General features: G+C 46.3%; 3 protein-coding genes, 1 long non-coding RNA gene and 1 pseudogene across 5 annotated transcripts; 4 read left to right on the top strand and 1 right to left on the bottom strand.

Annotated features, from left to right (window-relative positions):
• Positions 1 to 8,339: 8,339 nt before the first annotated feature.
• On the top strand, positions 8,340 to 8,822 carry LOC142560875 (protein GVQW3-like; annotated as a pseudogene).
• A 1,430-nt stretch (positions 8,823 to 10,252) lies between these two features.
• LOC142559224 (uromodulin-like) lies at positions 10,253 to 23,460 on the bottom strand. Its single transcript, XM_075670852.1, has 6 exons — positions 23,396 to 23,460; positions 19,423 to 19,465; positions 17,539 to 17,648; positions 15,790 to 15,810; positions 13,596 to 13,805; positions 10,253 to 10,431 (listed from the first exon to the last, which is right to left on the bottom strand). The coding sequence occupies exons 1-6, from the start codon at positions 23,403 to 23,405 to the stop codon at positions 10,253 to 10,255; spliced, it is 573 nt and encodes a 190-aa protein (XP_075526967.1). The 5' UTR covers positions 23,406 to 23,460.
• A 1,894-nt stretch (positions 23,461 to 25,354) lies between these two features.
• On the top strand, positions 25,355 to 55,879 carry LOC142560461 (F-box only protein 30-like). 2 transcript variants are annotated; one of them, XM_075672586.1, is made up of 9 exons: positions 25,355 to 25,632; positions 25,982 to 26,171; positions 29,680 to 29,973; positions 34,261 to 34,575; positions 36,240 to 36,490; positions 37,147 to 37,269; positions 39,255 to 39,426; positions 40,743 to 40,907; positions 45,350 to 55,879. In XM_075672586.1, exons 2-9 carry the CDS (start codon positions 25,986 to 25,988, stop codon positions 45,548 to 45,550), a joined length of 1,707 nt encoding a protein of 568 aa, XP_075528701.1. In that variant the 5' UTR covers positions 25,355 to 25,632; positions 25,982 to 25,985; the 3' UTR covers positions 45,551 to 55,879. The 2 variants fall into 2 exon arrangements, with proteins under 2 accessions (XP_075528701.1, XP_075528702.1); XM_075672587.1 differs by lacking the exon at positions 25,355 to 25,632 and adding an exon at positions 25,696 to 25,894.
• Positions 55,880 to 59,115: 3,236 nt separating this feature from the next.
• LOC142559223 (uncharacterized) lies at positions 59,116 to 64,794 on the top strand. Its single transcript, XM_075670851.1, has 2 exons — positions 59,116 to 61,177; positions 61,306 to 64,794. Exons 1-2 carry the CDS (start codon positions 59,116 to 59,118, stop codon positions 64,791 to 64,793), a joined length of 5,550 nt encoding a protein of 1,849 aa, XP_075526966.1. The 3' UTR covers position 64,794.
• Positions 64,795 to 74,232: 9,438 nt separating this feature from the next.
• LOC142560460 (uncharacterized) lies at positions 74,233 to 126,851 on the top strand. The gene is made up of 3 exons (XR_012823376.1): positions 74,233 to 74,467; positions 93,682 to 93,794; positions 124,810 to 126,851. It is a non-coding gene; the product is annotated as an uncharacterized LOC142560460 (long non-coding RNA).
• Positions 126,852 to 127,761: the final 910 nt, after the last annotated feature.

Raw genomic sequence — 127,761 nt, 5'->3', positions numbered from 1 at the left:
GCGTTAAATTAAAATTTATATTATGTGGTTTTGCGTGCCAAAACCACGACCTGATTAGGAGTCACGCCGTATTGGCTTACTCCAAGTTGGCGTTAAATTAAAATTTAAATTCTGTGGTTTTGCGTGCCAAACCACGATCTGATTAGGAGGCACGCCGTATTGGCTTACTCCAAGTTGACGTTAAATTAAAATTTAAATTCTGTGGTTTTGCGTGCCAAAACCACGACCTGATTAGGAGTCACGCCGTATTGGCTTACTCCAAGTTGGCGTTAAATTAAAATTTAAATTCTGTGGTTTTGCGTGCCAAAACCACGATCTGATTAGGAGGCACGCCGTATTGGCTTACTCCAAGTTGACGTTAAATTAAAATTTAAATTCTGTGGTTTTGCGTGCCAAAACCACGACCTGATTAGGAGTCACGCCGTATTGGCTTACTCCAAGTTGGCGTTAAATTAAAATTTAAATTCTGTGGTTTTGCGTGCCAAAACCACGATCTGATTAGGAGGCACGCCGTATTGGCTTACTCCAAGTTGACGTTAAATTAAAATTTAAATTCTGTGGTTTTGCGTGCCAAAACCACGATCTGATTAGGAGGCATGCCGTATTGGCTTACTCCAAGTTGGCGTTAAATTAAAATTTAAATTCTGTGGTTTTGCGTGCCAAAACCACGATCTGATTAGGAGGCACGCCGTATTGGCTTACTCCAAGTTGACGTTAAATTAAAATTTAAATTCTGTGGTTTTACGTGCCAAAACCACGATTTGATTAGGAGGCATGCCGTATTGGCTTACTCCAAGTTGGCGTTAAATTAAAATTTAAATTCTGTGGTTTTACGTGCCAAAACCACGATCTGATTAGGAGTCACGCTGTATAGGCTTACTGCAAGTTTGCGGTAAATTAAAATTTAAATTTTGTGGTTTTACGTGCCAAAACCACGATCTGATTAGGAGTCACGCTGTATAGGCTTACTTCAAGTTTGCGGTAAATTAAAATTTAAATTTTGTGGTTTTACGTCCCAAAACCACGATCTGATTAGGAGGCACGCCGTAGTGGGGGACTCCGGTTTAATTTTGGCTACCTGGGGTTCTTTACGTGCACCCAACGCACGGTACACGGATGTTTTTTCATTTCGCCCCCATCGAAATGCGGTCGCCGCGGCCGGCATTTGATCCCGCGAACTCGGGCATAGCAGCGCTACACCAAAGCCACTAAACAACCGCGGTAGGTCCCGATGGTGTGCTGGTAGCGTCGGCACAGACCTTGGACGATCGTCTGGTCGCCGCGACGTATTGGAGACGCAATGCCCCTGGGTATCAAATCTAGAGCAGAGGCACAACATGTGGTCTTGCATATTCTCTCCACAGTCGTGACGTCACATGCAACACCTTTCCAATCAGTGCTGAATAAGCTCTCGTGAATTAAGACAACTCCCATCGACAACCGGCACAGATGTGACACCATCGCGTTGGTGCAGTCTGTGTGGAGGCGCGATTTGCAATGAGGGGTTTAGCCTATGCAGTCTGGTGCGCTTCATGTGTGCGGTGAGATGAGTGAGAGGTGAGAGTCCGAAACAGTCGAATAGAAACAAGATATGCACAAAAAGGCATCGTTCTTATACAAACACACAACAAAGTACAGTAGAACAGAAATAAAGTCGCGTTAAATCGGGCGTTTTGCTCGTTGATAATAAAGGAAATACATAAAATAATAAGACAAAAGAAAACGATAAGCAAAGAAAGCTTTAAGAGGTAGTTGTGAGCATCAGGAGGTCAGCCGGTTGGAAGCCTCAGTAGCAGTTTATGGGTGACAACACACAGAGGACGAAGTTCACGTCGATGTCCATTGATAGCCATTGGATGATAAAGGGCATCTACGATATCGCATTACCAGTGGCGTAGCTAGGTCGTCTGGCACCCGGGGCCCATAGGTCTTCCGTGACCCCCCGCCCCCCGGGTGTAGTCGAAGAAGGCGAGGATATGATATCGACAATTTCCAGGGTGTCTTCAGACGTATATGACACCCCCCCCCCCTCCCCCCCTCTGGCCCCTTGCACCCGGGGCCCACGGCCCCCCGGCCCCCCCTGTCGCTACGCCACTGCGCATTACAATAAGGCGCAACGCGGCGACCTGATCTTTTCTTTTTTTCTTCCTCCCTTTTCTCATTCTTGTCACAAGTCGTTCGCAGCAAAATCGGGAACTCCGGAACTGTCATAAGCAACTCGCTCTACACATACGAAACGTTTTCCGAGTTCCGCGTTCGGCACCGTGCTTATAGTCTCTGGTCCCCAAGTTTGAAGGCTGCGAAAATTGACGACCTGCCGCCCGCTTTTGACACGCGTTCGCGTCCTCGCCGCGAGGTGTCGCGCGCTCACGTTCTGCCTCGGCGGGCATAAATAAGCCCATTTCGCGCGCCTAGCGAAACGGTTTAACGTGACGGTTGCTCCCACGCGAACAAGCGGCAGCCGTTTCCTGACGTTTCGTTCTTTGTTACGCACAAGGGAAGTCGCCTAGATGCGGTGAGCGCGGGAGTAGGGGGGGGGGGGGGGGTGGCTGTGGGAGGTGGTCGGTCGCACGCCGCACAGCGAGAGCGGGGAGGCTTGGTGCGGTGTTTCCTCTCCGAGGGTGGCAATTTACGCGTCCCATACTTCACCTCGTGGCGGCTGTTCGAGAAGTTAATTGCCGAGATCAGCTAGAAAGGTGCCGCCTTCTAGTGTACCGCCCACACGCGTCACGTGATTTGTTTCCTCCTTCGTTCGATTCTTCTTTTTTTTTCCCTCTCGCTGTGAACGCTTAGCGTGCCCAAGTTTTTTCAGCTCGTGGTCCGCTGCTTGGTTCGCATACGCGAACGGTTTCAGCGTGTTTCCCGCTTTCTTATTCTCCCCGATTTCTTTCTTTCTTTCTCTTTCTTTTTCTGAGGTCGTTTCGTGAGCGTACAGTTTGGCTCGCGGTTTGGTGCGCGGAACAAGACTGCGGGTTCTCGCCGCAGCTGACGTTTTGTTTTCGGTCGAGTTACGCAAGACATGTTACAGGATCCCTCCGGCCTGCGAAGTGATTTGCAGCATAAAACGCGGGAAAACACTTTTGGTGTACAATGCATGCAAGCATTTGGAAGCTAGGTTAGGGCGCCTGCGTGTGTATCCCGAAAATACTGAAGGATTATATTGAGTTTAGCGCGACTCAGCTACCACTGAACTTTCGTGCGGGGAACATTTGTCATCGGTACGCACTTGGTTTGCCGGGTTGGAGCCGTAGAACAGCTGCTGCACCGGCATTCAAGAAACGTTAAGCATGCGGGGTGAACTAGTGTTGTCATTTGTATTAATAATAATAATAATAATAATAATAATAATAATAATAATAATAATAATAATAATAATAATAATAATAATACTTTATTGCCACCTTGCAGTGTCATACAGAACGTATCGGTTCTGTCAAAGCTAACAATTAAGGAGTACAGCCCCGACATTGTCTACACGCAAAAAAGAAAACTGGTGTGTATAAAAAAGAGCACTGGTATAAAAGAGAGCACTGGTGTATATATTTGACCAGTGAACTGCCGTGAGAAAACTCACTAAATACAAGGCGAATAGAATAGACAAATCGAATCGACCAATCGTTTTCAGTCTTGTCATGTCAATAGGAAAGATTTCAGATGATTTAACCACACGCGCTTGGCTTCCCGGCTGTATGCCCGTGTAATATAGATACATCGACAAATCGCTGGCTTTCTGCAAAAGCCTTTGCCTTCCTATAGGCTTGTACTTTTCTCTCTATGTAAAACGTATAGGCCTTCCTTTGACAATAAACATCGTTTAAAAATCCGCTTACTTCAGTCTGGCTCTGGTCGACAGACTTATAAACGACTTGTTTGATGTACACGATAAAAATAAAGGGAGTGCTGCCACTCTCTTTGCAGGCACTCGCGTGTCCCATATATTTCGCTGTAGTTAACGTCTCCAGTGCCTTTGTTCCACTTGCTGAAGTACTGCTCTCCGATGGAACGCGATTCGCTCTTATAACTGCAGTGAACGTTATCCCTTTCTAGCAGAATGGGCAAAATCGTGGTCTCCGAGATTTAACGACGAGCCAGTGTGGCACTCGATCTCGGAGATCACGGTTGTAAATGCAGACCATTATTCATTGAGAGAGAGTTGAAGCGTCTCTCTTAGTGTAGAGCGTACAAGCAGTGGCCGAAGAACTGCGTGGGGCCATATACCGTTTTTAACTTCTATGCACGAAACGTATAAAAAATTCAATGGAATTTCTATAGAATATAAAATTCTATAGAATTCTATCAATGTCTATAGAATATCAAAATTCATTTACAGCTAGCGTCAGTGACACATGTGCGACCAGCTAGGGTCCTATTTATTTTGCCGCGTAAAGGTCGCTCGAACGACGTCGCATTTCGAGCACCTGAATTCGCGGAAGTTCCTGCCACGTAGGAGGTAGACAGTATACCCGAGAGGCTGAATTTTGGTGGGGCCCGTATTATTAAAATCAGCCAACTGCGCATGCCCAGTCTGGGTGACGTCGGTAGCGCAGGTGCCGCCCGGTCACCTGTCGTCGCCCGTGCTTATCTCGGTCGTAAGGTTCCAGTGCATCAAGTAGCCGGTGCTGTTCATGTGTTTCTTGCGCGCGCCGTGCTCCCCTGCGCAATGCGTCATGACCGTCGTCACATAAAACACCTGCTGACAATAACCGTCATCATAATCAGCCTACATTTAAGTCCACTGCGGAACTAAGACCTTTCTTTGAGATTCATTGCGATTTACTGCCCCCTGTTCGGCATGCCCCGAACTAAGCGCTTCCACTGTAAAATCATTTGGGCCTTAAAAGTGATTAACGTTATAAATGTGTCTATAGCCCACAGCCTTACACCCTTTTTGTGTGTAATGATCTGAGTCACTGACCAAGTTACACCCTTAGTCACTTTAAGGGTGGAAATTATTGATTCGAAAGCATCAAATGACCTATTGAGTGAAAAAGCCGTTGTCTGTAGGCGCGAAACGGCACCTAAATTCCTATTGGCTGCGACGCCGCGTCACGAGCGCGCCTCGACGGAGCAGAGCGGGCGAAACGGAACACCTGCTGCTTCGCTAGCGCGTCAGGTATTGCGTGATGGGAGAGGGCATCGCCGCGACGCCACGTCACGATAGAGCCTCGCTGGAGCAGAGCTGGCGAAACGGAACACCTGCTGCTTCGCTAGCGTGCCAGGTATTGCGTGAGGGGAGAGGGCATCGCCGCGACGCCACGTCACGATAGAGCCTCGACGGAGCAGAGCTGGCGAAACGGAACACCTGCTGCTTCGCTAGCGTGCCAGGTATTGCGTGAGGGGAGAGGGCATCGCCGCGACGCCACGTCACGATAGAGCCTCGACGGAGCAGAGCTCGCGAAACGGAACACCTGCGGCTTCGCTAGCGTGCCAGGTATTGCGTGAGGGGAGAGGGCATCGCCGCGACGCCACGTCACGATAGAGCCTCGACGGAGCAGAGCTGGCGAAACGGAACACCTGCGGCTTCGCTAGCGCGCCAGGTATTGCGTGAAGGGAGAGGGCATCGCCGCGACGCCACGTCACGATATAGCCTCGACGGAGCAGAGCTGGTGAAACGGAACACCTGCGGCTTCGCTAGCGCGCCAGGTATTGCGTGAGGGGAGAGGGCATCGCCGCGACGCCACGTCACGATATAGCCTCGACGGAGCAGAGCTGGTGAAACGGAACAGCTGCTGCTTCGCTAGCGCGCCAGGTATTGCGTGAAGGGAGAGGGCATCGCCGCGACGCCACGTCACGATATAGCCTCGACGGAGCAGAGCTGGTGAAACGGAACAGCTGCTGCTTCGCTAGCGCGCCAGGTATTGCGTGAGGGGAGAGGGCATCGCGATGCCACGTCACGATAGAGCCTCGACGGAGCAGAGCTGGTGAAACGGAACATCTGCGGCTTCGCTAGCGCGCCAGGTATTGCGTGAGGGGAGAGGGCATCGCCGCGGCGCCACGTCACCAGCGCGCCTCGACGGAGCGCGCGCGCGCGCGTGCGGGTGCCGCCGTCTAGCTTTCGGAAGCCGCTGCGCAGGCCATATATATATATAAACTATTGGGTTTAGCTGTCCTGCTGCTGCTTGCTTGCTCAAGGAGCACGTGCCGCTATGATGTATTACTCGCGGTGCAAAACTCGAAGGACCGCTCAGCGGCGTTCAATTGGACATTGAGCTTTCACATTCACAACTCGTAAGAAGTTCTTAAGTGTCCTCGGATTTATTTTGCTATGTATCCGCGAAGTTCCCCAGTTTCACCATATTGTCAATATCCATGCCACCGTTGACACCTCAAATTGTTTCCGAAGTCCTTATTTCGTTAATCGACTAGAGCACCGGTCAGCTCTTCTGAAGATTACGTGACCCGCTGATCGAATCACACTCGTTCATTTGATAGCTAAATTAGAACAATAAGCTATAACGATAAGTTTTTTAACGATTTAGTAAACATTGATGTTGATACGCGTTATGTAATCTATGCTGATGACACTACGTTATTCTTTTCATTTAACGGCCCTGCCGAATTGATTATAAGAGCTAATGCAGTTTTGAATATGCTATACACATGGTCATTTGACAACGGTCTGACTATTTATTCGCAAAAAACTAAGGCGGTGTTATTTCGCGCTAAGAACACGCAAATTACTCTAGAGTAAGATTTGCTAATGAACAATTCTAAAATTGAGCTTGTACACTCGGTAAAATCGCTAGGTGTATTTTTTTATCATACTATGACGTGGCAGAGCCATGTAGATTTTCTTGCTAGCAACCTTTCACAAATCACTGGAATTTTTCATTCCTTGAACTATCTTCCTCGCTCTATTAAGTGCTTGTTATATAATTCGCTTTTTCTCAGCCATTTAAATTATTGTTGTTCTGTCTGGGCTACCACTTCTGACAAAAATATTAACAGGCTGTACATACTGCAAAAGAAGGCTCTTCGCGCTATTTGTAATAAACCATATGATTTCCCTTCAGCTTATTTATTTCATAAACTTAACACACCGAAAGTACAGGCCCTTTTAAGGTATCGTTTAGTGCTTGCGTATAAAAACGAACAGAAAAAGAACATAAACTGCATTACTTCTATGGCTAACTTAGAACTACACGAAACTCCATACAGCACAAGAAAGCCAGAGTACTGGCACGTACCAAAATCGCGCACGAACTATGGATCACAAATGTTGTGCTCTAGGCTACCTCGGTTATTAAACGATCTCATTGTTAATAAAATTGATATTGCAACTTGTTCTCCTCCTGATATTCTTGATTTTTTCTCTCATATGTGAGTTGTACAATGCATATATGCTTTTGAAGTGCAGTGAGATTTTGTGTTTTTGCTTGCTTACTCACATCTTGCTTTTGTTGTATTTTCTTCCTCGCCTGATTTGCGATGAGTATGCATGATATGTTGTATTGCTTTAATGTGTAAGTACTTGGGAAAACTGTATTTCCGCTCTGCTGCTCCCTTCTTTTCTTGTGTTAAGGGTATTGGGGCTGGTCAAGCTGCTACGAGCAGCTTTTTTCTCCACTTTACCCCCGCAAAGCTGTGTTTAGTTTTTGTGGAAATAAAGCATACATACATACATACATACATACATACATACATACATACATACATACATACATACATACATACATACATACATGCATGCATACATACATACATACATACATACATACATACATACATACATACATACATACATGCATGCATGCATACATACATACATACATACATACATACATACATACATACATACATACATACATGCATGCATACATACATACATACACGCATGCATGCATGCATGCATACATACATACATACATACATACATACATGCATGCATGCATGCATGCATGCATACATACATACATACATACATACATACATACATACATACATGCATGCATGCATGCATGCATACATACATACATACATACATACATACATACATACATACATACATACATACATACATACATACTCGCCATTGGAACACTAAGCTCATGTTGCTGTACTTGTATCCCTGTACGTTATCGACCTAACGTTCCCTGCATCGTTTCTTTGGTGGTCGTTAGCGTTAATACGAGGTCTGCTAAAAAGTATCCGACCTCATCTTTTTTTTTTTTTGCGAACACCTGACGGATATGAAACAAGCGCGCTTGCATCAGCCGACCTTGAACCTTCGTGCGCATGCGCGAATTTTTTCCCGCCTGCCGATAGCGTCAGTCGCTGAGATACAGCGTTTGAGTGAGGTAGTGCGCAGTGCTCTCGTCGGTTTTTTTATTGCAAGGAATATGGCGGAGCGACTGGAGCAGCGCTACTGCATCAAATTTTGCCAGAAAGTGGGCGACAGCCAAGTGGAAACCATTAGGAAGATTCAGACGGCTTTCGGTGACGATGGTATGAGCAGCACACATATTAAGGAGTTGTACAACCGGTTTAAAGAAGGCCGCACATCGGTGGAGAGCGAGCCACGCTCCGCTCGGCCATAAACATGCCGAAATGACCAGGTCATTGCCGAAGTGAACGCTAGGGTGATGCGGGACCGTCGTGTGACTAGCCGAGAAATTGCGGAAGAGGTGGGCATCAGCATTTTTTCTGCGCATTCCATTATGACCGATGATTTGGCCATGAAGAGAGTTGCGGCGAAATTCGTGCCGAAGCTGCTCACGGTGGAGCAAAAGCAACTTCGTGTTGAAGTCGCACAGGACATGCTGAATTCCACAAACAGTGACCCCGACTTCTTGAACACCATAATCACTGGTGACGAGTCTTGAGTGTGCGGATACGACCCGGAAACCAAATCCCAGTCGTCACAGTGGAAGCATTCCACGTCACCAAGACCAAAGAAGGCCCGCCAAGTGCGCAGCAACGTCAGAGTGATGCTGACTCTCGCGGTGTGGTGCACAACGAGTGCGCACAACAGGGTCAAACAATCACCAAAGTGTACTACAGGGATGTTTTCCGTCGCCTAAGTGATGCTGTGCGGCGCCAGAGACCGGAGTTGTGGTCAACAGGAAATTGGCGCATCCATCACGACAATGCTCCTGCACAATCCTGCTCATTCCTCGCACTTGATTCAGACTTATTTGGCGAAAAACCAGACTCCTGTAGTTCAACAGGTTCCTTACTCTTCTGATATGGCCCCCTGCGACTTCTGGCTGTTTCCCAAAATCAAGAGGCCATTGAAAGGAGCGCGATTTCAAACAAGCGAGGACATTATAGCCGCAACGACAGCTGAGTTAAACTCCATTCCGAAAGAGGCCTTCTCGGAGTGCTTCCAAAAATGGCAGCACCGCTGGGAGAAGTGTGTCGAGTCCCAAGGAGATTACTTTGAGGGTGATTAGGTTTCCAACGCTCCAGTTATGCCAGTTCATTTTCTTCGGCCACAGGTCGGATACTTTTCTAACAGACCTCGTATACCACTTATGTACAAGCACTTACTATATTACTGCAATTTTGCGAATTTAACCAGTTCCTTCTTTCGTGCTCGCAATGACCAAAACGGGGGAGATAGTCATCGATTTGTAGCAAATGAAACAAACTATGCGTAAAAGTGTAAACTTCCTTAAAAAAATGTGAGTGTCAAACAGTACAAGAAAATTTGGAAGATAGATAACTGCAATATAGCACTTCAGTCATTTAGAAGTCGCTCGCTTGTTGTAGATTTAGCCATCCGCACTGTAACCGAGCCGGATGGTCTTGCTTTAAAGTTGTGAACTCGGCTCTATCCGTGCGGTTCGTAACGCGACGGTCTCAATTTTTTTTCAGGTCTTCCTGGTCCAATGATTTCACTATGCTTTACAAGAAGTATCGGACACAGTCAAAAGCAAAAGCCAGAGCTATGCGCAACAGCAACAAACAAACAAAGAAAACAATGTTCTATCCTTCGGCGCCCTTGCATGGGCTTTAGCCACAGGAACGTCTGCATGGCCCTTTGCGAATATACCTCTGTGATACAAAGCAAGTAAGCTCATTCCCCTGATTTCATAACGAGGTTACTCACAAAATTGCCGATCGTATTAGAAATCATTTTAATTTTAAATGATACGCCTACTCCAATATTTGTGGAATTATCACCTTGCCTCGCTTTTTCATTTAAGTTTCATATTCGCCCCTTTTTTTGACCAATCCCCTATTAGCGGGCAAGGGCCACTGTTTAGGGAACAAGTCGGCTATTAAACAGCCGGCATAGCGCATCGGGCACTCAGGTCAGCTCACCGATGCAGTAGGCCATGAAGCACCTGGGCAGCGGCTGCAGGTAGTAGGCCATGTAGGTGCCGCAGTGCTGTACCCGGATGTTGGCGTGGTAGCTGCACGCGTTGGTCTCGTCAGCGCCGCAAGCCACCGCGGGCATCGGCAAGCTCGGGTAGGAGGGATGTCGCCCTGCACGTGCGAGGCTTTGTAGCTTTAGAAGAACTTCTTGGCGTGCGAGTTGGTGCATATTGGCAAACAGTTTTATAACTGCGCAAACAGACTTTGAGTAACTTGAGTTAACTTGAGTAAGTAAGTAAGGCTTTGCATTCTTCTGGCGCGTACGGCACGTTGACGTTGGCTGGACACGCGTCACCTGCCAACATTAAGCGGTCCACCCTGATATGAAAACGAGTGCTGGCTTTTCTTTCTTTCTTTCTTTCTTTCTTTCTTTCTTTTTTCGGTGCGAGACAAAACACGGATTGTAAAGCACTGATACTGTCTGCGGGAACTGACAGATCTAAAGGTAGCTTTGAAAATATAGATATGGCGAATTAATTTGTTAGAAAAGAAATGATACATAAATTTTGAGAATTGTCTACCAATGTGTAAGCATGCTTTGGCTCGACTGTTACTTCGCTTTTGCTTATTTGATTTTCCCCGCTTATGTATGTCTACCCATCACTTTTTCGGCGGCAAAGCAATGAAATCCGTGTGCCGAACTGTGTGGAGATGAGTTGCGAGGAAGCTGTATGACCTCTTCTAAGCGATCGTGTCAACTGAGCCGGAACGCCGTCACAACTGCTTTCACCACAGTCGTATTTTCCTTTATTTATATTTTTTTTTCTGGTGACGGAGATATCACGAGTTTTTTTAACGCCACCAATCATGTTTTTTTATTATAATGCTATTATCGAATATACCAATCAGTTATTCTCATTCTTATACTCAGTAGCCCCACAGCAGGCTTCTCTGCACACATAGCCGTAGTGCGGAAAAGTAAGCTTTCAAGGCAGCCTGGCTAGAACGGTTTTCTCTCTGATCATTTTATTTCCCATTATTTCTTATCGCTTATAATGTTACCAATCATCTACATTTATACTAGTATAACGATTAAATGTCTTAACATTGCAGATTACTGAGCTGAGCGCGCGTCTCCTCTGCTATACTCATGGAAAGCTTTCTGTGGCATAAGGGAAAGCTACGGCGGCAAAATGCACACAAGCGAGAGCGCTTTAAAATAAAGAAAGTCCCGCACTTTCATCCACGTTAGTTTAAGCTAATGAAAAGAAAGCATAAGCATTCTATTTGCAACAGCTAAATGAGATAAACACACCACTCAGTGTTAAAGGTGACATAATAATGCGAGAACGAGAAGAAAGGGGGTTAACCGAGGGGCCCAATTTTTATTAGTCATATCGGAAGAAGACAACAAGCACTGACACTGGTATTGACCGGTTGCCTTTACCCAAAAAGAACACGTTCTTGGGGCGCCTGCGGCAAAAAGGATGTTCCACATCCGCCGCCAAGGTCTGTGAGTGGTGGCGCTGGCTAACACTTATTGACCGGTTGCCTTTACCCAAAAAAGATCACGTTCTCGTGACGCCTGCGGCAGAAAGGATTTGCCCCATCCGCCACCAAGATCTGTGAGTGGCGGCGCTGGCTAAGAATTATTGACCGGTTGCCTTCACCCAAAAAAGATCACGTTCTCGTGGCGCCTGCGGCGGAAAGGATGTTCCACATCCGCCGCCAAGGTCTGTGTGTGGTGGCGTTGGCTAAAACTATTTATCGTTTCTTTATTTCATTTATGAAGCACAAGTATTTTCTACTATTTTGTCCTTGATGTCAGTGTTTGTTGGCGTCTTATAATAATGTGAGAGCATTTATAGCTCATGAGACGTAAAATTTAGCATAGTTGTCTGCGTTGGGGTGACCACCGATGGTCCAAAAATAATAGAACCCTGACCTTTGGCGGGAATCTAACCTGCGTTAATTGGTGGGAGTCGAACCCACAATCTTTGGCGTTAAGGCATAGTTAATTAAGGCGCAGTTAATCAAGATATAGTTAATTAAGGCACTTGATATCCCATAATCTTTAGTGAGATGTCGAACCCATTACCTTTATTGTTAGGGCAAAGTTAATTAAGGCACCGTTAATTTATAGTTAATTAAGGCACACGAGCCCACGATCTTTGGTGCTACTTAGGGCGAAGTTAAGACAGTGAATTAAGGTAGAGTTAAGGCACTCGAGCCCACGACCTTTGTTGGGAGTCGAGCCCTCGACCTTTGGTGTGAATCGAATGCACGACCTTGCGTTTGCGGCATTTAAGCACCGCGCGGTGGTCGCAATGCTTTCGCATTCCTCCACATAGGGATAACTAAGAGCCCCCTGAATTTTTTTTTACGGCCGCTCCCTTCCGCTTATAGGAAAACGCGAAATCGTCGCACGTGAGAGCTGCATGCATTCCAGCGTCTGTTCCGAAAAACCAAAAGCGCCGCCAAACACTGCCGGACTACTTGTCGCGGTAACACATGTGCTCAAGCTCCGCCCCCATAGCTTTTCCCTTCATTGCCGCGGAAAGCTGTCCGCGAGTACAGCGCAGCCGTGGGGCAGTGCGTAGCTGTCCGCGCGGCTGAGCCCGTACGCCGCTCACGCCCTATATCGGAGGTAGCCTCCGGTGGGTGCAAAGTCTGGGCGAGTCGCGATGGCTGGCTGCTGCATGTACTGAATGTCGCGTAGTCTAAACTTTTGGAAACGAGTGAGAGCGACACGCTGCATAAGTATTCGCTCCACGCTGCCGGCGCTCTTCACGTCACGCCAGCGCTGTGACAGCGAGGGTTCACTGTCACCGAGTGAGGTCTTCTCATGTTTGCCTGTGCGCGCGTGACACCATGCCTAATAATTTGTTTGCTTACTCACTGAATGAACTTGTCAGACAGGCCTCATCCTTCTGTCCGGGTCACGTCATTGTAGAAATAAACTATCTTTCGCTCAAGTATATTTGTGATTGATGCGCGAAAACGTTTTGTGCTTTTAATTCTTTTGAATTACGAGTGACTTGGAACCATTAAACTGGTTCAAACTGGCGCAAATTATTGCGTTTTTGCTCCAGAACGAAACCTGAACCGAACCGAAAAATATGCGGAAGCCTGGACCCGAGACGAATCCGAAAATTTTTCGGTTCGACACCATGTCGAGTTCGTATACGGTTCACGAGCGCGTCCGCGCTATTTGCCCACTGCCACATTCGTTTACGACTTGGTTATAATAGTTATTTCGTTATAGCGAGTCCTCGCTCAATATAACGAACGGGAAAGCGAGAGAATCGGCGAACGGGCGTGCGTGCGTGCGTTACCGTAGAACCAGAAGGGCACCATGGTGTTGCACATGCCGGGCGATGTCGGCGTCTCGGGCATTCGGTTCCCGTAGGGCGTCTCGAAGCGGTACCACGCCTGCTGCAGCTCGTTGTCGCAGCTGCCGTTGTCGTTGGAGACCATCATGGTCTTTGTCCACCGGATGCCCGTCGACAGCTTCACCATGATGGGCTTCGCGCAGCGCATGTTCTCTGCGCGCGTTGTAACGTCCATTTTTGCTATACTCTTTTATGCATCGAATAGCTTTCTATGGGAAGAAACCTAGAACGACTGAAAACCAAGTGGCTAGGGATTCATATATGTCACTGAAAGGCGGGCACAGAGGCAAGAAGGAACAAAAAAGAAAAAAAAGTTGTCTGCGCATCCATCCATACAGGAGATGATTTGCGACGTTAATGCGATTGGCGAGATTTCGTATAATGGGTGCGTAATTTACGATGGTGGGGATATGTTCTTTATGTTATGTTTATTATGGCTATTGCATTCTCGTGCTATATCCGCATTCCATCCGCGAGTCACGAAACCTTATGGGCGCAGAGCCAGCAGGCACACAAAGTGGAAATGTCGCTGCCATTCACAATGCCGAATGATACCAAGGCACAGTATACATATTGTGATCGCTGCACCCCAGCTGAAACTCCGCGGCAAACCTCCACTTTGCCCTTTATCACGGCTTCAAGTTCGTTGCAGTGGCTATCTATTAAGCGGCCGCCATCGACGGGGGGTTGTCTGTTGCTGATGGGGCGCTAATGCTTTTAATATATTTAAAGTATACACGCCCCTTTGTGTCACCCCGGCACATCCATTCTAGAGGATTGACCAAGAATGAGCCCATGCCAATGTCACATCTGAAATAATGTCTGCTAGGGCACGTAGCCAGTGGCAGACACCCAGAGACCCATGCTGCCTGCTTGGCAAGACAACTGCTAGCACACACTATAGTTGCCCAAGCTAGCAGACAACGTGGGTTGCTATGGGAAAGAGTTTAGATACATACTGCAAACCGGGTGAAGTCCCCAAAGAATGCTAACTGCATTGATGTTCGTGTACGTGTACGATAAGTCATAAGATATGTCCGTGTACGATAAGTCACGATTACGCCGGTAAACATAAGAAATGCAGTAGCAAGTATATCCGGGAGCTTTACTACAGATTCAGTATCTGCACACAGCGTCGTGTTTACCACGTGGCGGGTCCTGCTCTATGTCGCGTGGCAAACGAGAACTATACCGTGGAGCTAATCCTGCAGCTCCTCAAAAGCGTCGCTGTTAGCTTCGCCAAAAAAAGCTTCGGCAAACCTCCGGCGCGGAGCGTGGCGTGCGTTGATAATAACCTGCTTAATAATGGCGCTCCCCATTCCTCAACGGGAGACCTTTCCCTGTGCATGCTTGGGTGTGAACGGCACGACGCTGTTTAGAGTTATTCGTTCTGGAACGCACGCGTAACACGAAGGACATGGTAAATGAGGACGTCTGCGCCGACCACAACCGAGCGTTTACGGAAACACGCAAGAAAGTACACAATTGAGTAAAAAAAAAAAAAAGAAGAAAGAAGAAAACATGCGCATTTGCCAGACGGACGCCATTCCTTCCCTTCTTCCGCCTTATGCAATGAGTAAGATTCGCGAAAATATCGCGACTACAACCGGCTAGACCTTCACGGCAGAAAGCTGAGTTGGTAAGGATTCATAATGCAAAAAAAAAAAAAAAAAAAGAAGGCAAGGCGTGTCCACTTCTCTCGCGTCCGTGTCTGCACGCGTTACCCTTTTTTGCATCCTTCACATGGCCGCAGCCGCTGAAGGGTGGTCAATCCAACAACATACCTCGACTGCTAGCGGTATGTAGGTGGCGTATACATATAGGGTTTCCCAGCTAACGTTATCCAAGCTCTTCAACGAAATATATATTTGCATATATATCGCGTACTTTTTTTTTTCGTTGAACAGCCTGGCTAACCTTAGCCAGGACACACGGTATATACTACGCGCGCACGCTTCAAATGCGGCTCTGGTCATTAGCCACTTCTATAGGAGGAGGTGGCTAGTGTAGGAGTCGCAGTGAGCAATTGTTCCCAGGGAGATATAGCAGTTTATGCAGCGCTGTAGTCGCTAGGTAAAGTCTCGCGTGTAACTCAAATGTGCTCAGTTCCGTACCGCGCTGGAGTGTGCATACTTACGTATGTGCTCTTCTCTGACCACTGAAAAAAAAAGAAAGAAGAAAGAAGAGAGAATCGAGCATGATGAATAAAAAATATTAATTTGCAGGTCATTATTGTAGCCTTGCTGGACATGCTGAACAGCTCCGTCATTCGGGAGCTCCAACCGTTCCCCTTTTGTACTCCCGGGGAGTATACACTCTTAGGCAAAGTTACAGCCTTTGGGGTGTATCTCTGCCACACAACGATAATCGTCATCTGCCTTGCTTGCGTTGCCTTTCTTGAAAACGCCGCGCCCGCTACTTTCCTGTCGGGAATGCTATGTCATGCTGATAACTCGCATGCTTTCGTTGCTGGGAAGTACCGGGCTCGGCGCGTTAGGGAAAGGAAATGCGGGCAAGAAAGATGAATATTATCGTTGTGTGGCAAAGGGGTGTAATTTTGCTTAAGAGTGTATACGTTTACTCTGCTGCGCTCGGAGCTCGCGCTTTTGTCCGACGCTTTGTCGCCTCATTCTCCCCCGCGCGTGAACCAGATTGTTGCGAACTTGACGAGACTGGAAACACTACCGCGGCTATACGGATGACTTGGAAGCGTGGTATAGGTTGGACTATAGCTTGTAGTAGTTTTCCATCTCGTCCTCGTCGCTTGTTCCTTTGTACGTCCTGTTTTTACGTCGTTACTCTCTGGAACGATGTGCACTGTAACGATGGTTCGAAGCACTTCGACAGGTCGAATGCGTTCTCAAAAACGTTGTTAGAGGTTATCCTCTTGAATAGACGAGCGATGAAGCGTTGGGGGATCGCTGTCCGCATGGAACGCCGTCACATTTCAGCCGCTATAGGAGCCGTGCTGAGGGGGCGAACGAAAATGTCGTATAACCCCATCTGGCCTCTGCAATGTGGCTGTAACGCTCACGTTCCGAACTCATCGCGTCCTGGAACTTTTGATCATTAAGTTTTGGAGACTGCTATGGAGCCGTGTGCGCACAAGCACGCCTCAACGATACGGCGAACAAATAGAAACAAACATCTCGCTTAATTGCTTCGGAATCTTTAAGCGTGATCGGGTTAATAACTTGGTGAGCTTGCGAACTCCCGGGCTAGAATTCGTAGATTGCAATATGCGGCATAAAGTAATTGGGTGATAACTTAATTAGTGAGTTTTTGCTAATTAGTAGACTGTGCATTTCAATATTTTGTTCAAGTATTGTCGACCTCTTCGAATAGACCAGTTCATTTACTAGAATTGTGCTGTCTGCCACAAGCAACTTTGAAAAAAAAAATGTTGAACGTGTTCGCCGGAACACCCGGTATATTCCTCATATGCAATATCCAATATTTACACTGGATATTACATGCAAATTTTTATATGGGATGCCGACATGTTTATATACTGAATGTGGGGAGCACATGACACATACCCTGTATGATATATGGTAACTACGGCTTTCTTGCTGGATCCGCATATATTCACACAGGATTATAATATACGGCCAATATGTTTTTTTAAGGATGTGCGGCATACAAAAGAGCGTGCAAGAAAGAAAGAAGTGTGAGACTGTCATATTTTATGCGATGCATAACATGACGCCTAATGCGACAGCTGCACACCCGCATGTTTCGCTCGCGCGAATGCTACTCGGATTAATGTAAGCCTCTCGAAGAATATTCAGAACATGCAGGTTCGCTGTTTAGAGTGCAGATACACAGCCCGTTGGTCCATCTCGCAACGCGCTCTGAAGGCCTTGTGGATGATACATGTACTCACTGTTGTGGAAAAGGAACATGAGCAAGGCTATCAGCAATCCACAAAATGTCGCGCACATCAGGAAGACCGCGATGAAGGCCCCGATCTCCTTGCGGCCTTTCTTCCTGGGGCTGCAGGACCACGGGGACGATGGAAATGGAAAATATTAGGAGGCGCTGCACATCGCGGTGATGGTATACACAGATGCATGGTGTGAAATCTAATTTTGGCATGGTTAATTTTGGTGTCTCGCAAGGTTCAATTCTGGGATCTCTTTCCTTTACTGTATATATCAATGACCATTGTCATCATTACATTAAATACTAACATTGTGCTGTATGCTGATGATACAAGTGTATCTTTTTCTGGTTCTAATCTTAAAGTACTGGAGCAGCAGTGTAATTCCTGGCTGAACCAGCTATTCATTTGGCTCTCTGTCAACCAGCTTCAATTCAACGTCAAAAAAGAAGTTTATGCTCTTTCACAAAAAAAAAACAACAAATCATTAAGTCATCATATCAAATTTCAATTGAATAACTCGTTTATTGAACAAGTGCATAGTTGCCGCGGTTTCTGGGTGTATGCTTCCGCAGCGACCTAGGGTGGACAGATCATGTGGATTACATTAGAATGAAAATGGCCAGGTCTATTTGTGTAATTCATCGTATCAGGCATCTGCTTCCACAACAAGTTAAGAAACAATTATGTTTTGCTCTCGTTCATTCCTATCGTGTATACTGCAACCTAGTATGGGGTACGTGCAATAAAACCGATTCCTTTAAATCGTTTTCACTTCACAAAAGAGCCCTACGAGCATTGTGTGCAGGCCCAGCAGTCGAAGCAGATGTTTTCGAGACTTCTCATGCTCGGAAGCTTTTTCATTCCTATAACTTGAGTTTTGCAGTTTACATTTTCTATAAAATCAAGCAGGGTTTCGATACTTTCAGTAATACTTATCTGTCAAGGGGTATAACATGTGATTTACGTGTTGTCGCAGTGTCCACCACTAGACCTAGAACCAGTTATGGAAAACAATGTTTACATCACCAAATCGCAACCCTGTGTAGTAAGTACCAATCGATTGTGGAAATAGCTGTAGAAAGTATCGACGTTTAAAAAAAAGTTAAAGATGCTTTTTTCTTCTGCATAACTTTGAATAATCAAAGAAACGTATAAATTGGCATCGATTGGTTTGTTCTGTTTTTACTGATTTACTAATGATGTTTTTGTTTTCGCCGCAGCGTTTCCTTTTTTTCGTTTACTTCTAAATATTTTGTGCAGTTCTTTATTATTAGTGTTGATGTACATTTTGATGTCTTTTTGTGGCATTAATTTTTCTGAGCAGCGTTCCTGAGAATTATTTGCTTTGCCTGTTCGCCGTATGCTCGTTTTCCAATTGCGAATTTGAAGCCGAGCAATGGTGAAATCACGTTTGCGTAACACAAATGCTAAAGCGATCACCACTTTCAAGATATCTGGCCTTAATCGCATCGATGCGAGAGGAAAGGGTGTAGGCTTCGATACGTCTCGCGCGGCGCACGTAAGCGCTGGCGTGTCGCATTGAGGGAGAGGGACGGCTGCCGCCGCGCGCTTCCCTCTCCTCACCGGCGGAAAGCGAATTGCCGGAAAGACGTCCCAGCTTGTTTCGGACGAAGGTGCATGCGCCACATGCGAACGCGGTCGCCTAGTATATTTGCATCGATGCGCTGCATAGAGAATGCGACACGCCATACTTTCGCATTGATGTATAAGCGCGGCTAATGCGAATCGCCCTATACACGATCGAAGCGCTAGAAATGCGATGCGATGCGCCACTGTCGCGCTCATGTGAACGCGGATATACATGCGAACGATAAAATCGATGAAACTTGACATAAAACTCGATATACAAGAATTCATTCTTACTTGTAGCTGTCGTACCCGGTGTAGCGTCTTCCGGAGTAGCCCCCTGCGTGTAACTCAGTGATTAGATAGCGATCATAAAGCTGCCACGATTTTTAAGCTTGCAGTAAGCTAAATACTTTTCTCCATTGATGACGCCAAAATACAAAGGCCTTTTATTTGAAAATTAACTCACATAATTATGCTGTTATTACTGTCACCTATTTTATTGTTTCACGAGATTACTCATCTAGTGACTTCCAATTGAGTCGAACCGTTTGGAACCAACTGGCACACCAAGTTCCAGTGCAGTCCATTTGAAATCGACTGGACTTCTCATGATTCGCATTTGTAACTTGGGCCTCCAGTGATGTCCAATTGGAACCAATTGGGTCCCATTGAAAAATTCAACTGGACTCAACGGTCTTGTTTTGACTGGCTTTTACCCTAATTCGTCGCGTTTTACCACACCCCAATAGCGCGTAGAAATTTTCTTCTGTTTGCTGAACGTTGAGGTGCCACGGGGCACACTACTTTTCTAATATCTTGCTACTACGAAGAGGGATATGAAGCACTGAGAAATCCAGTACTCGCCAAGAAAAAGCTCGTCCGAGAGTCCTTGACAGAAGCAGCAGCACTGAGTTTTACTTTTAGTCTGGTGAAGCCTTTTCACGACACGGTTTGCATTTACTCAAAGGAAAAAAAGAATGTCTTATAGCAGACAAAATGAGGGCAACAAAGTTTTTTTTTTCAATTTCGCGCCCGAATCGCAGCACTGGCACGTACGTATAACGTCACTGACTTCAGTGTACTTCCGCTACGTTTGGGCCGTTTTTGTTCGGAGAAACTTATCGAGCACACCAGGCTGAGTATCTGGCTTCATTGAAATGCGATGCATTCCTTGTTTAACTATAAACCATAAATCATGAGTCGACGCTATCCATATCGCATGACCTCAGCTAGCGCGACAAACTTCAAGCTGCTGACCTTTCGTTCTCGCGTCTTTTGTGACTTGTTCTGCTTCCGTTCACGTTAAGACTGACGTTTCTGGTATTCCAGGAGTGAAGGGGTGTTCAATGAAGACTTCCCCTGAGTCACTTCTAATTATTGCTGAAACTGCTCATGCGTAACAACATATCTCTCTGAGTTATGTGTTGATTTGCACGGTTGCTGAAGTAGTGCGAGGTGGGATAGTGGACCTAGTGGGATACAGAGCGGTCATGAAGTCCCTTTCCGTACATTAAGGGAGGCGTTCGAGGAGGTGAAGTAGGTATGCGAGGAGCATTCCCCATCATATGATACTGTGAACAACTGGCATCGTTAATTCAAATGTAATTGTACTTTGGGGGAAACGGCTCTGATCGCGGGGCGACCGCACTCCGCTATCGATCAACGCACCATGCCTGCCGCAAGAACAGGCCGCCATTTTGGAAAATTGCCACGTAACCATTCGTAACCTAGCCATATGTCAAGGCTAGTGCGGAGTCCGTGGAAAAAAAAAGTTGCAATTTCGCCCGAAAGGCGAAGCATCGATCGCGGTAGCAAATTATTGGGCAGCTATATATAGGAAATAAGGATAGCAGTTCTGTCGGCTGTATAAACTTGTAAACATTCGCTTACTAACTAAATTACCAATCATAATGTCACGTGCGCACAGGCAAACTTAAACACACGTAACTCGATGACCGCGGACACTCGCTGCCCGAACGCTGGCGTGGGGAAGAGATGCATCAGCGTCGAACGAATTGACCTTCCGGCTGCCTCTCGCTTCAAAGCGAAACTAAGCGGCGAGAACAGCGCGCACGAAGCGATCAGTTGTCGGCGCACCTAGACTCTGTACCCATCGCAGATCGCTTTCAAGATAGGGCACGCGCGGCTACGCTCATCCGCGCCATATGCAGCCACCGCCGGAGTGGAACACTCTCCCCCCCCCCCTCCCGAGCCTTGCGCGCCAAGGAAGACGGCGCACTGGCGCACTTCCACCCCGCCTTCCTTTTTTGAGCGCGTTGAAATAGAGTCATCATCCTCGGTTCACTCTCGCACTATTTCACTCGCACCCACAGCACACGGCGCGCGACCCCGATGTTATCGCTCCTGAGCTTTATACGTATCATCACGGCGACGGCGGCGGAAGTGCGCCTGGAGTGTCCACATAATTGCATGAAAATCCTTCGAAGCATTTTGATATGCGTAAGGGATCCGCTCACTGGGTTCCCCGGCTGCTCACACAATTCCAGAAGCAGGAACGAGTCGGAATGCTCCCAGGCTCTTTCGACTTTGTGCCGTGGAAATCTGCAGGACATCTTGAACAAGACTGGTCCCGCGGGATGAAAGCTGGATCCGTCCCTACGATCTGGAAACTAAAGTCCAATCGATGCAATAGCAGCATCCGGGCTCAGCGAATCCAAGGAAGAAGGCATGGGCCCAATTCTCGGCATACAAGGCTATGCTGACAGGCTTATGGGAACAGCATTGTGTAGCAAAGGGTACCACGATTACTGGCTCGCGCTATGCTTCTCTGCTGCGGAAATTGGCGGATCCTATCAAGACCAAGAGGCGTGGCATGCTCACCAAGGGTGTCCATCTTCTGCAAGACAATGTTCCAGTTTAAATGTCACACGTTTCCAGGATCGAAACACGCTGTTACGGGTTTGAAATTATTCCCCATCCCTCTTGTTCACCCGGCATCTCGCCATCGGACTTGCACCTTTTTTAAACAAGTCATTTTTGAAGGGCAAGAATTTTGGAGATGAGGCGGCTCTGATTTCCGAAGTCACAACAAGGATTTTGGAGCAATCTGTCGACTTCTGCAAGGCGACGTAACTAACGTTGCATAAAAAGATGAGAGAAGTGTGTGTCTCTATATGTGGCCACTTATATAGAGGACTAATAACTGTGCCAAGTTTCGTTGCTCTCAGTCCACAGGAGGGGGGTCAGGGGAAATCTCTAATGAGCGCCCCCATAATATGCGAATCCATCGTAACATTTCTATTTTGTGTTCTTTTTAACACGACAAATACATTGTGGAGACTTGGAGGGCGCGTTGCAACTTAAAGGGACACTAAAGGCAAATACTAAGTCGACGTGTATTGTTTATATTCCATTCCATACACCTCGCAACGCTTGTTTCGTGCTAAGAAAAGACTTGGTTTACGAGAAAATAGCATCTGAAGGTTCCGAATACCTCTTTTTTTTTTAAATTCAAATCTCCCGCCACCCAACCAGGGGAGTGGTGACGTTACATACGCCATCATACCCTTTGCTGCCGTCGGTGAGTAGAACGGCGCCCGACAGGTGACGATAGCGAGCCAAGACAAAGCGGTGGATTCGCCACTGCAGCTGCTTTCTGCTCGAGTAGCGTAGACAGTTCGGGCATACCGCGATATCACATGGAAGTTGAATTCTCTGCTACTTGCAGTTTGTGCGAGTTTTGCGAGTCAGCAGAACGAGCGCAAGCACTACGCGATAACGAAACTACTGAAACGCGAAACCTTTTGACCTCCCGCGTCGTTGTGAAAGGTAATTTCAATAATTCGTTTTTCTAAAAATGAAATAGAACTAGGCAAGTAACATTTTATTTTGTCTTATTATACAAGGATATTTTTTTTTTTTTTTGCAACGAGTGGTTGAGTAGTAGTGACAGAATTAACCTGACGAGTGCTTTCGTCATCGGGCAAGTACTTGAATGTCCCGGGGGAGCCTCTAATCATGCCCTGCATTTACCTCAATTTCTCGATTATTAAGGCTCTGTTCGCGATAATACTGAGGCCTCAGAGATTCTCGAGCACTAATTAATCTATCACCTTAGCTTGACTTGATATTTGCCTTTAGTGTCCCTTTAAGAGCTGGTTATAACACCTCTCTCCTAACCGTCCTATGAGCTCGTTATAACGAAGCTTGCGAGCGAGTCGCGCTCGCTGAATCGAAGAAACGGCATCGATCGTCTGGAAGCATAAGCAGCTCGCGACAATGCATGGCAAAAATTATATGTACAGACCGTAGCCCATGATGGATCGATCTCAAGACAGCTCGGCGCCCTTTGAAGTGTCACTTCTACTTCTTCTCTTCTTTCCCGCGTTGCAGGGTCGATCTTCCTCTTTCTTCCTACGCTTATTGCGCCCAGAAGATCGTGTGGGTAACCCTCACCTTGTGCTCAATTCGTGTTTCACCTTTACTTGCACCCAAAAAGGTTGTCCACCCCCCAATTCGGTGCTTTATGCATCTTTTCAATCATGAATATAGATCAACATGTTGGGATTCGATACCTGGACCAGGACGAAGTTTTCTTCAGTTGCAAAGTTTTCTTGCTGAGGAACCCATAAGATTTTGTTCACCAGCACACGCAAACGGGCACAGCAAATATATATATGCAAATATATGTCATGTATGCAAAGGGTTTCTATGTTGTTGCAAAGCATACAACACACGATTTCACGTTTCCGATCTGTACTCGTGGTACAACTATGCATATATATCGCTATGGCAGCTCTCCATTACGATGTCTCTCAAAATTTGCCAAGCCATGTGCCACTTGTTGACGTCATGCTTCTCGTCGCGTTTTCTGGAATGTAGGTGTAATGTTGCCCCATTATGATGATGTGAGGTGATAATAATTATTGATGCATTGTAGACAGCTGTGGTGACATCGTGATCTCCCACTTGTCCCGTCCCTGTATACACATCGCAAAATATTAATTTTATTACTTCTGTTTGCTTAGGGTTAGTGACGCTCGAGCTATTATTTTGTAACTGTAGTGAACTTGCAATTGCGTAAAGAAAAAAAAAATGCATTTGTGCTTTCGCCATGGGCGTTATGTTTTAACTTACTTTTAGAATTCGTGTTCATGCACGACAACTCTTTGAAGAGCTGTAAGAAATAGGCCCACGAAAACAAACATATATGTGCAATTTCATTTCCACTGCTCGATATCAACGATGCAATAATTTTTGGCCACCTTGGTTTGCTTAGCGGGCGCCCTAAAATATCTAAACCTAAGTGTGCAGACATTTTCATCGTCGGCCTCTACCAAAACGCGGATACGTTTACACTGGAAACACGAAATTGCATCTACAAAGCAACTAACGAATCGATATGTGAAAGAAATCTGCAGTAGAGTGAAATAAAAATTTAAAAATGTAGTTGCTGACGTCCGCAGAAGTTTGATTTAAGTCTGTGAAGATTTCAAGTAAAAGTTGCAATTAAATTTGACGAAACTGAAAGGCCAAGTTCATTCTCCACAACTCCGAGACTCCGTTAGTTCTCCATAGCAAAACGGATATCACAGCTACGTAAAGAGGAGTTAATGACGAATCTGTTATCTCTGTTGCAGATATTACTTCCAGAAAGCCACGTATGTAAGTTGGCACATTTCCCGGTGGAAATATTCTACCACGTGCTGCTTGCAAAATTGCCACATCTCTTTTTATTGCGGAGATACATAAGGCTATAAGCCAGGCGCTCTTTTTCGGATTTCGCGATCTGTATTGTTCTTCGAAAAAAGAAATTGATGACCTCAATCAAAATTTGATGATTATCAGTAAATCAGAATTTCACTAGTTCATTAATATGCTCAGTCGAAGTTGGTTAAGCGGTTCCGCAATGAAAGCTTTTCAGCGTTTCGCATCGATTTGAATAAGAAAATAGGGCTCAACCTAAATGTTCCTCAGTGGAGCTTCAAAGCCTTAAACGTGTTCTCGTGAGCGTTTTGGCCAGATGTTTATGAAGCATGAATCTACGGGAGATCACCTTTAGAACAGTTTTGATAGGGCGAATAGCATAACCTGTTGCCTCAGAAGCCCTGCTTCAAAAGTCGCGCCAATTTCGAATTGTCCGCATAGAAAGACGTCAACGTAGCCAAGGGCAACGCAAAAGACGCGTTGGTCATAGCGGGTGTCACCAACGTCGTGTTTCTTAAAATAAGCTCATCGGAGCTACTAAATATAAGCTTCTTTCGGCGATCCCAGCATCGCGTTTTCCATGTCTACGATTTCTGCGGACTTTTTGCCCCAAATTTAGCGAGAACTTTATCTCCCGCTTCACAACGCTGCGCCATCAGCTGTATGTGCGTGTGTGTGGTGTTTTAACCTTTTAATCCCTTTGTCAAACTTCTCCCTGGGCTTGTTGTCGGCTTGCGATGATATTAATTCGCTCCGGTTTGCCAGTACCACTGCGGTTAAACGCCTGAAAGCGGTAACGTAGCCTTGAACGGCCGGGAGGCACTTCTCTCCGAAAAGGTTTGTAGAACCCGCTCCCCATTGTTTGCGCATTGGGCTGTGATAACCTCCTCCTCGCGGACATTGCACTCCGATGCCCGATGTTGACTGCTCGCCAAACTCGCAAATGTCACATTTAATCGAATGGCTCCACTTATGGCGTGAATATATGTGCTTTCGTTAACGACATCAGTTCAAACGGTTAGCTGTTGCTGGTTTGCTGTCCGGTTGAGTTTGTTGCAGCGACAGGCTGTATTGACAGTTGGTCCGGCGTGACACTGCGGTAATCGCCGTTTCATTGTTAGCGTCGTGTGCAGTCGCCCTGCCTACGTCGTATTTACTTTGAATGGCGTTGGTGACCGTGTCGCAGGTCTATGGCAACGGCGGAGGAAGGCGATCCCATACATCCTCATTGCCTGAACTGCGTGAACGTTGCCAAATGTTCGGCGCGCCTGGAGAAAAGGACGAGCTGCCAGATCGTGCACTGCAAGCTTGAATGCGGCGCCAGCTTCCACGCGTGCAAATGCCAGGAGCATCAGCTGCTCTGTCCCAATGTCAAGGTGAGGCTCACGTCGTGTTATCTTTTGCGTGTCGGCGATTGGTGTACGCTGTTGTCGCGTTTAGTTTTCAAGTTGTGACGACGATTGAGACGGTCAACGCTGTCATTTTCATGCAGCGCTGACTGTGCAAGACGCTGTCACTTTCGTGCAGCGCTTACTGGGCATTTGCCTGTTTACCTGTTTACCTGATTGCCTGTTTACCAAATAACCGTTTGGGTGGCGCTCCATTGTATGTCCCAAGCCTTTGTTTACTTCAGAGCTGCTGGTCTGCCAGCAGGATTTTGTCAGGAGCTCTGTAGTGTTTCATGCAAGATTAATATACCAGTGTCAGCTTTTGTGAGGAGCAAAAAACGAAACACTAGTAGTGCTGGCAGTGCTTTTAAAACCGCAGTGTTGAGAAAAAGCACTATGCACCAAATAGCGCATGACAGCAAGTTGCTTTTCATTGTAACGATTTCAGCTGTTAGAAGCCTCCATGATAACATTATTTGGAGGGATCAAGAAACTGTTTTCACAGCATTCATGATCCCTGTAACGATTTCAGCTGTTAGAAGCCTCTATGATAACATTGTTTGGATGGATCAAGAAATTGTTTTCACAGCATTCATGATCCCTTTTAATTTTTCTATCTCATTTGCTAAGTTTTCAATGTTTTCAAAGATATACGAAAAGTATGTGTCTGCTATGTCTCTCTCCACATAGTAAGTTGTGCTTTTTTTTTCGCACCGTATATTAAGAAGTGACATACATTAGTCAGTGGATTCTCAGTTGCAACTTTGCTCTGGCTATAGCACCTGGCATGCTTGGCCTAATAGAAACCAGCATCCAAGTACAGCTCATTTCTGTGCACAGGGTCTTTCTCATTATAGTGCAAAATACCTTCCCACCATGCTGGATGTGCATAAATGGGCATCAAATTTAAGATAAGCTTCATGAATGAAGAGTAAATCTTCTTAGGTTGAGGATTCAGTTCCTGCCTGCAATGGACACATTTTGATGGGAAAATGCAAAAATGCTTGCATACTCATTTAGGTGCACATTATACCCCTGTCAGACGGGCAAGTTTACTGTCACTGTAAGTGAGTGCATGTCACCATTAGTGTCATGTCACAGATACTAGTATCTTGTCATGTTATTAGTGTCATTCATGGCAGGCTGTCACGCAGAAAGGTTTAGTGACACTTTTAGTAAAGTGTACTCGCCAGTGAGTGCATTTTGTCATACATGCATTGCTGTGCCGAAGTCTGTAGTGTTGATAGTAGAGTGGATAGTAGAGAAAATATTATTAAATGCACAGTCGTCCCTAATTCTGAAACCACTGTTCTCGTTATAAGCATTCCCATGTTATTTCCAATAGAATCCACCTATGGTAACTGCCGACGCTTCGCCTCTCTCGGCAATTTGCTTCCAAATGTGCAATCAGTTGGGAGCAATGCCACTTTGTCGTGGCTTGTGCCATTTAATCACATTGTTGCCTGAAATAAGAAACCAACTGATTCGTTGATTGCCATCAAGGGAGCACTTGCAAAAATATTCTTTGCATGTATGAGAAAGGTATTTTTCTACCAAAATACTTTTGACCACAAGTTACTATAGCTAAATATATTGTTCCCATTCAACAGCTTAGACTTTAGCACCACTAAACTCCACTTTGTGATGGTTCTGGTTCTCAGTAGCAAAGGAAATTTCATGGTAACAATGCATTCCCTCTCAGTGGCCAGGCGATGGTTGTGAGGGAGCAGGGATGACATGCAATTCTCTGGATAATTCTTAAAGCTTTTGTGCTCCTGCTTCCTGCCTTGGGGGTGACTACACTTCATCTGCCGATGAAAAATTATTGGTTAGGAACTTGGAAAACAGCTTTGCTTGTCAGCCAGCATACAAATTTTTGCAAGTGGTTTTTTTCCATTTATTATTTTTCCATGAATAGAAAAAGAATGTTGTCTTATTCAGTCATTACTTGACACAGAAAAATGACTAAAAGGGGAGAAAGCACTGGAAAACTAGGTAAAGTTCAAGAAGAGGCTTGCTGCATCACAACGACAGTGAAGATGAGCCTGCTTTTCCAACTAGATTTTGTAGTGAGCATTTCGGCCACTGCACGGAAGCAAGCTCATACTGTTTTGCAAGTCGTCTCTTCGCGAATAACTGTTTCCTTACCTGTGCAGCAGCATGCTCTCAAAGTGACAATCGCTGAGGCGAAGTGCACTCGCTGTTAAGTGTCACTAAATTTGCTCGTGTGATCGAGGTACTAAGAAGCTCGAGTCGTCAAAACTAATCTGGAACTCTCCACTCCCGCCAAGTTTCGTTCGTTGGTCTCTGGCCATACCCTTGGCAGTCTGCTCATTGTTAAGACACCATAGAGGTACCTGCTTGTAGCAAGTTTATTCCGACAATTTCCCTGGGCAAACAAAACTGGGAACAGCAGTGATACTGAACGAGTCACTGTGATCTAAAAACAATGTGTGGCTTGTCAGCCTCTGCCGTTCCGTGTTTGCTGCATCTAAATGCAAATTACAGTTAATAAAGTGCGTATGTAGCCCTCAGAAGCGTGTGCCCTAGGCAAATGTGAAGAAGTGTGTGCTATACTCGCATCTGATATCGTGTCTGCAGGTTTGTCTTTTTGTTGTTGAAATTTTGAAGTTCACAGGCTGGCAGCTATGCGCACACTGGTAAATTTACTCATGAGTCCACTCTTTCATACCTGTTCCATAGCCTTGAGTGCTTGTAAGTGCTGGAGAGAGTGGGTATATGTGAGTGCAAATGCATGGATGAGAGTGCCAGCAAATGTAAGTGGCTGTAAGTGTAAAATGTTTTCTAATTTTGCCAAGGTGTGACCTAATGAAACGAGCCCCGCATCCTGTAACAATATTGCGTCAGTCCACTGTACTCTCTACGATTGCCACCTGGCCAGTTTTTCACCCACGCAACTCGCTTTTCCCTCATGGTGCTGGTTGCTGATTCGACCTCGACACTGAGATGCCATGTACCAGTTTCCCTATTTAAAATGATTTCTGCGTTTGTGTACAAAACTGCCTCGGCATGAGAGGAGGTGTGGCAAGATCCAAAGCAACCAACTTCCTTGTAATTTCAGTGGGGACTAGTACTGAGTCTGTTGTAGACATGACAGCCTCAATAGTTGTCCTGTTGGAGGTCCTAGATCGTGCAAGACTTCCAAAATATCTTCCAAGTTTATTTCCACATCCGGCAATGCAAAACTTTCAAGTTACCTTAAAAAGCGTGGGTTCTATGGCTCTGATTGTTGGCGCTGGCTGCCTGCTTATTGGCGGTGAGTGTGTCCCAGTCATCTTTGTTGGTGCACAAGTGACCAACGTCGCCTGCCTATTCCTACTGTCTGTTATCTTCAACGAAGTCGTCACCTAGTTCCATGACTTGCTAAAAAAAAATAATTGGAGTGCCCTTTTGACTGTGGCACAGAGTATACCTGTAATGTGCGTGCCCTGTCGATACGTGGGAGACATCATCAATGTCTCATTCCTTTCTGAAGGTGCCATGTGCCAACGCTGTCAACGGCTGCCCAGTGTGGCTACTCCGAAGCCAGCTGGGTACCCATCTGCAGCACTGCCCTGCGAGCCTTGTGTACTGCACAGCCGAATGGAACAGGTGGGGTTGGCTTCGCAATGCAACTGGCGATCGGCAGTGCGTCGATCGGTCGGGAAAGCTCCAGCTGGACTATGCCTTGGCCATGCGAGACCTGCGGTCTCTGAGGGACGGCAGCCACCGTGGGAAGCTAAACAAAGAGGGCAGCAAGGACGATGCAATGCCAGTGGCTGCAGCACCTGTAAGTGTTCCCATGGCTGCATTTTTGTTTTTCAATCAAGGCAAGTCTTTCAGTGCAAAAAACCACCAGGACACATAGCGCCATGTGTGACCTACATATAGCCTTGCTGGTTCATCATGCCGGGAAAGTTCTTTTAGAGCAAAAAACCGTAAAGACATGAGGAGGCATGCTTTGGACACACATGGCACTTGCATGTTCGGTGGGCTCTGTGTGCCTCCTGATGTCCTTGTGTTTTCTTGTGCTAAAAAACTTGCCCTGACATGATGAATGAAATGAACAAGCCCACATCAGAATCCTGATTTAGTTTCCTTGCTGAGAAATTGAGAACAGCCCACTAATGTGATTCTGGTGGGATCCCAAATCTAACGTGCTCCCAGTCTTAAAGCATTAGATTTCTTGGGCTCTTCTCCCACCCCAATTTGTGGTTTGTCAGTTTTTTGCCAGTTTCTGTATATATATCAGGTATTGCCTGATATATATACAGAAATAAGTACTATATTTGCACAAATCTAACGTGTACCATTTTTCAGAGAAGGTGGGTCAAAAAATTGACTGCACATTTCAATCGAATATAAACTGGAACTGCGGTCGCGGCGTTAGTAACAGCATACCGTCAGACGCAGCATCATTGCCATCACAAAATGGAGGGCTAGCACATTCTCATGACGGTTGTAGTGGGCTTATTTTGTGCTCAATGGTCAAACACTTATGAATGTAGTGGGTCCATTCGATTTGCCTTCACTTTCTGAACTAGTTCACAAGGTGCGGCACTTCTCTATTTGTTTCACCAGTTCAACACAGTGTCATCTGCACATCGCCATTCGTTTCATTCAGTGCAGGCTTCGTGCAGGATGAGTTCACAGCATTCCCTGCACTCGTCAGAAAGGTAGTGTAGTGTTTGTGCAGGAGGCGTCATGCCAGTTCTGCACAAGCAATAGAATTGTCCTGAGAACATATGGGCAAACTCTGTTGGAGTGTTGTGCGGTAGAGACGAAAGCTGAACGCTTGGGTCAGCTGGAATTCTTGATACTTGTTCACATGTGAGCGAAGATCCTTGAATGTCGATGCCCAAAGCTTGAATGGCGTCTACGCCCAGAAAAGTGCCTTAGTTCGTGACGTGAAATGTCCCTACTGCAGCCTTGTTGCGGTACTTGACGAGCACAGAAAAATATCCTGAATGCAATGTTTCTTGCTGCGAATAATTTTTAGGTTGAAGACTCGAAGGAAACAAGAGAAAATCCTTTAAATGTTCTTCGTACATGGAGCTGTTCATCAGCGACACTGTAACTCCTGTATCCACAAGCATTTTGAGTGTCGCAATGAGGGCTTCAGTGTAAATTATTGCTGGACGGAAATTCGGTACTTGAATTGTCAGCACAGATGAGGCTGTAGTAGCCAATTCTGTCTCAGCGGTAGAGGAAACAAGCTGAGCTCGAACAGGGGACTGTCGATGCATTCGGTTCCTTGAACGGCAAACTGTAGCGTAATGTCCCACTTTTCCGTGCGCTTGGCAGGTAACATGCTTGGCTGGACAGCCTGGATCGGATGCGATGTGGCGAGGTGAACCACATTGGTAGCAATAGACTACTATGTCTTGACTGGCTTCGTGGTGTTCGGGCCGGGCACCATCTTGGCTGGCCTCCCCAGATCACGACTTTTCGCCATGCCCTTGGGTGTCATCTTGAACCTGCTGGTTGGAGGGAGAAGGGTGGCAGGGACCACCACCTTGTGCACCTGGGCAAGGAAGGCGATGGTTATTGACGCCATCTTGGCGTTGCGTTGACACGCGATGGACAGGCGAACTGTTCCTTGTGAACTTGCTCCACGTTTCGTCCGATTTCCATTACCTTCTTGGAAGGTCCTTCGTAGAGTAACCTTTCTCATATTTTTCCTGATGCAACGCCTTGCAAGATTTCATCACGAAGAGACTCGTCGTGCCAAGCGCCGAATGCACAAGCAGGTGCTAGCCTTTGAAATGCGGTGACGAAGTCCTGGTCCCGGGTAGTGTTTTCTGTTCCTGAAGGGTTACCAAGGGATTTGTGCTTTGTTCATAATGTCGGTCGATGATGTGAAGAATATCTTTGAATGTTGCAGCTGTCAGGTCCGTTTGCGAAGCCAGGTCATATAGCGACGCTTCTCCTCAAAGCCTAAATTACTGAGTAAAATGGCCTTCCTCTCGTCTTGTAGTGCCTCGCATCTGGTCACCTGGAGAAACGTGCAGAAAGAATGCTTCCAAGTTGGCCATGGTACTGTAGGAGTACAGGGTAATGCAAGGAAAGGTGGCATGGGGTGCGTAAATGCCATGCTGGGCACCGAGAACACAAAGATGAGGGAGTTGAGCTTGACTGAGTAGTAGTAGCTGTAGCATCTTGCATGCCGTAAGTCGTATAGGAGCAGTAGTAGAATGGCAGAGGCAAGCAGCAAGCAGAATCGAAGGTTTACCTCGTTGCCAGTTTGTAGTACTATGTGAATGGCGACGGAACGCGCTACACACCTGGACATCGCACAAGTGGAACGCTAGCAGCGTGCGGGCAGGAACCGGCGTCTGCGGCAGCAAAACGGCATGGGAGCATTGATCCTCGTCGCCAGTTTGTAGTAGACTTTGTCGAGGTGGCCAGATGTGGGGCCTAGGCCGTGAGGCATAATGGCTGGGGCATGAATAGCTGTAATAGAAGAGCTGGACTGCTCAAGTCGGGCACCAGACAAAGAATGAGTTTATTCCAAGGAGGGGAAAGGGAACACGGCAGGGTTCACTTACAGCATTGGGCGCGGAGTCGTCCTAGTGGTCATAACCATTCAAAACCAAAACAGGATGTCGGAACAGGATATCACAAAAATACGTATTACAGTGTTACGAACATGTCTTTATAAAAAATATTGGGCACCTGGTGTCATGGCGTGACATGGTGCACATTCTTCGACATTTAAGTAAACGCTGTGTAGGCTTGCTGATTGCCTTCAGATGCAGCACTGACTGGGTTTGTGAACTAGGCCATTCCACTGTGTACTAGGAGCCCCAGAGAGTCTGTGGCGTACCCCACACCTGCATCAATCTTTTGGTGTAGCCGGATGGCAAAATAGTGGCTTTTTATAAAATAATTGACATCTGGAGAGGGCGTGTGTGATCTTGAAAGCCAAGTGTTGGTCTTCTACTTCCTCACCTGCAATTTGTTGCTTCATGACGTCAAGTGGCATTAAACACACTTGTCAGAAATTAGGCTAAATTTCTTAATTTAATAGCTTCCTTTGACCCTTTAGGCCATTTTCGCGGTACGTCTGTGGTTGGTATGTCGTTGGTTGGACTTGAGGGGAGGAAGGTGAGGAAATGCACGGAGGGAAAGGGAGCTTGCTCTCGAGCAACAGATTTGTGAGGAGGGGTGGTTCATGACAATGAGTGGCTTTAATGTACTTGTTAGAAACAAGGCTTTTTAAAGCAGATAGCTTCATTTGACTCTTTTGGCCGTTTTCGCGGTAGGTAGATGGTTGGTACGATGGTGGTCAGACTTAGGGGAGGGAAGGTGAGGAAACGTGCTGAGGGAAAGGGGCCTGCTCTCTGGCAACCGAGATTCAAAGATGGGCAGGAAAGAAAAGTGGAGGGGAGCACACAGTTGCTCATTAGCTCGCTTGCTCATTCGTCGTGACAAGGTGAGGGGAAGTCTTCTCAGGCAAGCATGTGATCTTGGGCATGTGAGTGGCAGGAAGGAACCATAGGGAGGAGGAGAGGAAGTTGTCGTTTGTTCGCTCGTTTGTTGCATGTCAAGAAACCATAGTGGATTCTCGCCCACGAGAAATACACCGCTGGTGCAGCCGAGCGTTCCATCGAATGCTGATAGCGTTGATGCCGATACATCAAGGAGGGCAAGAAGTGGACATGTTCACTGTGTGTATCTTCCGTGAAAGAACTACAGGAATTCGAGGGAAAAGGGCGCATGCTCTCGGGCAACCGTGTTGTGAAGATGGGCGGCAAGGAGTGGGGAAGGAGGGGGGGGGGGAGCAAAGGAAAAAATACTGTCGCTCGCTCGTTTTTTTCGTTCGGACTATTCGCTTACATTGACAATTATCATTGATGGTTTCTGCATAATTTTGTGCGGTCTAAAACTTCGTTGTGGTTGGCCTTTGCATTTCTTTTCTTGCTCTCCCTTCTTTCTCAATGCAGAGTGTTAGCAGTCGCGAGATGTATACATGACATTCTTTGCTATTTCTAGAATGACTGTTTTCACTCCCCATTTCAGTGCAAATCTTGTTCAAGGAGCCTTCACATGGCATTGTGGTCAACTTTCGTTGCAGAGGGGCCTTGGGACCACTGGCAACGCCTGGTGTTTGTACAACGGTGGCAACTGTACCAGCAGCAGCGACGGTGTAGATAGTCATGCCACGGGTAGGTTGAATGGGTACGTGAACCACGTGTGCGAGACATCCTGCGTCAAGGCCAGGGAGGAGGAGAAGACAAATCGCGGTGATGTGGACTTCAGGCTCATGCGAGCAGCTGGTGCGTGCTTTGCGGCGAAGCACGGTGTTGGCCTGAATGTTGAACTGTGCGTCGAGTTCCTGACGCGGTACCAGCTGAAGCCGGACAAGGTCTACACATTTTCGTGCTGCCAGGTGGGTGTTTTGCTCACTTGGTGGCGATAGCAGTTCAGAGCCCAAAGTTGGGTTTGCTGTATCTGATCTGCTAGCCTGTCTTTCTTTTACTATGCGAACGATGACCATTGTTGGCATAGTTTTATCATCTATATCAGTTGCAGTAAACATTGGCTTACTAACCATACAAGTGTGGTCTCGTGCATGGGCAGACAAATAAGGGTACTGAACCGAACTTGAATTGAAAACCAAAACCGTATCCAGGTGTAATTCTAGCTGGAACTGAACCTGAACCCGAACCGATATTCTTGGAATGTGCGCAAACTCAAACTGAACCTGAATGAAAGAAATATGAAATAATGATTACTGGTCCGGCACGAAATGGTTCTAAGCATATAGGGTAATAAAAGAGGTGCTCATACAGAAGTGTTTCTTTGAAATTTATTTGTGTTTCAGTCGGAACACCACAAGAGAGAATTGTTATGATCCATGAGTTGCTTTATGTGTGAGAATGGGGATAGGCAATAAGTATGTACTCGTAGCTATGCATAAACATGGTAGAGATGCTTGCACTTTAGAACACAGGCGTGCCAGATGTGTTCTTTCACCAAAGCGTTGTTTCCAGACCACCGTAACTCCCATTTCGGCCGTTAGGTTATCTGGCTACTATTACTGGAAAAACCCTAAAATGCACATACCAGGACACATGCAGCACAAAAAAAGACAGTGTCCTCGAGAAGAAAAAAAATTGGAAAACCAACCACAGTTAAACCTCAATACATGTATGACAAAATCGATAAAAAGGACAGTTTATTTTATTATATAAAAATTTCATTGTATTGAAATTAAGCCTTTTATGCAAATAAGTACAGTTGCTGATCAATTTTTTTTTTACACAGAAGGGGCTGCAAATTTTCTAAATTATTAGGCAATTAAAAAAAGCAAATTTGAATGTGAAAAAAACATTGTTTTGTTGAATTTGATAATCGGTGACGAAAGGTGCGGTTTCATGGTATGTCGATGAAATGTTCACAATGGCGACATGAATGAAGTGAAGCCAGCCATGCTTTCGCATCTATTCCACTTTCATGGATGATTGTGTCAGCGGCAGTGGGGAGTGAATGTTTTATCTGCCTCTGGCTTCAATGCGTCTCCAAAACTAAGATTGCACATCATCCAGCACTAAACGCATGGGAAGACGGTGCACAATCACTAAAAGTGCATCTGGGTAGGGGGCTTCCTTAGAAGACTCGCTCGAGTTTTAGCGCTGATACCCATAGAATGACGGCAGTATCGGTCAAGGGCATTGAAGAAGCAAATGTTGGTGATTCTCTTGGTGACGCTTTGTTCAACCAACAACTTTAGAATATTTTTTACATTACACAGGTGTTCTCGTGAAAGAAAGGTAAAAAAAAGAAAGGCTGCATGCTGGCGAATACATAGCTGTCAGTGTTTTGCACCAGCAGCTAAGTAGAATATCGTCAAACCCTGTGCAACCAGGTGGCACCACCGACCTGGTTGCGCACAATTAATTCTCCATTAATCTGGTATTCCATAAAGTGCAATGTGTTTATATGAAAAAATTAAAACTCTCTTTTGTTAACGCTCAGCAAGTTATCTATTGAAGCCCCTTTGGGCTCGAGCACAATGTACTTGACTTCAGCATGTCGTGTTGTGTGTTTCAGGTCTTTCGTCGCGATGAATATGCCTGGCATTATCAGAATGTCCACAGGGACATACACTGTGGCCTCAATGGCTGGCTTGAGCACAGATGTCCGTTGGCCCAATATGGCTGCAGCTTCTCAAGGCGAATGTTTCATCCTTCACCGTCCGGATCTCAACTCGTCTACAGTGAGGTACTGGAGAGCTTTGGACTTGCTTTCCCATCAGCGGTGAAGGAAGCAAAGCAAAGTGGAGAGGGTGATGCAGACAAAGGGTGAGTTGTGCTAGAAACTGGTGCCGACACAATTTCTGTGGGCACGTGTGTTAAAACAGTAGCTGCATGAGAAACCGCGCCCTATGGTTCAGCCTCTTTCTCAGAAACTTTCTGTCTGGTGAATTTGAAAACATCGCAGCTCCCAGTGGCCAGAATCCCAGTAGAGTTAAGAGTGCACTTTACAACCTTGTTGTAATTTTTGTACTGTTGAAATTTTAATGGCAAAAAGGCTTTCTGCTGCATGAAGGCAGAACCTGTACATCCCAAGATTGGTGAACATTAACAATGTGTAACCGCATCTACAAATTTAGAAATTTATCATAGGTGAGAACATTAAGAGAATCCAGGCCACTTGATTTTACGAAAAACCTTGTGAAACCAGCAAATAATGAAGGCAAGGAAAGTATATAGGGAAATTAACTGTTTGGTAATTGAAGCTTAGAAATAGTTACGAATAGAAAGGGGGGGGGGGAAAGACAACTTGGATATTTGTGTAACAGGCAACAAAACCTGAACGCAAAGTTTTTGAGTGTATTTAACACATCATTTTTTTGCTCATGGATTATATGTAGTGTTTTGTTTGCTCCAGGGCAGTAAGGTTCTGCTGCAAAAGCTAGGTTCCTGCTCCAAATTGCAATTTTGTTTTGCTCCAAAAGGTGCTCCAACAATCCAAACGGCACATCAGTCACTAACAGTAAACTGCTGGAGAACTGTGGACTTACCCTCCCATCAACAGTGGAGGAAGATAAGCCGAATGTAAAGGCTGATGCAGATAAAGGGTGAGTTGTGCTTATAACTTGACAAAACTTAGTGCACCTATTGCAGTAGCCGCCCAGTGGCTATAACGTTGCACTGCTGAGATCGAGGTCGCAAGTTTGATCGTGGCTGCGGTGGCTGCATTTTTATGGGGGAGAAATGCAAGAACGCCTGCATGCTTGGATTAAGGCGCACATTTAGGTTTTGTCTTTCCCCATGATTTTGGACATGTGTTTTAAGAGTGTTGCCCTGGACATTGTCACATTCTGCCATCTTGGCGATTTTAACCCGATCTGAGAGAGAGTGGCTGCCCTGGTGGGCCAGTGGAACTGACAAGACGGCAAATTGATACGAGCATTAAAAGGAAGCATTAAATCAGTTTAGACTGATAAAGCAGCCTCTAAAAACCTTATTTTTGTGAATTTCGTGGTGATAGGTAGATTATCAGCAGAGAAAATGAAGGTCAAAGTTCAGTTATTCGAATTATCCTCCAGAACCGCAACACTGTCCCATCACTGTATTGTCACGCATTTCAAAGGATTGTTTCGCCTTGTGGCCATTGTGGCTCAGTGCGTGTTCCTGAAACTTGCCAAGCTCAGTGTCTGGCTCCTTTGGAATAAAATGCGAGTCCATCTTTACCAATAAAAAATTAACTAGGCACGAGCAGTTGTTAGAATCCCTGATGTTACAGTGAGCTGGTGTGAGCACTTAAGGCGTCATTGCCCTCCTTCTTTAGTTCTTGCGTCTTACTAAGCCTGGTTTGGCAAGGTGTTCATTTGTAAATACATCTCAAATAATTTTTCTCTTTAGTATCCCTTTAGCAGTAAGGCATAATTTGACGGTGTCCAGAGCAGCACCCAAGCGTAGCTTTCTGTATTTTTTTAATGCCTTCCCAGCTACTCCGAAATACGTGGGAGCCACTGGTTCACTATGGTAGCGCTACGTTCCCAGATATATTGAGTCCGTTGTCGCTATAGATTAGACAACTTTCGCCACATTCTGCCGCTTGTCCTTAGTTTCTGCACAACACACACTGAAATTAAGCTGACATGTCCCTGACCATGCCTCTTAAGCCTAAAGATTGGAAAGTGAAGTCCTTTAAGTGACCCTTATTTCTGGTTTTACTGGGCAGGCATAAAAAAAAGTGTGCTGAATTCATTGACGACGATTTTCAATGTAAGTGAATAGCCCGAACGAGTGAAAAAACAAACGCTTCCTTTGCCGAGTGCGACCATGTACTACTGAGCACCATCCACGTAGTGCTGACCAACCACACTAATGGGCAAAAGAGGCTATTTGCTTTGAAATATACAGGTGGCTGTCATCAAACAGGCATGCTAAGAAAAGCACAGTGCTGGTGCCGGCGTGCTTGAGGGTTCTTGTTGGTAGCATTGGAGCCACACAACACAAGTAAAAACAACTGTTTAGTATACTGTTTTGATTCACAATGGCTTTGTTGCTGGAAGCTAGGGCTTTGATATCGTGAGTACCTTGATGTGGCAGCTAGTGGCTAGTTTCATTTGGGAGGACTTGAATATAAAATTTGATGCAATTAGGACTGAATTGACAATATGTGATGTTTGGCCATTTTGATTCTTCTGTGTTACATTTCACAATATTTTTTTTTATTTACTGTTCTCTTTCAGCTTTTGAGGGCATTTTTCTGTTCAATATTATAGTTTTGATGCACATTTATGAACATGCACGTCCGTGGCATAAGCTTTTCTGATACCTATGTTGTTAGTATTTGTGGTCGCTTTCCAGTATATTAGTGGTTTCTAGACGCGGTGTAATTCGTGTTTTGTATGAGATATTTGTAGTGTACAAGTTGGTTCATAATGTAATTTTAGTTAGGCAATCTCGGGTGTGAGAGTGCAGCTCTATGTGCATATTTTGCGGTAGGATATCACAAAATCACTTTATCACTTTATTACAACTGTTTATCTGCGTTATGAACACACGCCTACATTGTTTCAAAAAAATATGCGGGGGGGCTTTCTCCTTGCAGGGCACAATCTTGCCTACCCAACGGGCACTCTCATACCAACGGCACTTGCGGTGAATCTGGTGATGGCGTCACATCCAGTGCCCTAGCATTCTTGGACTCCCCTCCTCTTGATGGGGAATCTGGTGATGCTGCATCATCCAGTGGCCAAGCATTCTTAGACTTCCCTTTTGAAGTAAGACCCTTCTTTTAGGGATGGGCTACTGGCTTTTTTTTTCATGAAGTCAAATGCAAATAACTTTTTTTTTTCAGGGCTGGGCAGTATCGCGATACAAGAGCATCCTAGAGATACTTTTGAGTACCTGTAATTTTTTATCGAAATACATTTGAAAAATGTATTTGTATCTCATTAGCGAAATAATTTTATGATGTATCAATTATATTTCGATGCTGTGCAGGACATAGGTATCTCGTTACTTTCTCTTTTTTTGTCGAAAATGGGCTGACGTGTTTGCAGCACGTGTCCTTGCTTTTTCCATTGACTGTCACAATTACAACAGCGAAAAGCTCAGCAACACGGCATCGGCGTTTCGATGCATTAGATATGTAGATCGGCGCTTTGCATGCACGTGGCGAGCGCAGAGGAACTTTCAACATGCTGCCGAAAGGCGAGAAACCAAAATATCAAGAAAAAGAAAGCGCGCGCTATCACGAGAGAGTAATCGCCCAGTCTCATTCGCGAGTCTTGTGTTGAGGCCGAACCGACGCTGTCAGAAGACAGATTATTTGAGAAGCTGCTGTTTGCTTAAGTGCAACTAACGCTGCAACATTCAATGTGCTGCAAGATTATTCACAATATTACACAGCACTTAATAAATGTCTTCGCGGAGTATCAACATCCCTTAAATAAGAAAGTATTCCATTATCTGTATGTATCTGTATTGTTGTATCTGTGTTCCGGAATACTTTTTCTTATTTTGCAAAATATCTCCGAAATATCCCGTTACGTCAAAGACAAATGTACCTCAGTATCTGTATTTTAGGCTTCCAGCACATGTATTTCGATATCTGTATTCTGGAATACTTTTCTGAGTTTCTCTGCCCAGCCCTGTTTTTTTTTTTTATTCCTCAGTTATGAACAATAAACGACCCAACTTGCCATGGTAGCCTGGCGGCTAGGGCATTGTGCAGCTTAACATGAGGTTGGGGGTTCAATCACAGCCATGGTGGTGCATTAGTGGCAGTATTGTGATGGTGGCGGAATGCAAAAACACTTGTGTACCATGCATTGGGTTCACATTTGAGAACCCTAGGTGGTTGAAATATAATTTAGAGCCTCCCACTACGGTGTGCCTCATAACCAGCTGAGTAGTGTAAGGACATTAAAACCCCATAGTTTGATTTTTTAATGTGCATTCCTTAGGACAACCTCCATGGGGATCAGAATTAGCATAGTACAGCCCCAGATCATGACTGATGTGAGAGAGAGCTTTTGCTGTATGCAATGTTGAACCATTTCTCACATCAAGTTCATTTTCTGTTTAATTTCAGGTTCTGCAGCACATAGCTGGCTTTCTGGATGCTTTCAGCCTGAATAACTTCTCCCTCGTCTCTAAGCGCCTAAGGGACGTCTCGTGTTCACTCCTGAAGAGCCGCGGTATGGTGGTCCTGAGATGGGAAAGGCATGGAAAACTTACCTGGAGAGTCCATTCAAAGGTAAGTTCCCCCACCACGTGCTTGGTGGCCTGGAAGACGTGCATAATTTGTATGGTGCACTGTTGTGCGGGGCACTATTGTACGGGGCGCTAATGTACGAGGCACTAATGTACGGGGCACTAATGTACGGGGCACTAATGTACGGGGCAGTACTGTACGCAGTACATTTTGTGGGGGGCATATTATGTAAAGGGGAACTAGGGACGATTAGTACCTACTCCTTATAAGTGCTTCAAAAAATTTGAATCAAGAGCCTCTACTTTACTTTTCATGGGTTTTAGGTCCACTTTACGTACACATGTGGGAAAAAAGGAAATGGCATTGAGAAAGGTCATTTTGTATCTCCTGCCCTCATGATCATGTAGAAAAATTATGGACTGCCAGCGAGGTAATGATGGTGTTCGTTACAGTAGGTGGTGTTGTGAAACAGTAATCTGGACATACTTTATTATTTGAACAGCTTCATGGAACTGTCACTCATTGTTCTCTAATGACTAATGACAAAATGGACGGAAATTTCTGACACCTTACTTGTCCACAAATCTGACACTGTTGACATGACCATGTGGCAGTTCATCCTATGGCTCAGGCAGACATAATTCAGTCACTGGCTGACAACGAAGGCGCGAAATAAAACAATGGACAAATGAAGGCGACATGGGACAAGCACGTAGGTGCGCCTACATGGTTGTCCCGTACAGTCGCCGACCGTTTATTCGGACCTCACGGGGACTGCGGAAATGTCCGAATAAACAGGTGTCCGGAAAAGCAGATTAAGAAAAAAAATATGAAATCCTTTATTTCCACGCACTTATTCGGGCTCGGCAGTAGGCTTGAAGAAATCGTGAATGCGCCATTGCACGCTGTTCCGTTTATGCGCAATCAGATAAGCCTAAATCTCGGAGAGGGTCGTACGGTCACTATAGGCGGCTGAAAGCACAGTCACTGCTTGTACACGCTCCGCCTGCGACGGCAGCGTAGCACATGGTGCGTCATCTTCTGACTCAGATTCATCGTCCGGCGGTGCAGCAAAAACCTGACGAATGATCTCGCCGTCGTTGAGTTCTGTGCATGTCAATACAGCAGTGTAAGCACCTATGAAATTGTCAAATGAGACGGTGTCCGGAATCGCAATGCAACCACTGCGCAGGTCTCGGCAGAACATTTTCCGCGTCAGTAGGAAGCACATCGGAAGGCGACAAATCTTAGGCCTCCCGGCACCCGCTTGCCGGCATTCCCCAGCGCAGTCTGCACGGGCACTGTCGGTGCCATTAGACCCTTGACGTGACGTTTACGTATGCCGCGTTGGATCACGGAAACCTCGACACAGCACACAAAAGCAAACACCACCGTGCCGACACCAGTCGCACAAACGAAAAACGCGGCCTACTCGCAGCGTCATGCTCGAAGAAACAAATCAGCTGCTGGATTGTCTTGACATGGCTTACTAAGCTGAAACCGGAACTGCTGTAGAGCCACTCCATCGAACCAGGTAGAAACGATGATGATGAGCGGGGATTTCCAGTAGCGCCACTTCGTGGGGCAGCAGGGAGGCTCCGTTCAAAACAAAAATGGCGTTCAGCAAATCGAACCATGCGCCGGTCAGAGTCGGTGCATGGTGCTCTCGATCAAGTTGGCTCAAGGAGTGTCCGAAAAATCAGAAGAGAGGCTGCAAGGTGTCCGAATTTTCGGCAGTTGTTATACATTACGGTCTATGGGAAGAATGGCGGTGCCGTGAAGCTGACCGAATAATCGGGCATGTTCGAATTTTTGGAGTCCAGAAAATCAGTTGGCGACTGTATTGCCTTCCTTCGTCCATTGTTTTATTTGGCGCCTTCGTTGTAATCATGTACAGTCGCCGACCAATTTTGCGGACTCCAAAAATTTGCAGTAGTGCCACGAAGTGGCACTACTGCAAATCCGCGCTCATCATCATCGTTTCTGCCCGGATAGAGTGGCTCTACAGCAGTTCCGGTTTCAGCTTAGTAAGCCATGTCAAGACAATCCAGCAGCTGATTTGTTTCTTCGCGCACAACGCTGCGAGTAGGCCACGTTTTTCGTTTGTGCAACTGGTGTCGGCATGACGGCATGGTGATGTTTGCTTTGTGTGCTGTGTCAAGGTTGCGGTGATCCAACGTGGCATACGGAAACATCGCGTCAAGTGTCTAATGGCGCAGACAGCGCTGGGGAATGCCGGCAAGCAGGTTCCGGGAGGTCTGGGATTTGACGCCTACCGATGTGCTCCCTACTGATGCCGAATATATTCTGCCGAGACCTGCACAGTGGTTGCATTGCGATTCCGGACACCGTCTCATTTGAGTTTTACAGCAGCTGACACTGCTGTACTGACATGCGCAGAACTCGGCGACGGCGAGATCATTCGTCAGGTTTCTGCTGCACCGCCGGACGATGAGTCGGAACATGACGTACCATGTGTTACGCTGCCGTCGCATGCAGAGCGTGTACAAGCAGTGACTGCATTCAGCCACCTATAGTGACCGTACGACCCTCTCAGAGATTCAGGCTTATCTGATTGCGTGTGAACGAAACAGCGTGCAACGGCGCATTCATGATTTCTTCAAGCCTACTGCCGAGCCAGAATAAGTGCGTGGAAATCAAGGATTTTTCTTTCGTAATCTGCTTTTTCGGACACCTGTTTATTCGGACATTTCCACAGTTCCAGTGAGGTCCGAATAAACGGTTGGCGACTGTATAACCAACTCGCCCAATAGCACGTGCTCAGTCACTGGCAGCAGAGTCGCATGATACTGGCATACAAACCTGTGCTCTACTGCGGTCTTAGTACACCACAGTACTAGGTGTAGTTGTAGAAGGCTTGAACAGCTTTATAGTGCTGTGACTCACCAAATAGACGTAATGAGAATGACAGAGTTTCAGAAACGTTTTCAGACAGTATGTCATTCTGTATGGAAAGAAGCAGGGGGGCACACCGAGCATGTGTCCCCCCTTCCCCTGTCCCCTCGCAATTTCTGTGTACCAGGGTAGAAACTGCGACAACATTCCCTCCAAACCGGAAAGAAGGTGATAAAATCACGACTATGATGTGCGACAACGATGATGTGTTTTCCTGCTTCCCCAGGCTGCCCTTGTTTGCAGCATATTCAGTGCTGGCCAGCTTCATAACACAGCAGATAGCGGGCAGCAGCCCGCACTTGCAAATTGTGCTTGTGTGTGTTTGTTGGGTGGCAGAAAGTAAGGAAAGGTTCACTTTGAAAAAAAAAAAATCGTGGATACAGCTTGAGGCAGGCTTTGTTCGACCGCTGTTCACCACGTTAATTCTCGATCTTTCTGTGAACCGCTGTCTTGATTGATTCTTCGCATGAACTGCTAAATTAAAAGGATGCTGAAAATTTCAAATGGCTCCAGGAAAAAGCGAGAGAAAATTAACAGTTTTGCCTGACAGGTGAAGCATTGGTTGCGATAGCAAATTATCAGACAGCTATATGAAGTAAGGTTAGTCATCTTATCAGCTGCATAGACTGCTGTAGAGATTCCCTTACTAACCAAATTAACAAGCACGTTGTCAAGCGCGCACAGGCAAACATGAACACATCTCGCTTGATGACTGCGGACGCTCGCTGTCAGAACGCTGGCATGATGAAAAGCGGCAGCTGTTTTGAGTTCCCCTTCATGTCGCCTCTTGCTTAAACACGAGCTGGGTGCGCTCGAACATAGCGCACATGAAGCCATCAACTTTTCTGAGGTCACTTAGCGCTTCAAACCGAGCGCGGATTACCACCAAGGTAAGACGCACTCGGCTGCGGCAGCTGAAGTAGTAGAAGAGATGCATAATAACCTGCCCCCTTCAGTCTGTGCACTTTAGTCTTAGAACGAGGGAGAAGCATCTGGGTGTGCGTATCTTTGCAATAATGTTAATCCATTTCGTAGATAATGTGGTACTTGGGTGAGCTAGAGATGTAGTCGAGTTGAAATTCGAGTTGAACATTTGATGAGTATTGATGTGCATTGTCATAAATTCTTCTTAAATTTATAGTTATCATGGCAGTTTGAAGAATGGTGCACACAAATTTCTTTTTGTGTGCACATTGTATGCGCAGCCCTGTTTTTGTTAATTTTTTGTTAATGTGCACACTGCATTTTATGCGTCTTTGCATATTTGAATGTTTTCTTGTATTTTGACATGTATAACTGCACTTGTTATATTGCCATCACAGTTGTGTGTACCATGTGTATGTGAGGACGTCAAAATCCCTCAAACTGCTCGCACAACTTCTTCCGTGGCCCATCTAGCAACGTTTTTGTTACTGATTGATAGATTGAGGAGCTGAATGGAAATTTTTGATGTCGCAATATGACATGTGGCAGCGGTGACATGATGACATGAATAAAATCAAGAGGGTACGAGTAGGAGGCTGGTAAGCAAGGTTGATGAAGCACGGGTACCCTGCTTTTCCTTTCAGAGCTGGTACTTCAGCAATGGATTCAGTCCAATCAGAAAGTGGGTGTTCTCGGATGAAGAGCACATGTCCAGTCACCTGAAGCAATGCAAGTACTTTGACCGCAACATCAAGACGATGCCTACGGCTGTATGCTTCGGCATCGGAAACTCTCGAGGCCCCAAGACGCTAGTTCACTTGGCTATGAAAGCTCCACCGACTTGAGCAGTACCAGTTCTGTCTTTGCAAATCATGCTGCACAACATTGATGGCAGTGTTATGAAGGCGTATGAAAAATATTACTTGGGGAAAAGTAGTGTTGGGACTTCGTGGTCCGCAACATCGAATGTGATCAGTAGTTCCTGATGTCGGGCAGTGTTGCACTTATTTTCAGAATCTAGGATTGTGCACTAGTTCCTGATGTCGGGCAGTGTTGCACTTATTTTCGGAATCTAGGATTGTGCACTGTGGATTTGTAGAGTAATGGTGGCCTGTTGTCTTGTTTATTTTACTGGGAGGAGGAACTTGAAGAACGGTCTTGATCATCAGTGAAATAAAACTCAGCAGTTAAGTTCTGGATCAGCTACAGGAATTGGGCTTTGATCGCATCAGGTATTGTGCTGCTGGTGTACGTTGAAGATGTGTAAAGAGTACTTGTGTGCCAGCTGATGTTGAAATCAAAAGGGGAAGTGAGCAGAGTGTACAAGAGGGTTTGCAGCTTGCTCGTGTAACATTGCTTATTAGTTTGTGATGATCTCGAGAAAACATGAGTAGGGGCAGCTCTCTTTTGGGACATGTTGGGCAGAAAAGCTGAAGAGATGGCAGCTTATTTGTGTTCTTCTGCTGGCCTCAGGCAGTCAGTCTATAGCCGTAATAGTGAACATCAGGGGTGGGCTTCTAGATTGCCAAATAACAGAAGTGGATAATTTAGCACATTTGACTCTGCTTTAGTGCTTTAGTACACTCTAAAGCACCCCACTAGAAGTGAACAGAGAGACAATAAGCTGAAATTGTCAGCTTGTTGCTTGACTTGCCGTTTAGGGTAGGCTGCAGTGATGGACCAAAGGACTGATCTAGTTCATAGACCAAGCGTTGACTCAGGTGCAGCATATCCTGCTGTGAGCAGCTAGCTCATGTGGTACCCATGTGCATGCCATGATTTTGTGCCAGTGGTCTACATCACGCAGTGAAAGACATACATTTTCAAAAATTTTGAATAACCTGGAAAAAAATCTATTCTGTGCAATTACGCTGCCCTATACAAATATTTGTAGCAGGGTAATTCTGCACGTTATGCAGGAAAAAATATAAACAGACTGTTACTATCATTAGCTTGACTAGAAATACAAGATTGCACATATCTGTCACAGATGTGACATGAAAGTGTACATTTTCTACAAATGTCGTGTTTTGAAACAAAAGCACATGATATTAAAGTTTGCACACTACTCAGGTCGGTATCACTGCTTTCACTTGAGGACATCTTGTGCACAGAACGTCTAAAAAATTTTGCATTCTGTTTTTTTCATGCAGAAAATTTTGGCCAATTTTACACATGCTCTAATTCTATCTAGATCTTTTACTCACAGGGGACCCAGATCATGAGAAGGAAATTTACAGAAGAATAGAAATGGGTTGGAGTACATTCGGCAGCAGGCATGGTGAAATCCTGACTGTGAGCTTATCCCTCTGTTGTTGAAAAGAAAAGTACAGTCATTGCATTCTCCTGGTGCCAGCATATGGTTCAGAAACTTGCAGGTTAAAAAAAGCTCAAGAACAAGTTAAGGACTGTGCAAAGAACAGTGTAAACAAATATGTTATGTGTAACTTTAAGAGTCTAGAAGAGAGTGGCATGGGGATCAGAGCGCAAATGGGGATAGCCAATATTTTTGTTGACATTACGAGAAAGAAATGAAGCTGGGCAGGCCATATAATGTGTACGGCAGATAACTGGTGGATGATAAGAGTTACAGAATGGGGGCCAAGATAAGAGAAGTGCAGTTGAGGATGACAGCAAATTAGGTGAGGTAATGAAATTGGGAGATTTGCAGGTGCAAGTTGGAATTGACTTGCGCAAGATGGGGGTAATTGGAGATTACTAGGAGAGGTCTTTGTCCTGCAGTGAACATAAAGGTAGGCTGCTGCTGCTGATGATGATAGATTTAAAAAAATAAATGAAATTTGTTCCCCTCAATATTTCATTTCTTTTTTTTCCCCCAACCGTGCACACCCCTAGTTACACTTTCTCTGTGGCCTGAATCACTCATTTGGTCCATTGTTTGAGTTCACCTTTACGAGCAAACAGTCTCTGTTGGGACAGGTTTTGGTCTGTCATTGAGCGAGAAGAGAACTGTGGTTATCTATGTATATGTGTCAATGTTTACCGGTAGATGTGAACTCAGTGGCGTTGGTTATTTGATCTAGTGAATGTGTATTCCTAATGTACATGTGTGTGTGTGTGTGCCGAAGATTATGAGAACCTTAAATGTGTAGTGAGCTTCAATGAATATCGTGTTCTCGTAGTTGATGTTCCGCAGTTCAGTACCTGCGAGTGTAAGACCAATGGTCAGGGTGTCTGCCTAATGGCAGTATTGTTTTGGTGATGACTGGTGAGTTTTTGGTGCAAGAGTACAGCATTTGGTCATGCTATGCCTGCCACACATTTCAGGGTCTTTCATGTTTCGAGGCAGGCGCAGGTGGCATTTTGAGTAGCGAAGTGCACGATCAGAGACCGCATTGTGCCGTGCGTGTCTGTACCAATCATCTGCGTTTGCTATGTGCCAAGACATTCGTATTGTTTTTTTTGTTTTTATATCTAAATGACTACAGAACAAAAGCCCTTTTAGCTAACTTGGCAGAAGTGCTTAGGTTAATGTGTGAAAAAAAGAAAGAATATCATGGTGCCAGTTGGTAGTGGGACTTTTTGCCCATGAAGTACAGAACTTGACTCCTGGAAGACGTCTTCCTTCTTTTTCCCCATTTAAGGATATGAATCGATGCCTTGGTGATCGAGCATTTTTGGCACCAAGCATCTCTCATAGTGGCAAAACCTTTGCTGCGCTCTCGCAGGAGCCTTATAACTAAATGTGAGCATTTATTTTTTTACGGAAAGGTGTAAACTGCACAGAATTTTGGTGGCTAAAATTATGTCCCGTTTGTAGACCTTTCAGTGTAATTTGTTCTTTTGGCTATATTCTTATTTGCGCTATTTATGGCATTTAAAGCTTTATCCTGGCACATCATGGCCCATTTGTGAACGGGCTGCTGAAATATGAAATCAGATTGTGTGCAGTTTTTCTGCATTTATGTGATGCAATATCTGTAGTGTTGCTTGTTTAACGTTTGTTGCCTATTTATTCTCATTGCGTTCTCTCTTGATGGGAATGTGCTTTATGTACAAGCCACTTATTGACTTGCAAAACAATTTTTTTTTTGTTTCTTGTACATCTGGGTTTCTTGAGTGGGAGCGTTGTGAGTGTTTTAGGCCAATGATTTCAGTTTGCAGAGCTGCATTATTTTAGTATATTAGCTGCAGCTGCTGTCTTGTGCATTCCAGTCAGTCTGCTTGATTAATGTGCTGACCTCAATGCCAGTCATGTGCTTAGCTCGTATAAAATGTGCACAAGCTTTATGAGCACTGGTACAGCTTGTTGAGTATGCCTCTAAGATTAGTGGAATATTATGGAGCTTTAGCACAAGAGAGAAAGAGGTTCATTACAACAAAGTTACTTTCTGCATGAAAATACTTCGTTGCATCTGAAATCTGTTAAAGCACTAATTCATTATGTCCATGTTTGTTGTAAAGAGGCGTGGTTGTGTGTGGGAGTGTGTATTTAGGAACAGCGCCATTAGTGATATCTTGTGGTGCTGTCATCAACCATAATGCACTAGTAAGAGCCTAACGTTCCATGACTCTTGAGTAAACAAATTACCTTTAGAGTGACCATGTTGTTGCCGATGTATTTGTCCCAGCAGAATAGGGCAAAACAGTTCGGTGTTTCAGCACAAGTTCTGTGCATTTTGGTTGAGCACACTGTCGCAAGATGCCACTCCCAGTACTGGTGCTGTGGCTTTGTATGTTCCAGTATTCCAGCATACAACTATGCTACTAAATGCTCCTGCGCTAAATCTCACTAATGGGTCTGACGCTATACTTGTGAACTTTCAAAACTGACGCTTGATGTGTTGTCTATTTGCAAGTCGTGATAAGTTCAGATTTTTTCATGCCATTCTCCAGCTTCCAAGACACTGGCACTTTCTGCTTTCGTTATGTGTTGGTTTGTAGCACTTCGTACGTTGTGATTGGAAATCTACCTTGAGAGAGCAGCTGCCTTATTGAATGTGGCGAGGGCCTGTATTACCAAAGCGTTAGAGTTGTGTATGTTCAGCTCAATGTAATGGGGAACTACAGCAGTGTTTCGCACATTTTTCTGTCCACATAGCTCAGAGATTAGTGAAAACAGCCTCTATTTTCTTAAGGTATCGCACCTGTTGGTGGGGTTGCGTCAAATGAACACTTCCATTAGCAGTGACTTCACTGGACGAAGAGGGTTCAAATGCAGAGTGGCCAACGTAATCCAGACCTTAAAAAGAAAAGAAAGAATACCTTGGGTTCTGTGGAGATTACTTGCTGCCAGTGCAAAAGAAAATGGCATGTCTTCCACACAGGAGACAATTGCCGACGCGCGCACACCACTGCTGAACCTTACTGCACTTCGCAAAATGTCTTAAGAGACTCTCTTTGTGGTGCAGATCTTTTTGTAGGAGATTCCCGAAAGCCTGTGCTGGTGAGCGCACTTATTTCTTGCATTTCCCTAGTGTATTCTTTGTGTTGCTGTGTGTCATGCTTGTCGTAATCTTTTGTCGCTGCCAGGTCGCCCTCCCATGTAACATATTTTACATTTCTCTTCGATAATTGTGATGCCATGTGTCAGGGTCAAACCGGCAATGAATGGCATTGCCAGTACTTTCTGCTGGCATGAATGCTATGGTTTTCATTTCCACTTTTGCTGCTTGCAATCCTTAGTACACAGAATTTTCGAGGTGCTATGTTTTGTTGGATTGAATGAGATGACAGCGGGGTTATACCTTGGCACTTTCTTTTCTTCTCTTAGCTTTTTCCGAGTTCGTTTGGAGAGCTGTGCATTTGCACTTTTATCTAGCTTTTCCATAACCACGTGCTGCATTTCTTAATAGTTCGTCTCCTGCTTCACTCTTTTTCCCCCATTTATTGTCGGCTACTGAAAGTTGTTTCTTTACGTTCCACTCCATATTGCATGTAATTTGCATTATTTCGTGGGACAAGAGACGTTCACCAGGAATCTTTAAAAATGTGAAGATGATGCTTCTATTAATTAAAATCATTGCAAAAGCTCTAGAAAGGCAAACCAAGCAACCTTCCAAAAAGGCGACGTGCATGTGATGGAGCTGCTCTGGGAACCATCGCTTACTGACGTGTCATTGTTGACATTCCCGTGACCACCTTCACAGTTTTGCCATCAGGACCAAAATTTTAATCGCTGATAAGGAGCCATTGTAACCTGGCATGGTACGCAATGCTACTTCTGTGCACCGCAGGGATTCGTCCCCCAAGCACTGCGATGTGTGGCGAGTGATTAGCTGCAAACTTATTGGTGCGCCAAGGCAGGGTGAGTGACGTCATGTCGCCACCGCTTCAGTCAGGTGTTGTCCTCACAATCCACTCCTGTGTGCCTTAATCACAAGGTCTGGACAGAAAAGAATCAATGAGTTACAGACTTGACTGCGGTCATTTGTGTCGTGTGTATCAGCTGTGGCATGAGCTAGGTGCGGTTAGACACCGTTAGAATGCCAATTGCATGGAATGTCTTTCTGATGTGTTTCTGCAGTGCTGTTAGCTCACATTGGAACTTTCTTTTCTCTCAACACAAGAACTGTGGTGTTATCCGAGCCAAAATGCGCACTGCGAGTATTGTCCTTTATATGTAGCAACTTGGAGCACACTATACTGGAGTAATGGTGCTTTCATCACAGTGTAAAATGGTCACCACTAGACTGGGCGACAAAACGCCGAAGGTGCATGAAATACAGTTCACGTAGCTGCTTGCTACTTAAACTCTCGGATGCTGTACATAATTTAATGTACAAAGAAAAAGGTGTTAAGTGTCCTAGATTTTCATGTTCGCAATATATGTGCTAATCAAAAATCTTTAATCCTTCTAAAGATTGCTTTTGCCAAGAGGCGTAATTATGTGCATTGTAAATACAGTCAGACCTGGATATATCAAACCTGAAGGGGATCACAAAAAAGTTTGATATATAGGTAATTCTATATATACAATACACATCCTTGAAAAATATTGTACAAATATTTTTCAAGGAGGTGTTACAGCTGTTCGTTTACACAATAATTAGTTATATGTGGGTTTGATATACCGAGTTCGACTGTTCTTTCAAGGCATTATAGCCATGTAGCCTGTGCTTTAGCATATTGGAAGGACTGGCAGTTGATTTTTAACACACTTTTCGTTTCTGCAGCATGATGGAAAGTTTCTCAGTTGTGTTATCAATTACACCGTTGCTTCCTGTGCAAAATGTGTAATTATCCTTTAGTGGGCTTTTTCAATCTGAATGCTATCCGAACCTGATGCATTGGTGCTGGCAACAATGATAAGAACAGTGGTAACATGCCACAACACTGTTAATGTCTGGATACGGATGCAGTTTTGACAGAAAACAAGATTTTTGACAATACGATTTTTACCTAGACAAATGTGTCTGCTCCATTAGCTCACATGCCACACATGCAGGCTTCTTTATTCGTTGTTGAAGTTAATTTTTGTCTATACTGGTGCAGTCTTATGGAGGAGGCTACCCAGTATCATTCGCTTACCAGGCATTTGGAGGAAATGTACAACATACTTGGGAGTTAATGCTAATGTTGCTAAGCAGTGTAAGGGTGCCCGAATTAGGTAAATGCTTATGTGACACCCATGAGTTACAGAAGCAGAAATAGAGAGCCACCTTAAATGGAACATGCGAGTTGATGTGCCCAGCAAAAGAATGTGGCTGCCTTTTCACTGGCTATATAAATTTGCGTGTGAAGAAACCTGCATAGAAGCAGAAATAGAGAGCCACCTTAAATGGAACATGCGAGTTGATGTGCCCAGCAAAAGAATGTGGCCGCCTTTTCACTGGCTGTATAAATTTGCGTGTGAAGAAGCCTGCATGGTGGCAGTAATATATTTTCTTCCTTCAAAAGCAGGACACATTTGACGAGGACTGAAGCTTGCGTATACATGTAAGGCCTTCAAAAGCAGGACACATTTGACGAGGACTGAAGCTTGCGTATACATGTAAGGCCACAGGGTATACACGCTATGGGAACAGTCACATATATTGTGACATGTTTCCTCTCACCTTGCCCAACTTTCAGGGCTGGTTTTAAGTACTATACATACTTTCTTGTTTAAATGATAACAGTATGATTTCTTGTGTGCCAGGAAAGGCACGACCATTTCGCCTGCACAACACAAGATATGCTCGGTTTTTGGTTCCTTCAAGCCGTGCTGGACAAATGAGTACTCCCTGTCTTTGTTGTCACTTGCAAAAGAGGGTGAGAAAGTTTAGTGAAGATAGCATGGCAAGCATGTGTCTGCTACAGGCTGCATTTAACTCCAAGTTCCTGGTGTCTGTCTTTGTGCTTTTATTCTTGGGTTTTCTGTCACTGTGTGGGTGTTGTGCTAACCGGGTGGTGCAGTGTCACTACACGTGTGATAAGGTTTGGACCTACAGGCAGGATAGTCACGTTACCGGTGAAATTGTTGCCGCATCTTGCAGCACAGCATGTTGTGATGTATTACTCTGGTTTACACTCTGTCGTCAACTGGCAGTCCATCTGTGTGCTTTGTTGATGGTTGAAAAGTGCGGTTTATTGCGATCCTTAAGTCTATTTTTATAGAAGCATTTTTGAGATTCCCATTTTCTTCCACTTCTTGTGACAAAAAAAAAGAAAGTGACTCGCAGTAAGTCGTTTGTGCTGCGCGCATGTATGGTGGATGTAATGTTGTAATGTTGTGTAGCTTGTAATGCTGGCTGTAACTCTCGTAACTAGCTGTATACTGTGCTGTCTTTTCAACCTTACTGATAGCTTGCACGTGGCACTGCTGGCGCCATTGCCAGCTGCTGCCCACAGCTTTCTTTTGCACTGCTTGGTACAGTGATAATTTTTAAAGGGGCCCTAAGCCACCCCGAGCTCAAAAATATATTTTTACACAGCTGGTTACCAAACACTATTTAGTGAGTATCATTCTGCAAAAACTCTATGTAGAGAAAGTAATAATAGGATGGCATAGTTCTAATGTGATTGAGGAAAGCAGGGCATTTGTCACTGTATTCTTGCTTCATTGCATGCACTTGCTCAAGTGGCTGCCAGTGAAGCATCAGAAAAAAATGCTTGCTGAGGTGAGCACATGGCTTGCATGTGGCACTTTTTGCTCTCATTTCTTTTTTCTTGCTATCATGTTACACTTGATTCTCCCACTGATTCATGAAGCTGCTTGTTTGAAGATTCTTGTGTGTTGTGTGCTCTTTAGACGAGTGCGTATGCAAAGTTGTGCACTGAAATCTCGGAGGCAACAACTGTCATTTGCCAAGTGCGTGCTAGATGGCACCACCAGTAGATACCACGCCACTGTAAAAGCAGGTGTCGGCAAAGCACACAGTGTTTGTGTCTTGCTAGCTAAACCTCATCAGCATGCACCTTAACCATTGATCGATGAGCAGTGGTTGACATCAGTGATGCTGTGTACAGGAAAGCCTCAGATTGGCTCACTTGCAGTCATGCATGAAGAGCCTTTAGTTTGTTTTGTTGCTTGCCAAACTTCACATTTGATATGCAGTTACATGACACAGCACAATATGGAGAACTACATTCGGGATCAAAAGCAAGCAAATGCAAAAGTAGATGCCTCAAATGTGTCACGGTAATACTGTTGGCATTAAGGAAGCAAGCTCACAGTGCAAATGTTTGCTACTGGCATAAAGGGAAACTAGTCCCAGAAATGAAAATCTTGCAGACGATGCCATTTTCTTATTTCTATTTTTGTTACTAAAGAATAAATAACACAAATGTGCATGCTTTACATTTACTGAATTGCTCTGTCAACATGATGGACGATTCAATGCTTGGAATACTGGAGTGTTAGACATATTATGTACTTGAGAGACAGCCTGCCCAGTGTCATGCAGCGGAGGAAAATGTTGCTGGCATAGGGAAGAAAATGCAGTTGTGAAAAATATTTTTTGAACTCCCCACAATGAGTGGTGCCTCAATATTAAATGCATATCATAGCCACTGCATCGCACTCTGAAAGTGTCAAATCAAAGATGTTAGAACCAGCTTAGGGCCCCCTTAAGGTCATAGCTACAAGCAGTGCCTTTGGTATCCTGGAATGGTGACTCCTGCCACAACAGTGCAAGTTGTCAGTATTGCATATTGTATTTTTGTTGTTCCACAGTGCAACGCCAATCACTACATTGAAATTATTGTTTCCACTCATACGAAACATGGCCAGTAATACGAGATTAGTTTGTATCATTTTACTGCAACCTGAACTGACTTCTTTAAAGAAACTGTTAGGACTGTGATGCTCTCTTTAGAACAATCATTCAATTTAGTTGGTGGTGTTAACATTTCTATAATTTCTTTTTCTATGCTTGTGGCTTTGGTATTCTGAAAGCTTTTGTCTTCGTCTAATGCAGGTTGTGTAAAAGTCCTTGCTTTTGTGCTTTTGCAGTGTCCCTGCTCAGCACTGGTTGGGTGGCTCACTGTCTCACGAGTGCTCAATGAATACACACAATGCTCAGTTCATACTTATTTGCAGATATGTTTGCACAGGTTTCTAGTTCCTGGGCTTCCGTTATTTTCCTTAACCAGAGCCTGGTGCCTGGTAACTTGGTATTGGCACTGCCATTGAGAGCCTGTGAACATGCTCAGCATGGAGCAGATATAGACACCTGAACCGGATTCGTTCAATCTACGTGTGCTCACGTGATTTAAACATACTCTTTCGTGTTAGTCTAGACATGTATGTGTTCCCCTAAGATGGCAGAAGAATCTACTGTATGTACGGATTATGAGCCAAATTATGCTTTCACCTGATGTGCCAGCATTGTTGGTGATTGGTTATGTTAATAAGGTGACCGTTCTCTGTGCTGCATGATTACCAGAATCCTGTGTCGCCTGTCTGATCGTCTTTCTGTAACTGCACCTCTGAGAGCCACATATGTGACGTCACGGGCATGGGGTGAAGCCATTGGTGCGACACCACCTAGGAAACTTGGGTGGTGCAAATTGGTGCCCTTGATTGTGATGCTTTGCCCCATGTGTGACATCAGGGCACTGAAGTTACTGTTCCAGATGGAAGCAGGTTCACAGTACGGGCCCGGCTGTGTTGCTCTTACGGAGCATGCAGTTTGAATGAAGCAATCTTCTGTTTATTGTCACTGTTCTGTTAATTGTCATGTTATGCGGACATACATATACCAGAAAACAAAGCCCCAAACAATGTTGAACTGCCTGTGTCTCTGTGTTCCTTTTAGTTGGTGATCTGTGATTCTGCAAAGTTGGTGCTGGTGTGAATCGTAACAGCCGTGTGCAATGCTGTGTGACTGCAGCTTGTAGGAATTAGGAAAAAGAAATCTTATGAAGGCACGGAACATTAAAAAGCTTCCAATGCCTAAAATGTAAAAATAGTGTGATGATCTGTTCAAGAGAAACAAGTAGAAGAAATATTTCGGATAAGGTCATAATACTCTTGATATGCTAAACCGGAATAGCAGAGAGTTAGATAGCGTGTCAATATCGGAAAATAACGGGCAAACGATGAAGTCTGGGGGAGGTTTCCATGCATCCTGTAATGGCCATTGAGGGATGATGATGTGATGAGAATGACTGCAGTCGTGTGCTCGAGCTGTGTGTGTATGGGCTCATGTTTGTTAAAATGGCCGCCAGGCACACTCGCTGTGCTTATGCAAACTAGAGGGTATACACCAAGGTGGCACGACTAGGTTCACTATAGATAATAGACCACAGCCATGGAGCAGGACAAGTTACCTGGAAGTTGGCATCCGGCTTCACAAAAACTGATGTAACGACCTTCAATTTCCTTCTTCCATAATCTCGGGAGTCACATAGAAAGTTTGAAACAAGCACGCCCAAATATCGAACATTCCTAAAGATCTCTCCTCTGATCAATTTCTGCGTTCTTAAAGGGCCCCTCACCAGGTCTCGTCGTAAATATTGGTTATTCTTGCAACTTAAGATAATCATTATGCTGATTTTAGTGTTTGGGCAAATTGACTGCGGCATGAAAATTGCGCATTTTTTCACGCTGAACAACTGGCATTATTAAAATAAAGGGCATAGACGAGTTCAGTTATATTTAAAAACAGGCTTATGGAAAACTTTCAGAATATGAATTGCCCACTGGAAGCCACTAATTATGCAACATGGAGCCTGCATAATCAAGCTCCATAGTTGCGAAAAGGTCGATTGTGAGCCACCAACCCCCTGCCCAACCTGTCACTGAGACATATTAAATTTTTGAAGTTAACGTGCCAGAGCCATGATGTAATCATGAGGTAATTCGTACTAGAGGCTCCAAATTATAATTTTGACCGCCTGGGGTTTCCATAGCATGTACCTAAGCCTAAGTACATGATCGTTTTTGCATAATTTCCAATGGAAGTGCAGTCGCCGCGGCCTGAATGAAACTCGTCACCTCAAGCTCATCAGCGTGACAGATCTCGAAGGCTATGCTTTCACTGGCTGCACGAACGATTACCGAAGCAAAAAATACGTCATAGACGCCGTGTAGCAGCAGCTGATACCTAAGCTTTGGCTTTTGCGCCCTCGAAGCGCTGAAGATCGCTACAAGTGTTGACAGGAGCCGGAAGCACGTCATGGTCGCCTTGCTTTGGACACCTCATATTCCCAAAGCAAGTAGTTATTTCACTACCTGTCGACCAGATTTCGACGATCGTTTGCTGTGCTTAATTATTGTGCTCGAGTGTTATTTTTTTTTGCCGAGAACCAGGAGGCTTTAAATCCGCCCCTGGGAGCGATTGAAGCAACGGCAGCCATATTGCTAGGGGCAATTTAGAGTGCGTCCTTAGCATAAGCCGCGGAATGCGCGCAGGATTCGGTTGCATTTGTAGTTCCGCGATAAAATTTTTAGAAGAAACATTTTCAAGATGTGTATCAGTTCACAACTGTGTGTGGTTGAAAAAACGTGGGAACAGCAGAAAACACTTTTTCTTGACACACTTGAACTTTTCAAAATGCACATTGGTTCATTACACGCTCGGGTGGGAACTTTCGCTCTGTGTCAATTGTTCTTTAAATAATGCAAGTCTCGAAAGCAGTGTTACCCCGCTTCGCAATGCGCTCGATTAGATTAGATTAGATCAGATGGTGGTGTATCCGAAACAATTATACAGCAACGCGTAACCATGCGTAATTGGAGTTGAGCACAACCGCGCTTGTGTTCAAGCCAAAATGCAATGTCTTGCCGGGCGAGTTGATACGTATTTGTTAATAAAAAGAAAGCCACTGAGCAGTGGCGTAGCTAGGTCGTCTGGCACCCGGGGCCCATAGGTCTTCTGTCACCCCCCTCCCCGGAAGTAGCCGGCGGAAAGAGGGGTGTCTTCAGACGTATCTGACATCCCCCCCCCCCCCCCCTCACTGGCCCCTTGCACCTGGGGCCCACGGCCCCCCGGCCCCCCCTGTTGCTACGCCACTGCCACTGAGACACGCAGACGCGTACACGAGGGAAGAACTGGACTGGATTTCGATTTCAATTCGCGTCATTTGCGAGATAGTTCAGGCTGGTTGAGCGCTGCACCTTAAGGAAGTGTGAGAGCGTAGCCTCGCTAGCTGCATACCTACATGCCTCATGCACGACGTGTTTCAGGGCTGGCAATATGGCGTGTAGCTACATTGCTACAATAATCGCCGTAGTGCGGGCATTGACCGTAAAATAGCCCATCAATTTAGAGTGTATGATAAGGTATTATTTCAAAGCTATTTCTGTTATTTTCATGGTAATGCTTCGGTTATTGGGAGATAATGTGAGAGCCAGCGTTCTCTTTCTTGAATTTCGTGCCGAAAGCTGCGCACCTCTGCGTCATCGCGACGTCGCAGTTTTCAAAGTAAACGAGTCGTTGTGGCTCAGTAAACGTCCTTGACGCTTGCCAAGTTCCGTTTTTTGGCTGTACTGAGATACAATGCAGTCCAGCTTTAACCGATAAGAAATTACTTAAGGGCAGAATAGATGCCGTCAAAATTCCTTAGGTTATGGTTGCTCCTGCTGGAGCGCAAGGCGGAGTCGCCACATGTCTCTTGTTTTTCATCTTTTGTGGCTAGTCTAGGCCTTTCTCTCCGTAAGAGTGGCATTTCTTCTTTTTTTTTTTGGCATTGCAAAAGAAGAAGTTGCCAATACAGCTCCACTTAATTTTCTCTTTAGCGTTCCTTTATTCTTGTGTATATCGCGCTGCATCACATGCGCCATTTATTTATTTATTTATGCTTATCTTTATTGTACCGTCCGCATCTTGGCTAATTCTCTGTTGTGGGCATGTGACGGACTCTGGAGATTATCATCGTGACGTCTTAAGGAATCAATATCAACGTTACCGAAATGTTCACGCCCACTCGCCACGCGAAGACGCGAAGAAGAAGTCGCGCGTGTCGATTCGAGTCCTGCTGCGGCATACATTAATTGAGTCGGTCCCCTCGTTCAGTCCGGATCATGGAAGGACGCGAGTACAGCACACCTCGAAGCAGTCGTCCGCCCGTCCTTCCCCGCTGCGTTGCCGGTCCAGCGCCGCTCCCGACCAGTCGCAAGAGATCGCTGAAGCCCACACCCCCGCCGAGACGAGTCGAGGACCCCCCAGCTCGTTCTCGGAGAATGGTGACGCGGCGCCGCAGCGAAGACGACGAAACGCTGTTTCCGGCGGCTCTGCCGCCCATCGATGTATCGGAGAGGACTGCGCTCGTCCCAGCACCGAGGCGGCCCTTGCAAGTCGCAGCGCTGGCCACCAGCCGCCGACAGCCGCTACCGAAGCCCCGGAAACGTCGCGAGAGCGCCTGTGGGCCCCAGCAGCCTTCGGCAGCCACGGGATCGCCGAAGAAACGCGCGGTACCACGTCAGCGTCCCGAAGGTTGGTTTCGGAAGGACATGGGCGACTCTATGTACGTCGCTGCGCCCGCGCGAGACGCCGTCGAAGGCGACAAGTCCACGGTGCCTCTGCTGACAGGTGCTATCGCGGAGGACCGGCAAGGCTCGCCACCGAGGGGAGAAGCAGAAGAAGCGTCGCCGAACGCAGCCGCACCAGCGCCCGTACCAGCAAGCAGAGCTCCAGGGCGTCCACAAGTCGCCGCCGAGAGACGCGGTAGGCGACCTGTACCCAGAAGCGGCGTTCAGATGCGCGAAAAGCGTGAGGATAAAAGCGTCGGCTTAAGCACCGGTTTCCGGGGCAGTCCAAGTCCGACAAACGGGGATACGGAAACGCCCGCGCGTCACAGCGGCGCCAGCTCGGAAGTGTCGCTTACGGTGGACACCAGTATTCAGCACCAGCGCAGGACGTCGCTATTGCAGAACATCTCGACCAGCATAAGTACCGCCTTCGGCAGGTTTTTTCACAAGGGTGCTGGGACAGAACAGCCGGAGCCAGCTCCCCGTTCTGGCCAAGCTACGCGGCCGAAGTGGAGTGACGACATTGAAGCCACTCTCAACGTCGAGTTGATCGCCAACGATGAAACCGAAGCCGCAGGTCGACATGGCTATAGCAGGGTCCAATCTCCTTATCAGGATCGCTACGGAGGTCTGGCAGCTCCTTCCATATCCTTCACACAAATTGTCAACGTCAGGAGGCGAACTCGGGCGAAAGGACCGCTGGTGCACAGACACATGGACAAACAACAACAGCCGCGGAGGACAGGCAAGACAGAGCCTGAGGAAAGCCATACAAAACCACCCGAGGTGGTAGAGTTCCCCGCTAAAGTGCCGTACCATGTGGGCAAACAAAATCGGCTGCCGGGAAGAGGTAATGCAGAGCCGGAAGAAAGTTCTGCAGAGTTTCCCGAGGTGGTAGAACTGCCCTCTGAGCTGCCGTACCCTGCGGACAAACAGCAGCAGCCACCCAGAAGAGGGAAGGGAGAGCCTGACAAACGCTCTGCACAGGTACCCGAGGTGGCTACCGAAGTAACGAAAATATCTTCTCGAACAAAAGGAAGACGACCATCCGAAGGCAACGCGAACGGCAGACGGAAGAATGAACGTAAGAAGTCTGCGTCAGCGAGTGACGTCTTTGAGAAGGCCATTATTGAGGACACTGAGAAGTCTGAACCGAAAACCAAGGGAAAGGTAGCGCCGAAAGAATCTGGGGAGCCTATCCTGCGCAAGAAATCTAAGGGTCAGATCATACCGCTCGCGCGGCGTCTGTCCAGCAAAGATACATCTCAGCGGCTCGCTGCAGCGTTAGGGAAAGAAGGTTCTGCTGCGCCAATGAGCAGCGAGCGCGTTGGGCCCGATGCGCTCCTGGGCGGCACTGAAGAGACGTATGCGAAAAGTTCAGCTTTCCTGAGTCCTCCGACGATGCCAGACAAGGAGACGAGGGCTGAAGAGAGGCGCTCCTCGCGTACGGCGCAACTGCCTGAAGTTGGAGAGGCGCAGAGAGGTGGCAAGAAAGACAGTACGGAAAGCAGTTCATCTGAGGGCAAACGAAAGAAGCGGCGGCGCAGCAAAGGCGAACGTAGTGCAGAATCGGACGCCACTGGGGTGAAGCGGGAAGAGTCGGCAATCGTGCAAGGTGTGGGACGCACTACCGGAAGTAAAACGGCACTGGGAAGTAGGAGAGCGTCAATAAAGGAACGGCCCACGAAATCCAAGAAGCAGCAATCAAGGGCCCGCAAGTCACGCGACGAAAGTTCTCGTGAGGCGGAAAAGAAACTTCGGAGAACAAGGAGAGGGAGCAGCCTTTAGTATCGTATGGGGATCTGGAGCAGGCGTTAGAGGTTCTCGAAGAGGCAGCTCTCGTGGCTCTGCCTCTTGAAAGAGCTTTGTTGCCGCTAAACTCATACGAACGCAGCACAGCCGCTGACGGCAAAGAAGTCGATGCTGTCGCCCGGGAACGTCAACTACAGCCTCTCACCAGTGCCGAAGCAACCGCAGTTGAACCGCGTACGGCTGCGTCGTCGTTGCAGCCTTGTGCATTGGCGCAGGAGCGCCGCCGGAGTACGCAAGGAAGCCATGTTGGCGCTCATAACGACTCGGGGCGGAAGGGACCGGACGGCACACCGCAGGGAGGTCCTGGCCATGTGTCTGCTCCGGGAGCTGATGACGGCCGGTCCAACCGCCGGCGCGAGATTTTGTCGGAGAAGCAAGCTTCGCGAAAAATGCAAGATGACGCTAATGGAGATGGCAAGACGGGGCCACTGGTCCCTACGCCAGAGCCCGGCTCTCCTGAAGGAGCAAAGCAAGAGGACGCGCAATCGCCCGAGATGGTGCCCGAGGACAAAGAGAATCGTCGTAAACAAAAGGGGAGAGACATGGTGGGTGATGGAAAACCTCGAAAAGCCGAGAGCAAAGGCAAGATCCGTAAGGCCAAACAAGGCAAAGCTAAAGGTAAATCAAACGGCCACGTACACAAACAAAAGCACAAACATGGCCAAAAGCACCATGGACACGGACATCACAAGCACGAGAAACGTTCGCGAAAAGAAAGTGACGAAGCGTCAACGAGGTGCGTGGAAACTCAAACTTGTCTGGTGGCTCCTGCGGTAGGGAAGGGCGGAGCGAGCTGCCGAGACTTCAACTTCGCCGTCAACTTGACCCCCATTACTCGCAGCACGTTGGCTTCGAATGAGCGGAGACTGTCCGGCAGAAAGCAGGCAGGCGATGCTCGAAGGCCGTCGAAGGGCCCCCCAGAGATCACCAAAACGCTCTCGGACTCTCCCGAACCGAAATCGGCTCCCGCGGGCGAAAACGGGTCAGGTGCACGTTCAAGCCGACGCAAATCTAAAAGACAATCAAAAGGCTCCAAAATGGCTCGCAAGCAGCCAAGAAAACAAATGCCGTCCACATTAGAGTCGAAGCGCTCCGACGTCAAGCGAGAGGAAACACCAGAAGGAGATAAGAATCCGATATCGAAACAGAGAGGATCCGACCTTTCCGAATGCCTCCCTTTCTTTAACAACAAGCCGCGCTTGCCTGAGTCACCGCCAAAGCCCGCTGTGGACGTTCTACGCACCGAGGTGGGAAGCGATCAAGCTAAGGAGGATGTTGACAGGAGTCCCGAAGAAGGAGTGGGTGATCAGAGTCTCGGCAGAAAAAAGAGCAAGAAGCGCTCAAGTTCTAAAGGAAGAAAAACTAAACGAAGCAAGCATGGGAGGAAGAAGTTAGGCAAGAAAGGCGCCCAACAAAAGCTCCCTGAAGCCAGGGAGTCGGCCCCTTTCCTGTTCCAGTGGCGTCCCAGGGAAGTGAACCGTCCGCTTAGTTGGAGCACGATGAGGATAGGAACAGAGACGCTATGGCTACTGTCTCCAGCGGAAGACACCCCGTGTCTCGAGAATGCAACGTCCGCTAAGGACATGCTCCAAGCGTTGCCGTCCAGCTCCATGGTTACTCCCGTGGTCGGTGTAAAGGGCGAACCTGCGCCACATCGAAAAGCCTCGGAGAAGCCAGAGGAAAAACGGGCCGACCGCTTAGACGACGGAGAGAAGGACGCTGGCAGAGAGGAGTCTCCCAGCCGTCCCGCAGCCAAAAAAACACGAGGCCAATCGAAAGGTTCCGCGGGACATTCCAAAGGGGGGCGCCGTTCAAAGGAAGCCAAGCGCAAGCCTACGAAGCACAAGGGTAAAGACAATGAGGCGTCCCCGCAGCGTGGAGGCCGGAAAAAGCAATCGAAACGCAAAAGTGGGAGCCGTGGGAAAGGAAGTTCTTCGAAACGGAAAAGGGACAAGGAACGATCGCCTGATGACGCAGGCCCAAGGAAGCTGCTGGCCCCTACCGGCCCGAAGGGTCAAGCTAGTCCACTGGAGCGATCGACAGCAAAAGAAACTGCTGACCAAAAGGCGGCTTCCATTGAGGTTAAGGGCGAACTAAATAGCCACAAGAGTCGTAAGAGCCACGGACGTCGCACTAAGAAGGCACGTGGTGATGGTGGAGACATAGCCAGAAGCCCTTCGAGTTCAACAGCCCAGGCTAGTTTGACCAGCGCCGAGGAGCGAGCAACCACGGAAGAAAAGGCCGATAACGTGCAAGCTGCTGCTGAAGAGGGCGTAAGTGGAATAGGGCGCCGCGACTTCCATTTCGTTATCGGACCGCGTCCGGGGACTCGCGGTACTTTGCCGCGACCTGACCTTGCGCAGGTCAGCAAGCCGGCGATAGTCGAAGCGTTCGAGTGTCGACAAGGCGCCTTCGTGAGATGCATTCGCAGACACGATGAGGCTGCAACGCGCTCTGGTTCCGAGTCCCCGCCGTCCGAAGACTGGGAAGGATCGGGAAAGCATCGCGAACGAAAAAACGAGCGCAGGCGTCGCACGCGGTTAGACAGCAGGCGCTCGAAGTCGCGCTCCAGTAGCGCGGCGAGGAGAGGCCGGAAGAAGCTCCGAAGCCGAAGCAGCAAGTCTTCTTTTCGCGGCAAGAAGCGCGGCAAGCGGCGGCGACGGCACAGGAAGAATTCGCGCAGGCGTCGCCGAAGACGTGACCGAGGCGGCCGCCGAAGGCGAGGCAAGTCTCGTTCGCGCAGGCGGAAGAAGAGGAGCCGGCGTCACCTGGCCGTGGGCTACTCCAGCCCGACGAAGGGGTCCGCCTTCTATTGTTGCATGTTCGCCTTGATTGCCTTCACCGCCGTGATCGCACTCTGCGTTGGCTTGCTTTATTACTACATATTTGCCTTCAAGCCGCGCCACACGTCGCCGGATACCACTGCGTACAGCGTGATAATCGACACGTCGCCAGTGAGCACCGCGCCCACGCGCTGGACTGACGGGAAACTGCCGAGCACGGCGACAGCTACGCCGTCACCTGCACATCCGCCGACACCTGTACCGCCGAGACGTGGAGTCTACTACTGCTCGTCGCCAGATTGCAGTATGCAGGCACACCACATATTCCGTTCGCTTGCAAGTGAAACGAATCCGTGCGATAACTTTTACGAGCACGTCTGCGCCCGCTGGAAACAGTACTACTCGGACAAGGTGCCGCGGTATGGCTCTTTTGTCTCCCAGGAAACGCTGCATGAGGATAGGCTGCTGGGCGGGTTTATATCTGATATCAATAACTTGAGCCGCAGCGACTTACACGTGGCGCAGAAACTCTACGTTGACTGCGTGAACTGGAGGGCGACCAAGGACGATATTTTGAAGAGTACCATGAAAGCAGTGTTCGAAGGCTGGACGATACATGACTGGCCGCGCACTTAACCTGTTCCTGGCGGCGCCTCAGCCGTCTGGCGCTTCGCCGCCGAATTGGTGCGAGACTTGGGCCTGGCGACCATTCTCGGTGCCAGCGTGGGTGTCAACCCGGACGATCCGAACACTACGCTAGTAGAGCTCTATCAGCCACCGCTACTGCTGCAGGAAGCCAACATCGACGATGGAATTGTGCAGGGTTTTCTAACCGGAATCCTCTAGAAGATTATCCGCTTGCATCGCGGCAGAATCATGCCCAGCCTGAACGAGAGCCTATTTAGAGTCCACTCCGCGCTCGCCTCCTTTGTACATCCGACCTATGGCGCCGCCGGCGACGACATTGTCGTGCGACAGGCCGGACAGCTCGGTCAAGGACTGGGTCAGTTCCTCCGTGTCCTGCTAGCCAACGTGCGCAGCCGAGTGAGCCGCTCCGAGAAAGTGCTGCTGCGCTCGCCGCGCTACCTTCTGGGCTTGGAAGAGAAGCTGAACGCAGTGCCGCCGCTCGATGCGCTCAACTACATGGGATTCCTCGCGTACTTTCGCGTCGCGCCACTTGCCACCAATATATACCAAGTCCTTGATCGGCCGCTAGTCCCACATCCCCTCTCCCTCAATAAGCCCGACAGAGACTATAATGTAGCGCTGCGGTGCGCGCGCCTCGTGGAAGAGACGCTGCCGGACTGCTTCGCCAAGTTGTATCAGGAGTGGCGGCTGTACGCCAACGTGGACGTCGCGTGGCGTGAATGGCTTTTCCAGCTCGAGGGCTTGTTTCTGAGGCACGTAGCGGACTTAATTTGGATGAGCGAACTCTCCTCGTTGCTGGTCCGGTATCGGCTCAAGACGCGCGTCGTCACGAGATTCGGTCCGCCGGCGGGCGAGAAGCGCCAGTGCGCGCCTACCGGAAACTTGAACAGAGAGAACCCGATTCTGTTCTTTCTGAACATCAAAAAGCGGCAGCAGGAACAAGTGTTCGAAGGACTCCTCGTCAACAGATCGATGCTTCGGCATCGACTTGCGGCCACTCACTCCGACCTCTCCGATGTCGCGAAGTTCGAGCGCGCCTTTCGCACGATCCACGTCCCAGCGGCACTGTTCGACTTTTCTGTGCCGATCAACAACTCCGTGTTCGTGTTCCACCTGTCGCGCCTCGCCGTCCGCCTGTTCCCGGGTTTCATGCAGCTGCTCGACGAGAACCCGTACGAGCCCGAGACGGCTGTCTTCCTCACGGACGAGTCACGCAGGCGCCGGGCCGACCTGGTGGCGTGCTTCACCAAGGACGTCCAGAGGAGCCTCCCCGCTCGCTTACGCAGGCCCGGTTTCGTCGAAGGTCAGCTGGGTGGCGTCTTCCTGGAGCGGACGGCGGCGCTCCTGCTGGCGACGGAGGCGTTAGACGAGCTGCTCAGCCTGCGGCGGGTTTGGCACCTGGACCTGCGGTTCAGTTTCCTACCGCATCTGTCGGGGGACCAGCTGTTCTTCATTTACTTCGCCCTTGACAACTGCGCCCTGGCTGACGAGAAGCTCCACTGGAACAGGCTTCCAGCAGAGCAGCTGGTTAACGTGCCGCTGAGACACACGAGGAAGTTCGCGGAGGCCTTCGGCTGTCGCGCCGGCCGAGACCGCATGGTGGCTTCTCCCGGCGGCGAATTGTGCGAAGTGTTTCGTCGACATCCGAAGGAACGCCGAGTGTGGGAAGTTCGTCGCAGTCGGAATTGGCCCGTGAACGGCACGTAGGCGCGTAGGCCTGGCTTGCCGTGTGCGCGGGCGACCCAATAGAGGCGTAGCAGGCGATGCGAAGGATGCGCAACTTCCAGCATCTGGACGTCATGCGTTCCTTGCAGTCCTTTGCCTGTCCAATAACGGAACAGCTGCCCATCTGTCGGGCTATAATTGGAACTTTAGCTATACTTTATTTACCGTGGTTTCAATTTGTGTCTAGAAGAAGACCATGTTTCTTCCGCATAGAAACGCGACTCCTTTACCAAAGCGCCGCCATATACATCAGAACACTTCGCATCGCACATGTGCGGAGAACAGCCGCTGCCGTTGCGTTTGACGTTACCTAGTGGTAAAATTATATGTTTAGATGTGTGAAAGAAATAAGTATAAATGGGCGCTTTTGTATTCGTTGTTTGAAGCGACACGAGGCATCTGAAACAGTCTGCGAGTTTTTAGAGTGAACGGTGTTTCTGTGCGCAATGTAGGAGTAGCGCCTTTCCGCTTAGCTGTCAAGAACTGCTTGATAGCTACAATAAAGCGTGTTGGCGTTACTTACTCGACGCTCTTGCGTCGATGCGGCACGTATGGCGATCTATGAGACGTGTTTTAACGCTTCAGGCAGTCGGCCGATGTACGTAGAGCTAGGGGAAATGGAACACCTAGACAAAACAAAAAAAAGAAAATATGAAAGCTATGAATTATGTACGAAATGACTGGGCCACCGCAGCGTGCCGCTCAAGAACCCCTCTTCATATTATACTTAAGAAAAAGTCGCTCACGCATGTGCTGCCCCTTGAAGCCATTTATAAATATTTTGCACCAACGCAGCAGAATGTTCGCCTCTTCCAAGGACGTTCCATCTCTCGGAAGTCGCTGAAGCGCACGTTCAGGAGAGAGAATGAGCGTGTAAATACAATTATTTCCTGAGGAGGAGGAGGAAAAACTTTATTTGCTCTAATTGGTTAGAAATTAGCGGTGGCAGATGCGGTCGGCCGTCTTCACGACAATCAAATTCTGCCATAATTTCGAACGAGCCACCTCGCCCATGCACACTGATGCAAACGTCCTGCCTGAGTAGCTAAAAACGCCAAGAGGGCGTAGTTTGACAGCATGCAGAACAGCACCGCGGAGCAGCGACCGCACGTTTTGGTCTGACGCGGTTACAGGCGACAGGAACAACGGTGCTTCGCATAAAATTAATCGATGCAGACGTCTGATACCTTCGGAGTGGGCAGGACGCGTTTCACACGGCCGTGTGAAACACGCGCGCGCGCGTTTATGTGTGTGTGTGTGTGTGTGTGTGTGTGTGTGTGTGTGTGTGTGTGTGTGTGTGCGTGCTGCACGGAGGAGGACATTAAACGTCTATGTTCACGTCAGGACACCTCAGCACACCTCTCTGCAACAAAAGTCTCCGCTTTTAAAATTGTCGTCTTCCCTGGGAGACTCGACTAGGGAATCCGATGACTATATCGCGGCCAACCACAATCGTAGAATCGTTCGTGTTGTTATAGAGCGAATTCTCGCCTCGTCTCCCAAACACTGGCGCATACCCAACTATGGGGGATTGGTCAAGAAGCAGGTGGTTTTCCGTATGGTTAGAATTAAAGCAAAACTAGATTTGAACAGTGGAGCATGGGACTAAAGAACTAAAATTTAGAAGTGTAATGAAAATAGGATTAATAATATTTCTTTCCCTCTTCAGCGGGGCTTGGCGCTCGTCGTCGTTTCATCGCTCTTTTTGCGGCTCGAGGTAGCGTGTGGGCCACGAATCCACCCGGCACATTGACGGGTTCGTACGGTAGTACGAATGAAGGAAGAATGGTTTATTTTACAATATTGACACTGGCTCCAGGTACGGAAGCCCACTGCACGGAGGAGGACATTAAACGTCTGTGTTCACGTCATTGGACACCTCAGCACATCTCTCTGCAACAAAAGTCTCCGCTTTTAAAACTGTCGTCTTCCCTAGGAGACTCGACTAGGGAATCCGATGACTATATCTCGGCCAACCACAATCGTCGAATCGGTTGTAATATCCTTCCCACGACGTCTCACCGTTCCGCCGGACTAGGCCTCCCATGTTGCACCTTCGCCCCCGCATATGGCGCAAGCGTGTAGCAATTTGGTAATCCTATGTCGACGCTGTTGGCCCCTTTCGTCAATTAGTTCAGCTTGTCAGGGTGAGGTTCGGGTAAAGTGGCTTTCGCGGTAATCACCGCTTCTACGGAAGGCGGTGGCTGCTGTCGCCTCCAAATGAGCCCCTTTGATGAAGTCTAAGTTACGTTAACACATTGACCAGGCACTTAGCTGTTCATGGTGTCATGCTTAAGACATTCTGTTTATGCTGTTTGAATATGTACCATGATAGGAAGCTCTGGAGCTTCCCAAGACATCCGCTGTACGTCAAATATGCTCTTTACGAGGCATAATTACTTCGTTAGAGTTGCTCGACGTAGAAACGGCCCAACCATGTTACAGTTCACAACCTTTGGTCACACAGTCGCCCTTGCTGAGCTTCTTCGTTTTATTTAATTAGTTTAAGTTGCTCATAATGCAATTGGCAGAGTAAAATGTTGGTTGCTTCAAGCACGTAGTCAGTTTTCTCCTGTTTAAATATCAAAAGCATACAATGATTGTCATGTGGGCGAAGTAAGAAGTGCGAGTTTTAATGATATGGTGTCGTGGCAAATTATCACATTTCTTTTGTAAATCGTCTGCCCGGGACATTTCGAGGCCTAAAAACGCATAATAGAGCATATACTTCATACAACATGCTGGAAATATGTCAAGCAGGTGGGGCTTCATGAAGTGAGTCACAAAGCGTTGCTCGGAAACAAATGCTGAAACTGCGATCGTCGAAATGTGCACAGTACTTGAATATGTTTCAAACAGCTCATTCCAAGAAGCAAAATTAGCGTCGGTGAAACTTAAGTGTGGTTCGATAAATAGTGAAGCTGCAACAAATTAGCTAAACCTCATTTTTGTGCGTGCTGTACGTGGATGTTGACAGGAGGCTAAACATCCTGCCGTGAGAGATCTGCTGGGTGTGTCGGACTGACTATCAATGATAGTAAGCCCGAATCTTGTTAAATGCTGTTGAAACGGCATGAGGAACTGTTTTCACTCGCAGTGAGTTTCTACCCTGAAATTCTACATATTTCCGGGCAGGCATGGAGGGGGGAAAACAGAGGGAAAGAGAGATAAAGTGAGAGGGGAGACAAACGTGCACTTCTGCTGTTGAGACAAAGTCGCGCTTGTTCGCTTTCGCCAGCCAAATTTTTTATCTGTGTCGTGCACTTAGTTGAGGGAACTCTGGCCTGCAACTGGGGTCCAGGGCCTGCAACTGGAAGTCGCAGCGGTGGCGTAGAGGTAGAACACCCGCCTCGCGTGCAAGAGGTCCGTGGTTCGAATCCCGGTGCCGGCAATTTTCCACCGGATTAAAAAAAAAAAAATCCGCGTGTTGATAAAATTGCACAAACAGGCCTGGAGTGTGGCCTGATCCCGGTGACCAGAACCGGTAACGCACTCCCTCACCAGAGCAGGATTGGCCACCCTGGTGCAGTACTTGGCCACAACCTCCTATGAACACAACAATCAAACCCCGGCCCTCAGTCCCCAGCAGCTGCGAAGCAACTGACCACGGCGGCGGTCAGACCTGCGACGCAGCAGAGGGTGCTAAGAATCACTGGCTCCGGACAGGCCGCCATTGGAATATGAACCTGGCAACGTTTAACGCTAGAACGTTATCTAGTGAGGCGAGTCTAGCAGTGCTATTGGAGGAATTAGAGGGCAGTAAATGGGATATAATAGGGCTCAGTGAAGTTAGGAGGCCAAAAGAAGCATATACAGTGCTAAATAGCGGGCACGTCCTGTGCTACCGGGGCTTAGCGGAGAGAAGAGAACTAGGAGTCGGATTCCTGGTTAATAAGAATATAGCTGGTAACATACAGGAATTCTATAGCATTAACGAGAGGGTGGCAGGTCTTGTTGTGAAACTTAATAAGAGGTACAAAATGAAGATTGTACAGGTCTACGCCCCTACATCGAGTCATGATGACCAGGAAGTCGAAAGCTTCTATGAAGACGTGGAATCGGCGATGGGCAGAGTGAAAACTAAATACACTATACTAATGGGCGACTTTAATGCCAAGGTAGGCAAGAAGCAGGCTGGAGACAAGGCAGTGGGTGAATATGGCATAGGCACTAGGAATAGCAGGGGAGAGTTATTAGTAGAGTTTGCGGAACAGAATAATATGCGGATAATGAACACCTTTTTCCGCAAGCGGGTTAGTCGAAAGTGGACGTGGAGGAGCCCGAATGGTGAGACTAGAAATGAAATCGACTTCATACTCTGCGCGAACCCTGGCATCATACAAGATGTAGACGTACTCGGCAAGGTACGCTGCAGTGACCATAGGATGGTAAGAACTCGAATTAGCCTAGACTTGAGGAGGGAACGGAAGAAACTGGTACACAAGAAGCCAATCAATGAGTTAGCGGTAAGAGGGAAACTAGAGTAATTCCGGATCAAGCTACAGAACAGGTATTCGGCTTTAACTCAGGAAGAGGACCTTAGTGTTGAAGCAATGAACGACTATCTCATGGGAACCATTAAGGAGTGCGCAATAGAAGTCGGTGGTAACTCCGTTAGACAGGAAACCAGTAAGCTATCGCAGGAGACGAAAGATCTGATCAAGAAACGCCAATGTATGAAAGCATCTAACCCTACAGCTAGAATGGAACTTGCAGAACTTTCGAAGTTAATCAACAAGCGTAAGACAGCTGACATAAGGAAGTATAATATGGATAGAATTGAACATGCTCTCAGGAACGGAGGAAGCCTAAAGACAGTGAAGAAGAAACTAGGAATTGGCAAGAATGAGATGTATGCGCTAAGAGACAAAGCCGGCAATATCATTACTAATATGGATGAGATAGTTCAAGTGGCTGAGGAGTTCTATAGAGATTTATACAGTACCAGTGGCATCCACGACGATAATGGAAGAGAAAATAGTCTAGAGGAATTCGAAATCCCGAAGGTAATGCCGGAAGAAGTAAAGAAAGCCTTAGGAGATATGCAAAGGGGGAAGGCAGCTGGGGAGGATCAGGTAACAGCAGATTTGTTGAAGGATGGTGGACAGATTGTTCTAGAGAAACTGGCCACCCTGTATACGCAATGCCTCATGACCTCGAGCGTACCGGAATCTTGGAAGAACGCTAACATAATCCTAATCCATAAGAAAGGGGACGCCAAAGACTTGAAAAATTATAGACCGATCAGCTTACTGTCCGTTGCCTACAAAGTATTTACTAAGGTAATTGCAAATAGAATCAGGAACACCTTAGACTTCTGTCAACCAAAGGACCAGGCAGGATTCCGTAAAGGCTACTCAACAATAGACCATATTCACACTATCAATCAAGTGATAGAGAAATGTGCAGAATATAACCAACCCTTATATATAGCTTTCATTGATTACGAGAAAGCGTTTGATTCAGTCGAAACCTCAGCAGTCATGGAGGCATTACGGAATCAGGGTGTAGATGAGCCATATGTAAAAATACTGGAAGATATCTATAGCGGCTCCACAGCCACCGTAGTCCTCCATAAAGCAAGCAACAAAATCCCTATAAAGAAAGGCGTCAGGCAGGGAGATACGATATCTCCAATGCTATTCACAGCGTGTTTACAGGAGGTATTCAGAGACCTGGATTGGGAAGAATTGGGGATAAAAGTTAATGGAGAATACCTTAGTAACTTGCGATTCGCTGATGATATTGCCTTGCTTAGTAACTCAGGGGACCAATTGCAATGCATGCTCACTGACCTGGAGAGGCAAAGCAGAAGAGTGGGTCTAAAAATTAATATGCAGAAAACTAAAGTAATGCTTAACAGTCTCGGGAGAGAACAGCAATTTACAATAGGCAGCGAGGCACTGGAAGTCGTAAGGGAATACATCTACTTAGGGCAGGTAGTGACGGCGGATCCGGATCATGAGACGGAAATAATCAGAAGAATAAGAATGGGCTGGGGTGCGTTTGGCAGGCATTCCGAAATCATGAACAGCAGGTTGCCATTATCCCTCAAGAGAAAAGTATATAATAGCTGTGTCTTACCGGTACTCACCTACGGGGCAGAAACCTGGAGGCTTACTAAAAGGGTTCTACTCAAATTGAGGACGACACAACGAGCTATGGAAAGAAGAATGATAGGTGTAACGTTAAGGGATAAGAAAAGAGCAGATTGGGTGAGGGAACAAACGCGAGTTAATGACATCTTAGTTGAAATCAAGAAAAAGAAATGGGCATGGGCAGGACATGTAATGAGGAGGGAAGATAACCGATGGTCATTAAGGGTTACGGACTGGATCCCAAGGGAAGGGAAGCGTAGCAGGGGGCGGCAGAAAGTTAGGTGGGCGGATGAGATTAAGAAGTTTGCAGGGACGGCATGGCCACAATTAGTACATGACCGGGGTTGTTGGAGAAGTATGGGAGAGGCCTTTGCCCTGCAGTGGGCGTAACCAGGCTGATGATGATGATGATGATGAACAAAGGGGACGCGACGCTGGGGTTCGTAGCGTCAGCTGGTCGCCAGCGTTGGGCTATAGCAGCAGAGACAGCCTTGTCCAGGTGCAGCTATGGCGTCATGTTAAGCGACCACCATTATTAATAACAGAAACGAAGAAAGAGGCAGAAGATTCGTCAAAGACTACAAAAAAAAAAAAAAGAAGCGTGAGAAAACACGTGTAAAACTGCCTCACAAGCACAGAGAGAGCCTTTTACACAAACATCGCGTCGCGCGGCACAATGACTGTGACGTCCCTGAGGTCCCGAAACACATGACGAAACCCGGGTCGGGTTTTTTTGCACGGGCACTTTTGACCGCGATTGTGCGCCATCCGATTCCAGTCGATCGCGATTTGTGTAGCTCTCGTCTGCACCGTCGTGCTGAGTGAGCTCAACAAACTCGACCTGGATTGTTGGACCACTCAGCGGCAACCATTCTTGATCGCGATGGAAAAAATTTGATCCTGATTGGTCTTGATCGCGATCGAAGGTGTCCGTATTGCATCGGTATTAAAGAACGACGGAAGTCCAAAGTGGTTCAAACCCTACCTTCCCAACACAACTTGCGGATTCAAGATGTCACACAGTACTGTCAGGATGTTTTTTGACAAACACGCTATACCTAATCATACGCCTGTGCTGAAACTGTTTGCAGTTTCCTACTGCAGAAATGTTACCGATCGAGACGCCCGTCCATACAGCCCGCGCGCGCTGTCGTACAAACACGAGAAAGCGCAATGTAAGTCGCCGAGCAAATCAGCCTGCGCTCGAGGCGTCACTGAAAAGAGGTGCAAGCAGAGCTGCAGCGGCATCCTCGCTGTCACGAGTAAACTCACCGCTGAGCTGCAAGGTGAAGCAACAACGCTAACGCGAATAACAGCTAGCATTCAGGAAAAAAGGCAAAAGCTTTGGCATTCCATCGAGCACTCCGAGGCGCCCGAGCCCTGTCGTCAGAGCAGTCGTCAAGACTGAAGCGTTTCTTGCAACGTCATCACAGCACAGCGTCGCCGCTGTTGGAGACGGTCCGCCGTAACCTGGGCAACCTGAACCACTGCCAACCCCTCGACGGGTTCAGCTCGCTTTATCAGCAGAGCGACGCTCTGTCCCCTTTTCATCCTTTCCTCGGCGGCACCGACGCAATGCGAGCGTTAGGAGTATGCCAAGTATGCCTGGAGCATCGCGGTTTAGAAATGGCGCCTGTCTTTATGCGATGCGGTGGGGAGCGTGTCTTGTGCGGTGGTAGCGTGCCCGCTGGCCTGGCCTGAACCTCGTGGACGCGTAGAGAGTTCACAAGGACTTTGAGTTGAACTGTCCCGAGACGTGGCTACGACGTGTGCAGCACTTCCAAGCGCCCTGGACCGACGTGCCACTGAGAACAGTCACCGCGCACGCAAGACCTAATGGTATGTTGAACACTTCGTGATTTGCGCTATCGCGTGCTTCATTCATCTTTTATAGTTCGCTTGTATTATGGTAAATCACAGCTCAGTGTATCTCTTGTCACCTTTAACACCACTATAGGTTTCCTTAAAAGTGCGAGCAGATTGAAGGCGGCTAGCTCTTAACGGCGATGGCTCTCTTCTGCAAGAAAGTGATTTTAATTTTCGTAAGAGACTTTATGTTGATGCCTTTTTGTTCTCACCGCTACTGGCTCGTGTGGCGCCGTTGTTTTCTCCGTTCACCGGAAGGTCAGCACATGAAGTCTGAACTTCATTGGCAGCGTAGGTTGACGAGTGCTATGGCTATCGATTTTTCTCGTGGATGATAAGCGCATTGTGGCTCTTGCAATACGTTATCCTGCAGAGCAGTCCGATTCTTTGGCGACTTTGGAAGTTCACCTTTCCGATCCAACTTCGTCATTGGAGACTACAAACGTGTTCTTAATTCTGCGCGAGAACTCAGTGGTCCTGCACTCTTAAAGAAGTTTGCACCCTTTTCCGCTTGTCATGTAACATACGAATAGCCATCTGCCTTACTGGCGTTACCGTTCTTGAAAACTCTGCGCTGGCTACTTTCTTATCGAGGATGTTGTGTAACACTGATTATGCGCATACCTGGAGCTAGTGGGCGCGCAACATTAAAGAAAGAAAATGCTCGCAAGACATGACGCATTTGCTGCGGCAGAGTTACAAGCGCTTGGGACAAGGCAAGTCCTGAAGGGTGCATACTCTTTTTATGGGTGTGGTCATGGATACCGTAGCCTATAGGCCAACGTTGTGTTGACAAATGCATCACTAAGTACGCATGCATTTCAAGCATGCATGGTGACACATTCTCATTAAGCCCATTGAGAAAACAAAGCGCCCGAAAGACGCGCACGCAGGGCTAAAACAAACAGGAACCTCGTTAGTGTCTTCTTAGGGCCTCTTACAGTGTCCTCAATTCAACGCCAATTTTCACAAGAAATTTGTTTCGTCTTGGCCCATTTGCAGTCGTTCCCCAGAACGAGATAGGTATGCTAGTGAGACTTCACCACTTCTAACTTCCGAAAGCAGTCGCCGATTCGCATACATGGTCTACATCCAGGCATCTACTCCAGTTTTCAGACCATAAATTGAAGTAATGTTTGGCTAAACTATGATGCATCGCTTTGTAATCGATCACGAAAATGTATAGCATACAAGCTGCTAATTTACAACACAACCTCCTTTCTTTATTAGGATAACCACTAATATTGGGATAACGTCGCGAAAGTGTTCCAGTTCAAACAGGTCGTAAGCGCAAAGCCTGCAACACGTTTTGCTTGCAATTGCGCATCGGAAGCCCTCCCAGCTCGCAACGGTTATCGCATGGTCACCGTGAAACGGTACGCTGACAGCTAGCTTAGGGCAGCGATGTTTTTGCTTTTTTCTTTCTGCGTGTCGCTATCATGGACCAACGCGAGCGTTAGGCGAGCGAGCGAGGGCGATCGTGAGCGCGAATTTCGCAGCCTCTGCCTGCGTCGCTGCCTTATCAATTTCTCAGCGGCCGCACCAGAAGCTAAAACAATAGTAAAGCTCCGACGTCTAAGAGTAATGCGCAGACGATGCGCAAGTCTTTCGTCGCAGATGCTTTCTTGAAGCGTTTTTTTTTGTTTAGTGTAGCAACAATAAGCCGGTGTTGCTGCAAAGCCGGTCATTCAAATTCAAAAACCGGATAACCGAAATGGTTACGCTGTCCGTCTGTTTGGTTTTAATATTGGTATATTTGAATTTGCGCACATTGGTTATCCTGTAGCTGGTACCCAAATTCTTTGAATAGCTGCACTTCGTGGCGGGAAATTCGAACTGCTACACCCGGCGGATTGCTCCAGGCCTATGTGAAGCCTGCGCACGGGTTTGAGCAGCCTGTTTTGAAAGCCACGCGGAGATCGAAGGCTTCAGGAAGAAATTTATTGCTGCCTGTATCGCAACAATGTGCTCCCTGTTTAAGCCAGCTGCTGACAAAGCTCAACCAGGCAAGCACAAGCAAACATAGCAGTAACCAAGCGTATTATTCTTTGCTGCTGCTGTAAAGTAGACGGCACGACGTCACATCATGACGCAGAGTCAGCGAAGGCGGGTGGTGTAGCACCGATCGCTTGGCTAGAGAGTTGAGGAGAAAAAGCATGGCTCGGGAGAGAGTAACTTGTAATCATCCACAGATCTCTCTATATGAGCCGCTTCACTTACATCTGGGCGCAGACGTTTTGCTGTTGCTGTACCCTACGTGTCTACAAAATTGTCCCAACCGTTTTAGGGACCCTAAAGTGTATCGTATCTGGCGCAGCGCTGCGCCAGATACGATACATAAAGTATGTTCTATTCTGATGGCTAGATCATCGGGCTCTTGTGCTAGGAGGCCCTCTGTTCGAAACCTGCCATCGGACAATTTTATTTTTTGTATTAAATATAACGGATGAGCCGATGAGTGAGCCGGTCACAGGCAGCGTTTGTGCGGCTCTTCGATGCGGGTCTTATGTACCGGGAAAATAAGCTGATGAACTGGTGCTACTGGCTACATTCGGCCATCTCGGACAGTGAGGAAAGCATCATGTGGGCTAGTTCTTCGTTCATTATACGCTGTGGTGAATCAGCTTTTTGTCTCTGCACAGACAAAGAGCTGATTTACGCATCATGAGGCGTAAATGTGATTACTGTAAAAGCGAATCAAGTTGAATTTCATAATGAGATCCCAGAAATTTATATGAAAACCAAATTGAGACCGACAAAAGCCTAAAGCCCAGACCACACATGCGCTTGCTGACGCATGCGAACTTGGATCCCTGCGGCTTGTGTTTGCCGCGCCTTGTGAGGAATGGTGGTTTGCCTCTACAAGAGACGTGCGCCAGCCCACGCCCACTTTACTCACTCATAAATGTCTTGACTTCGCATGACATGTATCTGCTTCACTGAGGCTTGATTGCACCACGTAGCTGCATAGCCAGGCGTGTGGAAACGCGAGGAAGCCAGAGTGCCCACATCTGTCTGGAATAGATATCCGTGTTCGCGCCGTGTTTGGAGACGTACAGTCTGTCCCGCTCTGCCTGCTTATGTGCATAGGCGCACTGGTGCGAGCTTGCGCGTACCAGCAAACGTGAGTGTTGGTTTGCCCCCTGCTTGTTCAGGATTGCCCGATTTCGCGTGAATGCTTGTTCATCTTGAATAAGTGACTTCAGTATAATGAACATTAAAGAGGTTCAAAACAGCTTTGCCCAAGACCAGAAGAATGCCTTCAATGAGCGCTTTACCTATAGCACGAAATATGCTCTTAAGAGAATTTTCCAAATGGACAATACAGCTCGTACCAGTTATACCCTGACCACTTATAGTGCAGAACTGGATATAACGGGGTCTTTTCTGACTCCCGTTTATCTTTCCATAGAATTCAGTGTATATGCATGCCGCTTATAGTGCAGACTTGCGGGACGGCATACCGCTTATAACGCGGTTGCCGGAAAATCCCGCAAACAAGCGAGGCAGTGAGCATGCTGGTCAACAAGGTGCGTCGGACGAGGAGAGAGTGATAAGGGCGATGTGGAGGAGATGTGAAATGAGCGGGCAAATAGGGAACGGGGGAAGAAGAAAGCGCATTAGCGGTGTGCTGGCTCAGTGGGCGCCCGAGGTTTGGCTATGCGATGGAGAAGCCCTTTGCTTCGGCCACTTGTCAGCGGTGCGAGGTCCACACTAAATGCGTGTGCATTGTTGCTCTTTGGTTTCAATTTTCTGTGCGGAAAGTATATACAGTCGCCAACTGATATTTGACAGTATTTTGCGGTAAAATCAATTTTTTTTTTACAACTCCAGCAACGCAGAACAATCGGTTGAGACCTCGAGCACGTTTCGTATTTGCCCATCGTGGTACGCGGTCCAGTACCAGTTCCGTCTCGTTCGGAAAGACTTATCCGATGCATGAGACGGGCAGCCGAGACCGCGAACTGTTTGGTGTACTTCCCTACAGACGCGACTAGGGAATTCGCGGTAAGCGCTGAAAGTTTTTTCATTTTCCTATTTTCTTTTTTTCCCACACTGCTTTTAAGTGCGGTTCAGTTCCGCCGAAAATATATAGTGTATCTAGACGCGGTCATGGCCGCTTGCGTGCGGGAGACTCCGAAACCACTATGTTAGAACCATTGAGAAATACTGTGCAGTGCCACCTGCCGCGATCCTCAAAACCCGTATACCGCGGATAAGTCAAGCATGTTTTCAGGCATTTGAGATATACTAAAGAGACTTAAGCTGACTCTACCGACATGCCTCGCGCTGACTCCCCCCCCCCCCCCCCAAATAGAATATGTGGCGCTAAAGGAAGAGAAAAAGTGAGGAGAAGGTTTGCACTAGCACGCAAAGAAAGAAACAAACAAACAAACAAACAATGCAACGACAACAGTTGGAAAGTTCACATACAGATTTCATCAAGTAAAAAAAAAAACTCGTAGTTTGCGTCCAGTTATTTCTTCTACATTTGCACTTATATTCGTTTTCGCGGGTTTCCGTTTGTACTCCTGTACGATCACGAGCATGTATTCGCAACTCTGAAAGGCCGTCGCTACGCATGTAGGGTTTGCCTAACTGAGTTTACGGCCGTCTGCGCACGTGCGATTCCGGAACTACGAGGCCAGAACCGTTTAGAAGTCGTTCAACATTGAGTTACTCATCGCGATCAGGAAAGCACATTCTATCGAGGAAATATCGAATAAGTTTTGAGGCACGTAGGGCGCTCTGGGCTGTACTTGTCAGTGATAAGGTAGCCTTGCCGCCCACGGGATTATGCTGGATTGTCATAGTCGAAGTTCGAATCCTTCTATATGTTTTTTTTTATAATTTGACGATGGTGAGCTTGAAATTCACCTCCTCCAGTGCATTACATAAGCAAGCATGCCGAAAGCGAGTGGGGCTATACTAATCCAGGTGCAACCGTATTAGGAATACTCACTAAGCTTCAAGCTTCAACAAAGACACTCCCTCACCAAAACAGGAATCGGCCTCCCTGGCACAGTATTCGGCCACTACCTCCCAAATAATTCTTTCAATAAACCCATGGCCCTCAGTCCCCATCAGCTGCGGAGCATTTGACCAAGGCGGCGGTCAGACCTGTAACGCAGTAGAGGATGTTAATAATCTCTGGGTCCGGACAGGCCGCCAATGGAAACTGACCCTGTCAACCGTTAATTGCCGAACTTTGTCGAGTGAGGCTAGCTTAGCAGGACTCTTTGAGGAACTATCAGACATTGTTTTGGATATCGTCAGCCTTAGTGAGATTCGAAGTACTGGTGAGGCTTATACATTGCTGAATAACGGCCATGTCCTCTGCTATAGAGGTCTGCCAGAGAAGAAGCAATACGGGGTAGGATTCCTGATCTGTAAGGATATACCGGGCAACATTAACGAATGCTACAGCATTAATGAGAGGGTAGCTGTAGTCGTAATCAACGTAACGAGGGGTATAGATCAAAGGTAGTACAAGCCTACGCACCAAGATCAAGTCACGATGATGAAGAAGTACATCAGTTTTATGAGGATGTTGAATTAGCGATGAGAAATGTGCAAACTCAGTATATTGTAGTAATCGGCGACTTCAGTGCAAAAGTGGGGAAAAGGCAGGCTGGTGGACAAGCAATTTGCAACTACGGCGTCGATTCTAGGAACGCTAGAGAGATGCTGGTAGAATTCGCAGAAAGAAATAAGCTTCGAATAATGAACAGCTTTTCAGGAAACGTAGCAACAGAAAGTGGCCCTGGAAAAGCCGTGATGGTGAAACAAGAAATGAAATTGACTTCATACTTTCCGCTGATCCCAGCATAGTGCAGGATGTAGAAGTGATAGGTAGGGTAAAGTGCAGTGATCATAGGTTAGTGAGTGCTAGGGTTCAGCTCACTTTGAAGCGAGAAAGAGTAAACTTGGTCAAAAATAAGAAGGTCAATCTGGAGGTAGTAAGGGTAAAGCGAATAAATTCAGGATGGTACTTGCAAAAATATATGCAACCTTAGAACAGAGAGATGAAAATGACAGAGATAATGAATGAAACCGTTAGGTTGGCTTCAGAGGCAGCAATTGAAGTGGGAGGCAAGGCACCTAGGCAACCGGAAGGCAAGCTCTCCAAAGTGACAAAGGACCTTATAAAGAAACGACAAAGAATGAAAATGCCCAACTTAAGAGATAAGATAGAATTCGCGGAACTATCAAAACTGATCAACAACGCGAAAATAAGTGACATTCGAAACTACAACGTGAAAAAGACTGAAGAATTAAGTCATAAAAAATTGACGCAGCCTGAAATCAGTGAGAAAGTTGGCATAGGACGAACCAAGATGTATGCACTGACAGATAAGCACAGTATTATCATCAGCAATCTCGAAGATATAGTAAAAGAAGCCGAATAATTCTATACTGACCTGTACAGTACCCATGGAGAGGAGTCAGGATGCCTCCACTAGAAACAGTAATGTACAGGATATAGAAACTCCTACTATATCTAACGATGAGGTCAGACGGGCAACACTGGACTTTAGTCAACCAAGGGAATAGGCAGGCTTCAGGAAGAGATACTCTACAATGGATCACACCCATGTTATGAATCAGGTTATCGAAAAATCTGCAGAGTACAATAAGCCTCTCTATGTAATTTTCATAGATTACGAAAAGGCATTTGATTTAGTAGAGATACCAGCAGTCATAGAGGCATTACGTGAACAAGGAGTACAGAACGTTTACGTAAATACCTTGAAAAATATCTACAGAGGTCGTCGTCGTCATCGTCATCGTCATCGTCATCATCATCATCATCATCCTGGTTAAGCCCACTGCAGGGCAAAGGCCTCTCCCATACTTCTCCAACTACCCCGGTCATGTAATAATTGTGGCCATGTTGTCCCTGCGAACTTTTTAATCTCATCCGCCCACCTAACTTTCTGCCGCCCTCTGCTACGTTTCCCTTCCCTTGGAATCCAGTCCGTAACCCTTAATGACCATCGGTTATCTTCCCTCCTCATTACATGTCCTGCCCATGCCCATTTCTTTTTCTTGATTTCAACTAAGATGTCATTAACTCGCGTTTGTTCCCTCACCCAATCTGCTCTTTTCTTATCCCTTAACGTTACACCTATCATTCTTCTTTCCATAGCTCGTTGTGTCGTCCTCAATTTGAGTAGAACCCTTTTCGTAAGCCTCCAGGTTTCTGCCCCGTAGGTGAGTACTGGTAAGACACAGCTATTATATACTTTTCTCTTGAGAGATAATGGCAACCTGCTGTTCATGATCTGAGAATGCCTGCCAAACGCACCCCAGCCCATTCTTATTCTTCTGATTATTTCAGTCTCATGATCCGGTTCCGCAGTCACTACCTGTCCTAAGTAGATGTATTCCCTTACCACTTCCAGTGCCTCACTACCTATCATAAACTGCTGTTCTCTTCGGAGGCTGTTAAACATTACTTTAGTTTTCTGTAAATTAATTTTTAGACCCACCCTTCGGCTTTGCCTCTCCAGGTCAGTGAGCATGCATTGCAGTTGGTCCCCTGAGTTACTAAGCAAGGCAATATCATCAGCGAATCGCAAGTTACTAAGGTATCCTCCATTAACATTTATCCCCAATTCTTCACAATCCAGGTCTCTGAATACCTCCTGTAAACACGCAGTGAATAGCATTGGAGAGATCGTATCTCCCTGCCTGACGCCTTTCTTTATTGGGATTTTGTTGCTCTCTTTATGGACGACTACGGTGGCTGTGGAGCCGCTATAGATATCTTTCAGTATTTTTACATATGACTCGTCTACACCCTGATTCCGCAATGCCTCCATGACTGCTATTGACGCAATGCCTCCATGATTGCTATTGGATGAATGCCTCCCTCCATTCAATAGCACCTTCATTAGCCAGACCGTTAGCCCTCCTTGCTATTCTCCCCGCTAGGTGGTCGACCCCGCAAAAACTTTTCGCGACTTACAGTTTTTTGCGGAGTTTAGTGGCCTATATACTGGGAATTCCTTTAAGCTGTGCCAAGTTTGTAAGAGTTGCCTGTGGCAGATAACACAATTCTAACCTTGATCTAAGTTACTCAATGAGCCAGCGATTACTTCTACGAGAAGTAGACGTGCTTAATTGAATAAGTAACATAATTACGCGAATTAGCTTTTTAATGAATTACTTTGCAGCATATAGTTGAATCTACGAATTATAGAGGATATGAGTTCGCAAAGGGTATCCACTTGGAAGGTGTTCTCGGGACTGCACCGGTTTCAAGATATTAATTTTCAGCATGTCGTACGAAATGCATTAGCTTTCCGTTTACTTTTTTTTTAGAAAACGCTGTTTCATGCATGGACGCGGGAGGACGCGCCAGGCACACCGGTCGATCGCGGCACCCGTCTGGCAACGTCGTCGCAGAAGCGACCACAGTTCTCTCATCGTATTGCTATGCGGACGCCGCACTGCCCCGTTCCACTACATCGTACCTCAATTATAATCAGGACCGTCGGCGACAGACATCGCGCCTAGCCCACAGATTCATCGCTCGGCTCGTGTTATCAGCGGAGCAACGCCCTTTCCCTTTTTCCTGCTTTCACCGCCGAGACCGACGCAGTGCGAACCTGGCAGCTTCAGCAATGGCGTCTGTCTTTCCGCGTTGCGGTGGTGCGCATATCTTGCGCGATGGTGGTGGGGGCCGCTGGCTTGCCGTGAAGGAAGGCAACACGTGGAGAATTCGCAAGAAATTTCACTTGAAGCTTCCCTGAGACGTGGCTACGACGTATGCGGCTCTCGCCGGCGCCACGGAGCGACGTGCCTTTGAGAACTCTCGCCGAGCACGCAAGAGCTAATGGTAGGATGTCTGCTTCGTAATCTCCGCCATCGTGCGCTTGTTTCGTTTGTAACAGTTATCTTGAATTTTGTTAAATTAAGGCTCAGTTTACTCCCTGTCACCTGTAACACCACTATAGGCTACCTTAAGTGTGGAAGCAGCTTGAAAACGGACCGCGCTCTTAACGCCGACGACTTGCTTCTGAAAGAAATTGATGTTAAATTTCGTAGCATACTTTATGCTCATGCCCTTTTTGTTCTCGCCATTGCTGGCTCGGGTGGCGCAGTTGTTTTGTGCCTTCACCGGAAGGTCAGCATATGAGGCCGGCACTGCATTGTCAGCACTTCATCATTGGAAACTGCAAACGTGTTCTTCTTTCAAAGCGAGAAATCAGTAGTCCTGCACTCTTAAAAAAGTTTGCACCTTTTGTAGGTTATCTTGTCATACAGCAATAATCAGTTGCCTTGCTTGCGCTGGTTACTTTCTTATCCGGAACTACCGGGTGCGCGATATTAAAGAAAGGGCGTGCAAGACATGACGATTATTGCTGTGGGACACGGCAAGCGCCGATGGGTGCAAACTCTTTTATGGGGGTGGTCATGGGTTCCGTAGACTTGGCCAACACTTCTCGCGCAACGATGTTTTGACAAATGCGTCTCCACGTAAGCGTGCAGTTCAAGCATGCATGGCGACACATTCTCATTTAGCCCATTGAGAAAAAAATATGCTTGAAAGAAGCGTACACCAAGTTGGAACAAGTAGAAACTCCGTTAATATCTTCTTAGGACCCAATACAATATCCTCATTTCATTGCCAATTTCAAAAAAAAAAAAAAATTGTACCGTCTTGCCCCATTTACAATCGTTCCAAAGAACGAGATAGGTCTGCTGTTGAGGCTTCACCGCTTCTAACTTCCGAAAGCAGTGACTGCTTTGCATACATAGTCTACATCCAGACATCTACTTCATTTTGTCAGACCATAAATTGGTGTTGGAATATTTGGCTACCCTATGGCGCATCGTTATGTAATCTATCACGAAAGTGTATTGCATACTTAGCTCTCCGTTTACGACAATGGTGTGGGGTATGTGCTAATGCAAACCACTTGTACTTTGTTATGCTATAGCGGCGAAAGCGTTCGAATTCGAACAGGCCGTAAGCGCGAAGGCTGCCCGCGTTTTGCTAGCGATTGCGCATCGGAAGGCATCACTGCGCTTAACGATTATCGCACGGTCACCGTGAGATGATACGCTGACAACTAGCTTAGGGCAGTGATGATTTTACGTTTCTTCGGTCTTCGGGTCGCTATCATAGAAATTTCTTTCTCTGTGTCGCTATCATGGACCAACGCGCGTGTTCTTTTAGCGAGCGAGCGAAGCCCAATCGCGAGCGCGAATTTCGCAGCCGAAGCTTGCGTCGCTGCCTTATTTTCTCAGTGGCAGCACCAGAGGTTAAAACAATTGTATTTCAGCTCCGCACGTCTAAGAGCAATGCGTTGTCGATGCGCGAGCCTTTCTTCGCAGGCGCCTTCTTTAGGCGGAGTTTTTTTTTTCCTTTAGTGTAGCAACACTAAGCCGGTGTTGCTGCAAAACTGGTTATTCGAAATCGAAAACTAGATAACCGGAGTAATTGGCTACGCGATCAGTTTGGTTATAATGTGGGTATATTTGAATTTGCGCGCATTCGGTTTCCTGAACCTGTTATCCAGAATCTTCGAATAGCTGTTATCCGTGGCGTAAAATTCGAACTGCTACACCCAGCGAATTACTCCAAGCGTATGCGAAACCTGCGCGTGGGTTTGAGCAGCCTGTTTTGAAAGCCGCGCGGAGAGCGAAGGCTTCAGTGGCAAGTTTATTTATTTATTTATTTATCTTCAACTTGGGCTGCTGAGCACGAGGTCGCGGGATCGAATCCCGGCCATGGCGGCCGCATTTCGATGGGAGCGAAATGCGAAAACACCTGTGTACTTAGATTTAGGTGCACGTTAAAGAACCCCAGGTGGTCGAAATTTCCGGAGTCTTCCACTACGGCGTGCCTCATAATAAGAAAGTGGTTTTGGCACGTAAAACCCCATAACTTTTTTTTATCTTCAACATACTGTCTATCCCATCGTGGTTATTGTAGCAGTGGGTGAACAAGGTTTCACACATAAATGTGGATTTGCAATCCTGGCTTTTTTTGTTTGAGCCAGAAAAAAAGAAAATACAGAGTAGTTGAGAACAAATAAAGAGGCGGAAACAATATCGATAAGTAGAAGAGAGGACTGCCTTCTCGGCAAGCTCAAGAAATTTAGGAAATGTCTGCGCAGTGACACGCGGGTTCAATCCATTCCATTCTCGTACAGCTTGCGGGAAGTCGGAGAACGAGAACGCGTTATTATTGGAGGAAACTTCTTCTAGTCTATTTGCACCTGTCGAGTCTGGCTAGGGGATTTGAAGTCTATAAATCTGAGTAATTAGGTTAAATGAGTTGTGGAGTGGCATGTACAAAAACTTCAAATGCTGTTTCGCTCGGCTTCCCGGAGTGTGAAGGCATGCACAGTGTGAGAGCTCGGTTGGTGAATCGGTACGCTTGTAGCGGTTGTAAAGAAAACTGAAAGCTTTCATTATGCAAAAAGGAGGTGAGGCGTGCAGACAGGACACAAGAGTAGAGAAGTGGACAACACGAAAGCTTTGCTTTGTATCAATTTGAGTGTGTGGATATTATCCTTTCGTGTGCGGAAACTAAACTATATTCGCATGTTTTAAAATCGGCCGAATAAATGTGACGTAGCCAAGGTATTTAGTTTCAAGTGTCGAGTGACACAAGACTCTCCTGAGAAAGAATAGTTTCTGCATTGCTTTCCTGGTTACCTGTTGGACATGCGCAGTCCATGTCAAATCGGAAGAAATGATGAGTCCTAAATAACGGTGCTCGGAAACACTTGGGATGATGCCACTGTTAATTGAATAAGAATAATCTAATTTTCTCTTTTTCCTTTGCAACAGACATTGAAACCGTCTTTTTATTTTAAACTGAATGACATCTGCCAATCCTTGCACGACTGCCCGACGTTATTTAATGGATTATTCAGTTTAATTTGTTCATGAATGTTCTGGATTTCTTGGTAATGCCCGCAGTCATCTGCAAACAGTCGGATTTTAACTTAACCTTTTTTCGCTATATCATTTATGAAGAGTAAAAAAGAAAAAGTGGGGAGGCAGAACAGTGCCCTGAGGTACACCGACAACAATTGGAATAGGATCAGAAGAATGGTCTCCAAATGCACAAACTGGCTCATGTTGGACAAATAATCACTTACCCAACAAATCACTGGCCCATCTCCGGGTATGTTCCGAAGCTTGAAATTCAGTTTCGCATCAGAGACCCGGTCAAAGGCTTTTGAAAAGTTCAGAAAGAGCATTTCAGTTTGACACTGCATGGTAAAGGGCTTGTTCAAGGTCATGAGTTATTCTTATTAGTTTATATCATAAGAAGGCAACAAACACTGACACCACGGACAACATAGGGGAAATTACTTGTGCTTAATACCCTAAGCAAGATAAAGAAACGATAAATTAAGGGAAATGCCGCAGGTGGGGAACGATCCGGCAACTTTCGGGATCGCTCCTTTACATATCGGACCGCACTTTTAGGCTCCACTATCTCAGGGATCGGTCCACGGTAAGATGCCCGATGCGGAGGAGTTGTGGTAACTCGCTTAGAAAGGCTTTGCCTTTATAAAATTACGGCAAAAGACATTCTCGACGACTATCCAAGTCAATGCGAAGCATTTCTCCCCTGCACGTGGCGCAAAGCCGGGAAGAACTCACGTCCTCCCGGGGAAACGCTCGCTCGGTCACCGTCACATGCGCAGGCCGCGACACCCCGACAACGTACGATTGGAATCAAAGCCAGTCGCACACTCTACATGCCGAACCACGATCGTCTTCGGCAAAGTGCTTTTCGAAAGCAGGGGTCGGCGTCCCGCAACTGGCGGGCCTCCAATCGGAGCCACTTGGTCTCGGCAGCCACTTCAGCAGCCGTTCATTCGGCGTTCCGTTGTTCTTCGGCCGCGCGTCGCTTCTATACACTCCTCGACCGCATGTGTCTCGTCGGCCCGTGGCTTCGCCTCCTGTCTCGCCACTTCGGTATGTCTCGCACACCTCTGTGGTCTTTGCAGAGCTTTTGTACTTTTACGTGGCTCGTAACGTACCTATACGCTCGTACCGACGGGTGGAGCAAGGAGACGAGGCGCCAAGCGAGTACTGCCAACACCATCTATAGACTAGGTGGTGTTTTTAAAGCGATGTGCGAGCGGGTGCGTGGGGGTACGTGCGCATCGGTGACAAACTCTGTGACTTTGCACGTCCTCGCGTTTGACCGTGGCTCCGACTATGCAAATGAATGCTCCTCATCAAGAAAGAAGGAAAAATAAATGCTGTGAATTACGGACGAAATGAGTGAGCCACTGCAGTGTACCGCTCAAGAAGCTCCGTTTGCTATACTCGCCAAATAAATCAAATGATCGCTCGTGGATGTGTTGCCCCTGGACGCCTTATACACTTTCCACCAGTGCAGTAGAATCTTCCGATTACGTTCATATCTCAAAGTCGCACATGAAGGGCGGACAGCGTAGCAGGTAAATGTGCAATGCCATTATTTGGGACAGTCATACTATGCTATAGTTTAAAACGAGCCACCTCGTCATCGCTGATGCAAATGCCCAGCCTGAATGGCTAAAAACGCCAACACCGCGTAGTTTGACAGCATCCACAAAAATGTTCCTCACCGGTCGCATTCGTTCTTCTTCTGTTAGAGCGATGCTTTCTTTACCTCTTCTGTGTTTGACGCTCGTGGTCGTTTTCTCACCTTATATGTATTTAGTTATAAGTAGAGAACTTCGGCCACTGTGTGTGTCCTGGATGCTGCCTTGTCGAATACGCAACTTGGCCCATCCTCATGTACGTGTCCGAATAAACAGTACGTTGCTGGCCGCTGCCGGGACTGTAGTAGACAACTTCGGCCACTGGTTTTATATGTACCACCGGGAATGTGTCCGAATGGACAAATCCACGCGCTCGGAACGTGCAACTCGGTCTGCGCCTATACCGTGTGTGTGTCCTATTCTTGCCCGGTCCCCTAGAATGTATGTGCCACACTGCTATAAGAACTATGAAGCTTTAAATACGTTTAAATATATTTCGTACGCCTCAATGCATGCATCTTTCACCAATGCTCTTGACGCATCATTCATCACCTTTCTTAGGACTCGTGAGGCAGGCAGATAAGTAGTACTGGCTGCCAGGTCGTCAATCTGTCATTCGCTAATGCGGCTAATTTGATTGCTTCGGCAAGCTCTGCGTCATCTGCATTGCAACGCTGCGTTGGATATATGCGTGTTCCTTCGGCCTCGTGGTTAAGGGTTAAAACGTTGCACTTATATAGTACCGTTATCGTACGTTGATCACCATTCCCGTGACCGACTGGCAAGAAATGCTGGTTTTCGCGGGAGTGGGAGGTGGCCAGGTTGGCTCTTGGCGGGGGATTCACGCGTTTCTCATCTCAAGGAGTTGGTCTGCCGCCGGGTGGTACTGCTGGTACCTGTCCGGCCTTCCTTAAAAGGGAGAGCTATGGGCAGGTCGCGGAGCACGACTGAAGCGCAGAAGCACGGTATCGGAATCCCGGGATACGAAGGGTTCCCAGCAGTCCCATCTTTTAGCGGCTGGTCTTTATACCACGTCACAGTGTCTCAACCACCGGTTCAGCTTTTGCGATCGACCGGTTAAGGCTCTCCTCTTCGAGGGCATGGCAGGGCGGGAACGTTTTTTCTGTTCTAATGTTTCTCAGTCTCTTGCGAAATTAGAATCTCGGAATAGGATCAGGAACACGCTACCCAACGTTCCGGAATTTGCATAAGCATCTCATTAAAGGACTTTGTTCCCTAACTCAGTCGGCATTTCAAAGTTCTTCGATATTCAGTTCTGGGGAGACATCGAGACCGGTATACGTCTACATTTCCAGGCGGCAATGCCCATATTTGATTTATCTATGTCTGTGCTGCAAGTTCTTTGCGTTGCTGAAGCTTGATGAATTTTTTTATTATTCTGTTTGCAACGCATCAGTTGAGATTGCATTTTTCCCGTGTGTAAGCTACGCCCAGAACTTTCAACAGGGCATATTGATCCGGCAAGGTCAGACGAACACTATTCTCACTTCAGCGCCTTCCCAGAGGTCCGCTTCCTGAGAAACCTCTTGCAATAGGTTTGTCTATCGCAACACAGCACGGGGCGTATGGCAACGCCATCCCAGAGCACCCTCATTAACCAAACCGTATCCCCCTCACCTATTCGCCCCACTCACTGGTTGACCCCGCAAAAACCTTTCATGACATACAGTTCTTTGTGGACTGCAGCAAGTTTTTAAAAATTACCTGCGGCAGATAACACAATTCTAACGTTGATCTAATTTACTCGATGAGCTCGCCATTACTTCTTCACTCTATAAAAAAAATAGCTTACACCTTTTGGGGTGTATATTTGCCACATAACAATAATCGTGATTTGTCTTGCCCGGATTTCCTTTCTTGAAAACGCTGCGCTCGTTACTTTCCTGTCGGCAATGCTATGTCATGCTGATTACGCGCATGACGTTCGTGACTCGTGACAGATGACGTTTATTGCTGTGGGAAGATACGCCTCAAAGGGTGTAAATCTTTAATAATAATATTTGGGGTTTTACGTGCCAAAACCACTTTCTGATTATGAGGCACGCCGTAGTGGAGGACTCCGGAAATTTTGACCACCTGGGGTTCTTTAACGTGCACCTAAATCTAAGCACACGGGTGTTTTCGCATTTCGCCCCCATCGAAATGCGGCCGCCGTGGCCGGGATTCGATCCCGCGACCTCGTGCTCAGCAGCCCAACACCATAGCCACTGAGCAACCACGGCGGGTGGGTGTAAATCTTTCTTAGAGTGTAATCGTCATCGATCTTGCCCGCATTTCCATTCATTAACGCTGCGAGCCCGGTACTTCCGAGTCACGAACGGCATGCGCGTAATCAGCATGACATAGCATTGCCGACAGGAAAGTAACGAGCGCAGCGTTTTCAAGAAAGGAAATCCGGGCAAGACAAATCATGATTATTGTAATGTGGCAAATATACACCCCGAAAGGTGTAAGCTTTTTTTAGAGTGTATTGGTTGTGTGGCAAATATACACGCCAAAGGGTGCAACTGTTTTTACAGTGTACGAGAAATAAACATGCTTAATTCATTAAGTAACATAGTTGGCTTATTTGCTGTTCAATTAATTACAGCACATAAATATATTTACGAATTATGCCGGGTGAGTTCGCAAGGGGGGTTATACACTTAGACCGTACTCTCAGGACTGCAGCAGTTTCGAGATATTTATTTTCAATGTGTCGAACGAAATGCATCGGCGTTCCAGATACTTTTTTTTTCTAGAGAACGCTGTTTGTTACAATGAAGCTGAAAGACACGCTAGGCACACCGGTGGGTGGCGGCGCCCGTCTTGCAGCGTCATCGCAGAAGCGACCGCGGTTCTCTCATTGCTTTGTTATACGGACTACACACTACCCCGTTCCAGTCCACCATACCTCAATTGTAGGCAGGCCCGTCGGCGACAGAAGTCGCGCGTAGGCCACAGATTCATCGCGCGGCTCGTCTTATCAGCAGAGCAACGCCCTTTCCCTTTTTTCCTGCTTTCAACGCCGAGAGCGACGCAGTGCGAGCATCGCAGCTTCAACAATGGCGTCTGTCTTTACGCGGTGCGGTCGCGTGCATGTTTTGCGCCATGGTGGTGGGCCCATTGGCCTCCCGTGAACCAAGTCAACACGTGTAGAATTCGCAAGAAATTTGACTTGAACCTGAGACGTGGCTACGACGTATATGGCGCTTCCACGCGCTACGGACCGAGGTGCTTTTGAGAACAATCACCGAGCACCGAAGACGTAATGGTAGGGTGAGTACTTCGTGATTTCCGCTATCGTGTGCTTCATTAATCCTTTAAAGTTCGCTTAATTATGGTAAATCACAGTTCAGTGTAGTTCTTGTCACCTTTAACACCACTTTAGGTTACCTTACGAGTGGAAGCAGCTTGAAAACGACTGCGCTCTTAACGCCGATGGCTTGCTTCTGCACGAATGTGATCTTAATTTTCGTGGCAGACTTCATGTTGATGCCTTTTTTGTTCTTGGCACTACTGACTCGTGTGGAGCAGTTTTCTCCGTCCGCCAGAAGGTCAGCATGTAAGTTCAGTACTGCATTTTCAATATAGGCTGATGGGGGCTAGCTATCGATATTGCTCCTGAATGTCAGGTGCTAAGTCACTTGTCATGTGCGCCCGCTGAGCAGTTCGTCTATTTCGGGACGTTGAAGGGTGTATATTCACGTCACCTAGAAAAACCACAGTTTCGTAAACAGATCCTGGTTTCGGCACGTAAGAATAACAATTCTTTGGTGTCTTTTTGCGTTTGTGGGACCATACATTGTAACTGTAAGGCTTCGGCGGGATCTTTAATCTTTGGCTAACCTGTGGTGGATTGGCGGATTGCTTCTTAATCGAGCACGAAAGCGTAAAGAATCGTTGGATGCAGATTTACAACAGCGTTTGTGAACGCGATCACATTTCTGGGATTCCATAAGCAAGAGCAGGGAACCCTTCAAGAGGGACGTTAGCGCAAGGCCTTCGCCACGTATAATAGCTTGCTCAAGGGCATTGCGCATCGCAAGGTATCGTTGCGTGAGCCGGCGATGTCGTTTGCACTGCAATACCGCGCTAAGTGACAAGGTAGTGGTGGTGTCGGTTTTTCAAGTCGGCTAGTCGCTATTACGATTCGTTCTTTCGGCAAGCAAGCCAGACCGATAGTCGGCGTGACTTTGTGTAAGTCGCCTCTTTACCAAATTATAAGTGGCATAATGATACGTGAAAACCATTAGTAGTTCACGCGGCGCGCCTGAGAGCGATGTTTTCGAGGGGCACAAGAGGCGGTCGTCCCCTTCGTTCTTTTTTATTTTGCAGGCTTTCTTCTTGATGTACTATCAGCGGAAAAAGTTTGCGAGATCTGAAATGCCTGACGGAGCGACGCAAAACTGCATTGCTGCGCCGTCTGCCGTCACACGTAGTGGTGCGGAGGCTGCCGGCACTTCCGCGCCAGGGGCGCTTTGCGCATGCGCGTCCATTCTTCGCTATGGTACGTGTCTCGCCGCTCGCTTGCGCGCGATGGGCTTTTGCCACTTGTGGCAATCGCTGAAGCGCCGTGTCACCATCGCCGCGTGTTTGCTTGGGCTGCTGCGATGGATGACGGAGCTCCCGAGCGTCTTCTGCGCAGCACACAAGCGCGCGCGCGCGCGCGCGCACGCACGCACGCACGCACGCACGCACGCACGCACACACACACACACACACACACACACACACACACACACACACACACACACACACACACACACACACACACACACACACACACACACACACACACACACACACACACACACACACACACACACACACACACACACACACACACACACACACACACGCACGCACGCACGCACACGAACGAACGAACGAACGAACGACAATTTTACAGCGAAGCTGTATATAGATGCCCTCCGGGGGCGGTTGATGCCCGTCCGTCTACGCGTCGCGATGACAGAAAAGATGTTTCCAGTTTCTCGCGAATGCTGTGTAGCTCTCAATCTAATGTAGGCATCTTGGAAAAACTGAAATTGACCGCTAAGACGACTCTATCGTTACGCCGTTTCATTAGTTAGTGCACAGTGAAGTTGTAATTGTGGAATTCCCGTCTGCCATGCGGTGGTACTCACGTCACTACTTCATTAAAGAATAAGAATAAATCACTCCACAGTCAAAAGATATATTCGTTATCTGCATCCTTTAATAATAATAATAATAATAATAATAATAATAACATACACACATATACGTCGATTGAGGTAAGAGACCAGCTTCTCTGCTCGTCCTTCTGCACGTTAAAGATCCCCAGGTGGTCCAAATTTCCGTTGTACCCCAGCGCGGCGTGCCTCATAATCAGAAAGTGGTTTTGGCACGTAAAACTCCATTATTACTAAGAAAAACGACAAAAGTTGGTCATCGTCGTCTGCTTGGTGCGTTTGTCCCATATGAAGATGATCAGGACCAGCCCAACTGTATACGGGCTTCATTGAAATACATTTGTAGTTTTCTAATATCTTGTATAAATTACGGTTTGAATGCGTTTGTGCGAAGGCTTGAGCGCAAATCGCGCATTCTGCGCTGTGCGTGTAAAGTACACGTTGAATTTTCGACCAGCACTTTCCTACTGTGACGTTTTTATATTTCGTGCCTTCCAAGGGCGGTTGCTGACCTGGACCAGAAAGAGACGAGGCCTACTTGCTCCTGCGTGACGTCAGCACACAGATTCCATGGGAGTCGTCGACCGAGCATGCAAGTTTTCGGCAGCCACGGTTTGCTGTGGGTTTATTACTTTTTTTACACAGGATGACTAAGCAAAACCTTACGCGGATTTAAGCGCTTAGTGTAGTGATATTAGATGTGAATTAAGCCATCTACCTACAAACGGGTGAGGACCTAAACAGAGAGTGTAAGAGTTGGGTTGATTATTATGCAGAAGATAAAGACAATGATCAATAGCCGGGCAAGACAACAATAGTTCAGTATCGCAAGTCAGCCTCTGGAGTATGTGAAGCAGTACGTTTACCTAGGTCAATTACAGAGATCCCTGATCGTGAGAAGGTAACTTACAGAAATATAAAAATGGGTTGGAGCGCATACGGAAGCCATTCTGAAGCCCTGACTGGAAGCTTACCATTATTATTGAAATGAAAGGTGTAGAATCAGCGTATTTTACCGGTGCTTACATGGTGCTTGAGAACAAGTTAAGGACCGCGCAAGGAGCGATGGAACTAATAGAAAGTTAGGCGTAAGGTTAAGATACAGAAATAGGGTGGTGTGGATCAGAGAGCTAATGGGGATAGTCGATATTCTAATTGACATTAAAAAAAATGAGCTGGGCAGGTCATGTAATGAGTAGGTTAGATAGCCGGTAGATTATTAGGATTACAGAATGGGTGCCAAGAGACGGCAAGCGCAGTGCAGGACGGCATACGACTAGGTGGGGCAATAAAATTAGGAAATTCGCAGGCGCTAGTTGGAATCGGCTGGAGCGGGACAGGGGTAATTGGGGATCGCAAGGTGAAGCCTGTGTCCTGCGGTGGACTTAAAATAGGATCGTGATGATGATGAAGGCATCTACCGTAAAATACGGTAATTATTAGATCTACTCGTTTAATTACTTGAAGTAACGTATTCGTGGTAAGTTGCTATTTGATGTTGGAAAGAAAAAGCATTTGTAATCAATGATTAAAAGATGAAAACACAGTCAAGCGCCTTTATAGCGAAGTGCTTAGAGCCTCAACAATTTTCTTCATACACGTCATTTCATTCTAAACGTCGCGCGCGCAGTATCGTTCATACGAGAGCATGAAAGCTAAGTGTGTTCAAGAAAATAAAACCTTAATTTTGCATGAATTGAAGAAATACCTAAATGGAAATAAAGCGGCTATTTCCTGCGTCGCCGTAGCGAGAATTACTGTACGGGCCGGGTGCATGTGCAAACTCAACATAGTTTGAATACATAGCTGGGTCATTTAACTGCGGGCAAATAAAGATACGGAAAATATGTAATGACACTGCCAGTACGAAATACCAATAGAATATCAATGGCACAAGGGTCCCGCTGCATTCGACTTTGGGACCCTCGCCTGTATACTATTAACAACTATGCATCTTCAAAGAATAATAAACTGAGACTGAAACTAAAAAAAAAGAAACCATTACAAAGTCAAAGTACGCACGAGATTGACCGTCATAAGTTACAGCAAATGAAAAAAAAAAGAGACTTTTCCTTATATTGGCGCGAGGATGTGGGGCTGCCGCATCGCAGGCGTGCACATGCTGAGGTTGGCGCGATGAAAGACGAAGCGCGTTAGATGCATCGAGGGGGGGGGGGGCGAAAAAGGGATGGGGAGGAGTGTATACTATCTACTGTCTATACTATGCATACTATGTATGCACACTATGTGTGTACTCTGCGTGTACTATCTACTCCTCCGGTCGAACCCACTGAGCCCTCCCGGCCGGGCTGCTCTGATGCTGCTAGGACGACCCTCTACCTTTCTCCCTCCTACCCTCTCTCTCTTTTAATCCCATCTGCTCCACCCTGCTGGCGCTGAGCCGTGCTCCCGCATGGGTTGCAGAAAATAGTGCTAGCCTTTCCTCCTTCCCCACAAGAACCACTTCTCTCTCTGTAAACCAAAAATGAGAGCGGACCTACGCTACCTTGCGGTACGCACGAAGTCAGGCTTATACGTACGATGACATTTCTGCATTTATAACGACACGTCATTCACGATTACTTAGATCGTTCGGAATGCAAGTTTGGCACTTTAGCGTTTATGTTTAAGGAACGAGTTTAATGTCTAATAAGTTTGTGAGGCACTGTGTGGAACGCGTTGCAGCCGTAAAAAAAAAAAAAAAGAACACAAGGCATCAACGCAATTGTTATAGTTAAGCGCCTTTAGTATGTCGTGTGAAAATTCTGTGGTGTTAGTGCTTGAATTGGTGAAAAACTACTAGATTCAAGATATTTATATAACGCGCCGTAAATCACACGTTTAATAATGTACAACAGATCGAGGATAAGGTTTCATGACGGTAATTCTGTAATTTTTTTTACTGCCAGCCTTATTCACATGGGCGACGTTTTTATTCTTTTAAATCTTTTGGAACCAACCTAGTTTCAATAGACAACTTGTACATAACGCAGAAGTATTTGGGCAACAATAATGTGGCATTTTTAAATTATATGAGATGATAGTCGGCCTGGCTCTACAGCTTTGTAGGTGTCTAGACCACACATCAAATGATCTAAACCTCTATAGTCTCTTCCGATATCAGTCATTTCATCACCCAAGTTTCTTAGGGGATAACGCCGGGGAGTGTGGAGTCCTTTCAGTAAACGCCCACTTAAAATAAGCGTTAGATGTTTCTGTTTTATCTATGTCAACCGTAATGATTTTACTTGCACTTACTAAATCGGGGATATAGGCGTCACCTTTTCAACTGTTATTGACATGATTCCAAAATAATTTTCAATTAGCTTGGCAAAAAATAATGCTTTGCCTGTTACTGCTTTAACTGTATAGGTGGTTGTTTGCTCGCTCAAGCGTATATCTCACTAACGGCTGGTTTGTGTTCTAGTATTTCTTATGAGAGTTGGGTACTTTTTCTGGAAAGTTTGCGTATATCAGTGTTAAACCAAGGTCTGTAGCTCTTTCTACGTGTTAGACAGCTCGTAGGCACATGGGTCTTCGCCAGCTCAGTTACACGGTCTCGGAAAATAGGCCACAATACAATAATGTCGCATACATCCGAGGGACACAGGAACGTTGGAGAAAAGAGCGCTAACTCGCCAGAGGTAGCATCGTAGCTCCCTCTCTCGCATATGAAGACACTGTATGGTGGTCGTGTGCCTACAGGTATTAGGTTCGCGTTCAGTTCCGCAACACCGGCACAGTGGTCGCTAATTCCAGGGCTTACACTTGTATGAGCCATAACACTTTGGACCGTTGCTCATTGAGATGTCCATAATAGCGTGAAGTCTAGTTGGCTCGTTTACATTATGTGGAAAACCATAGACGCTAATAAATTCTGAAAAGGCATGGTAAGCTCGAGTTTTGTGCACGGCTATGTTGGCAGCATCCCACTTTACGTCTGGCAAATTTAGATTCCCTCGTAATATTACGCTTTGAGAAGTATGTAACAGCGCTTCGGTAAGTTGAATTATCGGTCCATCGTTTTTGTGAGGTGGGTGGTAAAATGGGGGGGGGGGGGGTCCAAAGAACCAATTCTCCCGATAAATTTGAACTTTGCACCAGGCTGATTCAGCTCCGTTTTCAAAAACAGCTTCTTGGCTTGGAATACTACTCGAGAATAAACAAACACGCCACCACCATGCCTGCTTCTGTCCTTGTGATACACTGCAGAACCAGACAGGAATATTCCGGCATCTGATGCGGCGACATCAAGCCACGACTCAGCGCCCATAGGAATTTGTTTGTGCTATTCAGCGTTTCAACTAATACTGAAACTCATCGACTTTATTTTTTATGCGACGACAATTTCAACCCAGAACTCCGGTGTAAGCTATTTCTTTATCGTTTAATTTGCATTGTTTTTTGTGAGAGAACATTCGGCAGATCGTTCAGGCTGCGTTGATTCGGCATACGCCCGAAAAGGAACTGATGGCTGCGTATCGATAATCAATTCATCGTAGCTAAGATGTACTCGCTCATCCTTATTCTGCCGCTTTTCTTTAGCTTACTTCCAATGCTGCCGGCATTTCTGTTGGACTGCCCTGTTGAAATCTTCAGAGACTCCATGTGTCATTCCTTGAATTTGAATGCATTTTGTAGCACAGTTTCCCTTGGGTTCATCTGGAAAAAGCTAGCAACAATTGGTCTCGAGTAGAGTGTGTTGGGAGGCTAGTTGGTAAGACATTTCCTCGTGAAGTTAAACTGCGCTAAGGACGAGGCACCGAGGTAGATGAAGACTGGACGAACGCAGACTAACAACTGGTTTGTTGAAATAACACAACGCTGCCTCTTCGAACTACGCGCATGCCTATAAACCGGATCATAACCGCGTGACAGTGGAGCCCTCCCTAGGCCCCCATCTACGTCAAAACAATCAAGCTCTTTCTTGAAAAGATAGGCTGAGGGTTCGCTGACGCACCTATCTAGGCCATGTCTTGCTATCAAGGAAGCTTCCAAGGTTTCACGTGCCCTTTGATCCTTTGCTCGCCCTAACACCTTCGTTAGGTCAAACATCGGCTTGCGCTTCTTCGCACATGACCTACAATGGACTGGCAAGTGCTTTCCGCTGCCATCTTTTAATGAGTTAGAGTGCTCCATTAAACGATTTTTAATACATCTTCCGGTTTGCCTCACATAGAACATTCCACAGGTCAGCAGAAACTCGTACACCACCTCTGTTCTACATGGTAAATACGTGCGTTTGTTTTATGCCACTCTTGGGTTTTCTACGTTAGAAAGGGCGCATAAACGCGACAATTTGCAGGGCGCTCAAAAAATCACATCAACACCGAATTTTCCGGGCACCCTCTTCGAACACACACACACACACACACACACACACACACACACACGCACACGCACACACACAGACATACATACATACATACATACATACATACATACATACATACATACATACATACATACATACATACATACATACATACATACATACATATATATATATATATATATATATATATATAATATTACCATTCAATGCGAAATCATTCCTCATAGTAACAGTAAACGACGCATGGAAGCGTATGCCCACCGGGCTTTATTCATCATTATGTCGAACTGCCGTCAGTAGTTTTTGTCACTGTCTTCGAGAAAGGCGTCATCCTCCATGACGCTTACCAAGGTTAGTGGACAGGCAGCACTTCAGAAATGTGCACTGCGGAGACAAACATGGTAAGGCCTTTCGCGGATCACGTATAGTGTTCCACAGCGCGACTTCGACGACCGCTCATCACTCGATCCGCCTGAATAACAGTGCCGATCGCCTTGCTTAAGTTTGCGATTTATACGCCCAAATCATATCCGTGCCGCTCCAATAGCCTACCTAAAGCTACCCGCCGTGGTTGCTCAGTGGCTACGGTGTTGGGCTGCTGAGCACGAGGTCGCGGGATCGAATCCCGGCCACGGCGGCCGCATTTCGATGGGGGCGAAATGCGAAAACACCCGTGTGCTTAGATTTAGGTGCACGTTAAAGAACCCCAGGTGGTCAAAATTTCCGGAGTCCTCCACTACGGCGTGCCTCATAATCAGAAAGTGGTTTTGGCACGTAAAACCCCAAATATTATTAAATTATTATTAAGTCTGGAGACGGCGGCACGAAATGCACGATGGCAAGTTGCAACGTCAGCGCTATGGGAAGGGCGGCTCTGTACGCTGTAGCGATCGTGGTTGTGCCTAGTAGTTTAGCTTACTGCAGTTTGAAGAGCTAGAAGGATAGAGAGAAAAAAAAAGAAAAACTAAAATAAGCGTTATATTCGTGTCACCTACCCGGATGTAAGGAGAGGCGTGCTTTGAGGCCGGAAATTTTGAGAGAAAGAAAGCTCGTTATCTTCGTGCAAATACGGTAATTGAAAAATTAGCACAGTTTGTAGTTAATCAGCAAAATTGTAGTTGACAAGTTTCTTACTGCTAATGGGCTCCCCCCTGTAGCCTATCACCAAAAATTGCAAGGGCATAGATAACACACTATTTAAAAGTGTTCCTCACGAAACGAAACGCCTGGTTTATGGAAATACACTTTGCATCATCCGATGCAATACACATATGTCTAAAGCGTTCTTCACTCTTTACTGGAATAGCCTCGCAGGCTGAGTGAGCTGATGGGAGGCAACATGGCACACATCTGTTCAGGGGAACCTGGGGTGCGTGAGGTATTCAGACAGGGAATGAACATCATCATCATGAGCCTATTTTTATGTCCACTGGGAGGACGAATGCCTCTCCGTGCGATCTCCGATTTCTCCTGTCCTGCGCCAACTGATTTCAATTTGCGCCTGCGAATTTCCTAATTTCATCACCCGGCCTAGTTTCCTGTCGTCCTCTACAGCGCTTCCCTTCTCTTCGCACCCATTCTATAACTTTAATGGTACACCTGTTATCCTTTCCACGCACTACATGGCCTGCCCTGCTCCATTTTTTTCTCGGAATGTCTGTTAGAATATCGGCTATCGCCGTTTGCTCTCTGATGCCCACACTGCTCTCTTTCTGTCTCCTAACCTTACGCCTAACATTTTTCGTTCCATCGCTTTTTGCACGGTCCTTAACTTCTTCTCTAGCTTCTTTGTCAGCCTCCAAGTCTCTGTCCCATATGTTAGCACGAGTAGAATGCAGTGATTGTACACCTTTCCTTTTAATGATAGTGGTAAGCTCCCAGTCAGGATCTGAGTTGGATTGTACCGTGTACAATCCAACTCATTTTTAGCTATCCATCCTGGATGGCTAAAAGTAATATGTTTTTGTAAACCAAAATACAGCCAAAGTTATGTGCATTAAAAGTCCATATAAACATGTTGTACTGGACAACTATCTCTAGCTTCACGGCAGATGCATAGACAAGTGCTCATGCCCTCCTCTTGAATACACTTCGACAGTCAAGTATTTAGGTTCATATATAGATCAATTTCTGAGTTGGGAAGAGCGTGTGAAGCATATATGTGTAAAGTTGAGAGCTGTAGCTGCATATATTTATAAGTTGCGTGATGGCGCAAATATTTCATCTCGATGTAAGGTCTAAGAATCCCTAGGAGAGAGCATTCTTCGTTATGGTATAACTGTTTATGGGAATTATTCACTGAGTCGACAAACATAACTTAACTCCTGTGTAGAATATGTAAAAACATAGCATACAGAACAAACCTTCACGAAGCACATCAAAGAATAAATAATGAAAGAAATCTCCGCGCTAAATTTCTATCAACGCTATGTTTACATTGTACTGATGTCTCAATATTACAGCAACGAATACAGAACACCGCTCAAAAAAAAAAAAACATCAAGAGAAACAGATATGATATTCCACGAGTGTACACCAACTATGGAAAAAGAACTAGAAACTACTACGTCCCAAATTTTTTAAACAAATGATCTCAGCAACACATGCAATGTAGTAGTGTCAAAGAAGTGGAAAAGATGTTAACGAATTTGCGCCTTCTTTTTTCTTAAAGTATATTGTCTGTGTGTTTTTTGTAGTTCAGGAGAGCACGTTGTTGGGCGAGTCGGTCGTACTTACTTAAAGAAGGGAATTGCGCTAAAGAAGACACGGACGAGTAAGGACATGGACAGGCGCAAACTCGCGACTGATTTTATTCAGAAAGAACATAAATATATATATACCTAGATTCTTATTCAATCATTGCCTAAGCGCACTTGCCAAGAACGTTTTCTTATACAAATTGATACTAGATTCGCTTACGCATTCATCACCTGACTTATCAATGTAAAAAGCCTCTGCGAGTTCACGTGCTACCTGGTTACGATTGCGCCTTAAGATTTTGGTTCTAGCCAGCAAAGGCTGGCATGCTTTATCAGGCGTAGCCAAAGGGCATGCGCCGCAATGTAAGGGCAAATTTGACCCTTTTTCGTTAACCATAGAAAGCTTGTGTTCCCTTAGTCGTTCATTTATACAACGGCCCGTCTGGCCAATGTAAACTTTTCCACATGTCAGGGGAATTTCATACACATTCCCGACCGAACACATGACAAACTGGGTGGCGTGACGTTTCGTGCAGTCTCGCACGCATTCCTCGCCGGAGACAATCCGGGGGCACAAAGAGGCCAACTTGCGCGGGGCTAAAAAGGGTCAAATTTGCACTTACATTGCGGCGCATGCCCTTTGGCTACGCCTGATAAAGCATGCCAGCCTTTGCTGGCTAGAACCAAAATCTTAAGGCGCAGTCGTAACCAGGTAGCACGTGAACTCGCAGAGGCTTTTTACATTGATAAGTCAGGTGATGAATGCGTAAGCGAATCTAGTATCAATTTGTATAAGAAAGTGAAAACGTTCTTGGCATGTGCGCTTAGGCAATGATTGGATAAGAATTTAGGTATATATATATTTATGTTCTTTCTGAATAAAGTCAGTCGCGAGTTTGCGCCCGTCCATGTCCTTACTCGTCCGTGTCTTTTTTAGCGCAATTCCCTTCTTTAAGGTTTTGTGTAGTCTCTGTATTCTGCTCATAATGGTATCCCAAGTTTCGTTTGATTTTATGTAGCTGTGTTCCTCCGGTGCTAACTTCTAGCGTATTAAAAGGGATTGTTCCTGTTTTATATGTTCATGTTTAGCTTCGCTTAGACACAACTCTAACCAAATCTTGTTACACACCGTCATTTTTTTGTTTCGTTGTATAAAGTATTTCTGCCCGGAACGTCACTGTTGATCTGCCTACCCACACGCAAGCAATCTATGCCTACTTGCGGTACAAAATTTATCAAGAAAAAAAGAGGACAATACCAATTATTATTATTATTATTATTATTATTATTATTATTATTATTATTATTATTATTATTCGTAAATTTCCTTCTCATGATTAGGGTCACCTGCGACCTAGATAAACGTACTCCTTCGTAGACTGTAGAGGCTGACTGCTGAACCGGAATTCTTGTTCTATTGAAACTTATCTTTGTCTTCTGCCATATTAATCTTAAATCCCACTCTTACACTTCCCCTGTTAAAGTCCTCAATAATTTGTTGTAATTCGTCCTCAGTGTTGCTGAAAAGGAGAATGTCGTCTGCAAACCAAAGGTTTCTGACATCCTCGCCGTTGAGCCTCACTCCTAGGCCTTCCCAGATTAATAACTTGAATACTACCTCCAAGCATGCAGTGAATAGCATTGGAGAGATTGTGCCTCCTTGCCTGACTCCTTTCCGTATACGTATCTTTCTACTTGTGGAGAACCAGGTTAGCTGTGGAATCTTTATAGGTATTCCTAAGATATTCACGTATGCCTTATGTACTGCTTGATTACGCAATACCTCTATGACTGCTTATATCTCTAATGAATCAAATGCCTTTTCATAATCTATGAAGGCCATATAGAGAGGTTGATTAGTCTGGAGATTTTTCGATTACCTGATCGGTGACAGGGATCTGATCCACTGTGGGGTTTCCCTCCCTAAAGCCAGCCTGTTCTCATAGTTGACTAAGTCGAGTGTTACCCTTATTCTATTGGAAATTAGCTTGGTGAATATTTTATACCATACTAGGAGTAAGCTAATGAGCCTATAATTTTTTTATTCCTTAACCTCTCCCTTTTTGTGGATTAGTATAATACTGGCGTTCTTCCTGTTTTCTGGGACCCTTGAAGTCGTGAGACATTTTGTATAAAGGGCCGCAAGGTTTTCATGCATGATGTCTCCTCCGTGTTTAAGCCGACTGTTATTCCACCTTCTTCTGCCACTTCCCCCTTTTCATGTCTTGCAAGGCCCTTCTGACTTCATCTATAGTTATAGGAGTAGTTTCTGTGTCTTGTTCAATATTGTTTCGAATGGAGATTGCCGATGGAATTAGAAATTGGAATTAGAGAATGGAATTAGAGAATGAACTAGAGAATTGAATGGAATTAGAAAATGGAATTAGAGATTGCCGATGGTATTATCTTGCTTATTTTTCAGTGCATACATCTTGGTTTGTCATATGCCAAGTTTTCTTCTCTCTGATTTCAGGCTGCGTCAATTTTTTACGGCTTCTTCAGTCTTTCTCACGTTACAATTTCGAATATCACTTACTTTTGCCTTGTTGATCAGTTTTGACAGTTGCGGGAATTCTGTGTATCTCTTGAGTTGGACACTTACATTCTTTGTCGTTTCTTTATTAGAGCCTTTGTTACTTGGGCGAGCTTACGTATGGGTTGCCTTGGCGCTTTAGCTTCCATTTTATTTGCTGCTTTTAAAAGTTACGGAATTATTCAATACGTCTGTGTCATCTTCATTTCTCTATTTTAAAGCTAGATATTTGTTTGGAAGCACCAACCTGGAAGCGACTTTTTATCCTTACTGCGTGCTAGGTTGGCCTGTTTCTTTTTGACAAATTTTACTTTTTGGCTCTTCATAGTAAGGAAAATACTAGACATCCTGAACCTATGATCACTGCACCTTACCCTACCTAACACTTCTACAACCTACACTATCCCCCTCAGTCACGGCGTACACGTTTGTGGACGCGACTTATTTTCGCCAGTACTGTGCAGTGGTTGCAAGGAATAGACAACGAACATTAAACCTTAAGTACATTGAACATTCTGCTTTCCTAAAGTGCATTCATTTCACTTCTCAGTGAAATGTATCGCTTCAGACGACCGCTTTGGTGAAGGCACAACCGTCTTTGACGGGACGTTTGGAGAGGGACGTTTCGGTAGTTATTGGATGGGTGGATGGTGGATGCAAAGCTTCAATGAAAGTCCTGAGGTACGTGACTCATCGCGCTGCGGACCCACGTTGGGACAGTCAGGCCATGCCCGACCGCCTCATCGTGGGGCCTCTGGACAGACCATTGCGAAATATCTTTCCCGCTTTTTGTGATGCTGGCACCCAATAATTAACCTGCGCCTGTAATTCGAGCGAGTTATCAAATATATTTAATGAAGAAACGTAGCATGACTGAGTGTTCAATATATGAATATTTAATTACTATGTTATTGTGATGAGTCTATATAAAATGCACAGAGTCATTCTCATCCCACCTTCACTTGGTTTCTTTGGAGTCTCCAGCATCTTGGCACAATAATATGTAAAACGCATTTATCGACAGTTGATTGTAATTCGTGACCGAAGAGGCTATGCTGGGATCAGCAGAGAGTATGAAATCTATTTCATTTCTTGTTTCTCCACGAGGGTTTTTCCAAGTCCACTTCCTGTTGCAACGCTTCCTGAAGAAGATATCCATTATTCGGAGCTTATTCCTCTCCGCGAATTCTACCAACCTCTCTACTCTAGTGTTCCTAGAATCGATGCCGTTGCCAATTTCTTGTTGACAAGCCTGCTTTGCCCCCACTTTTGCCTTGAAGTCGCCCATGACTGCAGTATACTGAGTTTGCACTTTTCTCATTGCCAATTCAACATCTTCATAAAACTGTTCCATTTCTTCATCATCGGGACTGTAGGTTGGAACGTAGGCTTGTACTACCATTCTTCTATACCTCTTATTCAGCTTTATTACTACTGGTACCCTCTCATTAACGCTGTATAATTCAATGTTGCCCGCTATGTCCTTATGGATTACGAATGCTAGCCCATATTGTCTCTTATCTGGAAGTCCTCAGTTGCAGAGGACGTGGCCGTTAGTCTCACCAGTTCTAACCTCATCATGACCAATAATTTCCCACGGACAAGGTTCAGTTTCCAGTGGCGGCCTGTCCAGGTCCAGAGATTCCTAGTGCCCTCTGCAGCGTCGCAGGTCTGACTGCCGCTTTGGTCAGTTGGTCAGGTGCTCCGCAGCTGCTGGGGACTGAGGGCCACAGGTTAATTGTAGCGGTCATGAACAATGTACTGCCAATTTCGAGTGCAATATATATATATATATATATATATATATATATATATAATTATTTTCAGGCGAGAGAAAGAACTGTTTGGGCGGCCTTGAATAGACTGAAGATCCGTTAAGAAATTGGATGGCGCCGCTAACTGATACCAGAAAAAAGAAAAAAAAGGCAGTTCTTTTGTTTACTCATTGCGGTCGTTTTTCCTTGAAAGGGTTTCAGTGTACGATACTTCCCGTATGTCTGTTTGCGTGGCAGCTGTCCAAGCAATGAAAGTTTCTCCTATGATACTGGTGATAACTATGCGCTCATTGGTGCGTTCACACGCTGCAACCTCGCAGCTGTTATTATCCGTATGCAGGTAACGACGTTTCTATATTTAGTCAATGGAATTCGACGTCGCCTAGAATGTTTTCAAAGGGTGCCGAGGTGCACATTTTTATAACAACAAGCCATTGGACGACAGATGAAGATGAAGACGAGGCGATTCCAATGATTTACCTCAATGATGTACCCCAGGCGTGGCACTGCCGTCAACAACCGCCAGTAGTGCGCATTTCGTCGCGCCAGGCATCTTTAAACATCAGCACGAGAGAGAACGTGCGGAACGTTTTCTACAACGCTGATCTTCAGAAAAAAACGGCGTCTGTATTATTGCGAAACGTAATCACGACATCAGCAGGCAAACAGCAACTGCTAGAAACTGCGACATCAGTGGGGCAGATACCTGGTGCGAAAAATGGGTACGGCGTAGTACAGATTCAGCGGCTGTGACAGGAGTAGTCGAGCGCGCACAGCATTGACAGCCGTGATACAGTTCACTGTAGCCGCGACAAGTATCCAAAGGAGCGTGGAAGAACTGTCGGCGCATGCTGAATAGAGAAAGCGAAATATCAGCCACAGTGATCTCTACGCCGTCTCGGCTAAAATGGTTGCAGCTGCAAAGCAATCGTTTTAAGGCGAAAGCCTTATGTATCTATGTTGGGGGTCCCCTTGGCAGTGACCGTGGCGAAACTGCGCCGTGACGAAATATGGCCGACTCCGCAAGGAGTAAAATTACGTCATGAAATGCCCGGGTTACCGTCACAGTTCTCGGGGAGGTTTCTCTGAACATACTAAATTATACTCCATCTCACAAGTTACACGAATTCTTCCCAGATGCCTGCAGCGCTGCGCGAAACCTTTCTATAGCTTTGAATGCTTCGCCTTCGTGCGAAACTGCGTTTAACTTTCTGTGGAAACAAAGAGCGATCTCTTGTGAGTGTCTAACCGTTTTCGCGGGCTGATCCCGAAGATTGTGCAGTCTAGGAGAGTGGTACAGTAGCACCGCCGTGTGGTGCAGTACGGTGGCACAGTGGTGCGGAGAGCGTTTTCGCATTCTTCTCTCGTGGCAGCTGGCGTTTTTGAGAAGCTGTCGTCTGGACGCCGCGCTTCTGGTCGAAGACGCAGACGCTGTCATTTGAGACGCTGAGCCTCTGGAAGCCGCCGCTATACAAGGTCTCGAACTGGTGCTTGTAGGAAGTGGCGCTTCAAGTACCGGTCGGCTCCTCCAGACGGGTAGGGCATGGTGGTAAGCGCCACTCTTAACACACTGTTCCAACAACAACAACAACAACAACAACAACAACAACAACAACAACAACAACAACAACAACAACAACAACAACAACAACAACAACAACAACAACAACAGCAACAACAACAACAACAACAACACAGGTGCACCATACTTCCACAAATAACCACCTCCCAAAGCGTGCTAAGCGCTTTCTTGGAATGCAACAGCAGGGTTGGCCCTTAATTTTTTGGGTCACTGTTCATTCCTGAAATAAGCGGTGACAACACGCTTGCCCCGATCATTATGCATTAAACACGCATTTCTACCGTCTAAGACATACGAAATCAGATTCAGTTCTTCATGTGAAATACAGTCTAACGGATTCTGATGAACAAGAAATTACAGGGTCTTTTAAGATCTCTTAAGGGGTGAACGGCGAAAGCCTACTCTGCCTCCTTTTGTCATTCGCCTCTTTCTCTTTGCCTCTTCTTTCTTTTCCTGTTTCTCTTCGTTGTCTTTTTCTTTCTTCTCTTCACCCTATTTCTTCTTTCTTCGTTCTGTTTCTTTCTCTTACTTCCTTTCTCTTCATTCTTATGTTTGCCTCTTTATCTTTACTCATTTATCTTACTTCTGTTTCCTTCTTACATTACCGGTTCTGTTGAGTCATTATGAGTGAGTACTGCTCACTACAAAGCATTTTTAGTCATCTGTATTTAATCGTGGTCATTGCAAGTCGTCGTTAGACATGTCGGTCATTTCGTAGTCATTAGTAGTCATTACAAGTCATTTCAGTCATTATTAGTCATTACTGGTCATTACTAAGCATTTTTAGTCATTTCTAATCACTTGTAGTCGCTACAAGTTGTTGTTAGACATATTTGTCATTTCATAGTCATTACTAGTCATTACAAGTCATTTCAGCCATTATTAGTCATTACTGCTCACTAGTAAGCATTTTTAGTCATTTGTGATCAATCGTGGTCATTACAAGCCGTCGTTAGACATATTCGTGATTTGGTAGTTATTAGCAGTCACTACAAGTCATTAGTAGTCATTTTAGTTATTACTCATTACTAGACATTTCGAGTCATTACTAATCAATTGAGCTCATCCGTCGTTAAACATATTGATCATTTCGGAGTCATTAGTAGTCATTACAAATCATTAGTAGTCATCATTAGTAATTACTAGTCATTATTAACCTTTACCAATCTCTATTATAACGTTATCATTCACGAACTGTCACTATCAATCATTTTTCATTCTACAATCTGTCTTTAATCTTTCTTCATATGGCGTGATGACGCTTCGGCGAACACTCCCACGGTCAGGTCTGCTGACACAAACTTCATGAGCCTAGAAAGGCTTTCGCCTTAAAAAATGCGTGTAGTTTCGATGAGCAGTTAAAAAAAAGAAGGAAAAAGAAGCAGTTTCATAAACGAGAGTCCGACTCTCGACTATGCATCTAATAATCATTAGCGCATTGGTAAATAGACTCCCCAACCTGGACCACGTGTCGCTACGGACGCGCTTGAATGCCACAACAGACTCGAAAACACCGAGGGCCGAGATTAGCCCGTGAAATTCTAATATTTCCGGACAGGCATAGCGCAAAAAAAAAAAAAAAAACAGAAAGGAGATAAGCGTGCACCTATGCTGTTGCTGACAAAGTATAAGTCGTGCTTGTTGGCTTTCGCCCGCTAATTTTTATCCGTGTCGGCACTCAGTTGAGGGTGCTCTCGCGTGTAGCTGGGGTCCAATATCAAAGGGGACGCTGGGGCTCGTCCTGTCAGCGGGTCGCCATCGCTGAGCGATAGCAGCAGAGGTACACTCTAGCAGAGGCAGCTTCGTCCAGGGGCGGCGATGGCGTCATGTGAAACGATCAGCATGCTAAATAATAGAAACGAAGAAAAAGCAATATTATTCGTCAGACTAAAAAATAAAGCGTGAAAAAACTAACGTGGAAAGCCGCCTCACCAGTACAGAGAGGTCCTTTTACGTAACCATCGCGCCGCGCGACACAATGACCGTAACATCCGTTAAGTCCCGAAACACATGACGAATTTATGGCCTTGTCGCACAGGCATTTCTCGTAGCGATCGCGTCCGATCCGGCTCGGGTTCTTCTGCACGGGCACATTTCGACCACAATTTTGCACGGACCGGATCCAGTCGATCGCGATTTGTACAGCAGTCCTCAGCACCATCGTGCTAATTGAGCTCAACAAACCCGACCCGGATTGTTGGACCGCGTAGCGGCAACCATTCTCGATCGCGATGGAAAAATTTGATCCGGATTGGGCTTGATGGCGATCGAAGGTTCCCATATTGCACCGGTATTAAAGAACTACCGTAAGCCAAAGCTATTCGAACCCTCCCCTCGCAATACAACTTGCGAACATGACGTCACGCAGTACGGCCCGGATGCTTTTGACAAATGCGCTATATCTATAATCTTACGCGTGTGCTAAGGCGCTCGAGTGCTTGCAATTTACTACTGCAGGCATGTTAGCGACGTCCACCCAGGCTGCACGTGCTGTCGTACAAACAAGATAAAGCCCAATGTGAGTCGTCGAGCAAATCAGCGGTCGCTCGAGGCGTCACTGAAAACACGTGAAAGAAGAGCTGCAGCGCTACTCTCGCAGTCACGTGTAAAATGACATGGCTGGGCTGCAAGGTGGAGCAACAACGCCACTACGAATAATAGTTCGCATTCAAGAAAAAGGCGAAAAATTTGGCATTCCGTGTTCGAGCGCTCCGAGGAGCTCTGAGCCCAGTAGCTGGATCTCAGTCGTCGAGATTAAAGCGTTTTCTGCAACGTCATCACAGCACAACGTCGCCGCAGTTCGCGACGGTCCACCGTAACCTAGGCAACCGAAGCCACTGCATGTTGGCGTCTCGACGAACTGCGCCGCAGGTTTTCCTGGATGTTGGCAGTAGTCCACTCTTTGCCCCTTTTCGTCCTTTCACTGGCGCGACCGTAGCAGTGCGAGCGGTCGCAACATCGCCGTTTTGAAATGGCGTCTGTCCTTCCGCGATGCGGTGGTCCGCATGTTTTTCGCGGTGGTTGCGTGCCCGCTGGCCTGCTGTCCACCACGTCGACGCGTAAAGAGTTCACAAGGATTTTGACTCGAACTGTTCCTGATACGTGGCTACGAAGTACGCAGCACTTCCAGGCGCCACGGAGCGACGCGCCTTTGAGAACAGTCACCGAGCACGCAAGACCTAATGGTATACGGCGACTACTTCAGCATCTCCGCTATCGTGTGTGTCATTAATCTTTTATAGTTCGCTTGGATTATGGTAAAACACAGCTCATTGTAGTTATTGTCAGCTTTCACAGCACTATAGGCTTCCTTAAAAGTGCGAGCAGGTTGAAGGCGTCTGCGCGCGTAACGCCGATGGCTTGCTTCTGCAAGAAAATGATGTTAGTTTTTGTAGGAGGCTTTATGTTCGTGACTTTTTTGTTCTCACCACTTCTGGCTCGTGGGGGGCGGGGGGGCAGCTCTCCATTCACCGGATGGTCAGCACATGAGCGTAGGCTGACGAGGGCTATAACTACCAATTGCGGTAGCTACCGCTATATATAAGCGGGTTATGGTTCTTGTGATACGACCTCCTGCAGAATAGTCAGATTCTTTGACAACTTCAAAAGGTTTCTGTTCCCGTTACAACTTGGTCATTGGAGGCTGCAAACGTGTTCCCAATTCAGCGCGAGAAATCAGTGGTCCTGAACTCTTAAAGAAGTTTGCACCTTTTGGAGCCTATCATGTAACATGGCAATAATCATGTGCCTTGCTTGCGTTTCCTTTCTTGAAAACTCGGCGCTCTCTACTTTCTTGTCGAGGATATTTTGTTGCGCTGATTGCGCGCACACCTGGAAGTACCGGGAGCGCAAATTTAAAGAAAAGAAATTCGCGCAAGACATGACGATTATTGCTGTGGGACAAGGCAAGCCTCGAAGGGTGCGCACTCTTTTATGAGTGTGGTCATGGATACGGTAGTCTACGCGAATGCGTTTTGCACGACATTGTTTTGACAAATGCGTCACCACGTACGGCGCGTGCAGTTTAAGCATGCATGGCGACACATTCTCATTTGGCTCATTGAGAAAACAAAACGCTCGAAAGACGCGTACACCGAGTTAGATCAAACAGGAACCGCGCTAATGTCTTTTTAGGGCCTCTTACAGTGTCCTCATTATCTCATCCTCATCCTCATCTCGTCCTCATCCTACAGTGTCCTTACAGTTTGTCCCGATGGGTGCAAACCCTTTTATAAGAATTCGGTCATGGATGCCGTTGCCTATAGGCAAACACATTTCTCGCGACGTTGTTTTGACAAATCACCACGTCCCCACGTAACTGTCGCCACGTACGTGTGCAGTTCCAGTATGCATGATGCCGCATTCTCATTTAGCTAAATTAAGAAAACAAAATGCTTAAACGCGCACACCGAGTTTAAGCAAATAGGAACCTCGTTAATGTCTTCTTAGGACCTCTTACAGTGCACTAATTTTATCGCCAATTTTCAACACAAATTAGTTTCGTCTTGGCCCATTTGCACTCGTTCCACAGAACGAAATGTGTCTGCTAGTGAGGCTTCGCCGCTTCTAAACTGCGTGAGCAGTGACTTATTCGCATACATAATCTACCGCCAGGCATCTACTACAGTCTGTCAAAGCATAAATTCGTGTTCTAATATTCGGCTAAGCTATGGCGCATCGCTATGTAATCGATCACGAAAGGGTATAGCCGGTTTACAACAGTGGTGTGGGGGATGTGCGAACACAAACCACTTGCACTTTGTTAGGCTACAGTGGCGAAAGCGTTCCAGTTCAAACAGGTCGTAAGCGCAATGCCTTCAACGCGTTTTGCTAGCGATTGGGCATCGGAAGCCATCACCGCGTGCGCCGGTTATCGCACGGTCATCGGGAAACGACACGCTGACAGCTAGCTGGGCACCGATGATTTGGGTTTCTTCAGGTTGCATGTCGCGCGTGCTATTTCATTGAGCGAGCGAAACCGATCGTAAGCGCGAATTTCGCAGCAACAGCCTGCGTCGCTGCCTTATCAATTTCTCAGCGCAGCTCCAGAGGCTAAAGCTATAGCTCAGCTACACACGTCGAAGAGCAATAAGTTGGCGATGCGCAAGTTCTTCGTGCAGGTGCTTTCATTAAGCGTTTCTTTCTTTTTCTTGACCTCACTGCCTTTCCTACCCTTGTTTTCTCTTTCTCTCTCTCTCTCTTTTATTTTTCTTTCTTTAGTGTAGCAACACTAAGTCGGTGTTGCTGCAAAACCGGTTATTGGAATACGAAAACCGGATAACCGGAGTAATTGGTTACGCTGTCTTTCTCTTTAGTTGTAGTATTGATATATTTGAATTTGCGCATATTCGTTTTTCTGTACCTGGTGCCCAAATTCTTCGAATAGCTGTGCTCCGTGGCGCGAAATTCTACTACTACCAATAAACTACTCCAAGCCTCTGCGAACGCTGCGCGTGTGTTTGAGCAGCCGGTCTTGAAAGCCACGCGGAGAGCGATGGCTTCAGGGAGAAATGTATTGCTGTCTACATTGCTACAATGTGCTCGATGTTTAGGCGAACTCCAAGTCGACGTTTCTTTTCGCGAAGATCGCGAATAGCCCATGTTGCCTTGTAGACTGCAAATCTAGCAATTGCGACATGTCAAGTTCCGACGTCGTGTCTCTCTGAAATGCCCCACGCGACCGCAGTAGCTTCAACGAATCGGCTTGTCTGTATCCGACCTACACGTTTTAGCCCGTCAATTCATGCTTGAGGGTTACTACCACAATAGAGTTTAGAGAGTTTTTGGTATTCTTGCAAACGCAGGTGACTGGGAATTTAGCCCGATAGGCGGAAGGGTACAAACGTTAGTAGCCTTTAGGGTGCAACCAACTGTTGGCAAAGAGCTTAAACAAACACACAGCTAACCAAGCAGTAGCGAAGCGTATTATACTTTGCTGCTGGAGTAGACGACACGACGTCATATTATTACGCACAGTCAGGCAAGGCGGGTGGAGTAGCACCGATCGCTTGGCTAAAGAGTTGAGAACAAGCGTGGCTAGGGAGAGAGTAACTTGTAATGGTCCACATATATCTTTATGTGATGCGCTTCACTTACATTGTGGCGCGTACATTTTACTGTTGCTGTACCATACGCGTCTAGAAGATGGTCGAAACTATTTCAGGGGCCCTTAAAGGACGTACTATTCTAATAGCTGAAGCACCGGGCTCCTGTGCTAGATGCCCTCTGTTCGAAACCTGCCATCAGACCATTGTATTTGTTATATTTATAAAATATAACATATACATACACACGTATATAAGGAACATCGCCGCGGCCAGTGGTCGCAGAGGTGCATGTCGGCCCACACTTTTAGGCTCCACAATTTCAGGGATCAGCCCACAGAAAAGGCTGGGAACATAGCTGGTACGGAAAAGTTGTGGTAACTCGCTAAGAACGGCTTTGCCCTAATAAAATTGCGGCAGAAGATATTCTAGGTGACTGTCTAAGTCAATGCGAAGCATTTCTCCCCAGAAAGTGGTGCAAAGCCAGAAACCACTCGCGTCCTCCCGGGGAAACCCTCACTCGACCACTTCCACACGCACGAGCCGCCACACCCCGACGACGTACGACTGGAATCAGAGCCAGTCGCAGACTGTAGATGCCGAACGAAGTTCGTCTTCGACAAAGTACTTTTCCAATGTACGCGTCGTACCCCCAAAAGTGGCGGGTTCCCAATCGGCGCCGCTCAATCTCGGCAGCCACTTCAGCGGCCCTTCACTTGGCGTGCCACTGTTCTTCGGCCGCGCGTCGCTTCTACTCCGTGACTGCGCGTGGCTCCTCTGCCCGTGGCTTGGCCTCCTGTCTCGTCACATCGGCACGTCTCGCATAGCTCTGTGGTCTCTGCAGAGCCTTTGTACTGTTACGTGGCTCGTTCCGTACCTATACACCCGTACCGGTGAGTGCAGCAAGGAGAGCTCGCCAACAGAGTACAGCCAACACCGCCTACAGACTAGGTAGTGATTGTGTAGCGGTATGCGAGCTGGCGCTTGGGGATATACGCGTATCGGTGAGAAACTCTGTGACCTTGCACGTCCTCTCGTTTGACCGTGGATCCGACTAGGCGAGTAAATGCTCCCCTTTAAGAAAAACAAAGGAAAACAAACGCTATGAATTACGGACTAAAAAAAATGGCCATTAGCTTGGTTAAGCCAAGAATGCGTTGCATATTGCGCGGTCAGGTGGTGGCTGCGGCCGCGCGCGACCGCGCGAGTTGGGGCATTTGGTTGGGGCCCAGCTTTTCCTCCGTGACGTCACGCGCCGGCGCAGCGCCCCTAGCGGGAGGAGCGGGAGTCAGGTGGTGGCTGCGGCCGCGCGCGACCGCGCGAGTTGGGGCCCAGCTTTTCCTCCGTGACGTCACGCGCCCCTAGCGGGAGGAGCGGGAGTCAGGTGGTGGCTGCGCGAGTTGGGGCCCAGCTTTTCCTCCGGCTGTCGTGACGTCACGTCACGTGGTTGCGCTAAAGGTCAATGGTGGCTGCCCGGCCGCGCCCAAGGGCTGAACTGAGTGATTGCAATATGCAACGCATAAAAACTGAGCCACTGCAGTGTGCCACTCAATGGCCTCTGTTCACTGTATACTTAACAAATAAATCAAAGTATCGCTCGCGCATGTGTTACCCCTGCATGAAAGCAATATGTAAATAGTTTCCACCAGTGCAGTAGAATCTTTTCTTCCGAGGACGTCCACCTGTCGAAGTCGCTCATGCAGAAGCGACAATGAGCAGGTAAATGTGTAATACGATTATTTTTGACACTCGCATTCTGCCAAAATTTCAAGCGAATCACCTCCTGCGCTCATGCAAAAGGCCTGCCTGAATGGCTCAAAACGCCAACATTGCTCAGCTTGGCAGCATCCACAATGGTACCACGGATCAGTGGCCATAGTTTGGAAGTGACACAGCTAGTCGACAGGAAACGCAGCGGTCTGTAGAAAATAAACTTACACAGACGGCTGATGCTTTCGGAGCGGACCGAGAGCGTTTCGCACGGTTGCATTCGTTCGTCTTCTTTGAGAGGGAAGCTTTCTTTACACTTCTTCGGGGTTTGAAGCTCGTCGTCGTTTTCTCATTGGACATAAGTAACTTGGGCCATTGAGTATGCGCTGGATGTTCTGCCGAATGCGCAGCTTGGGCCATCAGGGTATACGTGCTCGAACGAACATTTTGCTGCTGGCTCCTGCCTGGACTGTAAGACAACTTGGGGCACTGGTTTTCTATGTACCGCTGGGAATGTGCACGAACATACAACTCCACGCGCTCAGTACGTGCAAATCGGTATGCGCCTACCGTGTATGTGTCCAGTTATTGCCCAACTTCCTGGAATGTACGTGTCGAAGTTCCATAAGGAGTATGAAGACATATCTATTTAGATATGTGTGGCACTTCTAAATAGATTTAAGTCTTCATATATGTGTGGCACTTTCTCAGGTCATTGTGGAATCAGTGGCAATGATTCCGCCGATAACGCTGCTCGCACAGCACATCAAGTAGATGCGCTGTGCGTCCAATTGCGCTTTCGAGGACAGACGCCGTAAGGCAGCTTCGACACCTGGCACACACTCTCTTACTGACCGAGTGGATTTCGCCAAACTTAAGACTTACACGACTGCATCGATTAAACCCCTCACTGCAACTCCGACCTCCAGTCGGACTTCCTTCACATGATGGTATACGCTTCTCTGTCGCCTTTGGTTAGGAGTTGCCTTCACAAAGGCATACTCTGCATTAATTGGAGTGACCGGCAGTGCAGCATGCGAGGTTTGAGGCACCGAATAAAATATCGACCACCTGCTGTGCCACTGTCCACGATATGCCCCAGAAAGACAAGAACTTGGTAACGCTCTCCAAAAACTGGAAAATCGGCCGCTTTCTGTGCAGGTGCTGCTGGAACACTGCCCCCAGCGCTCGTCTGCCCATGAAGCGGTGAAGGCGCTCTTGTGCTTCTTGAGGACGATGGGCTTGTTTGAACGTCTGTGACTATTAATGAAATTTCTATTAGACCACACGCGCCAGCGAACTCACCGCTAATTTCCTTCTTTCCTTCCCTCCCCTCCCTGTCGTCTTTGTTTTCCCCTTTGCCATTCCCCGATGTAGGGTAGCCAACCGGACGTTATTCTGCTCAACTTCCCTGCCTTCTGCTTTTCTCTTTCCTCCTCCTGCGGCACTTCTCTGTGTATACACCTTTCATCAATACTCTTCGCGCATCATGCACCACCTTAGTTCGTGCTCGTGACACGGAGAGCTAAAATGTACTGGCGACCAGGGTATACACCCTTCATCATCAGTTCGTACTTGTGAGGATGAGAGCTAAAATGTACTGGCGACCAGCTTGCCCCGCTGTCAACCGCTGCTGCTGCTAACTCGACAGCTCATCAAAAGCGCTTTGCCTCATTTGCATCGAAACACTGCGTAGGATATCTGTGTGTTCTTTCGTCTGCTACTTCGTGATTAGAGGTTAAAGCGTAACACTAATATAGTACTGTTATCGTTTCTTAATCAATTCTCGTGGCCTGCTGGCAAGAAACGCTGGTCGTCGTGGGGGTGGGAGGTGGCCAGGTTGGCTCTTGGCGGGGATTCATGCATTTCTCACGTCGAATCGAGATTCCGCTTCCAACAGTCACTAGAATTTAACTTTCTCCCTGAAATGCAACAAATTTCATTAAAATCTGTCCAAGGGTTATCTCATAGGAGCGCTTTTGCGTCTTACATGTATTTGAATAGGCCGCGTCGGAGCTGGGCCCGAGCTAAAGCTTCCTCTTAAGAGCGCAGCCGCCTTCAACCTGTTCGCACTTTTAACGTCGATGGCTTGCTTCTGCAGGAAAGTGATGTTAATTTTCATAGGAGACTATGTTCGTGCATTTGTTGTTCTCACAACTGCTGACTCGTGTGGCGGCGTTGTTTTCTGCGTTCACCGGAAGTCCAGCACATAAGTTCAGCACTGAAGTATCAGCGTAGGCTGACTAGTGTTATATCCATTGAGTTTTCGTGTGGATGTTAAGCGCGTTGTGGTTCTTGTGATACTTTCTCCTGCCGGAGAAAGCTTTTTCTTTCCCACCCAAGTTCGTCATTGCAGGCTGCAAACGTCTTCTTAATTCAGTGCGAGATATCAATACTCCTTCACTCTTAAAGAAGTTTCCACCTTTTGTAGCTTATCTTATCACAGAGCAATAATCGTCTGCCTTGGTTGTGTTTCCGTTCTTGAAAACTCTTGCGTTTGCTACTTTGCTGTCGAGGATGTTGTCTCGCGCTGATTACGCACATACCCGGAAATACCGTGTGCGCTGCATTAGAGAAAGGAAATGCGCGCAAGACATGACGCATTTGCTATGGCGTAGTTACTAGCGCTTGGGACAAGACAAGCCCCGAAGGGTGCAAACTCTTTTATGAGTGTGGTCATGCATACCGTAGCCTAGGCCAGAACGTTTCGCGTGACGTTGGTTTGACAAATGCGTCACCGCGTGCGCGTGTAGTGCAAGCATGCATGGCGACACATTCTCATTTAGCCCATTGAGAAATCAAAGCGCTAGAAATACGCCTACACCGAGCTAGAACAAACAGGAACCGCGGTAATATCTTTTTATGGCCTCTTAGAGTGTCCTCATTTCATCGCCAATTTTCAAAAAAATTACTTTCGTCTTGGCCCATTTGCAGTCGTTCCACAGAACGACTGCAAAGGGACCATAGTAAAGCGATAGTGAGGCTTTACCGCTTCTAACTTCTGAAAGCAGTGACTGATATTCGCATAGGCGTCTATTCCAGTTGTGAGACCATAAATTCAACTAATATTTGGTTAAACTGTGTTGCATGGGCGAACATCTGGTTCAAAAGCATTAATCAACTAGCGTTAATGCATAAGTGCAGATGAGAAGCATCAGGTACCTATGCACAAATACTTTAAAGATTGTTTTCCTAGCTCACGTAAACAAATATGTAAACTAATTTGTAAATAGCAGGTACCTACCATATTTCATTCAAGCGGATGCATTGCATGCAACTGTAATATTTCTTAACCTTGCATGTGCACAAATGTTCATGCAATCCTATGTAGAGATTGAGAGCTACATGCATTTGAGATTTTTCGATTGCTTGCATGTACAGTACCCCAGGTATGTTCGCATATGCATTCTGGATGCAATAAAGTTCTATAGGCATTTCGAATAGACTGCTTATTAAAAACCTCAGCAGCGAGTGCTTATATATAATTGAAACACAGTTGGCAAAATATGGCTTGTATAACTTGTGTATAGGGTGCCCATCCCGGTTATTTTAGCCAAGCTTAAAAAAACACACAGTGCAAGATATACTATTATAAAAAGACCTACCGTTCAAATCTCTGACGGCTGGACACCATAGGTCTTAAATTCGGATCTTACTGCACCGTCTCTTTTTGCATTATTCTTCGTTGAACATGTTCAGTAAATTTGTTAGCTGGGATACCCTGTATCGACAGTAGTCGATAAGTAGTGTAAGGCTAATGTCTATAGATTAGCTATAGACTGGTCTACTGGAATTGTCTGTAGACAGTCTGTGGACTTATGGCCTTACACTTAAAACGTATGAGTCTATAGGCTGTCTGCAGACCGTCTATAGATTAATGAAAATTCACGTTTGTGGGCAAATAAATGTCAGCAGAATGTCTATAGTGAGAAGTGCATAGGATTATACAGTTCTATTTTTGTAGGCTGAAGTCTATGGAATGTCTATAGACAAATGTCTATAGACTAGACAGTTGCTTAGAGATTTTATAGACTTCAGTCATGTTCTACTTTTGTGGACTGAAGTTATAAAATCTCTATAAGCTAATGTCTGTAGACTATCTATAGACATTTGTCTATAGACATTCCATACACTTCAGTCTACAAAAATAGAACTGTATAACCCTACGCACTTTTATGTACAGACATCCTGCAGACAATTGTCTACAAACGTGAATTTTCATTAATCTGTAGACAGTCTACAGAGCGTCTATAGACACAGAATTTTCATAGACTACAAAAAATGTAAGGCCACAAGTCCACAGACTCTCATAGACTTGTTTAAAGAAATATTTATAGACGGTCTGTAGACTTCATAGACCAATGTCTATAGACTTTCTATAAAACTTTCTGTAAGGGGTACCTACTCCCGTACCGGCGAGTGGAGCAAGTAGAGGAGGCGCCAAACGAGTACAGCCGACACCACCTATAGACTAGGTCGTGTTGGTAAAGCGATGTGAGAGCGAACGCGCGGGAGTACGCGCCAATCGGCGACAAACTCTGACTTTGCACGTCCTCGCGTTTGACCGTGGTGTTGCGGGAACGCCGGCCACTTGCAGCTCGTGTCGCCAGAAAAAACGGAGAAGAGACCAACACAAAGGGTATCATGATGATGATAAAGGTGCGCGCACTTCTTGACGCCAGGCGCGGAGGCAGCAGCCCACGATCCATTCTTTTTCTTCGTCGTCTGCTAATCTACGACACGTGGCTCCGACTAGGCAATGAAATGCTCCCCTTTAAGAAAAAAAAAATGCTAAGTTTATGGGCGAAATCACTGAACAACTGCAGTGTGCCGCTCAAGAAGCTCTGTTCACTATACTTGCCAAATAAATGTATCGCCCACGCATGTGCTACCCCTGGACGCCATACATAAATAGCTTCCATCAGTGCAGTAGTATCCTCGCTTATTCCTAATACGTTTATCTCTCGACGTAGCTCATGCAGTAGTGTCAGTGAACAGGTAAATGTGCAATACTATCATTTGGGACACTCATATTCTGCTATAGTTTCAAAGGAGCCATCTCGCCAGCGCCTATTCAAATGCCCTGCCTGAATGGCTCAAAACGTCATCGCGTAGTTTCACAGCGTCCGCAACTGAAACGCGGTACTTCATATGAAATAAAAGGACTGAGACGGCTGATGGTTTCGGAGCGGTCGGGGAGTGTTTCACTCGGCCGCACTCGTTCGTCCTCTTTTAGAGCGAAGCTTTCTTTACCTCTTCTGCGCAGCTTGCCGCTCGTCGTCGCTTTCTCACTTCGTATATTTATGGATATAAGTAGAGAACATGGGCCACTGGGTATGGACTGGATGCTGCCTTGTCGAATACGCAACTTGGGTCATCTTGGTATACGTGTCCGAATAAACAATTTGTGGCAGGCTGCTGCCTTGACTGTAGTAGACAACTTGGGTTCACTGGTTTTATATATAACACCGGGAGTGCGCCCAGACAGACTAATCCACGCGCTCGGTACGTACAACTTGGTCTGTGCCTACCGGCTGTGTGTCCAATTCTTGCACAATCCCCTAGAATGTATGTGCCACACTTCCACAAGGAGTTTGCAGCCTTAAGTAGGTTTAGAGATGTTTCACACTTCTCTATGCATGCACATTTCACCAACACGCTTGATGCATCATGCATCGCCTTCGTTCGGACTCGCGAGGCAGACAGCTAAAATGTACTGGCGGCCGGGCTGCCCAGCTGTCATCCGCTACTGTGGCCAATTCGCTTGCTCAAACAAGCTCTGCGTCATCTACATTGCAACGCTGTCCTGGATATCTGCATGTTTTTTCGTCTTCCTCGTCGCTAGGGGTTAAAGCGTCACAGTAATATAGTACTTTACCCATTCGTTAATCACCAATCCCGTGACCGACTGGCAAGAATTGCTGGTCTTTGCGGGCTTGGGAGGTAGCCAGGTTGGCTCCTGGCGGGGGATTCACGCGTTTCTCACGTCAAGGAGTTTGCCGCCGGGTGGGACTGCTGGTATCTGTCCGGCCTCCTCAATAAGGAGAGCTATGGGCAGGTCACGGAGCCCGAGCCTGAAGCGCAGAAGCACGGTGTCGGAACCCGGGATACAAAAAGCTCCAAACAGTCCCATCTTTTAGCGGCTGTTCTTTTCATCGCGTCACAGTGACTTACCAACGGTACTTCCGCTTTCGCGATCGTCCTGTTAAAATGCTACTCTTCGAGGGAATGGCAGGGCGTGAACTTTTTCCTGTTCTAGTGTTTTCCATTCTCCTGCGAGACTATAATCTCGAGACAGGAACAGGCTACCCAATGTTCCGGATTTTGCAGAAGCATCTCATTAAATGACTTTGTTCCCTAACTCAGTCGGCGCGTCAAGATTCTTCGATATTCAGATCTGGTGAGACTTCGAGACTCACTAGATCTGAATATCGAATAAAGATCGAATAAATAAATAAGTTTGTAGCACAAACATATTTATGTTTGTGCTACAACTTCTTTACTTTGTTGAAGCTTGATCTACTTTTTTTACTCTTCTGTTTGCAACGGTGTCCGTTGATATTGCATTTTCCCGTGTATAAGCTGCGCGCAGAACTTGCAGTACAACAGGGCGTATTAGTCCGGCATGCTCACACGAACAACCCTTCTCACTCCAGCACCTTCTCAGAGGTTCACTCACTGACGAACATCTCATGATAGGGTTCAAAAGGCCTCGAAAAAGTTGTTCTTAAACGGCTATCTTGTTTTAGTGAAAGATATAACATTATCACTACAGCTCAATATGGCTTTCGTAAAAACAGATCTACTGAGTTAGCTCTCCTTGCTCAAAAAGAATTCATACTAAAAAATTTTGAATAAAAAAACATGGTACTAGGATTATTTCTAGATTTTTCAAAGGCGTTCGACCTTGTTAATCACTCTGTGCTGCTTAAAAAATTGGATCATTACGGTATTAGAGGCATAGCCCATATGCTGATTGCCTCATACTTGCGACATAGGTCTCAGTTTGTTAGTATTGCCGGTGAATGCTCCCAGTTGAAAGCGGTAGCTTCCGGCGTTCCGCAAGGGAGCATTTTGGGTCCGTTTCTTTTTGTTCTTTATGTCAATGATATTGTCCACATCGACAGCACTGCTAAGTACATAATTTACGCAGATGACACCAGCTTGTTTTTTTCGGGTACTTCAACTGCTGATCTCGCAAATCGAGCTAATAAAACCTTAAATGAAATAAATACTTGGGCGGTTGATAATCACTTAAGAATTAACGTTAGCAAAACTGCAGCAGTCATGTTTCACCCACGTCACAAACACTTTGAACCTCCTCTAATTGAATTAAACAATACCAGAATAGAATTTGTGCAGTCTGTGAAAACTCTGGGCGTTTACTTTGCAGCAGATATGTCGTGGAATGATCATATTAATTACGTAGTTCAGAAACTTTCCAGAACAGTTGGTATCATGCGCCGCAATTGCTTTAATTTTCCTACATCAGTTAACTTGTTACTTTACCACTCTTTGTTCTCTTCCATAGCCAACTACGGATGTATGGTGTGGGCAACAACAACAGCTGGAAACATTAACAGACTCACTGTCTTACAAAAACGTATTATACGCATTGCATGTAAAGTGCCGTATTTCTTCCACACTGCAGGGCTTTTCCATCAACACAACATTATACAGATGAAGTCCATGTATAACTACAGACTGTGCTATAAATATAAGCTCGCCATGATGAAAAATGATGACTCCTTGCTTAGACTTGCTGGGTTAGAGCAGAGCAGAACTGTGTATGATACCCGCACAGCAGAACCTTGGAATGTTAAGAAATGCCGCACAAACTATGGCAAACCAATGTTGCAGCATACCTTACCGACACTTCTGAACCATTTGTACTGCTACGAGAATATTGATTTATCTAATATTTCTCTGAAAGAATTGCCCCAAATGTTCGTGTAGTTTTGTACTGTACAAGTACAATGTACTGCGTACTGAACGTGCATGTCTCATTCTCTGTACCGAACGTACGTGTTTTTTTTGTTTTTTTTGTTTTTCTCCTCACATTTTGTTTGTTGTTGTACTCCGCCGCCGTCAATGCTGCACTGTAAGAGGAAGCCAGGACCTCTCAAGCTGTCTATACAGCTTTTTCCCTGGCTGTCCTCGCAACACCAGTTGCGGAAATAAACCTTCAAACCTTCAAACATATCAGGGATCGTATGGCAATGCCACACGGCAAAGCTAGAGTCACCATGTCTTGAGTGCGCCTAAAGGTCTCGGCACCGAAGCACAAGCAGAGGTAGAAGACGTCGTCGAGGTTGATTAACATCTGCCGGTCGAGCATGAAATTTGCCTCGCAAGACTGCTCAGAGGAAAACTCTGTCTGTGCTCGCGTGACGCCATGCTTGTTAATCTGGTTAGTAAGCGATCGTTTACAATATTATTCGGCCAATAATATCATTATTTCCTATCGCTGTCTAATAATTTGCTGTCGGAATCGATGCTCCGGCTTTTGTGTGATGCCTTGACTTTCCTATTTTGTACGTGTCTATTCCAGCATCCCAAATGAATAGGACCGTTCTTTGCGAAAGAAAATTATTTCTGAATTGGTTTGTGAAGTTTAGATTATGGGGGCCTAGGAAATCGCTTATATTGAGAAGCATTTTGCGAGGAGAAAAACGTCTTTTTAACGAACTGCTGCGCCACTGTGAACGCTGTAGGGATTGTGCAAGCGTCAGTGAATGCGCTTTGACCTCGCTGTAGCAGCTAGTCAAGAAACGACGAAATACTTCGTGTTTATTTATTGACGGGGCACTCGCAATCTGTCTGTTTCGATAGGTAAAGACCGGTATGGGGACGATTTTGAAAATACATTTGAAGAAATTTCATTATAACGTTACTACGAATACAGAAATGGCAGTCAGATGTGAGGAGAGACAAAAAAAAATGTTGCAAGTATCAACAGCAACTAAGAAAAGAAAGAGAGAAAAAAGACATGCGTTAGATGTCGGGGTGAGGTTGTTCTACGGAGAGAAATAATGGAATTGCAAGACACGAGCTGTTAAAACACGATAGACACGAGGTTAAACAGACACGAGGTTAAAACGAGCTGCCCTGCAAGGGACAAAATAAAAACACAATCACCCATTAATTACCATCAATGCACCGGGGTTCAAGCCGAATACAGAACAGCGTCGTCCTCTTCGTTTGTGTATCGCACCTTGCCGCAACATGTGGCCCACGAGGCTTTTTGCGTCGTGGGCTACAATCCTCGTAGAACACAATACTTCGTTGCTTTCGAAGTGAAATAATTGCGCTCAATGAACGTTTCATGTAGTGTCTATGTGATATGTGACTTTGGCCAATTTTTTCCTTAAATCGTTCTTTACCCCTGTTTGCGAGGTTGTGACCTGGTGGCCAAGACCTGCTCCAGCTGCTTGGTGTCTCGATGCCCACCCTGTGGATCTGGTGGCCAGCTGATCTAGCGACATGGTAAGTCGATTCCTGCCCTGCGGACCTAGTGGCCAGCTTTTCTTCAGGCCTCCTAGGTTGCTGGTCAGAATATCGCGCCTGCGCTAAGGATTCACAGGTGGCAAAATGATTTTTTTTGTAACAATATCTTTATCAAAAACACATGTTAGACGCGTTTTTCGTAAACATTCGCAAAATCAGCGTTTGTGTTAATCACTTTCCTTTCGCGCTGTTTGATTTCTAATATTTCCTTGTAATTAAAGATTGTACTCGCTGCAATAACGGGCGATGTAGCCTGAAACGATATCGCGGGTTGCTGTTGCGTTGGCTGCCATTTTGCCTTGACAGTGCATGTGATTACGCGAAAGAGTGCTCACGTGCTTCCGTGAATACATTTAGTCTATGACGACAAAACGCAACACGTGCCGCTTTTTTGAAGACACTACGAAGTATCTGGATTAATGCTTGCGACTCGTTTATGTAGGACATCACCGTGGCTGCTGGTTGAAACAACCCGGGGACGGACAGACGGCCGGGCCAAGTTCCGCTTCATAGCATACAAGATGAGCACAATCGTTTCTGCTGCTTTCGAAGTGAACTAATTACGCTCAAAGAACTTTTCGCGTAGCCCATGATCGACAAGTTCATTCAGCTAATTTCTGCTGTAAAATGTTTTTTTTAATGTCCTGCTCGCGAAGTCGCCGTATCGACCGTTAAACAAATGCACCACAGATTTGGGCAAATTCGTTTACCAATTAGGAAAGTTAGCGCCAGTACACGTACACCTACAGGGAGAGTGATGTGTGCGTCGAAATTGAGCTTTTCAGAGAAGTCAGTCAATAGGAATGTTTGGAGGTACGGTCTACAGGCTGGCGTGTTTTGTGCTATAACTTACTTGAGGAAATTCGTTTACTAATAATATAAGTCAGTGGCAGTATTAATCCAATGGCAGGAGATATGAAGTAAGCGTCAAATTTGAACATTTCAGAGAATAGAGTGAACAGGAGTTACGTGAGCTTCTAAGGGCCGCCTTAGGGTGATATTTTTTTCTGTGAAATGTAATTTGGGCAAATTTGTTTATCAATTAGGCAAGTTAGTGTCAGAATACGTACATTTTGCAGGGAAGGCATGTATGCGTCGAAACTGAGCATTTCAGAGAATTCAGTCAATAGGAATGTGGTGAGGTACTCACAGTCTACAGGCTGGCTTGTTTTGTGCTATAACTTACTTGAGGAAATTCGTTTACTAATAATGTAAGTTAGTTGCAGTATTCGTGCAATTGCATGAGTAATAAAGTAAGCGTCCAGTTTGAGCCTTTCAGATAATTGAGTGAACAGGAATTACCTGAGCTTCTAAGGGCACTGTAGGGTGATATTTTTTTCTGCGAAAGTAATTAGGGCAAATTCATTTATCAATTATTCAAGTCATTGTCAGTATACGTACATTTGCAGGGAGAGTGATGTATGCGTCGAATTTGAGCTTTTCAGAGAATTCAATCAATAGGAATGTGGTGAGGAAGTAATGGTCTACAGGCTGGCGTGTTTTGCACTATAACTTACTTGAGCAAATTCGTTTACTAATCATATAGTGGCAGTATTTGTGGAATAGCAGAAGTAATTAAGTAAGCGTCCAGTTTGAGCATTTCATAGAATTGAGTGAACAGGAGTTACCTGAGCTTCTAAGGGCGCTAGAGGGTATTTTTTCTGCGAAAAGTAATTTGGGCAAATTTGTCTGTCAATTAGGCAAATATGTTTCAGTACACGTACATTTGCATGGAAAGTGTTGAATGCGTCGAAATTGAGCTCTTCAGAGAATCCAGTCAATATGAATGCGGTGAGGTACTAATTGTATATAGGCTGGCGTTTTTCCCGCAATATTTTTGTTAAGCGAATTCGTTTACTAATCATATAATTTAGTAGCAGTATTCGTGCAATTGAAGAAGTAATGAAGTAAGCGTCCACTTTAAGCCTTTCAGAGAATTGAGTGAAAAGGGGTTACCTGAGCTTCTAAGGGCAATAGGGTGATATTGCTTTTCAGAAAAATGTAATTTGGGCAAATACGTTTATCAATCATTCAAGTCAGTGTCAGTACACGTAAATTTGTAAGGAGAGTAATGTATCCGTCGAATTGGAGCTTCGGAGAGAATTCAGTCAATAGGAATGCGGTGAGGTACTAACTGTCTACAGGCTGGCGTTTTTTCCGCTACAACTGCAAATTCGTGTACTAATCCTATAAGTTAGTGGCAGTATTCGTGCAATTGCAGGAAAAATGAAGTAACCGTCCAGCTTAAGCATTTCAAAGAATTTAGTGAACGGGAGTTAGCTGAGCTTCTAGGAGTGCTATAGGGTGATATTTTTTCTGCGAAAAGTAATTTTGGAAATTTGTTTATCAATTAGCCAAGTTAGTGTCAGTACATGTACATTTACAGGGAGAGTGATGTATGCATCGAAATTGAGCTTTTCGGAGAATTCAGCGAATAGGAATGCTGTGAAGTAGTAATTGTACTGGCTGGCGTTTTTTGCGCTATAACTTGAGCAAATTAGTTTACTAATGATATAAGTTAGTGATAGTATTTGTGCAATTGCAGCAGTAGTGAAGGAAGCGTGCAGTTTAAGCCTTTCGGATAATTGAGTGAACAGGAGTTAGCTGAGCTACTAAAGGTTCCATAGGGTGATATTTTTCTACGAAAAGTAATTTTTAAATTTGTTTATGAATTAGGCAAGTTAGTGTCACTACACGTACCTTTCCAGGGAGAGTGATGTATGTGCGGAATTTGAGCTTTTCAGAGAATTCAGTCAATAGGAATGCGGTGAGGTACTGTCCATAGGTTGGCGTTTTTACCGCTATAAATAAGTTGATCAAATTTGTATTCTAATTGTAGAATTTAGTGGCAGTATTCGTGCAGTTGCAGGAATAATGAAGTTACCGTTTAGTGTAGCCTTTCAGAGAATTGTGTGAACAGGAGTACCTGAGCTTTTATAAGGACTATAAGCTGAGTTTTATTTCTGGGAGAAGGAATTTGGGCAAGTTGGTTTATCACTTAGGCAACTTAGTGTCAGTATACGTGCATTTGCAGGGAGAGTGATGTATGCGTCGGTTTTGCGCTTTTCAAAGAATTCAGTCAATAGGAATGCGGTGAAGTACTGTCTATAGGCTGAAGTTTATTTCCGCTATACCTAAGTTGAGGAAATTCGTTTACTACTCATATAAGTTAGTGTCAGTATACGTGGAGCTGCAGGAATAGCGATGTAAGCGTCCAGATTGAGCCTTTTTGAGAATTGAGTGAGCTGGAGTGCCTGAGCATCTAAAGGGTCTATAGGCTGATTTTTTTTCTGCGAAAAGTAATTTGGGCAAATTCATTTATCAATTAGGCAAGTTAGTGTCAATACACATGCATTTGCACGGAGAGTGATGTATGCCTAGAATTGGAGCTTTT

Source organism: Dermacentor variabilis, chromosome 10 (genome assembly GCF_050947875.1).
Source record: "Dermacentor variabilis isolate Ectoservices chromosome 10, ASM5094787v1, whole genome shotgun sequence".
NCBI lineage: Eukaryota > Metazoa > Arthropoda > Arachnida > Ixodida > Ixodidae > Dermacentor > Dermacentor variabilis.
This window is presented reverse-complemented; position numbering and strand designations above follow the sequence as displayed.

Excerpts from the sequence above, each read along its gene's own strand:
- LOC142559224 (XM_075670852.1), bottom strand. Across the intron at positions 17,649-19,422 it reads ACCGGGTACGACAGCTACAA|CCCCAGGAAGAAAGGCCGCA; the intron begins GTAAGAATGAAT and ends GTGGTCCTGCAG. Across the intron at positions 10,432-13,595 it reads GGTGCCCTTCTGGTTCTACG|GGCGACATCCCTCCTACCCG; the intron begins GTAACGCACGCA and ends TCGCACGTGCAG.
- LOC142560461 (XM_075672586.1), top strand. The coding sequence starts at position 25,986 with ATGGCAACGGCGGAGGAAGGCGATCCCATACATCCTCATTGCCTGAAC. Across the intron at positions 37,270-39,254 it reads AAGGCTGATGCAGATAAAGG|GGCACAATCTTGCCTACCCA; the intron begins GTGAGTTGTGCT and ends TTCTCCTTGCAG. Across the intron at positions 39,427-40,742 it reads TCTTAGACTTCCCTTTTGAA|GTTCTGCAGCACATAGCTGG; the intron begins GTAAGACCCTTC and ends GTTTAATTTCAG.
- LOC142559223 (XM_075670851.1), top strand. The coding sequence starts at position 59,116 with ATGGAAGGACGCGAGTACAGCACACCTCGAAGCAGTCGTCCGCCCGTC. Across the intron at positions 61,178-61,305 it reads AGAGTCGGCAATCGTGCAAG|GCGGAAAAGAAACTTCGGAG; the intron begins GTGTGGGACGCA and ends AGTTCTCGTGAG.